Source organism: Sprattus sprattus, assembly GCF_963457725.1.
Source record: "Sprattus sprattus genome assembly, chromosome: 9".
In the NCBI taxonomy this organism is placed as follows: domain Eukaryota; kingdom Metazoa; phylum Chordata; class Actinopteri; order Clupeiformes; family Clupeidae; genus Sprattus; species Sprattus sprattus.
The window spans coordinates 21,450,174-21,572,290 of record NC_137928.1 but is presented as its reverse complement, the minus strand read 5'-3'; the positions used below and the strand labels follow the sequence as shown (position 1 = coordinate 21,572,290).

At 41.6% G+C, this 122,117-nt stretch overlaps 4 protein-coding genes across 12 annotated transcripts; 2 read left to right on the top strand and 2 right to left on the bottom strand.

Annotated features, from left to right (window-relative positions):
• Nucleotides 1-1,198: 1,198 nt before the first annotated feature.
• On the bottom strand, nt 1,199-70,410 carry ryr1b (ryanodine receptor 1b (skeletal)). Of its 8 annotated transcripts, none has more exons than XM_080844866.1 (106): nt 70,164-70,410; nt 60,216-60,335; nt 59,835-59,936; nt 57,288-57,362; nt 56,834-56,912; nt 56,644-56,756; nt 56,382-56,481; nt 56,090-56,186; nt 55,859-55,933; nt 55,587-55,743; nt 55,257-55,424; nt 54,874-54,995; nt 54,454-54,640; nt 54,080-54,215; nt 53,130-53,225; nt 52,897-53,015; nt 52,673-52,806; nt 52,346-52,587; nt 52,035-52,227; nt 51,636-51,852; nt 50,045-50,149; nt 49,810-49,913; nt 49,217-49,300; nt 48,846-49,005; nt 48,478-48,625; nt 48,160-48,365; nt 47,888-48,062; nt 47,469-47,677; nt 47,034-47,380; nt 46,734-46,872; nt 46,332-46,492; nt 46,050-46,215; nt 45,852-45,938; nt 45,526-45,752; nt 44,924-45,368; nt 44,199-44,750; nt 43,887-44,087; nt 43,610-43,721; nt 43,365-43,511; nt 42,435-42,708; nt 42,150-42,267; nt 41,913-42,045; nt 41,637-41,731; nt 41,395-41,530; nt 41,071-41,254; nt 40,686-40,794; nt 40,480-40,600; nt 40,203-40,372; nt 39,809-40,029; nt 39,604-39,694; nt 39,364-39,504; nt 39,113-39,273; nt 38,901-38,979; nt 38,390-38,479; nt 38,133-38,279; nt 37,942-38,019; nt 37,724-37,799; nt 37,447-37,570; nt 37,238-37,353; nt 36,974-37,041; nt 36,672-36,793; nt 35,878-35,927; nt 34,481-34,541; nt 31,983-32,109; nt 31,764-31,872; nt 31,579-31,660; nt 31,355-31,485; nt 30,938-31,258; nt 30,441-30,684; nt 30,165-30,252; nt 29,889-29,981; nt 29,539-29,553; nt 26,697-26,864; nt 26,437-26,496; nt 26,172-26,306; nt 24,388-24,500; nt 24,201-24,297; nt 23,325-23,434; nt 23,176-23,227; nt 22,957-23,043; nt 20,695-20,794; nt 20,089-20,168; nt 19,885-19,961; nt 19,621-19,694; nt 18,376-18,393; nt 14,247-14,327; nt 13,941-14,029; nt 13,003-13,131; nt 12,668-12,772; nt 8,570-8,651; nt 7,187-8,493; nt 6,905-7,005; nt 6,628-6,787; nt 6,444-6,530; nt 6,042-6,317; nt 5,743-5,873; nt 5,601-5,643; nt 5,060-5,190; nt 4,574-4,634; nt 4,320-4,466; nt 4,015-4,149; nt 3,615-3,771; nt 3,414-3,478; nt 3,218-3,318; nt 2,855-2,906; nt 1,199-2,763 (listed from the first exon to the last, which is right to left on the bottom strand). In XM_080844866.1, the coding sequence occupies exons 1-106, from the start codon at nt 70,209-70,211 to the stop codon at nt 2,668-2,670; spliced, it is 15,237 nt and encodes a 5,078-aa protein (XP_080700992.1). In that variant the 5' UTR covers nt 70,212-70,410; the 3' UTR covers nt 1,199-2,667. The 8 variants fall into 8 exon arrangements, with proteins under 8 accessions (XP_080700992.1, XP_080700995.1, XP_080700994.1 ...); XM_080844869.1 differs by having other exon boundaries at nt 22,981-23,043; XM_080844868.1 differs by lacking the exon at nt 18,376-18,393.
• Nucleotides 70,411-70,761: 351 nt separating this feature from the next.
• rasgrp4 (RAS guanyl releasing protein 4) lies at nt 70,762-92,623 on the top strand. 2 transcript variants are annotated; one of them, XM_080844851.1, is made up of 19 exons: nt 70,762-70,902; nt 71,271-71,495; nt 72,129-74,776; nt 80,868-81,040; nt 81,730-81,835; nt 82,015-82,077; nt 82,321-82,452; nt 84,316-84,457; nt 84,593-84,766; nt 85,060-85,176; nt 85,761-86,036; nt 86,199-86,279; nt 86,676-86,780; nt 86,892-87,001; nt 87,173-87,323; nt 91,410-91,446; nt 91,563-91,697; nt 91,900-92,105; nt 92,266-92,623. In XM_080844851.1, the coding sequence occupies exons 3-19, from the start codon at nt 74,754-74,756 to the stop codon at nt 92,374-92,376; spliced, it is 2,142 nt and encodes a 713-aa protein (XP_080700977.1). In that variant the 5' UTR covers nt 70,762-70,902; nt 71,271-71,495; nt 72,129-74,753; the 3' UTR covers nt 92,377-92,623. The 2 variants fall into 2 exon arrangements, with proteins under 2 accessions (XP_080700977.1, XP_080700978.1); XM_080844852.1 differs by having other exon boundaries at nt 70,762-70,946.
• A 3,474-nt stretch (nt 92,624-96,097) lies between these two features.
• Nucleotides 96,098-98,304, bottom strand: opa3 (outer mitochondrial membrane lipid metabolism regulator OPA3). The gene is made up of 2 exons (XM_080845175.1): nt 98,154-98,304; nt 96,098-97,109 (listed from the first exon to the last, which is right to left on the bottom strand). The coding sequence occupies exons 1-2, from the start codon at nt 98,293-98,295 to the stop codon at nt 96,778-96,780; spliced, it is 474 nt and encodes a 157-aa protein (XP_080701301.1). The 5' UTR covers nt 98,296-98,304; the 3' UTR covers nt 96,098-96,777.
• Nucleotides 98,305-104,525: 6,221 nt separating this feature from the next.
• On the top strand, nt 104,526-114,389 carry ppp1r13l (protein phosphatase 1, regulatory subunit 13 like). The gene is made up of 12 exons (XM_080844460.1): nt 104,526-104,597; nt 104,919-105,028; nt 105,195-105,771; nt 105,914-106,006; nt 106,235-106,317; nt 108,752-109,067; nt 109,281-109,750; nt 110,566-110,697; nt 111,283-111,416; nt 112,810-112,976; nt 113,876-114,069; nt 114,293-114,389. The coding sequence occupies exons 1-12, from the start codon at nt 104,561-104,563 to the stop codon at nt 114,326-114,328; spliced, it is 2,349 nt and encodes a 782-aa protein (XP_080700586.1). The 5' UTR covers nt 104,526-104,560; the 3' UTR covers nt 114,329-114,389.
• Nucleotides 114,390-122,117: the final 7,728 nt, after the last annotated feature.

Below are 122,117 nucleotides of genomic sequence, written 5' to 3'. Positions count from 1 at the left end.
TGATTGCTCAAGGAATGTTTAGATGTGATATAGCTGTAGGTATAAAAACACTGCATAACAACATTTTCCTAAACCAAAATGAAATGCTGTATGAGACTTGCTTAATTGACAGCATTTAGATGGACACAGAACAACTGGCTTCGGGGAACTGAAGTCTTGGAGGCAGGGTGTGTGTTTAATTAAGTAGAGTGATTGCAACGAAGCAAGGGGCTGCATACCAAAAAGGAACTCTGTAATACTCCTTTAGTACACATGATTTCTTATCACTGGTTCACTTGCTTAAGGGTTAATTATTGTCATGTATACACACATTCTGACACAAATGTACAAGATACAACATTGTATATAAACTATTTATTTTTAAAATGTTATAAATCTATAAAACATATTTTTTAACAGGCACATATTTTATGGGTCAATTTCCTCTTGAATTCTACCCAAAATATACAGTATTTGAACTTGCCAGTCACATAGCCCAATCTGAAAGGCACAATGTCTGATTTTAGTTTCCATTTACAGGGGAAGAAAGAATTATTAGCAAGAGTACATTTATTGAAGGCATACCAGAATGTTTGAATATCTCCATTCAAAACATTACATTCTTTACCAGTTTCCCATGTTTTACAGTTGCTTTCAGGCAGGTATCTTAAGAAGTGAGAGCGAGTTGACAGATCATTCCAATAAAATCTTTGCTGCATGCCTTTAAATTTGACACGAGAAAACCATTAAACCAAGGGCTCATGGATTAAGTGTATTAAAGTTCAACTGTGCATAGCCTCGGTAGTGAAATGGAATGCTTTGCAGTCAGACAGTTTCTCCTTCTGATAGTGGCTTGTGAACTATGCCAGAAAAGGTTGGTCTTGTGTTCTTTGAAGTGGATACAAGGTGGGTCCATGTTGACTTGTTTTTAGGTGGCCTGTAATGTCTAGTTACACCCTCGATACTCAACTGAGTAAACAACTGATATTCAATTTCTGTAAGTCTTAAGAAAGAGCTTCCATTCCATTAGTCATCTTAAGCAATCAATTACCCTTGATTTATCTCACTACAAATTTAAGATTACATTCATAGCAGTTGTATGATTTGCATTTCACTATCATAAATGATTGTAAAACTCAAAGGGTTGCAACAGGAAGCTCCAATCAACTGTGTAATAACATACAAAAAAACATATACTAAACAGGAGACAGTAATGCTGTTAAAATATTGAAATCCGTTTTATTTTTGTATTGAGACACAGGTTTCAGTCAGATGGCACACAGTTAGAAATCTCTATTTCTCTACTTGTCAGCCATGGCATTCCTCTCTCTGGCCAAACATGTCATAATTCCTGGCATACATTACCTCACACATTGCCATGGTCACAACCCACATCGTGTCAACGGTCAAAATAAAGATGTGTGTATGTGAGAGAGTGTGCATACATGTAATTCTGGTGGTCATTAACATTTGAAATGACAACCAGTTGTTTGTCCTTCAATATTAATCATTCAATAAATAAAAATAAGAGAGCACTCAGCTGAAAATAAGTATGATAAAAATCCTTTGTCAGCGGAAAACACAATGGCTTTATACTTTAAAGCTCTAAAGAAACAAGGTAGATAGCTGTACTCATAAAAGAAACAGTCAATAAGACATCCATGAAGCCAAGCACATATTCTGTTTCGTTGCATGACACTGGCAACAATGAAGTGAATGAATGGTAAAGATGTGTCTGTGCATCTCTGCAAAGTGAATTAGTAAATCATCAGTGAAGACACAAGGGCTGATTTCACATTAGCAACTGACAACAGCTCTTTTGTGCTATTGTTGATGATACTATTATTGTTATAGACACTTGGATAGTTGTGGTGAGAATCACACCGCAAAGTAAGACATTAGAGTGCAAACTGGTTTCTCACATAAGGTTTTACCCATTTAAATAGGTATTACTTACATCATTATGTATCCAAACTTATAATGAGCTTGACAGATCTCAAAGAGAGCATCCTGTTAGGAAACTAGCTTTCCAGGAGGAGACTCAATAATGGGCCTGCCACTGGCTGTACATGTTCTCTTTCGGAGAATTAGTCAAGTGCCAGGCAGGTGATGCAGCTTCAATCATGTCCGCTTTTAGTAATACAAATACTTTATATTTGTGACCATTCAGTAGGAGGTGACAATATCACAAACAACAAAAGTAATCAAATACAACTTTAAAACTAGCATTAGTTACACTTGGATTAAAAACTACAGACTGTAGGACTAGGTCTAATATAAAGAGCAAAGCTATAATTACCATTGTAGCACTAGTCATACTGATAATGAAGCACTTCCGTGTCAGTTCATAGTGTGCTTTATAAGAAACAACTATTAGGCACTGTGATGGATTACAATCAGCAGCAATTTATGTTGGGAGCAATGATAAAATGTTAAGGTTTGATTGAAGATCAGTTTGGTTTACCATCCGTCTGAGTGGTCGTTAACAATACAAGGTGTTTGAATGCTTCCGTAAAAAAAAAACATGTCTTGTCCGTATCCTTTGAAGCTCTTTTGTCTAAGGACACACTTAAACTTCATATAAAAAGTTAAGTGTTTCGTGTTTGCGTCTATGTATGTATTCCTTTTCCCTCTTTGGTCTACTTCTCTGTCTCTTTGTCCAAAACAAATATGCTTCTTAAATCCCCATTAACCTAGTTGATCCTCATACTGTTTTCTGAAACAGTCTCCGGCTGGGAAGAAGTCCCAGGCTCTTTCCTGGTACATCTTCCACACATAGGACTCCTGAAGGGAGAAACAGTGGTATGGGTATATAAGTAAAAAGGATGGATTACAATGGCAGGTAACAAAGTGGTTAACTATTTCAAACACGTACCTGTCCAGTGTGTTCAGTTTCATCCTTGTTGATTAAATACATCAAAAAGAACCTGAGAAGGAAAGCAAAGACATCTACTCAAACATCCACTCAGCCTTTGGCAGTAGACGTACAAGGTCATGGTATGTTATCTGTCCCATTAGGTCTGGACAGCTGTGACAGGAAGACTGAGATAAACCAGTACACCAAACACTAAATCATATTAATATAATAGTCATTTGTTTACAATCAATTATTCTGAATCTTTTTGTTTGTATTTTTTCACTTTGAGCTGCTGTTCAGCAGAAGTGTAGAACATGAGTCTGATGTCATCCAAATCCCCCCATATATCCATTAGTTAACTGTATTGGAAATCACACTTACATGTAATTGGCTAAATTGTGTTCTTCCAGTGTGTGCGTCTCAAAGCCATGCGGAGTCGAGTCAAAGTAGTCACTCCCGATTCCACAGATGAAGCACTTTGTCTGAAGAAATCACATAAACCTCTCGTGAACCAAAACTGTACTTAACTTTAATACTTTTCTACTGTAAAAAAACAAACAAACACTTGAATTCTTACCTCCATGTCCTCTCTGACCTGCTCCTGCTGGTCTCTTAGTTCACCAAAGGCATCAATGATCAGACCTGAATAATGACAGAGATTACATCAGATGGATTACTAGACATCAATTACACATCCTATGGCAGAGATTAACTTTAGCAGCATTAAACATGTTTCTCAGCCCTGCTAATACACAAGCTGATCTCTGCATATTTTCACCCTGGATGATGGCTAGCAGAATGACGATGACGAAGAAGAAGAAAGTGATGTCAAACACCACACGGTAGAGCTCGTATTCATCACCAGCTGGGTCCTCAATCTCATCTCCAATACCACCACCAGCCCGCACACCCACATACATGTGGAACAGGTAGCACTGAGGAAAGAGCACAAGTGTCCAGTTGCAGAAACATTACAGTTGCAAAAAACATTACAGTTGCAAAGACATTGATAAAGTTGTCTATCTGACACATTGATGCATAACACTTATGTTTTAAAAGTAAAGTAAATATAGTTTAGTCAAGTCAATAGTATATTCTAGACTAAGATATGGTATTATGGTATGATGTGGATATAGTTATGCAGTGTAGGATTGTTGCAGACATTATGGCGTGCTCACAGTCATCATGTCGTCACACTTCATGTCTGGTTCATCCTCATCTTCACTCATGTTGTAGAACTTTCGGAAGAAGTTGAATGCCACTACAGTGTACAGGTACACCACCACAGCAAGAAGGCCCACAGTCATCATCAACTGATAAATCACAGAGAGAACGAAAACATATGAGCCTCTTTTGTTATCATTACCTATTATAAGTAACTGAACATGTCCACGGGTCCTGACCACTGACAAACCAGTCCACAAACATAATACATAAATAGTACAACCGAACACCACCGTACACTACAGTGATCCGGCAATACCTGTTTGCCGTTGTGAGTGACGGAGGACAGAATGGTACGCAGTGTTTTGACTCCCATAGCGATGTCCAACAAGTGGCAGGCATAGAAGAAGTTATTGTAGTGCCCCAGCATAGACATCACCATATACCACACCAAGTACTGGAAGGTCTGTTAACATAAACAAATGCACTTCAGTTCAACTGGAATAGGGACTGACAGAAGAGTAAACATGACTTGATAACTTTGTTTCTGGCCTCACACATGCCTCCACTCACATTGTCTGTAAACACCACACCATTCTTCCAGAGCTGGTATTTAAGGTCGATTGAGGTGATCCTAATACAAAGGGATAGCGATATTTTGGTAAATATATATTGTCAGTCAAAAATGCACATTCAAGTTATAAAAAAACATGAATGGATTTCAAATAACAAATCTCTCCACAAATACCCATGTGTTACATTTTTCAATCCCTAATCAATATTCTGTTTAATTTAATTAGATAGGCTACAAAATAGTTTGTGGAGAATATTAGACATTTTTCATTGTTTAATTGTATTTCATTGCATAATATTAAAATGTGTATGTATTAACTCTGCTTTATGTTCTGAAATTGCATTTAATGTGTTCTAGCAAACTTTCTTTATAACTTTTAAAATGCCTTTTACCTGATAACGTTTCATTAAATTGCATGTTCATTATAAGAATATGTGTCATACTATATGAAGTTGTAAGTGTATGATAACACAGTAGTTAATTACCCGGAAAACATGGAGGGCGCTGGTTCAGTTTTCTTCTCTTGCTGTGTGCTGACATCAAGGGAAGCAAGATCCATACCAAGAAGTTCAGCGATTCTCTCTCTGCCATAGATGTCCCCATATTTATCCAGAGCCTTGGATGAGAGAAAAACTCAAACACTCACATAGGCTACATAAACAGACACACACACAACAATTATACTCATAGATCCTTGATGGATTGTCATAGTTGTTCCCCCTAAGTAATATCAGTAAAACCATCATGAGCATTCACTCAAGGTTCCTGTGAAAAGGAGAAATCCACCCCAAATAATTTATGAAACATCAAATGTTCTTTTCCCCAAAGTGGTAAGACTTTACCACAGATGTTTTCTATATTATGGAAGTGAACTGTGACTAAAAAAATTATCTGTCATTGTCTGTCGCGAGATGTCAATCCCCTACAAGCGGATCCAATCACTGTCATTATCATTTTGATCAATGCCCATCAGCCAATCAAATACCAAACCAACTTCTCCAGACCACAATGAACATGGATACATACCTTTCTTTTAACAAACTTGTCCCAGTAATTGTTGGGGAATGACCTGTGCAAATAGCATAAAATTAAAGAAAAACAGTCAAAGTTAAATTAGTAGTGGGTTAATGCTGACTGTCCACTACACACTAGAACACTGATTTCTTACGGTGTATTCAGAACAAGCCTGTCCCATTGGCCCTTGATGTCATCATCCTCAGGCTGCTCTGTGACATAGAGTCCATCAAACTCCAGTTTGCGGGCCAGCTCCTTCTCCCGTTTGAAGATAACTAGGGGTACCTGCAGGACAGTGTCTTATAAAGTCTACAGCCCATGACACTGAAAACTGAATACACTCTCTTCTAATGTTACAATATTAAAAAAATCATGGTTGAAACAGCAGGTCAGCAACACTTTCTCTCCTCCTGCAAAAGCAATTTCTATTAAATGATTGAATTCATATCTGACCTTAAGACAGTTGTAACCAATGATGCAGAGGAAAGAGATGATGGTGTGCACAATGGAAAGGATGGATAACACTGGTGTCATGTACCCAGTGCTCTCTTCTAAGTAAAAGTATTCAGCACCCTCCTCCTCCTCCTCATCTCCGCCACCATCCTCCATGGCCGAGCCTTCATCTTCACCCCCAGAGCCCTCAAACAATCCAGAACCCTCAAACATGGCAGAACCCTCATACAATGCAGAGCCCTCATCGTCCTCGTCACCACTTGGGCTGCCTGAGACCTAAGATACATGCAGAATCTCATGTCAGATCCTTGCAGTTGGCAAACTGTGCACACAACATGGTAGGAAAGAGGTCATAGTGCTTTGGCTTAAATATTTAGCAATATAAAAGCATTTGTCCCTCACCTTGTAGAAAAGCAGGATGAAATTGAGAGCGAATGCAATGAACAGGGCCAACATGCGTAGGTTGTAGAAGTTCCGAGACAGGTAATTCTGTGAAGGACAGCAAACACATGTTGCAGTAACCAAAAAACAATAACAATTCACTTTTGAGAGTATGCCTCTATCCAATACCATTGTAAATAACTACCATAAATTTGATTCTCTGGACTTCAAGCTCATTCCAGAGCTCAAAGCCCTCCTCTTCAGGTTCTTTCACTTTTTTGGCTTTGGCCTTCACTTTTGTCTCCTCCTTCGGTTCTTCCTCCTGTGTTGGCTCAGCCTCAGCTTCCTTCTCACCATTCTCAGCACTACAGATAAGGGACAAACAATATCATCATAACACACATGTTATCACTTACAGTAACATGAGAGAGAAGTGGGGTCAAAGGAGAGCAGAAGAACAGGAAAAAGGCAGAAAAACTCACTCTGCTTTCTCAGGTATTGGAGGAGCTTCCTCTTCAACAGCCTCTGGTTCACCCTCTCCCACTTCCTCTCCTTCCCCCTCTCCCTGTCCAGCTGCGGCCAACTGTAAGACATCACCACCACCATTGAACTGGAGAACTTTACTTAACCACAGCAAATTAAGTGTGCTTCATGACTCCTAACATCTCATCTTGTAGGTGTGCAACTGAGCAATAACCTGCAATAATCTCCCAAAACGTTTCGGTCTGAAATACTTATAGTGTGCCTTTTCGAAAAATTCTTACAAGTTTCCGTTTCAGCAGTGGAGAGCCCTCTGGCGTGGGGGGTTCCTCAGGCTCAGTCTCTCCCATGTCTCCAAGTCCACCAGGTGCGTCGATGCCAGATCTGCCTCCTCCATCCGCCTCCTTCCCGTCGTCCTCGTCTCCTTCTTCTCCGCCATCATCCTCCTCTAAACCGTCACCCACACCCTCTTGCACACCTCGAGCTCCAGGGTCAGGAGGAAGGTCGCCATGAACCTCATCTTGTGTTGGATCAGGCATGCTGGCCAGGATCTCCGTCACAGTAATCTTTTTGGCACCCTCCACCAGGCCACCACCAAACAATGAATTCCAGATGAGTAGGAACACGCCCTTGCACACACTGTAGACGAAGTGAAGGATGCCCATGAAGACAGTCCAAAAGAATGTGAACAGGCCCACTACTATCTCCTTTACGGTCATCCTTCTCAGCTTGCGGTAACGTCTTCGTAGGTTGCGGAAGGTAAACATGTTGAAGAACTCCACCACACCCTTGACAAAGTCTGCAAAGGCTGAGCTGGTTTCAGGGGGAGCCTCCTCTCCATTGGCTTCTTCTCCCTCTCCCTGGTCTCCAGCACCAGCTCCTCCCTCCTCTTCTTCTTCATCATCTCCATTCTCAGCTTCCCCTTCTGGCTCAGAAATCTGGGAGGCGATATTCATCTCAAAGATTGTGTCCTCACAGAAGTTGACAAACATCTCCATCTTCTCTGACTCAGCACCCTCATTAACAACATCAAAGATGAACTGCCTTTTGGACTCCCGAACCTGGGGCATCTCCCACTGGTTACGGTTGGCCTCACTAATCTCAAAGTAAATACGCTCAATCTTCTTGCTGGCTCCCATGATCTCAATACGGCCCAGGAAAGGGCGGAAGTAGTTAATGACACTCTCAGCCTGTTCCAGGAAGTTTTGCAGGCGAGTATCATGAGGAACATGCTCAGATAGATTTGTCAGCAAAACAGCAATATTAAAGCCGATGTCCTTGGCTGGCTCCTGAAAACGGTCCGCAAACTCCTCAAAGTTAATCATTTCATTTTCGTCTGCTTCAGAACAGGAGAGCAGGAACTGAATCTCTGTAATTGAGTACTGCTTCTGGCTGTCCATGGCTTTAGAGAAATCCTTCTTGGAGATCAGACCACGCGGGTCTGTCACATAGTCTAGGAAGGCGTCAGAGGCAACAATGTCCTTCAGCTTCAGGAACATATCAAAGAACTTGAGAATCATTTCCACGTTGCTGGAGGATTCCACCAACATGTCCACCATTTGGCGGGCAATTGTGCCATTGACAATGTTCCCTGAAAATCAAAAGTCAGGTTTTTAGTTACCTCCTCTGCAACTTATTGAACTATCAGAAGCAAAAGTGTGTCTTACCCTCAAGCAGAGAAAGCAGCATGACCACCATATCCTTTTGAAGATCAAGTAGCTCCTTCAGAAGTCCAATCTGACTAGAATCCTAAAATAAATGACAAGGACATACACACCACAGTAACAATATAACAATCAGTTATTGTTAATCTGTCTGTAGAATATACTACACACATACTGTTTGGAAGTTTATCACTTCATAGAATCAGCAACACTGTACCAAGAGTGTTTTACCAAGAGAAGGATGGTATAGCTGTATAGACAGTAGTATAGGGCACAGACTAATCATAGTCCCTGTTAGTTGTGCCTCAAGTAAGCCTCAGGCGAAAGCACAGCACAAGTATTTTGTTGTGATAATTGAAATTTTTTATTGATTCAGCATAATTGGAATTTATTTCTGTTTTGCATTCTGGAATACAGATGACGTCAAAGCTATTTAAAACTCAATGAAGTGTCTTAAGCGGGCACAGACATAAGAGTGCCAAACAAATATGGCAGAGGACATTGGTGAGTCTGTGTTCACCTTACCTCTGAATGTGTTCTACTCCAGAAAGGATCCTTGGTTTGCATTTACGAATAACAAATATAGATTTTAAATTTAAACATACCATCACATAACATAAGCCACAGAAAAAACTACCTCTGAGAAAGACACAGAAAGACGAAGGCATACATAACAATAGAAGGGAATGAGACACAAATGAATAAGCAGCACATTCAACAAGAATAGTGGTCATCTTGGTGACCTTTCACTTACGGACCCTACAGGGTTAAAGATTTGTTGAAAAAATATAAAGATGAAGTATGTTTCTGTTCAGACATAAATACTACAATAAATCAAAATAAAGGAATCCCGTGTAAAGGGAAGGCTTCGTAGTATCCTGTCTTTTCCATGCTGCCTGACTTATGATTGAGATCTTTTTTTCGACATTTTGATAAATGTAAACAAACACATTCAAATACCTGGAAGAAGTTGGAAGAGTTTGAATACATACTGCACCTTTATATACATTGCTGCTAACTCACAAAATGAAAAGCCACCTCCATGGCCACCATACATTGCCATTAAGTATCATTGTACATCTGCAACATAAGTACATATCGTTACTAGGAAACTGAGCTTGACAATGTTATTTTCATTGCTTTGTTATGGACATATGGTATGGTATTGATCTGTGGCTATCTTCCACAGTAGACGGTCAGCTGGATGCTTTTGAACTTACATAGTGAAGTTAATTGCTCATGAGTGTGATGTGGGTACAATAAACCCAATGATCAGCAAGAAGCAGCAGTCCAAGCGTGGTGGCACGTCCTCAACCCAATAAAAGTGATTTGTGGTAACAATCTTTCAACAACCCTGATGAAAAAGGTTTCTTTTGGAAACACCTCTAAATTTGAATGTGGGCTTTGAGGAAGTGTCAGGGCAGAGATCTTACCTCTCCTACTGTGGCTACGACTAGAGAGCACTGCATTAGTCTCTTGAATTACCATTGACCATCAAACAGACTGTCAGTGAAATTGTATAGCTTCAATCTCCCTATATTTAATATAGTTCAAAGGAACAAATCTATATAAAAAAAAACATAGCCCTCCAGATAATACACGGCCATAAAAAATGAAGAAGACTGCCAAAGAGTAAAGAAAACAAGAGAAGAGGAAGGGAAATAAAAAAAGAAAGCTATAGGGAAAAATACTACAAGCAGGGACTATGTTTAATATGATGGCAAAAGGTGGGACACAGGTCCTTACGCAAATTTGAAGTCCTGGGTCAGGGTGCGTCTGGCAGGATTATACATCAGAATAAAAATGTTATCCACCAACATTTTTAATTCATCTTTGTATTATTATATCTCTCCCCATGGTCCTTATTTTGTATTTTTGACATTGATGTCTGTCTAGCTATTTGTGATTATTCTACTGAAGCGTTGAGGATCAGCAGCCACACTGACTGACTGCTCTGAGAGCCAATCACCTTACCAGAAAACCACAATCAGCATTGACTGGGATCTTTGCCATTGGCATATCACATTTGATTCTATTGATATAATGTAGACAAATGACACAAACTCTTTAGGAGAGAAAAATACAAAAATGTATTTTAAAAGGGAACTTGGTGAGTATCAGGCAGGTTGACACCCACAAATAGAGTGAAACAGACAGCAACACTTCAAAGGAAGTAGGTGCACATCAAAAAGCTGGGCTCAAACAGAACATGACATTTAAGACACATATTAATACACACAGAGAGAGCCTAGCACCCATTAATATCTATAAGTTACATTATTAGATTAATTTTTCAAGAATTAGAAGATTATATCACTGGAAATGAAACAAAAGATTAAATTGATTAAATACTCTTTGGGCTGTTATTTTGGCAGCAGTAATGTACCAGTAACAGCTGTATGGTCCTTCCAATTTGACACAAAATGCAGCTGTCTAGTTGTTTTCATGCTAACATTCTGAATATTTCAGACCTATAACTATAACTGATGTGCTCCAATAGTTCTTGAGGTGCATTGTAATTGTTATAATGTAGCATTTAGAACTTTTTTTTTACAGCAAAGGAATCAGCTGCAATGAACTGGGTGCAACTCCATCCCTTAAGAATGTTATATCAGTTGATTGTTCAATTTCATAACATAAGTAAACCAATCCAAAGCCTACCAATCCAAGCCTACTTTTTCTTTTGTATTTGAAGTGAAATACAATGGGACCAGTGGCTTTTTGCCTTAGATAAAAATAACATTTACTAAAATGTCAGCTTACATTAACTCAATGACATGCAAATTGAGTAACATACTGGTTCATATTGTTTAATGTTTGAAAGAATGTAAAAATTATTCATACTCATATTCTTCTCCAAAAAACGTACTTTAAATGAAAACAACTCGCTATCTTTATCAGTTAAGCAGTTGCTAACCCTTTTTACTAACTACCACCTATGTCCTTTTTACTCTCTTTACTACCACCTGTGCCAATTCTGCTGTGGTGTGTCCAGTTTACCAGCTATAGTTTTACTTTCCCTTATACTGCTTTCAAAATACAACCCACAGCATCCGATTACTTAAAATTAATTTGGGAAATAAAAGGAATAGTAGCAAGGAGTAAGATTGCTATTAATACAATATCAATAACAATGTAACCAGTACTGTATGGTAACTAAAATTAATGGAATAGATAAAAAGATGAAAATTATTTACACTGAATTTTCTCTTTATTCAATGCCTGATAACCTCTGGTTACGTTGTTATTACACTGTCATTACGCAACTGTAAAAGTATTAACTAAAGTCAACAGCATAGGTGTCCCTCTGTAGCCAAACTGTTTCTAATCATCAGCCCCAGGCGTGTTATATAAATAAATAGTAATATGCTATAGGTTTTACATTTTTAGTTGTCAGTGCTGAGAGTCTCCTTAGTATTACTATCCCAGAGCTTTAATGTTTTCACTCATGCTTCCTAACTGATGGCTAACACTGCTGAGATTTGGAGAGCAGGAGACAGAAACAAGCTGAACAAAGGGACACACTTTGCAGAAGAGGGGTTGACAAATGTATAAACAGCCTGAAACGGTAAATCAGTAAAGGAAGAAAGATACATACTTTACTCTGCAGACACCATGTGAACAAGATTGGATATTAAATGAATACAGTGGATGTATAACTGCAGAGACCATGTAAACAAGATTGGATTTTAAATTAATACAGTGAATGCATAATTCAATTTTGATGTAAAGGACAAGCATTCTGATGCCTAGAATTGGCCTTAGTGACAAATGAGATTAAAATGATAATCATATCCTCATAAAATGCTATACATATATTCAAGTCATGTCAGGACTGTCTCCACATGGTAAATCGGGTACATCTAATTCAAGTTCTTCCTAAACTGTTATGTTTAATTAAGTGGAACTTCTCCAATCAAGTTCTAATTTTAAGACAACCTTAATGCCTTTTCACATTGGTGATACTGATACAAGTATGGCACAAAAGCTATTGAATGTATATGATCTATCCAACGTGTGTATATTTTACACTGTACCTAAGGCACCAGGCATACAGTACATACAACACTGTGTATGTTGGTGCGCACTCATGTGTCTTACCTGAGCCAATTTCATCATCATGTGAGCAAACACATGTAAAAAGCCCACAACAGCATCCCACAATCTGCTGTGAGCCAAGGACTGCTGATTCCCAGTGCAGGGACCCTAGAAGGAGGAGACAGAGGGTCATGAAGTGGAATAAACAGCAACACAAGTCGAAGACACCCTCGCACAGTAGCTGAAGGATGCAGAAAAGGTCACAGGTGAACTCAGCATCCGCCATCACTTTTTTATTTGAACATAGACACAGGTACGAACGAGTCAAAGGTAGTCCTAACAGGTGAAAACAGAACAGAGCTTCATAGACATTTAAAACAAACTGTAGGCTTTCTCACCTGGATGTACTCTGTTAAGCTGTTGAACACCTGTTTGGCCACAGTCATTGCTTTGGAGAAATTCCTCTTGCCTGGTTCATCAATGATGTCCTTGCCGGAATAGTACCAGTAGAAGTCACTAATGGATTCCTGCAGGAGACATATGATGGGAATGACAGAAGGAAGAAAAAAGGACAGAAGGAAGAAAAAAGGGGAAGGTTGGGCCGGGGGGTTGTCTGGGTCTCAGCTGTGGCACATAGACTCATCAGAAACACCAGGGGACGCTCAGCTTCATCACATCCATCTTCAACAGTGCACATATTTTTTTATACTTCTCTGTCTATATAGGTCAGAAACTGACAGCAATAGGTCAGAAACTGTCACAGAGACCTAATTTTGTTTCATATCTAAATTTGTCGATTTTCTGCTTTAACGATATAGGCTAAATGACAATTTTACTAAATGCTGATAATCGCAAACACAAGATGGTAAGAGACAGTTTGCCTCAAATCTTTGCAAGTTGTTGTTACATTAAGCTAGCTGGCAAGCTCAAGTTCAGGCTAAATTGTCAAAGTAGCTGGCAAGATTGGAGCAGAACACAACAGCAATGCAAATTACATCATTGATAGGTATTGCAAGGTAGAGGGTTGTCAGCAGATCAGACTTTGTTATATTTTATGGACAGTCTGTCTGTGGTATGTAATTAATCATTTTCTTACTTTTTAACCTCTACAAAAATGTTAAATTATACTTTTAAGTGAGAATTTGTGTAATTTTTGTATTCAAATGGAGGCCTATCTGTGTACAAATATTGTGACACTGTTGGTGACGTGCACCGAATGTGCACCAATGTCAGCCCTGACACCACAGAGCTCCCTCACATTACAAATCCCAATCTAACGCCTGACAGAAAAGAATTAAACATGAAACAGTTTAAAAGTGCTTAGTTGATATCTTACCTGCAGTCTAAGCAGGTAGTCGACAGTGCAGATAATGATGTTAATGGTTGTGGTGCTACCAGTCTGGGTGCGAAGATAATTCTGGAAATCTGTCAAGTTCCGAGGTATAAAGTCACAGAAAAATCAGACAAACATGAAGGGGAGTTTATACAAGAGAGAATCTGGAACAAATTTTGCCCACATTTTTTAGAACCAAGCATACTCTTATCAACCATATACATCTCTCACAATTACACTTAAAAAAGAGCTTTGTTGCACTTGCTTAACCCACAGCTTACAATAAATCAGAATAATTATGTGACGTACCGTTATTGTGACCCTCGCACAGTAGCTGGAGGAGGCGGAAAAGGTCACAGGTGAACTCAGCATCCGCCATCACTTTTTCATCTGAACAAAGGCGCAGACAACAAGAAGCAATGGCATGAGGCCTTACACTGTACTTGGATCAGTGATGGCAAATATGTGTGTTTATTAGTGTGTTTCATCACTGCACATGTACAATACATGCGTATGTGCTGATTTCAATTTGATCACAAATACATTTAAGGATGAAGCTGAACTCGAGGAATGGCGATTGATTGATTAAATGTGATTAATGAATTTTCAACACACAGTGTGACAAAATCGACTATCTAACTATAATAAGGTATTAACATTGAAATTGTAAGGATTATTAAAGAGGGAGGGAGGGAGTATCAGTGAGAGGGAAGTCAGGGGGCTGTCAGAGATATCACTCTGAGTCACCCAGCGCTCTCTCCCACAAACCACCTCTGTCCGACTTACACAGACAGACATACCGCTCACACACATACACACACACACGACACACACAGGAGTACAACCATGAAAACACAGACACAAACAGAGGACTCAGCAGTCTCTGATGAAGACAGTGGGGAATCATTTCAGTAATGGTTGACAGTACAGACACTGATATACTACACAGGTAAAAAAAAGAGCGAAGAGAGATTGAGACAGGACATGTTAAACAACACGCAAATACTCACAATATGATGGACATGTTTCTCTCATTCACACACACACACACACTTATTGTATACAAATGCACACAGACACATAGTCATGCAGGACAGATCTACTGCACTCCACAAACTACTGTGTCACAGAGAGTAAAAGTGGAGGTTCCTGCAGCCGTTGGGAAGTCTTGGAGAAACTGCAAGGTCACAGTTGGGGTTGGGAGCTCTTTGAGAGTAAAAGGGACCACTGACACTGAGAGGGAATGAGCTGGTGGTCTAAAGCCCTCACAGCTCAGCCAGACCAGAGCCTTTTTTAGCCTTGATCGGTACGCTCGAGGAAAGCATCATTGAACACAGTCCACACAAATAAATCTGATGGCAACAACAATAATTAGGATGATTCATATTAATACTTAGAATGAAATTGAGCATACAGTATCAGAACCTTTCAGGTTTGTGATGAAATAAGAGATTGAGAAAATTGTTAGTGGCAGAAGTAAAAGTTGGAATGTCATGGAGGCGGGGGTTAGTGAACTGGGACATCAATAGGAGATCTATATGAAATGGACAGCATATAAGGTGGGATCTGAAATATAGATGTTTATACAAATTATAGATTACGAGTGCTTAGGTTTAGGCGAAGTTGAAGCGAAGCAAAGCTACTGTTCTACTGTGGTATAGGTTATGATACAATGAACAACCACATCATAGCTTTTGATGATGTTAATCACATCGAGATACTTTTTTTCTAAAATAGAATAGAAATTACATACTCTAAAATAATGTTAAAATGGTTTATTCCTCTAAGATCATGCAGTTACACATTCGTTTAAAAAAAAGGAATTATTATTATTAGGGCTGTCAATAGATAAAAAAAACGAATGAATCTAATGATTAATCACGACTAAAAGTTTGTTTTTCTTCTTAAGACTTAATCTTAAATTAACGAGTTATCACTTCAGACAGTCTGTATTTTAGACACTGTTGTTTAATTGTATTTTTTTTAACACAATGGTGCCCCTCAACGGTAAATCGTAAGAATTGTCCCCTGAAGCAATTTGAATCACCTCAGTCAGCCCACCGTCCTTAATGGGCCGACAGTCAACGGCAAGTGTTGGTAACCTTTTCACAGAGAAGTCCTAGAGTGTGGGTTGGCGACCATCTAACCTGGGACTGGTTTCTGTCGGGTGCTTCGCATGTTTTGTTTTCACATGGATTGTTCCGTTATTTTGCCACTTAAACAGAAACTTTCCACCCCAACAATCCCTCAGCTCTCTCCATCTTCAACTACCGCAGTGGTTCTCAAACTTTTTCTGTCATTCCTCACTTTGAAAGCCCTACCTGTCCCTCAATGGTAGGCCAAGCTTAAAATGGTCAATTATTGAAATAACTAAAGTAACAAACAAATAGCATCTTATTTAGGCCAGCAAATGTATATTTCTTGGAGTGATTTCATGTTTCATGTTGTAATGTATTGTATTGTTGTTATGGACATGCACACATGGACGGATTATGAAACCATGGGTCAGGACCTGTAACAAAATACACCGCTTCCAACCACAAATAAAAGATACATTTAAGCCACCTCTGATATTAACAAATACAAAGTCTAAAAACAATGGACAGCAAGCAAAGTTGAAAACAGTGACTTCACGCAGAGGCTCTAGTTTAGGGCCCCCCTGAGCTCATGGGCCCTTGGGCCTGGGCCTGGTAGGCACGTTTGGTAATCCATCTCTGCACGCACACAGTATTGTATTTCTTTCTGTTGACGAACTTTTACTTTGACATCATACTCGTCTCGTGGGATAAGGAACAACTGTGACAGAAAGTAACATACATATCTAGTAAGCCTCTATTAAATGATGCCTTTCCTTGCACTCTCGAAAAGTACTCTTTTTTCCGCTATCTCACACTGTGATAAATATGTTTAAGTGACCTATGTTTAAATTCTATAAACTGTGTAAGTTTGTTGAAACATAAAATGTAATTATTTTTCATTTAGACATTCTAATATGTGATCGTTAGCACACCATTCATCCATAACTCCGCTGGTGGCTAATGTTAGCACTTAGCCAGCTGTGCTGTAATCTGTTGTTGCTCTGATTCTTGGTGTAATGAATCTAATAGTAATTTGCTGTGTTTAGTTAAGTATTTTTCGTTTTTCTTGTGTATTATTGTTTCACTCAAAAGTTTTCGCCTGCCATCAATAAAGGAGAAAGACGCTCCTTACCTGGCTCGTGAACTCAAGTTTCGCTGACTGTTGAACTGACTGTCAACACACTGGACGTGTAAAACACATAGCGAGAACAGTAGACAGCCCTAACTAAACAAAAAAAATATTTTTTATTGTCTTGCTGCAAATACGCAGACGTCAATCAAAATCTATTGTCTCTAAAGAAAAGCATTGCCATAGATCAGGGGTAAAAAAATAAATCTCTAGTTCAGTGCGTCCATTCGCGGCCCACCTGTCTCGTCTCTGCGTCCCACCAGTCCCTTTGAGAAAAGCTGAACTATCGTATTGGTCTCTCCGCGGCGGTTTCGTGTCAGAGGTCAACGCACACCAGAAGTAAAAAAAAGTTGCGTTAACTGCGTTATGATATTTTTTTTCGCTTTAATCTCAGCCACAATAATCTCATTGATTAACGTGTTAACGTTGACAGCCCTAATTATTATTAATGAGTTGAATAAGTAGACTACTTATCTTTCAGTATACAAGTATAAAAGCACTTTAAGACTTTACATGGAACATCCATGTTGGACAAAAATGGATGCAAGGGAGCTTAGGGGCTTTAAAGTCCTTATTAGGTTATCATGGGAAATCAGCAAGAGTTACTATATGATATGTTTTGTAACAAAACTGACACACTATAATATCCTTGATTCTGGCAGCAAAAGCATCTCATTATTTGAGTGAAGTTTTCAAATAATGCTGGAGGGCTTGGCTTATTTATTCAGTAAAAGATCTTAACAGTTTCTCAGATGAGGATGCAAATTCATTTCAGGGCTGTGTCTACAGTTCTCTGTGATCAGTTCACAGAGAACTGTTTAAGGAAAGACGGCCGCGATGGGGGTCTTTCCTTTGACATGATCTGGCATCAGTCAAGATGTATCTGGAGTTACAGTAGATCTGTGACACGGCACTCAAGGGCAAAGAGAAGAAAACCTGTTAAGCCACTGCTTGAGGTAAGGCATTGTACCTTCACATGGCCTATTTTCTTTCAGAAATGTTTCAATACTTTGGTGCGGTATGCTATGTTTTCAGTGTTTAAAGATACAACTGGACAACTATGCAGTGACTGAAAGGTTTTCTCTTAGCTTCCTTGACTGCGAAATGAAATGCAGGAAAACTACATGGATGGAAAGATAACCCAGTATACAGTATAGGAGAGCTGAGAGGAAGAGACAGGGACAGCTGGGACAGGGAGGAAAGACAGATTTTAAAGACCGGAATTATTTACCACGTTCTAGATTCATAGCTGAAAACCATGAGAGGAAGAAAGAGGGAGAGGGGATGGGTTGGAAGGGGCAGTGGCAGGGAGAGAGAAAGAGATAGAGAAAGAGAGGATTTATCTCCGCAGTTCAGCTCAAGACAGGGAGATAAACATTGCTGTGAATGAACATTGAACCATATTCACTGACATCTCAAAATCTCTTCTCTAGAAGAGTATACACTATGTGGGAAATGCTGCCTGGAAAACATTTTGTGATGAGGTCAATTCATTAATATTCAGTTATGTTATTCAGTAATTCAGTAATAAGGGCAGGAGCCAGAGGGTCACCACTTTCAGATGGGTAGGGGAATGCTAGCTCTATTTTTCTGAAAGATGTGTATTTCTTCATGATAGAAAACTTGGACATAGCAGCTTTATGATTTTACAGCCTCTTACGTAGAGATCCTATATTTTGTAATTTTTGCTTTTCTGGTGAAAGATAAAAGCTTAAATACTTTTGAGCAGTGAATGTCAATAATTTCAGGAAAAAACTTAAGATGTCACTATCTGACATATCCATGAAACGTGTCAAACTGATCAGAACCTTGTAGACCAAGAACATATCTATCTCCTTAAACCCAATGATAGATGTGCAATATTCTAAGCAACTGCATGAAACCCATAAACGTGCTCTATAATTTAGTAGCTCTTTTAGCTCTAAAATTGAAAATGACCCCCTTCCACCTCTGTAAAAGTAACCTCATAAATAGTTCCCCCATGGCACTATTGGGATTGGCTTGGGATTTCTCCATCATACTGATTAATCCTACACCAGAATGAAAACATTAAAATAAAACATTGAGATGGGAACCCCTGGTTGATTTGACATGGCATGTCCCAATAGGAGTTCTACTTAAGAGGCTGTGTAATAATAAATCTGTCAGATCCAAGTTGCTATCATGTAGAAATATACACCTACTGTATAGCATTTGCCCCATCAAGTGGTACTGATGACCCTATTTTTGGACCCTTGGCTCATCCAGTATTAGGTTATATCTTACAATACATAAAGTATATGTCTTTAACCATTTCAACACTTTTAATTTGGTGAATAGAAACTGCAACAAGAAGAATATTTAAGCAATACATACTTAACCCGGATGATTCGTAATACAGATGTCTCTACATATCATGCTGACATGCATAAATAACACATAAAGCACATGGAACATTTTTATATATAAAAAGCAACAGCTGTGTTTCATAACTCACCTGTGCCCTCTTCAGACACCATTCCAAGCCCCTCTGCCTTGTTCTGTCTCTCAAATGCATTCAGGTCCAAAACACTAGAAACGTAAAAGCACACTGAATTTAGACCTGTGTGTGTGTGTGTGTGTGTGTCTCTCTCTCTCTCTCTCTCTGTGTGTGTGTGTGTGTGTGTGTGTGTGTGTGTGTGTGTGTGTGTGTGTGTGTGTGTGTGTGTGTGTGTGTGTGTATGTGTATGTGTGTGTTTGTATGTTTATACAAGTAACTTACCTGCAGGTCTGCATCAGAGCTTGCAGGCTCAAGAAAAAGCCCACATCCTTTTTATCCTTCAGGTAATCCAACATTCTCTGGTATGATGAGAAACAGAGCAAAAGAGAAAAAATGTTCAAGTTCAACTGTCTCCTTGCGGTCTGTGATGTGATGCTCTCAGAGACAGTTCTGCGAGTCCAAATGAGTTGTGCAAGCGGTACTCACTGTCTGAACATCTGCGTTGCCTCCGTTGAGAATTGAGATGCCCAGTTTCAGAGTAGAGTTCACCATGACACCTGTCTCACCTGAGGACAAGGCAACATCAGTGATAAGAACCTGTGTTGCATGGACAAAAGTGTAGCTAATACACTCATTTGCTAATGTATGCCCTTAGACTTGGTGGGGAAACTACTCAATGAGATGTATTATGACTGATGATTGTTCACATCTTTCTGTAATAGTGCATGGTATGTAATGCCTGTGAAAGCTTTGTTGGAGCACACTTTCTGCATTAGCTGTTATCTGGTGGAGAGATGAATGGCTCCATATGTGTTCTCAACACACGTTACAGTATTTCACACTGTGTTTCCAAACAGAGAAATTAATAAAAAATATTTAATAAATTAATAATCTGAACTGTGTGTTGATCTGGCGGAGGTAAGTATAAACATGTCATCCCCACAGAAGTCATTTGACTGCACTTCTCCCTTTAGTAAATCTTGCCCCTTAAGCTAACACGTGAAATCATTCTTGAGATACTGAGGACACAATTCTTTATGCTATCAGCAGAGAGTACAGTGATATGGTGCTGACTGTGTGTGAATGATGTACCTTTGCATGCACTGATCATCTGCAACACCATCTCTGCACCGCCACGGTCATGCAGGCGGGACTGCTGGTACAACAGCCTTTGCTTCTCCATCTCCTTTTCCTAGATGAGAGTGAGAGAAGTGCAAAGATGTGACCCGGTAAACACAGCACCTACACACCTTCCCCAACACTCTCTCTCTCTTATACACACACACACAAACGCACGCACACGCACACGCACACGCAAACGCACACGCACACGCACACGCACACACACACACACACACACACACGCACACGCACACACACACACACACACACACACACCACACACACACACACACACACACCACACACACACAGAAATCTAAAATATTGTCATCTGATATTATACCCTGCAGGCTATTTTGGTGACTACAATTTTGTTTAATTTACCTGTTGTGTAAATGGAGACATGAAAACCATGCCATTGTCTAGCTGTAAACTTCACTTATATCCAGCATAGATGATGAATTTTATCCTTTTTTTATCTAATTACATAATCTACACTTAAGCCACTTGTACCTCACACTCTCTTTTTCTCTCTGAGCCACAAGCATACACACATACACAGTCATACACTCACACATACATGCCTACCCTCCAATACAAACATACAAGCAATTCTCACTCTTTTTCCAAAGAAATGAGTTGTATTAGTCATTACAATTCCTCACATTTGCCGATCTGGGGCAAACGTTAGACTACAGCAAACAGCCCTACTCTCCAGGAACCCTGCAGATGTAATACGTATAACACTCTCTTCAGCTGGGTGCTGCTCTTTCTTAGAGGTCTCTGGCCCTGAAAAGGCAACATGTGAATCTGAAGGGGGAGACCTAAGAAAGGCTTAAGATTTCATAGTTTCCTTTCTGACTGTTTGAGAATGCCCCATGATGTGGTAAACTTGTGAAAGTTATCTGGTATAGTGTAAAATAATCATAATATCCTGTTGGAATAAAAAACAAGTTATGCAAGACCTACCCACAATGCATGCTTAGAGCTAAACCCAACAAAAAGCACCCAGGCTTTCTAACCCCCCACCACCACCACCACCTCACACCCCCCCACCACCACCACCTCATACCCCCCACCCCCCGGGCTCAACTAAACATCCTCCCCCTCCCCCTCTATGTGGGCCTAACCATGTCAAAGGAAAGGTGTCATGATGAGGTCACTCCACTTACAGAGGCTCTTTGTGATCTGCAGGTGCCTGTGTGTGTGTATGGTCATGTTTGTGTGGAACAAGTACTTTTTGAGACAGGGGACATCTGTCTGACTGTGCAGGCTTTTACTGTAGTACTGGGTGAGTACAGAGAGTGAGTCTGTTCTAGATTCAGACAGACACGTGGTTAATCAGGAGCTTTGACAGATCAGTCCAAATCATGGAAAATTGTTCAGGTAGTTAAGTAAGTGAGTAAGACCGACATCACTGTAAGTGAACAATCATAGAATCCTTAGTAACATTACAGCCACACAACACAATGGTCTGAGATGAGAGAGGTGGAGACTATACAAAGTTAATAATATTAGCATCTAACTGGACTTTGTGGGACTATCTATACAGAAATGTGAATATGTGTATACAGTTAATACTTTACATTTATAAACTACATTAATGAAACATGTAAAATACATGTACACAGTATCCTATTGAATTGTGAAAGAATATATTCTCAGAAGGCAACAATGTGTGGTAAACCTGTCTAAAATACACATATAGTGAAACTCTAAGCTGTTGGATTTCCTATCCAAGATAATGAGTTTCCTTATGGTATAACATTAACTTCATCAATTATTTCCCCCTGGGAAAAGAGGTAGATCCCACTAAATGGCCACTGAACTATAATGTATTTTTGAATTGTATTTTCTGTTGTTGTTATTTTTTGCACCATCTCTCTGCACTCGCTCAAGTCATGCAATGTAGACACAGAACACAAAAATAACACTGATATTATGATATTCTGCATGGCAGAATCCAGCAAATGAATGCACAAGTCAGACCAACAAAGAGGGAGGCATGATAGTGAGAAGAAAGGACAGAAAGGATTGGAGAGGGACAGTTAGAAAGAAGGAAGGAACGAGAGATGCCACAAACAAAGAGTGAGAGAGAGAGATTGTCGAAAACAGGAGGGTTGACGTAGGAGTTGGGGGTGTGCAGGTGCAACGGATCAGTGTGGACGCTTGTTTGCGTTGGTGAGCTTCTGTTCTGGTCTCCCCTGTCCCCAGCCCCTGGCCCCCCCATACCATCTCAGTAGGTGTCTGTCGCACCTCAAAGGCTGCCTCATCTCCCACCTCCTCTCCCTCTTCGTCTTCCTCACACAGGTGGCAGCTCTGTAGGAAAGACACACGAAACGAACCTCGATTCAAACGCTGTAACAATTCACAGAACTGACTAAAAACAACAGTGAAAATGTGTATCGTCAATAAAAGATGGAAGTTAAATTAACTTAGAAACCCACTCACCTTTGCCATAATATCGGCATATGCCATGTATAGATAATCTACATCAAGTTTGCTGAAAAAAAGACCAAAAGAGAATGTTATCAGTAGAAAAACCCTGACATTTCTGACAGTGAGAAGGTAAACTAGGAGAAGATAAGAGATGGCCTCACGTTTTTTCGGTGAGTGCAGTTCGGCTGAAATGTAAAATAAGCTGGTGAAGGGGGTCAGGCTTGGATTCTGTCTCCTCCTCTTCTGTCTCCTCTTCTTCTTCCATCGCTTTCTGAAAATGTAAGCAGAAACATATGTTTTACATTTTACATGCTTGTGTGACTGGGCCGTCTTCTCCGTTTTTTAATGTAGCACAGGGCATCCCCTGGGAACAGTGAACAGATACAAAGTTATCAGGGTTGAGGACCAGACCATTGAGATGCCCAGTTTCAGAGTACACCATGACTCCTGTTACACCCGAGGACAAGATAACATCAGTGATGAGAACCTGCTGTGTTGGACAAAAGTGTAGATAATATACTAATTTGTTAATGTATGCCCTTAGACTTGGTGGGTAAACTACTCAATGAGATTTATTATGACTGATGATGGTTCACATCTTCCAGCAATAGTGCATTGTATGTAATGCCTGTGAAACCTTTGTTGGTGCACTCATTTGGCATCGCTTTCTGAAAATGTAAGCAGAGACATATGTATTACATTTCACATGGCCTGGCCTTCTTTGAGACCGGACTCCTTCTTCTTTAAACACCACAGGGCATCCCAGTGAACAGTGAACAAACAAAAAGGGTATCAGGGATGAGGACCAAGAACTCTCCTGAATGTACAATTAATAAGTGCTACACAATTAAGGTGCTATACAAATATAATGTATTATTATTATTAATAACAGTGTTTAAGGAAGGGCTGGTTTCAAAAAGAGGGTGGCATAGGATTATGACAGGTGAATCTGAATTCTGAAAGCCCTTAAAATGCAGTAAAATCGACAAAAAAGATAGGGAGGTGTAGAAAGCAAAAACAAGCTCCTGTTTCCTTACCGACAGATCATTTATCATCCTGTCCTCAAAAGAGTAGCCTTCCGTCATGATCCAGTTACGCTTATACCCATTCAGGAACATGTTGGTTGCCCGGTGTCTGGAAACAGCAAATTACTTATCTATTATCAACAACACTGCTTATCTAATATGTACAGATATGTGAGGTCTATTTAAAAAAGGAACTGACCTGGGGACGTTGTAGAGTGGTGTCATCCTGAAGCAGGCCACCACAGCTCTCCGGCGCTGCTTGGACAGAAGCTTGTGCCACACCATCTTCTTGGACTTAAATGGATGCTCAGTCTGTAAGGTTTGGGAAATGTACCATTAACAAAGTTAATCTAAGATGGATGACAATATACGTAGGTGCGTAGTAAGTTGAATATCTTGAGAAATTGACAGATGGGTGCAATGTTCCCTCTAATTTTTTTCAGCACTGAGCAAATATTTTTTATTCTGAGCGCACATTTCACCAATGTGAGCAATTCGTAAACCACGCGACCTTACAAAAATGACCACGAGCCTGCGTTAGCCATAGGTTTCCAAAGAGATGACAGCAAATGCATCAATAAGTCTACAAGGTTGATATTTATTCAATATCCTTTATAATGGCTGGACTTTGGAACATTTTAATGATGGTGCTTTACCAGTCAGTTTAGTTGAACTTAAAGGATCTTTGGTTGAAAATAAATAAGGTTTAGGGAGGTTATGACTGGTTCACTGGTTATGAATGATAATGATATACACAAAATAAAAGTATCCAAGGTGTTTAGTCATTTCTCAGCAGGTACAACATTTAAGTAGAACTTAATTGAAAGAAAAATGCTAATGCAGTGCTTTACAATAAATATAGTAATTATGATATATTTTTTCCTAAAGGTAGCCTTTATTAAAAAAAATTATAACTGGAGTGGTTTGCAACAAACTAAGCTACAAAACATGTCATTCGAATTACATTGAGGGAGCTAGGCCTATCTGGCTGTTTGGCTCATCTTGTCTGCAGGCCTATGGAGGAAACACCTTTCTGACTATACATATGTCAAAATGTTGTTGTAGTTATCAAGATCACTTTGAAAATATTGGAAATTTCTACCTCAAATCTTCTCGCTTCACGAGTTTGACATAGTGGCATTCATTAGACTGAAACCGCGTTCACAGTCGGCGCTAGATGCTTGGAATGTGCCACAAATGTCGAAGTTGTACCAGATCTGGAAAATGCTCACTTTTCAGCCACCACCTTTTTTCAATAACCATGAACTTGAATTCGACAAATGCGTCCCGGGACCGCATATTATGCTTCCTCCAGAAGCGCTCCGAACCTTTTCGCCAGATTGGTCACGTCATTCAGCCCATGATCAAATTTACTAACTGCACGATCCAACGTGTCCGGCTCAAAGGCAGCCCACTCAGCTCAGGGAAGCGGGCATTCAAGTGCTCACAAACTTTAAGGACAAACAGAATAACGTAACTTTTGTTCACTGCATGTTTTCCCACGAGCGAACTATTTTCGCGTTTGCCTCCGAGCATATGTAAGTATGTCTGAAAGTTTTATCCTACCTGAGTCAGTTTGGACTATTTCATCTAGCCGCTCATGTTTAAACGTTAGGCAGACCTTTTTCTGGGGCACCTGCTCTGCCTTTCTTTTCGCCATGGTAGCCTATAACTGCTGGAGCAGAGACCGGCAAGAGAGCTAAAGGAAATGTTGTATGTAAACATTCTAACGCACATCCGGCTTGGTTGTCAAACATGTCAGTATTTTAAATGATTATTAACTAGCCTACATCCCCTTTGATGCTCAGATTTTTAAACCCTAAAAAAAAAATCTGCGGTCTGAAAAATATATTGCGCGGCCTCTTCGACTGGCCTGCGCGGTTGCGCACGCGCGCAGCTTAGAGGGAACATTGGATGGGTGCCACCATGTCTTAATATTACTTTGGGGTTGTAGAGCATATGTGTTAGCTCCAGTTTTCTTACCAGCTCAATGTGAAAGAGAACAGCAGACACTTCCTGCACTCTTTTCACCACCTTCTCTGGGTTCTCAGCGTCTTCCAACTTCCCAGAAGTCTCATTGTATAGAGACATCTGCCAGCGCATGGAGGGGTCCTCCACCTAGGCAAAGAGAAGATAAAGAAGATTGACACAGAAAAAGTGCCCCGTTTCCTGAAAATGGAAAACACATTCATAACAGCCAACAGGCTCAGGTTAATCATTCATGCTCATACACTTGATGTGCCCTCACCTTGCCCTGAAGATGCAGGTTTGCCTGCAGGAACTCTCTCACCTCCTCATCTGTGTCTTTCTGTAAGAGAAAAATGCAGATTATGTTGAAGTGAGTAGAACCAAGTTGTGACAGTTAGTATATAATATATTATTCTTTCTACACAAGATTCCCACTTACACCTTTGGGGTTGGGTTTCAACTTAGTTCCAATGGTGTACTGTATTTCAACATCTTAACAAGCAATCAATAGAAAACCTTGAAAGGTAACTTTCACATTACCAGTGAGTAACGGATCTTGGCCAGGTTAATGAGTTCCTGGTCAGCAGGTGAGCACATGTTGAGGCCAATAGGAAGCAGCTTTTTCAGAGCAGCTACGATGAGAGAGGTCTGCACAGAGTAGCGGTCCCCACGGCGCTTCTTATGGGTACGTTCTTCTGAACCTCCACTCTGTGCAAAAGATATTGTCGTCAGACTGCACCAAGGCCCCCCTGGCTAAGGCTGAAAAAGTACCTTCCAAAACCTCAGGAAGCAGAAACGTTGAGGTAAAAGAATAGTTGACAAAAGCCTCACTTGAGCTTCACATTTGTGTTCATACCAGTATGACAAAAAGGCTATAAAAGCCATTATTTGGCATCACTGACTTTTGTTACTAAAAGTACCTCTCAGTATATGGTGTGTAGATGAATATGGTATAGGTACATTAGATTAAGTCAAATAGGCCTTGATCCACAGGCAAAATTATTAATGATCTTATCTGAAAACTAAATGAACAAAAGATAATGTGAGTAGTTGGAGGTCAACACTGAATGGATAGTATTATACATTTTTAATGGTGATAGTAATGTCTAAAGAGTAATACATTATCTACTGATGGAAAATGAAAGAGTTAAGCTCAACTTGTTAAACTCCTGGAAAAGAGAGTAGAGGGGGTTATTAATAATTTGACACTTTAATTGTATCCTTCTTTATGAGACCAACGATATACGAGCATGTCATGGCAGATGGCATTTTTGGCCTCCTGCAGGAAGCCATATTCAAACAAATCTCCTCTTATTTTTTGTTTGTATCCACGATTTCTTCTTATTTTGTTACAATTTTTTTGTTAGTATTTTCACAGTCCACAAAATGTTTGCCCAACACAAGGAAACATACATTTTACATTTGAAGAACATGAATATCTTATATTTACTTATAAATGTATACGTTTGTATATGTATATGTTTATTTAACAGTATGTCGATTTCACTGCCGCTGAAGTTGTTCTTCTTCTTTTTACAGACTCTTATTGGTGGAATCTCTACAATTCTTGGGCATGTGCCAGAGTATTTGCACATGGCAAACACCTACCCTTGTGTTTAGGGTGTGTTACCTATGATATGTTATGGGATTCATCATTAAGCACACTAGAGACAGATACTTAAGAAGTTTTGCTGCATCTGAAGTTGACTTCTCTTATTTTTTCTCTTTACAGAACGTTGCTGCCTGAAGCCTAATGTGTCATAAATTGACATGACAGTCAGAAGCAAGTGAGAAAACTGTCATGTGACTATTAACAGCAAATGCCATGTGACCGCTTATAAGCATTATCAGTTATCAGAGCCATCACAACAATTCCAATTTGAATAGTATCATGACACTGTCACTTCATTGGTTCCGGACAGTCATGACCAATGAGGACAAGATATGGCATATGCCATGACATGTTTATGGCAAGATTATGTCCCCCTTATAATAAATTATTCATATTAACTGTTACAACTGGGTAAAAGATATATTGCAATATGTGTAAATATGTCTAATTAACTCTAACAGAAAAAACACCATGCTGGGGAGGCAACCAATCTCAAACATCTATTTCCACAAACAGAGTGACTTTTTGTTCAGGTCACACATGGTGTGTCAAAAGTGCAGCTCTGGCCTGTAAGTGTAAGCGCTAGTCACACTGAAAAGAAATGGTGCTGCATAAGTAATGATGACAATAGGAAGGAAATTAAATAATCTATTCAACTGAAAACACACAATGCAGCTCCGCTGTTAGTAATGCAATGATTGTGGTAGTTAGGTACAGCCCACCCCTGAGTGCAGCACATGGGTGAGCTGATTCCTCGCCCCTGTGCTGCCTTCCTTCATCTCTCTCCACACTGCTTTCACTTTCACTTTCTATCTGCCCATTCCCATTCAACCCCACAATTCACATCATGACCTGTCTGCCCCCCCATCTTACTGCAGCGGCTGATCATCACTGACTGTTGTCTACTCCCCTAATGTCCTCCCTGCGCCCAGAGGAGTGGGTGACCCGGCATGAGGAGGACACAGGGTGAGGAGATAACAGATGGGCTTACAGTAATGATCAACCCATCGCATAATAGGGGATGTGTGGATTACAGTGTGCTTTAAGCGAGGTGTGGGTAACATATAAACAATAAGAGTCAACCCCTAATTCGGTCAGCAACCACTAGCCTGTAAGGTCATGCTAACTTCTGTGAGCAGGACAACAAATCTGTATGAAATGAGGATCAAGGCCAGACATTATAACTAATAGAAGATGCGGCAAAAAGACAAGAAGATTAAGAGCATCCTCCAAATGTTCATCTCATCATCTGAACACAATCAACCAAACATTAACAGACATGACTGAAGAGTAGAAGAGAAGTCTGCGTAGACCTGCAACAATCAAGACCCAACAAACCCATCAAACTCGAGAGCCAGACAATGGAACTCGGGACCAGTACAGAAAGCACATCTGCTGGGCCGAGTGCCATGCACCTGGTTGTGGTATCTACAGCGAGAGCCTTCATCAAACTGCCTCCCAAACCTCTTCACACACTGGCAGTTACACCTATGTTCGTCTCTTTGATATATGGCAACCCTACAGTCATTTTGACATATGATTATTGACATGGTAAGTAAGGCAACTTTTTTTTTCTTTCTAATTGTGACAAGAGCGTATTGGAGAGAGTGTGTCTGTTTATTTTTGTGTGCCTATTGATATTCTATGTGTCTATCTTTGGAGCACTAAGTGTGTGTGAGAGACCATGCCAGTGTGTGCGGGAGTTTGATGAAAAGCCTCTTTGAGGTGCCATGCGGTCAGCACAGCTTTCGTGCAGGAACGTGTTCTAACCTCTCCATCCCCGCTCTAGAGGCCCCGACATCCAAACAGAGACAGAACATAGAGAGAGACAACACTGTTAAAATCGGTCCAAGTCATCTGAGGTCCGTCCTGTAGCTTATTTACTATATTTCTTCATTAACATCAAAATCACCTCATGATATGAAAAAAATAATGTTAGTGCATTCTAAAATTGAAATACAGTATATACCTTTTATAATCATATAGAGGAAGGAAAATATGCAGTCATATCTCAACTGACAAGTGCAACCCATATCATATGGCTCTCAACCTACAGTTTGTTAGCACAAGACTGCCATTCAGAAGGCTGTTCTACCATATGACCATGGGTTGACCCTCACCTTGCTCATCTTACTCTTGCTGTCTGCTGTGAGGAAAGACATGTTGTTGATCTCGTTCATCACAACAAAGTTCTGCTCCTCTCTTTTGAAATTCTGTTGATCAAAAGAAGACCAAGACAGGGTTTCCCTTTTTATTATAGGAGCTACAATATAGTAAGAAACAAATAACTATGTATTGAGCCAACTTCTCCATTACATATATTTTTAGGAAAGAGAAACTAACTTTAACAGGTTATGTGAAGATACAAATTATTTGAAAGAGAGATGGTCACTCACCTGAGACTTGGACCAGGAGATGAAAACCTCTCCCACCATCCTGAAGAGATCCTCAGCATCAGGGTCAGGACATGTCAACCATCTGGCCCTGATTTACAGCAAAAGGAAAAGTCATAAGAACTCAAGACAGAAATGGGATGACTGCTTTAGCCCTGCACAAAACACCACCACTCACTGACACGTAGAAGGTTCTGAGGCCACTAGAGAGGCAACCCATGGCATTTCAATGCTGAGTAATGATATCAGAACTAAAATAGTAACGATAGGGTAGAGTACCTGTTGTTGTCCACATATCGGATGAGCAGAGGGTAGAGAGCATACAGGTCCCTACAGAGCACGGCAAACTCATCTCTGATGGTGCTGCCCTCACTGTCCAAGTCCTCAGCTTTGCCCTCCATGCGCAGGTGCTCCTCCTCTGCTACCACTTTGCCAGACCTCTTCTTCAGCTTCTCCATAGTGGGGATGAAGTGGGATTTGAGCATCTCTGGTTTGGCTCTGCTCACAATGGGCTGGGTAAACACTGAGCACAAAAGAGACACACTCACATACACCCTTCACAAACCTAGTGCCACTATCATTGGGAATGTTCAAATGTAGTAACAGGCTGGGCAGACATTTTTAAGAAATATAAAATCTCCCCAATTTCTCCCCACTCTTCATACCTGCATTCAATCATTAATTCACAAACTGTTTAATTCTTCAATCCTCTCTGCCAGTGAGTCTTACCCAGCCCCATCATATATGCCATTATCCTTCCAAATCTCTCTGCCTACCGGCCAATCTCTTCATCCAGGAGGCCTCGTCAATACCCAGGTTGTTGACCACAATCTTCATGATGCTACCCAGCAGCTGGTTGAGCTGGTCTGAGGTAACATCCGTGCAAAGCTGATTCTCTTGTTCAGGGTAATTCTCAAGGCCTCTCTCCCACCAGCGGGGCAAATAGTTGCAAAGCATGGGCAGTGTGATCTCAATGACATGGGGCATCTCCGTGTAACGAGCCCCTGACTCCGCCAAGTCCCCTATCTCCTTCATCAGGATATCAAGTTCAGGGATGTCAGGGCACAGCTCCTGGACCTCACCGGGTAGACCCAGAACTATCAAAACAGGAACAAAAGTAGAGAAGCGTGAAAAACTATAATAAAGACGTTTTCAGCAGACAGACCTTAGCTTCATAAAGGGGATGTACTGACTGGCTCTTTCCCTTGGTGTCTTGGTCGTGTAGACTGAGTATGCATTAAACTCGTTGAGATGAGCCTCAAGGAATGCCACGGGCATGGCTGCAGCCAGATAAGCCAAGCACTCGCCAAGGGCTGGTCTTTGCCTAGAAAGGGTGGAACAAAACAGGCTGTGGATCAGGATCTGGATCTCAACAGAATGTGCTAGGTTCTGATGCTAGGGAATACCGGGTACTCACTTTTCTACATGTGGTGTCTTGACTGTGCCAACTGAATAGATGCTGCACATCAGGCGATAGCAAGATATCTGAAGATCATCCACTGTTTGAGAAGAGAATAGAGAGGCAGATGGAATTCTTAACATTCATCTACTGGCAAGGGACATTAATTAGATCAAAATATAGTAACATATGTAGATACACACAGATGACATCATCTCCAAACTGATGCTGGGATATATGGTCAAATAGTGAGGTCAGCACTGGCAGTAGAGCAATGGTGGTGTAGTTTATGTTCTGGGATACACCCTTCACCTAGACAAGGAGACAGAATTGAGAGGCGGTTACATTGTGAACCAGAAGAGCAGTAGGACTAGAGGAGTAGAGTCGGAGTGGATTGGTTAAGGCTAACAAGGCTGACCCACCTGGTTGCGACTGGACACTTTGCCTAATTTGAGATTCTCCACCATCTTCTCTACGTCATCAGCAGCACTCTCAAAGAAGGAACGCAAACCAGCCTTCACAATCTCAGGCCCTGACTTCATCACAGTCCTGAAGAGAATAAAGGAAATGAAGAATTGATAGTGTGAAAGGGTTTGATGTTGCGACTTTTATATATCAGTTCATTATTATGAACGAACGTTTCAATTCACAATGTCCATTTATTTATTTCCCTACATATACTTTCGGCGTGTGGTTATTTCAATTTTCAGTTATTTCAGTTTTCATATGTCTGTTTCATATACCCTTTTGTCATCACACATGTATTTTGTATCTGATCATGCACACCTGCAGCATTCCATGAGCAACTGAGATGGCCTTAAGTAAGGGATAATGGCTGTGTTCCATTTCTAAGAGAGCTCTCTTGATTCCTCGATGTCTAGTCAGACAGGTGTCTGACGAGACATCAAGGTATGCCAAAAAAACGTTGATTGTCGATGATTCGGGACACTCTATTCAGACAGGATGTGGCGTCATCACTCTGTGTGTACATATCTGCTCGCACTAGCGCACTCTGTCAGACGGCAGTATGTGGTGTCATCACGCTGTGCAATAGCAAGCAAGCAATCATCATCAGCTACTGACAGCTACATGGCTAACGGATACCTCGCTAACGAATTCAGACAATTCTTTGTTAATCAATCACGGCATAATTGCCCCCGCTCGTCAAGCGAAAAGTGTCCGATAAAAAGTGGAATAGCGGTGGTGTGGTGGAATAGCCTGTTGTAACGAGCGCCTGGAGCCTGCCACCTGCCCCCGATCGCCAAACGAAAAGTGACCCAATTTAGTGCCTCTTCGTCGGTCTAACTACAGTCCCGGGTGGGGGGATAGCCAGCTGCTTAGCATTACTGCCATTCAGATCCAATGGAAATGCTACCTAGCTAGGTATGCTAACTGTCGGTATACATCGTTAAAAACCACCAAAATACTCATGTCACTGGCTTTAATTTGAGAATGGCATGTGAGTAGTACATTTACAGTACAGTTGTTTAATTACTGCTGATATTTACATTTACGGTCTGTAGCCTTGTGGTCTACTGACTCTGCTACCGTAGCCACCGTAACTATTATGTCCGCCATTGTTTTCGAAATAAAACGAATAGCTCCGGTTAGGGAATGGCGCACAGAGTTATGGGTAATAAATGCCGCCATTAGGGCATCAGGGTAGCTCAGACGCTCTCTTGAAAAACGACCGTTAGGTCTAGTTTAAAAACATTGGGACAGTCCTTGCTCTCTGAATAGGAAGGAAGGAAGGAAGGAAGGAGGCATTTTAAGCCCTTCGGAACACACCCAATGTATAGAACGCAGGTCATTATCGGGAAAATAAGCCCCGACAGGGCGAACAGCACCCCGAACAGCAACAAAGCCCTGAAGGGGCTTATTTTCCCGGCATGACCGGCATTCTATACATTATCCCACTTATTACACGGCTACTTACCAAAACGAAAAAAATTACTTTCTACTTAAGTAATTAATTCTTTTTACAATGTATTTGTTACCATTCGTAGTGTTAAAAAGCAAAGTACTCAACCTTCTGCTGGAATTCCATTGATAAGTTACCGGACTACTTGCGAGGTGCTACGAAAGACGTGAATCAGAGGCAAAAAAGCCCACTTTACTTGACAGCAGTCATTATTGCATAGCAACGGTCAGTTATCAGAAAATAATTGACCGCAGAACGTTGGGAAGCCCCATTAAAGTGAAGGAAGCATTCTACAGCATTAAGAAGAGCCGTGTAATAAATTAACTTCACATCCATTGTGATGTGATTGTTTCACTACCTGGTATGTTCCAGTCATTAAGTGCGAAATAAATAACAAATCAATGACTTAACACTCAGTATAGAGAGACTTCTCTAATTTAGTAATTTTGGTAATTTGCTCATTTTGACAGTTAATTAGTGATTATACCTATCCTCTTTAGCTTGCTGTTAAAATTCCAAGATGGTTTCCATTGATATCATATCCCTCAGCGGTTCACTGTAGTTGTGGAGTTGTTGTTAAGCGATAGAACTAAGCAAAACTGTGTCTGACACCACAACAGCAAGTTTGTGTGACCTCACAGAAGAACTATATGTGGCTTGAAGCAAATGTATGATAGCACTATAATGCTTCTCTGTACCCACACACCTCCATTGCTTATAAGCAATGCTAGCAACTGACGAGCAAGAAAACAGAAAGAAGCTATCTTTTATCATCCTGCAAGTATCAAAGTATCGGCTATATGAAATGTGGGTAGAAAATCAATGCATGTTTTCAATGAATATCTAAATATGTTTTTGCCAAGGTGTCACTTTAAGGCAAGATAAATGAACATACATCCACATGGTAGGTGTGTCTGCATGTTCCTGGCTGTATGATGAGGAGCTGAGTCTAAATGCACTCAGGCTTGTTAAAGATTATGTGATGACTCCAGATCTTACCTAGCATCCAAAGACCTTGCCAGGATATGAAGGCAGTTCACCACAGCTGAGGCATCCGTTCCTGCAAATGATAGTGTTTTGAGACTAGCAATACAGCACTCATTACACAGCTGGAGGTGGAACAGCATTTTCCAGTCTCATATGGAAGATAGCATGTACGCTCACATAAGCTTACTCATACATGGACAGATTTGGGTCTATGGAATGGAAAGCTCTGCGCATATTGATTGTAACAGTTTATGAGATCTTAGATTTTCTATGATCTGTTTACGTTGTTTATTCTAGAATCATTTTATATTTTAGGCAAAACATGGTGGGTTAGCAGGGAATGACACGCCGGGCACACACAGAACATCTACAGTGCTACGTTAGAGGGAGGGGACAAGGCTATTTCCACTCATGTACTCAAGGTGGGTAGGTCTATATGGACTGGACTTTGCAGGCATATCAATTCAAGACTATGCCCTGATTTTGTGTCTTTTGAGTTAGTACAGAAACTTAGACCTAGTGTTACTGGTGACAAGCAGGCATACACATGTGAAACTCAGAATGAGTCACACAGAACAGTATAATTATTACATCAATATATTTTCTGAGTTGGCAGGCTTTGCTGTTCTGTTGCTTTAACCAAAATGTGCCTGTAGTGCCTACTTTGAGGGATGACTTGCCCCAAACATTAGTGGGTTAATTAATGCCTGTCAAAGTCAAAACTTAAAAACAACATAAGCTACAACACACAACACAACAAAGCCAAAACCCAAACTTAACCTTCTCTAGTTCCTCAGGGATTCCATCTGGGTCAATTATGTATGCATCAGTGAGGTATGGAATAATGCTCAACAATGCTCAACAATCATCATTCTATGCTATACTTTCCATATAACTTTTTCAACATCATTGTTTTTTCCACAAAGAGAGCCTGCAAAACATTACCTCAACTGCCTCAACTTCTGTCCTTAACTTTACTGTGGTAACATAACATTTTCCATCTGGGTCAATTATGTATGCATCAGTGAGGTATGGAATAATGCTAAACACTATAACAGGAACTTAAGGTATGCCTGTGTTGGGATTTAGTACATGAGCATACATCCACATCTGAAATGACTCTTTCAGTCATTATTGTTATTAGCATTAAATGCATGACATCTATAAGTGTGATCACACTTCAGGAGATATCCTCTGTGAAAAAATAAATAAATAAAGCCAGAGCACAAGACACTGCAAAGCAAGGCAAAGACAGAGAGACTGGTCACTTGTGAGTGAAAGGAAAAAAATCGAACATAGACATCAAGATGAAAAGGGAAGGAAAGTAGTGGAGAAAAGAGTATGGCAAACCAAAAGAGAGCTGAGAGAAGGAAAAGCTTTAGCATCAGCCCCTCATGCAGGATTCTTACCAAAAAGGGAAACTCTTTGTCTCACCAGAGCAGCCAACTTACAGAAGATACTGAGGAGGAGGAGGACGAGGAGGACGAGGACAAGGAGGAAAGAGGGGAGGGATGGAAAAAAGGTAGGGGTAATATTCAGGCCAGGGAAGAGGAGAAAGTAAAACCAGAGGTCTAGTCAAAGAGGAGCAAGGGAAATAGTCTGATGGAAAGACATGAGGATGTGCTGTTTGGGAAAGTGGGACAGGAAAAGGACAGTGGATAGGATAGAGGGGAAGCAGTTTCTGAGATGATTTCAGTTTCAAAAGAGAAATCGGTTCTTGTAAAACATCAGCTACAACCTATGCGGCACCATCAACCCTTCATTTTCATAGAAAGACTGCATATTGTGCTTAAAAAAATTATTAACTGAAATTATCATTGTCATTAATTGACAAAGAAATCACTATAATACATTTTGCCCACAAAAATTACAAAAGATGCTACATTTTGTCCATGAAAGCCAGTCATGTACAGAGAACAAAACAGATGATTCATTTTGTGTGCTAAACTGATTGCATAAAATTATTTCATAACACAGAATACGTTCAGATATAACATAACGTCATAAAATAAGTTTGACTTGACTAGATTAGAAAACACATTTTAGCGTATATATCATATCTAATTGTGTATCAAATCAAATTCTGTCACTTAAAAAAAAAATTTTCATACACATATCTATGTGAAATAGATTTAGCTACTGGTGGATGAATAAAGTCAACTTTCTTAGCTTGCCCTTCTGCGAACAAAACAGTTTGAATCACCTGGCAATCATCTCCTTCTCTTTGTTAGAGGCATGTCCACCACTGCTCAGAATTTTGGCAGGGGTGGAGAGGAAGTAGAGGCAGTGGTTCTTGAAGTATTGGTTGACTAAAGGCAACAGGATCTGGAAGAGTATAAAAAAGAAATTAAGGTTCCCAAAAGTATCAATAGGTTGGTACTACAATAAGACAATATGTCTGAGGTACAGACTGGTATGTGGTTGTGGTTAAAAAGCAGCGCTTTGGCATGTCAAAGAAAAGGTGATTTAATTGAGCTTTATCAGGAGCCTGTGGCCCAATCACACCTTGGCAAAGAATTTGATCTCCTGCTCATGGGGCGATTTTTCCACTCTGCCACTGCTCACAACAGCCTCTGAAAAAAAAAGTTTGATAAATCAATTAACAAACCTGATTTTGTGATGATATTTCATGTGATCAAAATAGCGCTCATTGTGCAGTAGTAGTAGAAGTGTAGTAATAGCAGTGTCTATAGAGTAAAGAAGCAGGTCAGAGGAACATGGTGAAAGATTGCAGCCATTTATTTTACATTTTGAATAAACCCACTGTACCTAGATGAGCAATAAACTCTTGGGCTATTTCCATCCATTTCAGAAGCTTCTGCAGGAAACCATAAGCAAAACGTTTCTCAATAGAAGAGATCTCCTGCTCCATGTCTTTCAGACCTCTGCAAAGAAAACAATGACATATGGATGATGAGGGAGCACCTATACGTAATGACCCATGTTACACGTTTTCTCCAAGCACATTCTTAAGTTACCTCGTGACTGCAAAACCATTGAGCTGGAGGAACTTGAGCAGATCCTGAGCCTTTTCACGATCCCGGGCTTTCTCCTTGGCCGTCAATGTGTCATAGGGCACAAGCAGAGGATGGGTGCCACCCCCTAAACAAATACAATTCCTTTTCTCAGACTGAACCAACAAATCCCGGTGTCTATAACTTTTGTCAGTTTGAGCAGTAAAGACTGAAAATCTCAATCATTAAACAAGGAGTGCATTCTACTGCCCAACTACTATTTGTACTAGCATACACTGACCCTTTGATTGGAGATCCATCTTTTTCTTTCTGCCCCAGGTGTTGTGATAGTTCTCAGCCAGCTGCTCAGCCATAGACTAAAAAGAGACCAAAAGAGATGGGCTCATATGAAACAAAACAAACCACGAGTAATCATGATCACATTTGTAATCCTGCCTCACAAAAGTGCTCCAAAATGACTGATTCTTCTGGGGTGTTCTCATATAGAATTTGTGATACCTGAAGTTCCCTGGAAAGTGCCATGCTAGATACATCTATTGGCTGTGGAGCGTAACCAAGGCTGGGGTCATATGTTGCCTGTAAAAGAATCAGGACAATTCAAAAAGTTTGAGTTTAAAACACATATAATCCAAATGCACCAATATTGCACACCTCCACTTTCAGGCCAATCTTCAGAAGCTTCACCGTACCTGTGCCGTATGGGACACTTTCCTGGTGCTGGTGACTTTCTTCTCCACCTTCTCTTCCTCGCCCTCCCTGGCTTTTTCTAAAGTCCACTCCCATTGAAGCATGGCTTTAACAGATTCTTTGATGGGCCAGCGATAGATTTCTTTATCCTAAAAATAATTTAAAAACACATAGAATTTGATGCAATATGTCAATATTTGTGAAATGTGTCTTGCAAAGGAGAGTGCAAATACTAGAATAGAAAAGTAAAACAGTGAACCTTCTCAGAGAACGTCTTGTAAGGTCGCAACATTGGATGTGTCTTGGCATTTTCGTCCAACACCTCACCATAAGACCAGTTATTTTGAACCTGAATGTAAAAAAGACAAGCAACAATGTTGGGTCTTGTTATGCATTTCCTCCGAGCTATAAAATAAATTGCACCACAAATGCACAGCAGAGACCACCTCTTGGGGTTCATTCCACAACTTAAAGATGGTTCAATTTAGGGCATTACATTAGGCCACACACCTAAGGAGGAAGTGGATGAAAAGGGAATAGTAAGAAAAAAAAGCAAATCAGAAGGCATCCATTTTATCTTTGAAATAAAGTGAGGATTTGCCCGTAGTGTGAGGCTTTTACTCCTCTTATGGGCCAGCCCAGAGGGGTCCCAAATGGGACAGTATCTGGAGCTCACAGTGGCCCTATGCTGGTGCAGAACATACTTTTTTTTGCAAAGCCAGAACACAAAATCAATGCCATAAACAGTACACATTGTATGACCGTCTCACCTTCTCAAAGGCCCACTTGTCATGAGTATGTTCTGCATATTTGTTGATGAAGGTATCCAGCCTTTCTGGTATTATGGTGCTGCAATAATTAAAAGATAATTTAGTCAGTTCTCCACGCACTGATCGGTGAATTATGAGCCCAATATAATTCCTTCTAAATGTAAATAATCAGAAGGAGGTATCACTATTGTTGAGTCATCAACCATACTCACTTTGTGGTTTCCACTGGCCTAGGATCAAAGTTGCCCTCAGCATCGACAGACGCCTTCTTCTCAGTCACACAGAAGGCAGCATCCACATAGTCTGGAGGGATGGCCCCAGAAATGGCACAGATGCATGGCATGGCAATCTTAAAGAGCTCTGCATCAAATTTCTAAGGAGGAAAGTATACATCATTCTTTAAAAAGGTATGCCAAAACTTTTTGAAATTAGTAATGTTGACTGCCAGTTTACTGGATCTCACCTTGTGTGCCAGAGACTCAAAGATGCCCCAGAAGAGCTTGCGAGTAAGATGCAGCTCCTCCTCAGAGCTGATTCCAAAATTGCCCCAGCCATTTGGTAGGCAGTAGTACTTCCAGCAGCGCTCATAATGATTGGTCAGCAGCTAAGCCCCAAAAAGAAACAGCATAATCAAGTACAAATACAGAAATGAGATACGATTAACATTTTAATTAACTTATTAGACCTTACTTTCCTAACATACCTTAAGGGGCATTTTAGCATACTCATTAAGGATGGGAACATCAAATACTAATTTCCTCAACAAGTGCTGTAGCATGGATGGCCGAAGGTATCTGTGGAAGGGTGGTACAGTAAGTATAGTCAAAGCATAAACTAATCTATTGATGATCACCACCTATGGAATTGGCTTTTAGTGTACACTGATTAATAAACGATGGGACACTGACTTGCAGAGAGACATGAGGCAGTCCTCTATGATGTCTCTCTGGGCCTTGGTGAGGGCCCGGCCTCGGGACAGCCTGTAGATGGTGTGGAGCATGGAGTCGATCATAATGGCACGGTGGTCAGTGCCCGCAAAAAGAGGGGCACACTTGGTGATGAGGGGCAACACAGCTGAGCACAGGTAGCGGTTAAGAGCCAAAGCCATCTCTGTGGTGCTGAACGCAGCCTGCAGAAGGACATGAATAATAAAATGAATCAGTCCTGTATTCAGAACAGTACCCATAATAGATTCAGTACTCTGAACACAATTCATAAATGACATTAAGGACACTAAAATCATTTTTTATATTAATGTACATTAATTAACATTTTTCCGGTATTGAGTTGAACCACACTCACTGTGTCTAGAGAGGCACATGCCCTCATATCAGGAAGGAATCCGACTTCCAGGACGTGCAAAAGGAAGTCCTGGTTGTCAATACCATAGACTCTGTCCAGGAACAGTACCATGGCTGCCTTGTGGTCTGGAACAAAACTGGCTGACATCTTTGGCTCTATAGTCTGACCCTCTGGATAACAAGAAATAGCGGCGCAAATCAAGATGAGGGACCACAAAGAGTGAAGAAAGAAATCTTTTTTTTTTAAGCTGTAAAATGAATACACTGTTCCTGCTCACCTTTTCCAAAAGTTGGGATGTGGACAGACAGACTGATAACTCCGACAAGGTCTTCAATGGGCACTAGAGACCTCAGAATGGCCCTGATCCTCAGAGCTTCCCCTTTGCCAGCCTGGATTAACTGTGGGGTACAAAAAACAACCATCAGATATCTCACTGAAGGCACCTAGGCATCAGCCTGATCTTCAAACTCCGGATGTACTCACGTGCATCTCTGGAGCACAGCGGCCCAACAGGTCAATCAGTGCAGAGTAGAAAGACATTATAGCATTTCCCAAATGCACCCTGTTTTCTTCCTGCTGCTCCCCACCAAACCTGTCATAACAGAAAACATTAGAAGAATCTCAGAGACATAGACAAATGCAAGAGGTAGATTTACAAACAGAAGTACAGTTACAGTTTGCAACAATGAGTGTCCATTGGTGTGGCCTATTAAGTTACGTAGTCAACAATCCTGTCAACATGAGTACCAAAACCTTCTGAACTAAGTGATATATCTGACAGTACCTTTTATTCCCAGCACCTTAGATAGTGATTTGCCAGGCTAACTCCCTTTTCCCTCCCCAAACATATTGTAAAGAATTCTGTTACCCGAAACGCCTGTCCTTCTTCACTGTGGGTCCATCTCTGGCAGGGTCCTCAGAGATCTTTATGGCCTCTTCAATGGCAGCCAGTAGGCCAGCACCTCCTTCACCCCTCAGGGCAGGACCGAAGCACTCAGGACGGCGAATAAGGAGTCGCACCACCACATTAGCGTTCTCTTCCACACTCTCTCCTAAGGATGACAAACAGGCATTCTGATACAGCAATACTGTTCTCTATGGTCTACAAACAGTTTCAGTCCTTCGGTGATGTTCCAAAAGTTCACAAGAACACTTGACTGTTTAGAGGATTTTTCTTTTTTAACATACTGACCGTTGACAAAGACAGCAAAGCGAAGGAAGTCCAGGTATCTTTCTCCACCACCAGGATTCCAGCCAATGTCAGGGTAGCCTTTAGACAACAACATGGGACAGCTACGCAAGCCACACCCAGCCAGGTATGTCACAACCTACAGAGCATAGTGGGAGAGACATTTCAAAATGGTCTTATTGTAAATGTTTTTTAAAACAATAGATGAATGCATTTGAAAGCATATCTGTTATGCAATGTCTGACCATCTCCAGGTCTTGCTCTTGCAGAGCCAAGGCCAGTTCATTGTTGTCAATACACGATGCAGCAGCCACATCTAGGGGTGTGGACCCACTCATCCCTGAAAACACACAAAAAATACTTTTGGAGGAAATCCTTGATTGTCACAATTGGTTCACATTCCTCGCCAGACCATTCATTTAGAAAAGCAAAACCTATTCAGTCTCTTGATTCCAACCCTTGCCTATTTTTTTGCTTGTATGCATGCTGCTTTTTTTTTAACCGGTCACAATGTTCCTCACCTAGGCCAATGCCACTGTTTTGCAGCAGGTAGGAGAGGTGGTCGAACATGGAGCGCTGGTTCTGGCGGCTAATGCGACAGAAATAGCACAGGAAACGACAGCAGTTGGTCACCATTTGAGGGAATCGAATCTCCTGTTATAGAGAGAGAGGGAGATAGAAGAAAGGGGATTTATGTTCATACTAAATTAACATAACAACTATCCAGACTAATCAAGCAAGTGTCTGGGTGAGCTAACCTTTGAGTCTCCTCCACCTCCTAGCACATTGACCATAACTTCCATGACAGTTTCATGCATTCCCAAAGCTCTCATCAGGTTGGGGTGTTGGTAGAACACTTTGTTATTCATGATGTTTCTAGAAAAAAGAAGAGAGAGTTATAAAGATTCAACATTTGGTTTGTTCAACCAGTATAAAACATTTGATTAGCACAATCAGTACAGCATGCATACCACATTTTTCCAAAGACCAATTTAATGTCAATGAAGGCATTTTCAACTATCCACACCTCCATGCCCACTGACCCAATGCTCTGAATCATGAGTCTCTCCTCTTCTGGGCCCATCTGGACGATGAGTAGGGATCGGATCTGGCCCAGGCACTCCAGCAGCTCCATACAGTCCTGCACAGAGACAGCACTGACGGCGTAGGCCTTGGGCAGGGCCCGGCTCAGCTCCCCAAGGCCATCATACTGCCTGTGCAGCAGGCTGAACATTTGTCGCACCAGCTCTGGGTTCTGGATGAATGACTCTTGGACCCAGTGGATCATGGTGTGAGAGATTAGCTCCTGTAGAGTGCCTGTGGGAACGAATGCAAATAAATATCTATCACCTGGATATGACCCCGTCTGGCCCTGATTTACAGAATACATATATTATAATATACGCAGCTACAAAAATAATCACCCCTATGGGTCTGTAGGGAGAAAAAGCTAATCCTTACAGCATGCTTTTCTATAATTCAGAGTTACTCAGTGTCTGGCTTGTGAGTCTCATGCGGCCACTAGGCTTTAAGTGGCTGGTCGCATGGCAGCTTATAATTGATATATGATAACGAAGCCAACACACATAGTTCATACAAATACTCCAAAAGCTATGCTATTCATACACAAGATAGCAGTATAGGCTACAACTGTCAAAACCTGCTTAGACCAATACATGGTGTTGCCAGTTTTGGCAGGCCTCTGAAGCACCACAATGAATATAGTACTGTTGCCCCGCACCCTTAGTAGTAGCATTTGTTACTGTGTTTCATGCTACCATAGCTACTGTGATATGCATGGAAAAATAAAAATGGACTGATTTCTAATCAAACAAAAGCACTGTAAAAGTGGCGGTTAAACTCCTGTTTACGGTCTTGCCGTATGGCTCTAATAGATAAAACAGTGAGGATGTCTGCTATAAGTGATGAGTGATTTATGAGAGTTTATGTTGAAATCCTGCTTGAGTACTGACTGGGCTTGGGCTCCTCCTCAGGTTCAGCCTCCTCCTCCACCTCGTTCTTCTTGCGCAAGCTCTTCACCTTATCCAGCAGACTTAGGATTCTTCCACTCAGGGATGCGTCCACCTCCTCCTCTTCCTCTTCCTCTTCAATGTGCACACCTGAGTCAGATGGAAGATAGGTGAATTGTCTGAGTATATGGTAATCAGTAGCTGTTCTAATGCAAGGAGAGCTCAATATCCTGTATTGTGGGACTGACCACAGTGGGCCAGCAGGTCATTATGGAACTCCTGAAGAGTTTCCCGGACATCGTCTGGGACAGGACAGTCCTCTTGTTCGGGACCATGCTTGAAGTTGGTCAACAGTATCAACTACAAAGAAAGAAAAGACCATCACAGTTCATAGGTACATCAGATTAGTATACTACATTTAAAAATATATGCTGTAGACCTAGACATGGCAGATATGCTTGACCTCTGTGGGATATGAATCATGCGGAATTATATGGAAAAGGTAATCAAAGGGCTTTGCTGCACCTGTTCCTGTGGAGGTGAGCGGAACTCTCGAGTTTTGCGGGCAGTGTCAAGAGCAGACATGGTGTATGCTTTCATGAGATCGCTGTAGCGCACCCGCTGGTTGGACTGCACACTGTTCACAAACTTATCAGAGTAAGCCATTATGGCTTCAACTCTGTGCCTGAGCTCACAGTCACAGAAGTACTGTAACAGGGTGCACATCTACACGATGGACAAAAAGAGAGATGAGATTACTAACCGATGGACTCATTGCTCACATCCCAGACTGTAGAAGCAAAAGAACCATTTCATCAGTAAAGGGAGAAATCATACCTGTAGTTTAACAGACTCCGGTAACTTCATTTGTAGAAGACCTTCTTCTGGGCCCTCTTCCTCCTCTTTTGGTTCCGCTTCTCCGGTCTCCTCTACTTCCTTCTCCTCCTCTGCTTTTTCTCGATTTACCTTTTCTACTTCACCCCCTTCCTCTTCTGTCTTTTCGTCTTCTTCATCTAGGCCCTCCTTCTCTAAGTCCTTAAGCTCTGCCTCCTCCTCCTCTTCACCTACCCCTTCATCCACCAGATCTTCAGCTGCACCAGTATCTTCTTCCTCTTTAGCCTCCTCTTCCTCCTCCTTGGACAATCCCTCTTCCTTTTCTCCCTCCTCTTCTTCCTCTTCCTTCGCTGGTCCAAAGACACTTGGATCAATCATTTTGAGGATGTGCCTGGCGTCGTCATCATTGAAGATACCCATGATGAGCAGAGTACTGATCAGCTTCAGGATGGGAACAAAATGGAACTCCACACTACCACCCACAGGATCACGCATGGCCTGACTACCATCAGTCACAGCCTCTGTTAGCATGCTCAGGGACGTAGTTTTGAGCTCCTGTAGGGACAAAAATCAGAAGACAGTTCTATCATGTATTCAAAACAAAGGGCTGGGTATGAATGAAAAGTCTAAATCGGAATAGCAACCCTAAAGAATGGGCATAGAATTATTAGTTTAGCACAGAATAAGAACTAACACTTTAAACATTTAGTTTTATAGCATGTAGGTACCTGTAAAGGAAAGACGGGGCTGAGGGTATAGAGATCTGGGTCAGTGCCCACAAAGTTGATGGAAGAGAAGCTCAGCTTTGGCCTCAGACAGGTGGTGAGGCCCACACCAGGCAGATCATGGCACATATCTTCACCTGGGTAGAGAGTGATGCTGAGTGTCTCCGCTGTCATAGGCACGATGAACTCCTTGTTGGTGCCCAGGCGGTTACGCTTGGCTGATTCCAAGTGGATGCTAATCAACAGGTCGTAGTAGCCACTGCGCAAATGACCTGGGAGACATGTGTTTTCTATGGCATAAAGAAGCTGGGCCTCATCTACGTGGCTGCATAGAGCATGAGCCACACGATTGTTGCCCAGAGCACACACAGCGCAGTACAGCATAAGTGTATGGTAGTGGAACTTCATCAGGTCCAAACGCTCCGACAGCTCCAAGATATCAATACACCTGAATGAACCATGAGACAAAGCATGAATATTTTTAGTTGCCTATTTAAGATTTGGAGGGTTTTTGATTTAGCAAAATAAATTCATCATAATCCAAAAGCAGACAGTAATATTACTTATGACTGGATCCTGCCATTCTAGCCTAGACTGGTCCTGACCTGTTTTCCTCTGGTATGTGCAGAGCCATCATGGTGAGGGGCTCAGTGCACTCCACCATCCAGCCTTGCCGCTCGCTCACACGGCTTACGTCTGGCTTCAAGAAGTGGTTGGGCATCCGACTCCAGATGACCGGTGTTAGCATCTCCACAATCAGTCGAGGAGGACACTGAGGCACAGGATTTTTGCGATCGCTGCGGAACATGGCCGCAGAGATGGGCATGATGTTCTAAAGCCACAGAATAAGAGGTGTTACTGCAAAGCTGGATTCAAGTAAGGATGAGAGAAAAATAAGCATGTGTATAGAAAGTGTAAAGAAATTGAACACCTTCAGCTTGCCAAGCTCAAACTGTAGCATGTTTTGGCTTGAAGGTGAAGCAAACACTGCTGGGAATAGCTTGGTATTAGGCTCCACCTGAAACAGAGAGCCCAAAAACACAAGATGAGTAAAATAAACTTGGAGAAATAAGAGGGATGAAAACAACCTCCTCATCCATCATAACTGAAAGAGCATGCTCATGCTCACCTGAAAGAAGGTGTTGATCTCCTTTCCATTGGCTGTAAAATTCATGAAACCGTTTGCCAGGTCAACTAGGCAGCCAATGACTAAGTCTTCTTGGCTAAAACGAGCTTGCTGAGAGTTACCACCGAATTCCCCTCCCCATACCATGTAGCAGTTACTGCGCTTGATGCTAAGAGGTGAAAAAAGGAAAAGGGAGTACACATACTGATAGGAATATGTATGCAATTTCTCGTGATGTAAGTTACTGCTAAATAAAATTTAAAAATATATGTCTTTTCACCTCACCTGTCATGAATGTTGCCCTTGTCATCCCCAACGGTCAAAGTTACATTGCGCACTTTATTGAGGTCAAAGCTGAGGTCATACTGATGAAAGTCAGGGGTGACCCAGCCCACCCAAACATCACTGGGCTCTTGCCCAGCATAGATGCGCACTGAATAGTAATACTGTGAAATGAAATGGGGTGAGAGAGATAAGGCAACAGTCAGAATTTTCTGCAAAGACCCTTACCTAATCAAAATCTCAGAAATAATCTACGTAACATATTTTCAACCTTCACACTTATTCACATGCCCTTTGCCTTAATGTAGTTAAAGAAGGAATATTATAGTTTATGGTTATAAGAGTAAACAGAGTCTTTTGCGGTAGATTAGACGCTGCACACACAGACATGTATTAGTAACTCACAGTGGTGGTGTTAAGGATGATTATTGGGTCGTCTCGTTCATCAGGGACCACATCCTGCACCAATCGGGGCACATTGGCTGGAGGAGCAGGAGCTTGGGTGAGGTTGGTCATAGCAGCTTTCTTAGCCTTGAACAAGAAACTAGAGCACAGTGCAGAGAATAGGAACACAGGAAATTAGAGAAAATAAAAGAGTGTAATAGCCATATTAAATAGAAAACAGCTACTTCAAAATGTTCTGATAATTGTCGATCAACCTTTCTGGGGCCCTCATCCTAACCTTCCTGCCATTCCATAACTCACCCCTTTTTCTTTCCTTTTTCTGAGGCTGTGTCCTTTTCATTCTCCTTGAGACTGGCAGTATCTTTGGCGACTGATGGCTCTTTTTCTTCCTGTTCCTTACGACTGGCTGATTTCTTCAGAAGTTCATACTCTGATTCGGGGTCAAGATCCAACACCTCATCCTCAGGGATGGTGAGGGCACGGGTTAGAGGTGTGGTGCCCGCCGTCACCTTGAAGACCTCATGGAACTCCACAGGCATGCTCAGTCTGAAGAACATCATATCGGTGTTGGCATTCTGGGAGCCAAAGGTCTTGTGGAACACCTTCAAACAGGGGGCACTGTCTACTGTTCCATCTACACTTGATACCTAAAAGAACAGAGGGCAAAAGAGATATAACATGTGTCATGGGTTTTGAGAACAACTAGCAGAGGGTGTAATGGCCGTGTTACTATACCTCTATATGGTTGTGGTCAGGGGGCACAGGTGCAAACTGGGGCAGACTCTTGCTGAACCACATGGTGATGTCTCTCTTCATATTGATGGCGAAGGGTTCAAAGCCCTCCTGTAGACCACAGATGGTAAAGTAGCGCAGGCTGCTAACATTCTGACCCAGGTTAATGCGGCCCACCTGGGACAAGCCCAGTGTACAGACAGGGATGAAACCTAAAGAGGACACCAAACATGTATTCTCACTTGAAAGATAAGTAAGCATGTTAGCACATTAGCCTACGTTTGCTAGCCAGTCTCTGTCTACATACTTTTACTTCTCTACATCCTGTCCTGCATTACTTAATAGGTGTAGTTCACCTATTTTTCATGATTTCCAATTTAAATGTTTACTAACTATTTAAGTGTGCTGAACATTTCTCTTACCTTCTTCAATCTCTATGTCTTTAAAGGCCAATTCAGAGCCTGAGTCACAGATAAGCATTTCCCCGTTCAGTGTGAACATAATGTTCATATCTATCAGGTCGATCATACAGCCAACAACGTCTCCAGACTGCCACGGTCGGCCAAATGACTCATTTCCAATGTGCCACTTCTGAGCCTGGGGGGTAAGAAAGAAGCATCAAGAGTTACACATGAGAAGTGGGATTTTGAGTTTGTATTATTCCCATGTCCTTAAAATATGGATAAGTACTAACTCTGCATCCATTGAAGACATAGGCCAGCTCATCGGCCCCCAGCTCTGTGTTTGCATGGACGTTAGGTCTGGCCCAACCAACTCTCATCTCACCCGTTGTCATCACTTCAAACTCAAAGTACCATTTCCCCTGGGTAACCGCATATTTTTTCTCTGCTCGGAAGACACGCACCTTATCTCCACGGCTGTTATCAACTCCCTGACCACCTGCAAGAGAATTTGGGATATAAGAACATGTACTGAACGAGTTCACAGGATACACAGCAAATAATTTGTTGTGGTGCATCATTCACTGAATGATATTTAATGCCAAACTCACTGCTCTCCTGGTCAGGGGGCTCAATGTTGTATCCGTAGCCAATGAGAGTGCGAACAGCATTATTCACACTGTCTCGGTTGGTTTTCTTTGTTTTCTCGTCCAGCAGGATGTAAGGCACCAGACGAGGGTTACGCTTATTCATTATATCCTACAAATACAAATGACATGAAATAGTTCACATTCCTATTCACAAATATTTTAACAGGATAAACTGTTTCAAATGTTTTATTGTTTCAAACATGAAAGTATGCTTACATTGTCCAAACATAAAGCACAAATCATTTTTAACGTTATAACAATTATTTATTCCTTTTTATCCACTGATTTAACTCCATCCTGACCTTTCACCCTAGAATGGTGCCACATACCTGGACGATGCTGTAGGTCCAGCCCTGCCTCACTCGATCCCTCGCCCAAACATTGTGTCCATTTTCAGCAAGCTTCTCTACAAGCTGGTTCTGATTGGGGGTCAGTTTGACATGATTGAGGTCTAATGGGGCAGGCTTAAATCCATTACTCATCACGTAGCTGTGAAGCAGTGAGAGAGAGAGAAAGAGAGAGAGAGAGAGAGAGAGGGAGAGAGAGAGAGAGAAAAAGAGAGAGAGGGAGAGGGAAAAGAGAGAAAGAGAGAGAGTGAGGGGGAGAGGGACATACAGAGGTGATGCTGAGGTCTTCAGGCAATTTATCTAATGCAAGGAGGCTTAAATGTTTAGCTTGGCTGTAAGCTTCAAACACCTACGTTTTAGGCAGTTTGACCTTTTTCAGATTCTCCTCTGCTTTTTCATCGCCCATGCCTACGTGGCACCCCAGAGCCAGCAGGGTCCTGTTAAACATACGACAGATTCAAACAGTGTCCATGGCAGAACAACAAAGAACAAACAGAGGGATAGCCTAACAATTGCAACATAGAAAGCACACTGAGATAGAGCCTAAAAAGAGGGAAATGGTGAGGTTACACAGAAAATATGTGGGAAGATCAGTTCTGCTGTTTGGTCTGATAATTTTGGGCTATATCCTCGGATATTTTAAGCCTAGCCCGCCTATTTTCGCCCTGAAAACGGAGGAGGTTATGGCACAAGAATGGACAGACTGTGTGCCAGACTGGAGCTTGACTTGCAGCGCCTAAAGGGGGGAAGTAATCAAGTACAGCACCGTGTTTTAGATGTGCGCACCCAGCAGAAAAGTTCTGGTTAAAAAAAGAAATTATCTCCCCAACCTGATCTCCATTCAACATACATACATAAATAAATACAAATGACAAGAGACAGGCAAACTTGACTTAGCCCCTAATCTTTTAAATAGCTAGTCGAGATAGGCTTGCATTTCACTCACTTCAGAGTTTCTGCAGACATCTGAAGGTTATAGTTCCGTTCTGGCTCTGGTAAATCCATGAAATCAACCAGGCAGGGGTGCAGCTTCTTATTGTCATCCCTAAACTGAGGAGGATTAGGAAACCAGTTAGTTCCAGACAATTACTGACTTGATTGCCACCAGTTCAGGTCCTTTAATCATGAAACAGTTGAAAAAAGTTTATTTCTACTACAGAAGATGTTCCATATGCACTCACTATTCCGTAAGTCCATCCCTGCTCGATACGTGTCACCGCCCACAGCTCATGGATGTTCTCAGCTAGCTTCTCCCGGATTCGCTCCAGGTGAGGAGGTAACACAATCTGAGTGAAGAATTGAGCAGATAGGCTGAGTATGAAGTATATAAGCCCTGCAGTAATCCATCTGAGTTACTTTGTGCAGTTAAGTGGTACAGTAAAGGCCGAATTATGCTCTGTTTTAGACGTAACGCCTAAGCACGTAATTTACACAAGGAACTTGTTTTAGACAAGTTTTGATTTAAGGTTCGTTTTAGACGCAGAGCGTGTTGCAAGGCTTGTGTTGCGTGTTGCAAAGCAAATTGACGCCAGAACTGTAAATTTATTTTGAGTTAAGTAAGCCTATTTATTGCAGCAGGACAAAGGAAAAAAACTTACCGGAGCATGAAAGTGTAGTGGGCGAAAGGCTTGATGTTATGAATACATGTGTTACACAAAATACAAATGTTGGCAATTCAGTACCAGTGGCGAAAAAGACATGACGCAAAAGTTCGTTTATTGACATCTTTTAATGACTGCGACAGGCTTTAAAACGATGTGTTTATGAGTTACATTATTTAAGATGAGGTGGTAAACAGTGAGAGAATCTCATCATGTTGTCAATGCTTGTAACTACAATGGTGCTGGCCATCAGTTAAGCCCACGTTAATGTTAACTTTTGTATATGAGCAGACCGGGCTCATTCTATCAAAATCGCGGGTGCAATTGATTGATTCACGTCAATATGAACTCAATGAATGATACCACCATGACTCACAAGTGGTGGAAAATGAATATGAAAGTATTTGTTCGTGAATTAGCACATTTTCTCCTAACAATCGCGGGTGAGAATGGATATTCTCTAAGGTAACGGCAGGTTACTGTTAACTTTTGTATATGAGCAGACCGGGCTCATTCTATCAATCTCGCTGGTGCAATTGATGATTCACGTCAATATGAACTCAATGAAAGATATCACCATGACTCACAAGTGGCGGAAAATGAATATGAAAGTACCTATTTGTTCGTGAATGACCACATTCTCTCCAAACAATCGCGGGTGAGAATGGGATATTCTCTCCATAAATTCGCGGTAATTTAAGCATTCTATAAGGGTTTAAAGAGGATTTGTAAAGGAGTTCATGTCTTTGGACCTCTTCTGTTATGTTTGTTCCTAATCCATAAGAAAAGGCTTGTGAGACGGTCTGCAGGGTATTCATGATTTTAAAAAATGTCTGGGTCTAAAAAAGGCTGTAGTATGCTATTAACCCGGAAACGTGAGACTCTGTGAAAGGTTGTGGTAGCCGGCCAATCACAGCCTTTGCGAGCTGTGTAGGGCCGTAGTGTTTTAGTCGCATAGTCAGGAATTTTGGGCGACGCACTTAAGCACGTAAGGGGGGATATTTTACCCCGCAAGGGGGGGTTATGTATCTTACGTGCTTACGCGTTACGTCTAAAACAGAGCATAATTCGGCCTTAACTTGCAGAATTTGGAACCTAAAAAGATCCTATCCTAAAAAACATCCTAAGAAATGATTCAAGACAAAGATGTGAATGTGGCTGATTATGGTACCTGAGCAGTGTCCACAGGATATGGAGTGAATGATGTGTGTGAGAGGGATTGTGTTGGGCCCAGCAGGTTGCGCACCCCCTCAAAGTCATGCTTGTACTCTTTAATGGGCTCAATGCGCATCCGGTCTTTGGGAAGCAGTGCCTCGTAGCATGGGGAATAACCGGGGGGAGGCTGGAACTTGAAGTCCCCATGACGGCCACCCAAAAGGAAGCGAGCCCTGTGGTAAAGAAGATATCTGATCAGTGAAAACTATGGATGTTTCTCATGCAGCAATGCAGAATCACAATTTGATCCAACTCAGTCACAAACAATCTGTCAAAAGACCCGCCACCAGTCACTCTCTAAGACCCATAAGTCCCATTTGTTTCTCCTGTTTGACATGCATTCCCAAAAGTTTACTTCACTCCCGCTGAGAAGCTGATGACTGGGAAGAAGAGGCCGTCTAAGTTGAAGTTCTCAAACATGCCCTGCACAGGATGGCCGTTGATGCGGAAGGAGATGCTCGGAACACTCAGGTCCAGACAGCAGCTCACCACATCATCAGCTGCCAGTGTGTGCTGCCCGGGTGATGCCACCTGGCGAGTAACATGCCCTGGACAAGAAGGAAATGGGTTGAGTTAAGCACTGCCAACACAGCGTCAACGTCAGCCAAAGTCGGTACTAGTGTACACTACTAACTACTCTCTTCAACTCTTCAACACCACACTTACCAGACCACAGATGCAGGCCATCAAAGCCATAAGAATAAAGATCATCTCCAACTCCATTGCCTCCCCAGCCTTCTCCACCACCAGGGTAAGGGCTGAAGCCCTCGGTCATGGCCCAGCCCACTCGGAGATGAGTGGCCTGAGCTGTCACAAAGGCCTCAACATGATCCACCATCATCTCAAAGTACCACTTCTTGTACTGGGTGGATCCCTCACATGTACCCAGGAAAATATTGGGCCGCACACTGAAAAAATAAGAGTTCTTATGAAATACAAAGACCACTAAAATAAAGAAGGTTAGATTATATGGAGTAATATTAATTATTTCACCTGGTTACATAATTAACTATATTGGTTTGCAGCAGAAGGTCACGACCAGGAAGCAGATTTTCTGTGATGAGGTTCTGGTTGGACCTCACAGCTACACCATTACACACACAGAGAGAGCGCAACACATCCAGAACCTGGAGATAGATAGCAGGGGTGTGAGGCGTGTGGGAACAGTGTATGTTATTAAAAAAAATACAGTGAAGAGATACTTCTGATCCTCTGACCTTATGATTTCGACCATGTTTGTCCAGGAGGGAAATGATCGACTTGATGTGGTTCTCCTGAATTATGTTCAAAACCTCAGGGCTCTCAATCAGAATGCAGTACAACACCTCCAAAATACCTGACAAATAAAAAAAGTGCAAATCCAGTTATGTGTGAGTTACAGGAGAGAATTTACATGTCATGATTTAGGAACTGAAACAGTTAGGAAATATTTAGGAAAGAGAAGGATTACCAGAAGAGGCCTCAAGGCGATCCAGCTTGCTAACCAGCCAGTCCAGATTATCACAGAACAGGGCACAGTTTGAACGGTTTCCTCTGATCAAAGACGCTTTTGAGGAAATGAGAAGTTAATTTACATCACTGTTCAAAAGTTTGGAAAACGACACATTTTCCAGGAGAATGCATTTTTGTATCCATCAAAATTATTTGAAGATCTAGTCAAGATGTTGTCAAAGTTAGAAAATATGATTTCTGATTGATATAGCAATTTTGTGCCTGAAAATTTGTTTTCATCAAAGAATCCTTCATTACCTTTGCATCATTACAGCTTGACTGGTTTAACACAAAAAGGTCTTGCATACTCTAGAGCAATGATCTTGGTGTCTGTCTTGTTGCAGGATAAATTTGGCTCCACGAATTACACAAATTTGGCTTTACTGCCGATGACAAGACTGGTGATTTATGGGTATTATTTAATAAGGCTCAAAGCTGAGGACCTGCCAGACATCTGATCTCAAACTACAAGTTCTGATGTTCTGATCCACCATCCATCCACAGATGTGCACCGGGGCCTTTTGCTTGTTTTTATGTCCTTGTTAGATCCAGTTGCACCAACGTAATTGCAAAAGGGTTTTCAAATGATAAGTTACCCTTTCAAACACCCTTTCAAACATAACATAATATGCCATTAAAACACAGGAGTGGCAGAGCAGAAAATTTGCCTTTGTAGATATACTATTCAAATTTAGCCATTTCCAGCTGTTTTCAGGTTATTTGAATATTAAAAAGTGTGATTTTCTTTTAAATGTCTTTTAAATGTTTCGTTTAAACGGTTGAGCTGTAGTATATATAAATCACTGCAGAGCCAACGTAACTGTACCAATGTAAATGGAGGAAAGAACCATATGAGAAATGTAGAGTAACATACCCTGGAGCTCATATCAGAAATGTACAGTAACATACCCAGGAGCTCATAGAGCAAGTTGACAATCTCCTTCCATGACTCAGCAGCCTCTTCACCAGCAAACTCGGAGAAGTGGGCAGCAGTGTTGTACACATTCAGACGGTCTATACATTCCAGAACAATGGTGATCATACCCTTAAAGCAGAAGCAAATAAAACACGTTAGGTTACAAACAATTGCATGGACATTTGGGGTATGCTTTAAATGGGATTAATTATTAACTGGATCAAAACAGTGCAAGTCCCTGTGTTAGTCACCCGATTTGACCTTGTCTGGGGAATGATCTATACTTATTTTAGGTTTCACATGCAACTTACTCCTCCTTAAAAGTTTAAATGAAACCATGAGTGGACTTAAGTGATAAATGAAAGACCTCTTCTTGGAAGAGATTCTGGCGGTTGCGGAGTGATCGCAGTTTGGTCTGTTTCTCCTCATGCGCCAGCTCGTCCTCAGGGGGGCTGAAGTAGAAAATGAGATCCTGCAAGGAGAGGATGACACTATCCAGGGGCAGAGAGACGCTACCTGGGCATTTGTTTTTCCCGCCCAGTGAGTCCAAACCCCTGAGGAAAGTAAAGGGAAAATGAAAGGCAACAAAAGAACATCATGTCCCGTTAAAACGCAGTTCATCACCAAAATATATATTTGTTTCCTATTCCTTTCTGTATTGGTGTCGGCAATAATTTCTCTTTTTTCTGTAAGATGTTTTCCTTCTTCCAAAACATCCATAGAACATGTACAGTAAATCAAAGTAAACAACAGACATGTTGTGTATTCTAATGGCCCTTTGTCATACTTGATAAAGACTCTGAAGAGGCCTGTAGTGCTGTATATCATTCTAGAGGCTTGAGATTCTTCTGCCTGTGAGCGAGACAGAGAAACGGCATCATCCATATGTCCCTCCTGGTGCAGTATGGCCTGGGAGCGAGAAAAATATGTCAGTACAAACTCCTGACCTAGTCCGAGCAGGTTTTGACAAATTAAAAATAATTCAATACAGTTAGCATACAAGAGGCAATGGGTAGATAAATCAAACCTAAGATGAAACACCTTTAGTCAACATTTGGGGGACAAAGGCAACACTGGACGAAATACTTAGGAGATGTGATGTTAAATGCAGCGCTTGAAGACAACAGCTAGTTAGTGGATTACAGTGACAGCATGAGCTAGGTGCCTTACCCTTCTCTGGGTTTTTCCCAGACGGGCAGCTTTGGCATCGAGGGCGGCGTATGTCAGCCACAGCCCCGTGGACACATGCTGCATGAAGCACAACGACTCGCCATATTTGATCTCAGGTAATCCCATGCCCTCAACTTCACGCTTTTTCTTCTTCTCATCCACCTTCTCCTGCTCGGGGGACATCAGGACAAGAGAGAAGATGGAGTGAAGAAGAGATGAGACAACATGAAAAAGTAGGATAGAAAAGACAAACAATGAAGCATATATTCAATATTGATCCTTAAAATAAAGACACAAAGCAGCATTTTGAAACAGCTGTGATGGTCTGACCTTTGTCGCCCGGAAACAGAAGGCGGACAGTTTTGTGTTTGCTCGCTCCGGGTCCAACACCATCAGACCTTTCTCCTCATCCAAGCACATGTAGTGCCCAGTGGTAATGTGACGCACACGGAAGGATGAACCCCACTTTGTGTGGCTGCCACTCCAGCTACAGACGCACGGGGGGAGAGGACACACACGACACACTTCAGCATATGATGGACGAAGAAGGTAACATCTGAGGGAAAAAAAGTCAGTTAATGATGCAAACAGGAGGAACTCACCTGATTCTCAGAGGCTCCAGTCTCCAGAGAGAACGGGCCTGACTGCAAACAGCACCTCCCTCGTACTGAGCAATCCTAGAGAGAGAAAAGGAAAAAGAGAGGGCAGTAATTTCAGTATTCAACCCCTCGGGACTGAATGAGTGGCTATATTGTGATACAGGGACAGAAACAGTTTGTCAGAGGAATGGATTGAGGGTTAGCAGGATATGACATCAAGGCCTTGTCACTTACATGCTCTGACCCTCTCTTTGGTCAGGCGGGGGGATGGCCAAACACTCATCCATGTGGCCATGGTACAATCGGAGGACCTGCCCTCCTGTGGCAAACCCTGAAGAGGGAAGGTAAATGTGTAGTATTAGAGAGTCTGTCTGACGTCTGTCCTTTCTGCATGGTACCACTACAGGATTTACACATCATGGTGACAATCCACACATCTTAGGAGCTGTGAATACTTTATTGAATCTTGACTCCAGTACGGTGTCCTAAAATGAACACCGTACTCCAGATCTGAATTGAATCTTACCCTCGCCCATCTCACACCCTGAGCAGACAGGATTCACGTTCCAGAGCGTCTGCATGAAGGATGCGTCTACCATGAGGTCACCACTGGCAACGGACAGATGCTGAAGTAATAGGCACACACACACACACACACACACACACACACACACACACACACAATATATCAAAAACCTTTTTAATAATTTATTACATCATCCCCCTATATCACTTTAGTACAGAGTTCTACTGAGTGGATCTGGGATTTGCAAGAGGTTGGGGCTCACCAGGTATCTTTCAGATGACACACTGACCAGGATGACGTCATCACCGACCCTGACCTTCTCACCCTCTGACCTCTGTTTGGAAGCAGGGTGGATGGTCCACCAACATGCCTCACCTAGGGAATACGTGGCAGTGTGTTAAAGGCCTAAAATATCAGGTTTAGTGGGTTCTATAGGCTTGGAAGAACAGTACCTGTGGAGTCTTCCTGCAGGCCCACATCAAAGGCCAGCTTATCTGTGAGTGAGCGCGATGTGGTCAAGCAACTGAGATACTGGAGTTTGCACAGAAGGGAAGGAAGACACATTGAGGTTGCTTAATGGTTTGGCTTGATCACAAATATTAGCACTGGTAAATCTTTCTGCCTATTATTTTCCTATTGAATGTTATTAATTAATTGAATGATAAAGAAAAGAACATTCAAGAGGGTAATTGAGGAAGGTACAGGAAGGTATGGGAAGATAACTGAAACCGAAAGTGGTTTCATCCTCTCACCATGCTAGAATGAGTGTGTGTGTCTCTAGTGTGTGTGTCTCTAGTGAGTGTGTGTGTGTGTGTGTGTGTGTGTGTGTGTGTGTGTGTGTGTGTGTGTGTGTGTCTGTCTGTCTGTCTGTCTGTCTGTCTGTGTGTGTGTGTTTCATCCTCTCACCATGCTAGAATGAAAGTGTCTCAGCAAGATGGCGTGACCATAAAGCAGTGTTCGATGGCCTCCTCCTTGGGATGACTGAAGAGACAAACATAGACAACAAGGTTTACTACTACTACCACCACTACTACTCAATTTCTCAGACAACAGGCTGCCCCTGTTTGGGAGCCAGAGGGCAGGAGTGATCACCATCCACCTCCAACAAACATTCACATTTTCTTCCGTGAAGATGGCATAAAAAAACAACATCAACAGAGACAACAACCAAATACAAATACATGACACCATGGGAAGGCAAAGAGATCCTGCAGTGGCAGGGACTCAGCATCTCTTTACCTCAGATAACAATCACGGGTAGTAATGGCAAAACAGGTTACATTATCACAAGACAAGCAACACCAGATTAAATGGACAGTGCATGGAAAACAATATCACAAGGTCACATCGAAACCAGGTTGGGTTTGAGCACACTGTCTGCCTCGTGTGAAACAGCACACCTGGAACTCCCTTACCTTTTCTCAAAATCCAGTCAAGATTTACAAACGAGAAAACACAGTTAATCAGGGCTGTTATTTGGGGATTATCATCATCATCATCATCATCATCACCAGCATCACTTCCATCGAACACTATCATCAAGTGTCAAGAGAAATGCTCAGAGGGCAGGCCAAAGGTTCGTAGGGTGTTTAGCAAACCTAATTCAGGACAGTACATGGACAACTAGACCGGGCAGTGTGTTAGCCCTTTATTCATCTGGCCACATTAGCGCTGGCTCTGTGATTGCGTGTGGCTGTGTGGCTGTGTCTGTGTGTGTGTGTGTGTGTGTGTGTGTGTGTGTGTGTGTGTGTGTGTGTGTGTATCTGTGAGTATGTGTGTGTGAGAAAGAGAAGGTGAGAGAGAGAACAAGAGCATCCGATAGACTTGGCTAAGCAAGCACCCCGAGTGTATGCCCAGTTCCACCCCACCCCATCTACTAGCGCTGAAATGTGGAGGGCCTCATGCCATGCTAATCTCACCCTGGCCTTCGGACAGAGAAGGCCGTGGCTCCGGCAAGAGCCCCTCGTTACAAAGGGTAGGTATAGAGCGCTAATGCAAATGGCTGAGACAGATATAATGTTCCATTTTCATTCCGTCAAACACTTGCTGTCTTTGCTGCCAGTGTGAACCTAGGCGAGTAGGCCTGTTACTGTCTGTCTGCTTGTCTTGTATTGCTTTGTGTTTGAAATGAGCTATGGGGAGGGAATCTACTCTGGGAAAAAAAGAAGCACTGAATGGACTGAAGGAATGACATTGGAAAGACTGAGGAGAGGTTATGGACATACTGGAAGTGAGCCAGGGAAGTATGGGAAGGTGTCAAGATACAGAGGTGAGTTACCTAGATGGAAAGGGATGATTAATTGGGATGAGATGCACAGTGTGTCGTTAGTGGAAATGATGGAATGAAAAGACAATGTAAGACAAAAGAGGGGAGATGTTAATAATATGGGAATAGTGCGTTAAATTGAGTCATTGTTGACTGCACAGAATGTGAAGGCTATGGCAGATGAGGGTTTGGGTTGGGAGAGGCGAGAGTTAAAACATTACTGATGAGGGAAGTTACTTAATTTCACTTAACAGACACGGACCGCCATCCCTCTAATGAAACGCTCTTTGAGAATGTACCACTAGGAAGTCCTAGGATTCTTTCAGAAATAATGCATGTAACACTTGGCTAAATGTTGGTTTTGACTGGTGTGACAGAGGGTGAGGAAACAGGGTTTTATGTGTGATGAATGAAACAGCACTATTTCACCAAGGAGGCATTCGGTAGGGGAACAACGCACTACTGAGGGAAGATAATGTGTGTGAGGGAAGGAGCTGAGTTTGGATACAAATGCTAACAGGATATGACATGTGCAAAGACATACCCATTGGTCCAAATCGACTGCCTTTGGGTGGCAGGGTAGGGGTGAGAGGTCAGAAAAGAGACAAAAGGCAAATGAGGTTAACTAACAATTCCGGAGCAACTGTAAAAAGAATCTGTAAGACCCTGTCAGAGGTCAGAGAGGTCATACTGGTCCCCAGCTTGTTTTATGTCTGTCAGGGTGAAGAATTCTGACACTTAAGGGTGTCTGTGTTGTATGTCACTATGGCAAATGAAGGCTCCCACTGAGGCCAATAACTGCAATTAGTACAAGCTTCCAGCCGCTCTAGATTTCTGATTAGGAAGCACAGTGTCATGCATTTGCCTCAAATAAGGGGATAAATGCAAGTGAAGAAGAATGTGCCGGCAGCCTCTTAAGATGAATACATTATCAAAATCATAACGGATTTCAATCAATGAGGGGAAAAAGAGGAAATTGACTTTGTCACAAGAAGTGTTTATAGTAGATACCCCCTATAGTAGATACCCACACCACCCCCTTACTCTTTGTGCCCCCCTTCCTCTGAATAAAGTCCTCTTTTCTTGGTTTTACTCTTCCAATCCTCCAGATCTTCTGTAATCTGTAAGAAAAAATCTTGACCTAAAAAGCGAATGTCTCCACAGGTAATACTATTCTTGCCTCTCACCTCAGACATATCCACCCTTTTGGCCAGCATCTCCTGGAGAGCTCGCACGGACAGGGACTGCTCCAGGATGAGGGAACAGATGGCCAAGTCGGGGGGAACATTCTGGATAAGAAAGACAGTAACAAATCAGCAAGGATCAACTACGTGGACAACAGACAGGAGTGGATTTCATCCTGATGATGGAATAGAGTGGATGAGATGGAAAGTGTGTCTAAATATCATTATGTATATGTGTGTGGGTGTGTGTGTGTGTGTGTGTGTGTGTGTGTGTGTGTGTGTGTGTGTGTGTGTGTGTGTGCGTGTGTGTGTGTGTGTGTGTGTGTGTGTGTGTGTGTGTGCATTCTGCATGCCACATGGAGGGGATGGAGTGTCAGTGCTCACCTGGGCATTGGATGTTGTCTCGAGGAAACAGAGTCTGTTCCCAAAACCCTCACAGGAGAGGCACAGCTTGATGTTTTCCTTCAGAACAGTTGCAGTGCATTGCAGCACTACCTGGTCACCCTGTAGCGAGAGAGCGACAGAGAGAGAGAGAGAGAGAGAGAGAGAGAGAGAGAGAGAGAGAGAGAGAGAGAGAGAGAGAGAGAGAGAGAGAGAAAGAGACAGACATAGAGACAGAGAGAGAGAGTGAGACATTATGACGGCATGGTCTGGGTCAAAGTGACAAAGGCAATAAGAGAGGTGATAACTCGTGGCAATACCTGATGATTGGACCAACACCAATAAATACTGCACAGAGGGGTGCTTCATGAGGGAAGCTACACAGGGTCAGCTATTGGCCCAATGTACACACTCACACACACACACACACACACACACACACACACACACACACACACACACACACACACACACACACACACACACACGCGCCAGTCCATCAGCCAGCGGGTGTAAATACACCAATAAACACCCCCTCCTCCTTAACCCTACATCTGACACAGAACATTCTCAGCTGTCCCCTCCAGTCAGTCATTATGTAAGCATATCCATCCATCCACTTCTCTCCCCCTCACTCTCTCTCATCAGTGAAGTATTTTGTTCCCCATCGCAGAGTATGTGTTGTTGATTTGATCTTGCTAAAAATGAGTCTGGTTTGTCACATATCATTTAATACATCATTGTTACATTCCACTGTCTTCATATGTAGTTTTTTTTTCATCCCATATAGTGCCTTTTCATCTTTATTTGGCCAATAATTTATCACCAACCACCCCAGAACTGTCACCTCTGTCCTATCCCCTCACCCTCTCCAAATCTGGAATCTGGAGCAACCTGCTTTGTCCTCAACTCCAAGCAGGAGAGACAAAAAAATGCTGCTCCCATCTGAGACTTCATTTTTTTAATGTTGCATTCAAATTCCATTTACCATTCAGCGTGTTTGCTCTGGAGTATGTTTGTGCAAAAACATCAGAAACTCACGTCCTGGCCCGTCGCTAAGTACCAGAAGAGAGCACAGATGAGGGTTACATAACAGCTATCAAGCCTCTGGTGAGAATGAATGCAGTATGATCAAGCTTAATTCTGCTGCAGGTTCTGAGAATACGTATGTTAGAGAGGAAAGGGAATAATACATGTTGCCCTACAGTATGGACTAATAGAATACCATCAGGCTACAGAGAGTATACACCTGTTAGCAAGCTCCGGGGCAAGAGCAAGAATGAGCAAAAGTGGGAGAGCTGGCAAGGGTTAATTTTTAATTATAGAAATTACAGTAACAATATAAAATCAATTTTCAACTTCCAGACCTGAGTGAAAGCCTCTGAGGTGCCTCAGACACACATAGTGCCTCAGGTTTTTTTGAAGAGAGAACAGTGTGTGTGTGCACGTTGTGTGTTTTTAATGTATATGTTATGTTTGCAGCCTTGCCTCTTATGCATGCATGTGTGCTGCTTTGGCCCTGATATGGAGATGTAGCAGAGCTCGGGAGGTCTAAAAGCAGCCAGCCACTGGGTGACTCATAGCTTCTACTCAGCCAGCAGGATCAGATGACACTGCAGGCATGTTCAAAAAGATCAGACAGATTGAAAGAGGGCTGTCGCTCTCTATATCTCTCTCTTCCCCTTTCAGTTAGCACAGTGTCCCACTTATTACAATTGACATACATCAAGCACACATACCTATCCAAGGTGAGTCACAGGTGACATAGCAAAGACAAGGGGCCACATGTATCCATGGTATGAATCCACTAGAATCGTGCTAGGTATTCTATCTACACATAAAACAGTATTTTCAAAAAAAAAGATACTGCCAGAGAAAATATGTGTTCCTCTGTGCATGGTCTCTAGGTGACAGCAACAGTGATGCAAGCAGGCCAAATGGTCCGTCCATGAATGTGGTCAGGAATTCTTGTGCATGCCTATTACTAATGGAACATTCATCATAGCTACCATGGCAATTTGAGGAGAAAGCACCACTTAGGTGACTTCAAGGTATATTTAACAGTATGTAGGGCCAATTTTTCAAAATGTGCTTTGAAGGGAAGTCCGGTTCTCACAATGTAAGCTGTGTTATTGACTACACATCGACATTTAAATTTATATAATACTAAAATTGTCTCCAGGTGCTTTACAAAGCCCCAAGCCGGAACGCTCTGGAGCACTAAGGCGAAATACTTCACCAAGAGAGGATGATCAGTTTCATAATAGAAAAAACTTCTTTTAAATCAGTACTCAAATATCTGAGACTCTTAAACACTTGCAAACGCTGCCTTGCAAAGGCCTGGATAATCTATTCACTCTTTGGTTAAAGCACTGTGCAAATCACTAAATGGAGAAGTGTGTGACCTTGGTAAGTGCGTGACATTGCTAAGAAAACATTGTTAATACATTAATTTACCTTCATTTACATTCATAATACTTTCGTTTTATTTAGCAAATTAGTTCTTATTTCACTTTGAACACAGATGTGACCCACATGGCATCTGATTTCCTTAATCAATCCATCGGATAATTTCAAAGTTCATCCACAGACGCACATTCCGTAGGGAGGTTTACCTGAAAGATGTACGTGTATGCTAATCCAACTCATAAATGGCACAACAAGCCAGTAGGAACTATCTGTGTTTTCAAACACTGTGAAAGCTACCATTTTCTCTCAATGCCTTAATAACGCTGCTATTAGGACACTGCCATTAGGACACTAGTCCTAATTACTTATATTCACAGGGCATTTTGAATAAGTGACATAATCCATGCAGCTGTTAAATACTTGCACATTTCTACGGATCTACATTGTCTTTCTAGATTAATGTCTCAATCAGTCTACAGCCTCATAGTCACCCGCCGAGCCCATGTGAGAAGCCGACAGACAGAGCCCTTAATTTCATGGGCTCAACTCTGCTTGGTATAAATACACACAGCCGACGAGAGCTTGTGCGAGTCTGAGCTGTGTTATTGTGACAAAGCAAAGATCGTGTTAATGCGTCACTGGGAAATGTGCATGTGCCAGGACAAAGGTGATGGCATGGGAAAGGCCCATCTGAGTTTGTGCCAACTAAGCCTTTTGACCTGAATCATGGGGAAGCACACAAAACACAGCTACCACATAAGGCTATAGATATCTGCTATATCTGCTATCAAAAGCCAGAGCACTGTGGTGGTATTTAGATCAGGTGCAAGCTAGGGGATATGAGGCTGCATATTTGTCATCACAGTGGTTTAGTGTGCCAGAATGAGGACAATGTACGTATTTAAATTATAGCAGGTTCGAAGTGAAAATATTCCAAATTAATATGATTTTTCAGAGGAATTACAAAACGGCATTTATCATTTGTGTGCCAACATCAACTTTTGGCCTATAGAAAAAGATTTTCAAAGCAGGTCTGTGAATTAACCAGGCAGACCTGTTCGAAGACTCTCCACAGTGATGTTGTGAACACATGGCTTAGGAGTGGAGATGTTCAATGAGGGGGATTCCCCGGATGGAATGTTCCAGAACAGTTAGTGTAAACCATACACTCCAAAAAGAGCTCTTCCCTTATTCCCCTGAGACACATAGGAAAATCCTCCTTATATCCTGGCTGCTGACGTAGAACTGAATCTGCGAAATCCCTCCTTCAGTGGCACAGAGAGCTATGCTGACACTGAACCATGGCTGAAATGAAGAGATGAGGAGAGAAAGGACCAGGCACGGAGGTTCAGACGAGAGACAGTTTTGTCGATACATAACCGTAGCAAGGGAAGGATTACTTCATCCAGGGGGTTGCCCTTTCGAAACGCTTCAGAGTGAAGTCAGCAAACCTTTGTGCAGAGAAATGTCATCTGACCAGCAGGAGGACAACAGCAAAGAGGAGGCTTCTCTGCAGTGGTCCATCCACAGTCTATTTCTGCTTCTACCCATGCCCTCCTCTTAGCCTTCACATTGAGCCGAAGTGCTTAGAACCGTTTTGTTAACTATTTTAGTTAACTAGCAATCCTTAATTATTACAATATTTGATATAGTTATGGGTGAGACAAATTTAGAACTCATGACACTGGTATTATCAGTAATCACTAATAAAGTCATCAGAAAACATCATAAAATCATCATTTTAAAATCATACTGTTGCTTTATATGTGCATCCAAACAGACAACCATAAAGAATATCCTGGCATGATATAACAGAGCAATAAAAACGTCCAGCATTATGAATCAATCAATCTCATTGTAGCTTTTTAAAGTACAGCAATTTAAGTTGTTTTCTTTAACCCTCTCTCCACTGTTTCAACCAATCACGATGTTTACAAGGCAAAGCATGATATTGAAATATCTCATAACTTATCTTATTACAGTGCACATACAGACTTTATTCACACTTCATTCAATCATAACTATGCAGATAGTTCCAGTGTGATGTGGGCTCTGTATTATTGAATTATATGAACCTTACCTCAAACTTGAAATACATATATTTATATTTTATAACAGAAGATATGAGTGTAATATTCCTAATAAAATGAATGGTGGCATCTTCATGACCTTAAAGTTAAACTTTGGGATTTCTGAATCTGGGAACCTATTTTTAGACCTTTTTGGGTCCAAAACACTTAACGATCTAAATCGGTCCATATCGAGTTAGAACGAGTTAGAACAATAAAACCAGCACCCAAACCTATGAGGTGAGCATCTGAATCAAAGTCAACTGCTTGTTTTTGCCACTGGCAGGCTCATAAATGTTATTATACGGGTCTAACAACTTAGACAGGATCCCTATAGAGATACATCTGCATCTGTTTACCTCAATAATAGGAGAAAATGACAGTCAATGGTTTAACCTTCTCTAGTTCCAGTCTGTATCATAGTACCCCATTCAGTGCCTGTAGGCGATTATCATGGTGGGGGGTGGGGGGGTGGGGGGTATTTTCTAACATTTACAAACGTAGCAATCGACTAGAGACACTGAGTGGTTTCATGCCAGAGCCCGGAAGAAGAGACAGATAAAACACTGGCGATACAAACATTTTATTCAGTTTCTTGACAGCTCTACATTTCTGAGCCTGTCAGTGACGAAAACAAGCAGTTTACTTTGACGCAGACTCTTGCCTCATAGGAATCGGGAGCTGGTTTTAATAGCATTTCCATTGTATAGCCTTTTTGCGGTTGCTGGATTTACATTCTAAGTCAATACTGGACTTTAATTTTGGACCCAAAAGATCTAAAGTACACAACATAAATAGCTGACAACAGTTGCTTAAATGAAAGGATGGGTACCCTACTTCAGTTGTATTTTGCTATATGCTTTATTACAATTGTTGCATCTTTTACATGTAATGTATATCATTACAGAATTGTAGTTCTCTTTTTTTGTACACTAAAGTGGATAACACAAATGAGCTCAGCATTAGCTGAGTTAATTTTGCCCAACACTGCACATGCTAATGATGAGTTTGCATGAGTGGGTGTTCTTTTGGCTGCAAAATAATATTTTAGTGATTGCACTGTTGTACCCTTCAGAAAAGAACATATAGATAGTTCTAATCATTGTCTCAGTCTCTTCTCTCTCTTCCTCAGGTTCTTGCCTCCTGGGCAAACCCCCACTCCTCCTCTGCTATTTTGGGTGGCTGCACCTGTCACTCTCACATTCCCCTACGCTGCTGACCAGCAAATACTGGGAAGTTTCTCCTGCAGTGTGCCAGCCAGAGGAGAGACTCCAGCGTGTCACAGATCACGGACCGATCCCTCCACTCACTCACTGGCACACAAGACCATCAAAACACCAGCCTGACAAACTCTATACTGTACTACACGTACTATACTACAGCTTCGTGACATTAAACAACCCCCTCCCACACACACACACACACACACACACACACACACACACACACACACACACACACACACACACACACACACACACACATACACACACACACATACACTCGCAGCTTTGGTCCAGTCATACACCAGCATACCCTTTCCAAATGTTGTTTTAAGGTATATTTCAGTTGTCTTATCTTTATTAAGACCATAATCCATGTCTAATACTTTATACACAAGCCATTGGCTGCTTAAAAATGACAGAGGAAAACATGGAACATAACTTTTAATGATGTATTTCTGTGACAGGACAAGGTGGTACAAAGCAAAGCATGGTTCCATTTCCAACAATACCATCCATTGGCATGTGCAATGGGTCATAAGGCCGAGAACTTGAAGCAAGGGCACCATAGTTAAACTGGAGAAACTGTAAATGGCCTAATGTCATTGCCAGCAACGAACAAAGACAGAAGCAATTAGCAAAGAGGATCGTGTATGAACGTATGCACTGTGTTGACCCACCAATGTTTGCACTTAGGTTCTTGCTCTATGGTATTAAATTAGCATTTGTTCATGCTTGGCAGACGTGTTGCTCACTGCTTTAGGTGTTGACAGTTGCCCATCAATGAAATTAGGGCCCCATGTGTTACAGTGGGGACTTCCCATCCCATCAACATGCTATAAATAATAATACATTGAAAATATGTATCAATACTACATCTTTAGATGGTGTTATTTTTAACATGCTCCTTTTATCACTTGTGGGCCCTCTTTCATAGCTCTTCGACCAGTACACAACCAGCCACTAATGATTTCTCCTCATGAAGAACTACTGCTTCACATGGGACTGGCTGAGTGTAAAATCGGCACAGGCACAACACTGAATTCCTCAGTGACCCCACACAACTAGCACCTGTTCTTTGTGTAGGCACAGGTGGTGGCTGTATCCCCTCAACTTGAACTCAAACAGAACAGGTGCTCTGTCTGTCTGTCCGTCCGTCCCCCCCCCCCTCTCTAGGGTGTGAGTGTGTTCATCTCAGGTCTTAACACATACCTAAAGCCCTGTAGATCTCTCAAACATGTGGGGGGACTAGACAAGGCACTTTAACGTTTCAAAACCAAGTCTCTTACCAAGTTTCTGCTCATTCATCATTCATACAAGAAAGAAGTGTTCACTCATACATTACGCTTGCTTTAGTTGGAGAGTTTATCTAGAGAGCAGGGTAGTATTCAGGCAGGAGGCAAAGAGGAAGACAATAAATCAAAGTCAGAGAGAGAGAACAACGGTGATGCAATGGAATAATGTGACATACATAATATGACTAGGGCTAGATGACCAAGATGCGCAATTTAAAATAAACCCCCACTACCACCCACCCCCTACACATCTTTGTGGATGTGGGAATGTTTACCTACAGTTGTGTGCAGTTACTCATCACAGTTCGTGTATGTTTCTTTATGAACACCAGTGCACTGAGACACAGTTTTCCCGATGGATTCTGATAGGCGAAGTAGGGCAGAGACTCCTCTCTCTACCTCCTGTGTCTTAGGCACTTAAAAGTAGCCTGCCTATAAAAAGAAAGTGCTGCCATAGCCTGCAACCTGAACATCCCCCTGAACACACTAAAACACTCCAGCGATTCACACGGCTTGCTCTCGCATCAGGAAACAATGACACAGATGCCCTTTAACCCTCTACCAACTGCAGAAAAGTGGCAGGCCTTAGAACCCCTTTGCGGGCAGAGAGTATCGCAATGGATTTTGTAGAATAACGTCTGCCAGTCGTACATACAGCTTAGTTGCAGTTTAAAGGTTTCCTTACAGTCAGCGGAAAGGTATGGACGGTTGTTCGAGATGTTGTAAGGTATTGTGTGAAATATAGACCTAACCTACTATTGACCACTAAAGATGGTGAAAAAAAATCAAATGCTCATAAGCATGGGAAACACACAAACTAAAAATTCTAAATCTCTCCAAAGCCAGATCTAAATTCTGAAAATCTTACCAAGTTGCATTCTGTACGTGCAAATGAAAATGGAATGACATTGAACTAATCAAACATGGCAAAAAAGGAAATGAGGTGTTGCTAATGTTGCTTTATTAAATTTCTCCCTCCTTCCTCCCTGTGTTTTCATACAATTCTTGGGTGGGGGAACACAGAAATAAGTTGAAGGTGTCACCTATGGGCCATTCAGACTACACAACTTTTCTGGTCCCAACAAGGAAGTGTTCATTCAGCAACACATGACGGTCTGTGATGATGACTTGCAACTTGCAATCACTCAAACATTACACAATTTCTTTAAGGAACTGCCATGGAAAGTCCACATCACACACAACCGTAGTTTAGTAAAAAAGATAGTTAACTTTCTTTAGCTACCTAGCCATGTTAGATACTGTTGCAGACGCTGGCTAACTTAGCAGATTGATAGCTAGCCACCTACGTCTTTGCCATAGCATCTTCTATTGCTAGTGTTAAACCCATTGCCTGAGAGTATTACAGATATCCTCTTAGGAGATACTTTACCTAAGGAGGCACTGACATCATCCCTAAAGTTATCATCACTTTGGATTGGTCTATCACACACAACCTAAAACACACTCAAGTTACACAATTGTTCTGACATTCTGCCATCCCTTTAATGTCGTCTGAATAACTGATCAACCGCATCAAAGAGACAGTCAGTGAGGAATGGGACCATTTTGCCAAAGTTGGACACAGTATGCTTGCCTTGTCTTTCATGCCAAAATACCCCAAAATACCCCAAAAAATACCCCAAAATACCCCACTGACCAACTCTCTGTTTGACCAACTCTCTGTTTATGATCTGCTAGAAAAAAGGTTGTTTACAATGCATCCGTAGCAACACAGACAAGTGTGCCCCTCTGTTTTAATAACTGTCGATCATAAACTCCTATTTAAAACCACAGTAATATTGTCAGTCAAACGGCATACATATTGCAGACTTAAATGTACCAGGTGGTAACATTATAATCACCAAGGCATTAGTGAGACAGCCCAGAGGATAACTAAACTTCCAGACAGATCGTGACAGCAGACAACAGGCCTAAGACAGGTGAGAAGGTTAACCCTTTCTTGTCTTTTGTCTGTTGGTGCATGCCATGCCTCATCATGCTTTTTTGCTGCAGTATATGATTATTTCTGTGCATGTTTGCTTGATCATTTGCAGTTGTTTATCAGTGCCAATCTCTACATTTTCAAAAACAAAATGTAGGCAAATAGCAATAGCAAATGTAGTTTATATCTCAGTGTTAATGCCTTGCCAAATTTTGCACAATATACTGTGCTGTTTTTGCTTTGTCCCTATTGGCCTGAGGCCCCAGAAACATACTTATCTATTTACACTCCCCCAAAACTCTTCATTAGGCTCTTTGCTAATTACTGCATCTTAATATCATAGCTTTTCTTAGTGTATGTGGCATGTTGTGCGTAGTACACACACAGCAGAAGACAGCTGTCCCCTCTCTTAGACGGTCTCCCTCTTTTTCTGACAGGCTCTCCTCTCCTCTCCTTTCCTGGGGTATTAATAGATAACGATGCTAACAGATGCACTGGCTGCTGCCTGTCTTGTCCTGCTTCTTTCAACCCCCCCCCCCCCGTCCCCCCCCCCCCCCCCCCCGTCTCACAAGCCGGAGCTTCAAATGAGGTACACTACTTAGGAAGGTCACCAAACCCGGTTAGTCCACTCTAATCGTTCAAGGTCCAGCTGTTTCTTAGCATATGAGTCATTTAAATGTAGAATGTTTAACAAAAGTGAGAGCAAACTTCATCAGAATGGTCCATTTGATGGAAACAGACACATGTGAGCTTTCAGGGAACCCGCAGCCAAGATATATTCAGTCTGCTTATAAAAATAAATATACACTAAACTAGTACATTCACACACGTTAAACACAATAATAAGCAAAACCACACAATCTCATACAGACATAATGATGTAAGACAGATTCAGCCCTGTTTCAGCAGACAGAGAGCGAGAGAGAGAAAGAGAGACAGACAGACAGAGAAAGAGCGAGAGAGAGAGAGAGGTTTGGCCAAACTGAAGAGAGAGTGACCCAACAAAAACTTACAGTCCTCAGGAACAGGATCTCCTCCTCTCCTCCCTCTCCTTCTGCCATCCTTCTCCGAGGGTTATTTGCAGCTCCTCAGGAGAAATCAGGAAAAGAAATCCTTCCGTTATTAGTTGGCGACTTTCTATTCAGTCTCTCTGTCTCTCCCTGTTTCTATCTTCTTTCTCTCACTGTGTGTGTGTGGGTGTGCTGGAGGACAGCATGAGTCCTGTGGCTCTCACCGTGTCGAGTGAGAGAGTGATAGGCAGAAAAGGATGCCACTGCACGCCTCCCTCCTCCTCTCTCTCTCTCTCTCTCTCTCTCTCTCTTTCTCTCTCTCTCTCCCTCACACACACATGCATACACACATACACACCCACACACACACACCCACACACACACACACACACACACACACACACACACACACACACACACACACACACACACTTCCCATGCCAATTTGAGGAGAGAGGGAGGGGCCAATACAGTTGCTTGTTCCATATGTATGTCTCACCCACCACACACCTATATTTGAAAGTGGGCCACCCCTTCTCTCAGTTCACTCCTCCCTCCATCTAAGAGGCTATTAAAGGAAAGTGTGTGTGTGAGACAGACAGAGCTACGGAAAACAGGAAGAAGGTACAGATTCGGAGAACACAGCCTGGTCATGGAGGTGGGCTGGCACAGACAGTGCTTACTGTGCACGGAGGAGGACAGACTGTGCTCCCACTGTGACCAAGGAGCAGTGGAGATAAAGGTTAATGCAGTGCACCAAATACAAAGGCATCTGTTAAATCCTAGGTAGGTAGGGTCTGGTAGTAGTAGTGAGGAGAACCTCCCTTGACTCAAGGGAAAGGAGGACGTCTGCTCACTCCTTGCTGCACATAGTCTGGCCTGCTGTCACATAAAGGGACAGTCTCTGAAACCACTACCAATAGACTTGTTATAAATAGTTAGTTTAATGTATTTTATCTATTGAAATTGTCAGCTGTGCTAAAATGTGTAAGTATTAGGTTTTTGTTGTTTCTTTTGTATTGCATTGGTCTTCTCTTTGCACTGTGCTGGTTTGCATTGTATTTCATTTCACTAATAATCTGATCTCTTGCTCTGTCATTCCTCTCTCAGAACAACATCCTGGTTTCAACCACCGAGAAATACGCTGAGCCATAGATGAACATAACTTGTCTCTGGAAACACATTCATCAACATTATAGCTACGTATGATGAAAACGATGGAAATGTCCCTCCATATACGTAGTTGTAAAAGAAAGGATTTCAAACAGGGCATATTTTCAACAAAGCAATTTAGATATTTTAGATATATGCCGTCTACCAAATTCAGTTCGAAAGGTAAGATGCTCATTCAAAGACAATGTTTTTACCATTGTAAATTGGTGATACCCTAAAAAATGATTTGGCTAGTATACAACGTCATATAGCAGTGTGAAATAATGCCTTATTTCTGTAAATATATCAAAATAGCTTGATGAAACAGGAATGACTGTATATTACTGTGTTAAAAGGTTACATGAGAGAGGTCTGTTTACATTACATCTCTGCATGTGCATGTGTACTGAAATTACAACTGCTGCTCCTGCCCTTGTCAATCATTTCCCCCGAAACCCTGTTCCCCACTCTCTCTTGTGTAATTATACATGTGATTCTGACATGCACTACAAAGGCACCCAGAGGAGCAGAAAGGCTTTATTTTCTCTCAACAGCCAGCATAAAACAGAAACCCAGAAATGCTAAAACATTTACAACCACATACACACACACAAACAGAGCGAGGTCAGCGTCTGCATGAAAGACACACCCCTCAGAATCAGACAGACACTCAGGCACGACATCCAAAAGTAGGCAGTACCATGCACTTACTCACACAGACATACACACACTACGTCACACACAGTGTCTCACCTGCACATTCTCCATCTAAGTGCCATCCTTGACTTTGGCTTCTCTGTCACTTGTCCTCCATAGCAACCCCATCTGGCAGGAATGTCACTGGGCTTTTCGAGGATTTCTCAGTGGCTTCAGCACCAACTTCAACGGGCATGCCCAGACACTTCCTCAATGACAGCAGAGACAAAATCACAGATGGATCCTGGGAAATGAAGTCCCTTTGTTATTATTTCTTAGAGACACAAATTGTGTTTTCCTCTTTTACCACTAGATGGCAGTGTCTACAGGTTGAGGACTAAAAACATGAGGGGAAACCTTCAGTAACTTAATTTTTAAACAGACAACAGCAAGTGTCTTTACTCTACACTCTATAATTCAGTTCTACTGTAAAACTACCTATATTTTAAAACATAATTTGACATAACATAGCAATGTGATGGGCAAAGAGATAAGGTCTGTCATGCGAAAGAAAAAAGGCAGACAAAATACAGGCCGTCACACAGAGAAGAAATGTATTTGCTTAAGCATGCTCCAAAGTAACTCCCTAAAGACTTAGTAAACATAATTTAATGATTGTGTCTCATATAAAAGAGTGTTCTTTTTAATACCCTTTGGCCCAGAGAGCTTGTAGAGCAAAAGGACTGTGGTGTGCTGAGCATTTAACCACATCAGACACCTCCCTGGGCGTGTGCAATCTCAACTGCTTGTGAGGTCAAATTATCAGTCAGCGTTTAGGATCATGTGTTAGAGCTTCTCAATTAGCTGTCGTGAGCATTTTCAACCACCATAGGCTTCTTCCTGTGTTCTAATTGCATGAGGGCGAAAAACCACCGAAATGTGTTGTTGATCCAATCAGCTCAAACAGTGTTTGTCAATTAGGTCAGGAGCAAGAGGCTGAACATGATGGCCTCATTGAAGAGTTGTGTAAATCCAGAGGTAATGGATGAGTTCCTTGTTGAGAGGTTACCTCTTCCTGTCTTGAGCAACTGGATGGAGAGACTATTGCATAACGTTATCGTAAGTTTACAAAGAGCAATCAGTGGAAAATAAAAGAGGACCTGAGTAAAAGACCAACCCACAGAGGCATGAGCAAGAAAGCACCCTTGCGTTCATACACACAAATTTAGACACATTAATAGCAAGCACAAAGTATTAGGGTTTTACAGGGACCTCATCGCATTTCCTGTGGTACATACATCATCAGATGCCATTGGCAGGGGCCATTTTTGGGGACGTATTTGAATGCATGTATATAAATCAGTCTTTCAAGTTATGTTAACAATAGTTAATGGATTAAAATTGCATTTAAGGGCAACCGGACATTTTGGTTATTAAACAGAACGAAATTCATGCATTTTGAGGCTACTAGTACTACATGATTACCTGTTTAGTTTAGGCTAAGTTCAATCAGTAGCTCACTCTGTCTACTATTAAGTTTGACGGTGACTAAATCCAACACTGTGTTCACTCACTGCTTCTATATTCTTGCTCATCCTGAAAGGCAACAGTTGACACATTCACTGCCTGCGTGTAACTGACAAACACCCCTCCCGAGCCCTCCTGACTGAGGCGTCCCACCTGTGTGTGAACAAAACTTCACCCTCACAAACGCCCACAGGTTCCCACCATAATCCCCCCACCCACATCACAGAGGCATTAGTCTATCCTATCAGCCGACCATCCTCCGCAGCCCTATGGGGAACAAGGCAGCCTTTCAGTCAGCGCCTCCAGCTGCACGCTCAGGGATTCAGCCCCGCACACACTGCTCCCACTGTACACCAACGGCTATCCACACAGAGGGACAGAAAGGAGAAGAGAAAAGGGGGAGAGATAGAAAGAGAGGGAAAGGTGGAATGAAAGAAAAGTGAGGCCCTTTGAGATGGATGTGACAAATAGGAGAGGTGGTATACAATGAAAATGGACAAGGTGCAAAATGCAGTTTAGCTCAGAATTATTTGACAGAGGTAAGACAAAGTTTGTAAGCACACCGTAGTTTCTATTTGAATAGGCAACCATGTGCCACCATTTTGGTCTTTCTCTAATGTGTCATGCCAGTCCTCCCCTTCTCTCTTTCTCTCTCTTTGCTCTTTCACTAAAACTCTATCTCTCTCTTTCTCTCACGCACACACACACACACACACGCACGCACGCACACACATGCATACACTCATTTGCACCCTCCCTCTCCATTTCAACCAGGAGATTTTGCACAGTCTGATGACAGTTCCCCTTATCTCTCTCAGCCAGCTCCTCTATTTAAGATGCTATTTACTTATTCTTACTAACTGCTTGATTATTTTCACAACTTTCTTTTTTCATGGCTTGCCTTTCACCATTTCCTCCTTATCCTAAAACTTTAGACAAACTGTTTGTGTGGAGGATTTTTTCCCTCGGACATTTTTTGCACATTTGACAAGCAGTCAAGAACCTGAGGTGCAGAGGGCTTTGATCGACTGACAGCTGTTGGTTTAAAGCTTTGAGTTTTGAAGTGGCTCGATTTTGCACAGCTTGCTGCTCCTAGGGTTAGGCTTGCGGTGTGTTGGCTGTCCTGAGTTCACAGAAAGAAAGAGAGAGAGTGTCAGAAACGGGGCAACAGACAAACAGCCAGAAAGAGAGGGATTCCCCCATGGAGCCATAGAGACTTCAACAGATGCTCCAGAGGGATCACTACTCAAACACTGCTGAGAAGAGTGGAGTCTCACCATGATCCGCAAGGAGGCCAAGAGGTAAGAGAGAGGTGTTCGAATGCGATGTTTCTGTTTGACCCCTTGCAATCTATATTGATGTCCACATTTTGGGGACTGAATGTGGATATTAACATAGATGATGGAGGTAGTGTGAGAATACGTGTTTGCAGAGAAAAGTTGTGACGTGCAGTTGGCTGCAGCTAGATGTTTTGTGGTTATTTTTGTGAAGGCTGCAGTTCCTGTTCAGTTTCTTCAGAATTTTTGGTGTTTTGGTTTCCATTCCCCAAAGGTCACCAGAGCTAAGTAGAGGTATTAACCATAACAAAAAGTCATCTGTCTTTATTGATTGAAAGTGGGACATAACTTTATGCATCATTCTTGTAAGTATATTAGACAATAATTATCTTCACTCTACACTTCACCCCTCATATGATTTGACAGTACTGGATAGGCAAATTCTTAATTTGAAGAGAATAATCCACCTGACCTATATATCCAACATTCTCCTGTGGCTATGTGTAGTAAAACAGTCTATATTTACAGTACTCACACACGTCCTTGTGTTTGTCTGTGTTATGGTGGCTTGGCTCTGTTCCTTCCTCAAACCTTCCAGTTGAAACGGTGAGAGAGAATGTCTATGTTTTAATAGATTCTACAGACTGTCAACTAGGTTCTTAATGTAGAAAACTGTGTGTGTGTGTGTGTGTGTGTGTGTGTGTGTGTGTGTGTGTGTGTGTGTGTGTGTGTGTGTGTGTGTGTGTGTGTGTGTGTGTGTGTGTGTGTGTGTGTGTGAGTGTGTGTGTGTGTGTATGATGCTGCTGAAACAGCAGGATGATATATCTACACAGAAAAACCTGTGGGGGCAGAGCATCCCATACTGCAGAATTGGCTAGGCTATAGGCAGAATGTTGGGCAGGTGTTCAGCATAATGATGTCTTAGTTGACACTTTTAACAAGTCGACTTGAATTGAAGACTTGAAGATGAAACTGAATGCATTATTTTTTAATTTTTAACCTGTATGAAGTTGTATTACAGAGATCTTATCAGATTGCTTGGAAATGAGAACTTGTGTGGGTGTTAAGGTAGTCTAGGATGACAAGCCATTTAAGGTGGTCCAGAATCTTTATAAAAAGGGACATCTAAGCAATTCAGGCTGACCAGAGACATATTAAGCGCATGTACATATACTTACACACACATTTAAATATCAGTATATACATACATTACAATGACTTTAATTCACAGGTGTCCTTCCAAAGCAATAGTTCAACTCATTCAGGCAAAATACTTTGGCAGACAAACAATAAAGGGGAGAAATATCGTCTTCATTTGATTTATTTATAGAGCGCCAATGACCGTTGAAGGTTGCTCAAGGTGCTTCACAGAGTCCAAGCCTGAACCCCCTAGGGCAAGCAGAAATAATACATGGAGTACAGTTCGTTATATGAATGTCATGCAAGACCCTGCATTCATTCTCCTTATTTTTCAAAAGCTTTATGTGATGAAATTGGAACTATTATTTCATGTCTCCTAAAAGACATGGGGACAGTGCCGTGTTATATTTAATTAAAGGCGGTGGCCAAGAACTCCACAACACAAAGTAGTGTGGAGTTAGATGGTGCATTAATGTATAGTACGTATGTCTTCTATATGTGCATGCATGTATAGCCTACACAAATGTATATTTAGTTCTGTTTAAAAAGAAGTCAACCTATAGTACTATTTTCTATAGTCATGGACAAGGATAACATTGGGCAGTTTGTTTGCTTGCAGTTGATTGCACTGTTGCTAAAACATTTTTAGCCTGCTAGCTGTTTCTGATTCTACCTATCCAAGTCTCCAGATAACGTCATTGCGTTTAGTCCACTTGGCAAAATGAGAGAAAACGTTTAATTTGGCTATTCATTAACTTGCCTGACTTCACACTCACTGTAGTGGCCTCTATTGAAGGGCAGCTTTCAGTCAACCGTTATTTACTATTGTTGTTATAGTTACCAGTTATACGTTTTCAGAGCACTGATGTAGACAGGGGATTGAACTATTTCATCAAACCTACTTCATAGGTGTCCCGTTATAGAAAATTAACAGACACCTGCCAGCCAATCAGGAAAGAGCATAAGAACACAATAAGAACTGAACGTGAAAAAATAATGCTATATCAGTAAACTATCACATAAGTGTCTGAAAGCAAGGGTTTCAACTGTATTCACCGGATAAGTTAATACCATGTAGGGGAAATACTATTGAGTTCTATTTCCAATTCATGCACAACGTACTAAAACAGTTATTTTTACTATTTGTAACTCCATACAAAATGCCAAAAAGTAATCAAACATCTCAATGGGCTCATAAATCAAGTGAATGGCTGAGTATTAGTAATAAACTACTCATACAATCTGTGATCAACTATCCTCTTGAACACCCTTGATGGGACTCAGGGTTTTGGGTTAAATAAGGCAGTGCTATCCAAACAATTGTCCTCAAATGATTTAGGCATAAATTAATCAATGAACCATAGAAAACACAGGAATTTGTATGTTCTCTTACTGCTCCATGTGTGAGTGATGATGACAGAGGGTGTGTGTGTGTGTGTGTGTGTCAATGTGTTGTGGTAGGTGTAGCTCATCTAGCCAGGAACTGTGGGTTAAATACCAGGTAATATGGTGAGGAAAGGAGGGGAAGCAGAGGGGAATTTCCAAAGAGAAAGCAGAAGTTAGTGTTCTGTGAAAGAGAAGAATTGGGTAATGGTTAGGGGGAAAGCATAGATGTCTCAGGAGATGAGAGAGGGACAAAATGTAGAGGAAGCGAATGACAGGCTGAGCAGTGTATGAATGGCAAACATTTCACAGAGAGAGTGAAACAGCTCTGAACATGTTAGTTCTCGTTCACAGTCTACACTGCAGTGAAATCCAGAATTCAAGAAGAGATTAATGTCTGGTTATGCAAAATGAAAATGTGAGCATAACATGGTGATCAAACACATTTCATTTGCATTGGATTGTAACAGAATACTGTATGTGTGTGTGTGTGTGTGTGTGTGTGTGTGTGTGTGTGTGTGTGTGAGGGAGAGAGAGAGAGAGAGAGAGAGAGAGAGAGAGATATGGGGGGAGCTAGCTGGTGTTTTAGATGCTGGTGTTGTTATGACTAGGCGCATGCAAATGCAGTGGATGCATGGGATTTGCATGAAGGTGTGTTTAGCAGGGTCTGTGTTTACCATCTACCGGTATATCTGTCAAAGTTGAGAGCCTATTTGAAAAAGAGGGCACAGTATATACATACTACATGTCATCCTCAGAGCTGCGTTACTTGTGGTCTGTAAGGACTCCTGGACTGCAGCTGGGCTAGGGGTGTTACAAATGGATCTAAACTAAACGGAAAGATCCATTTCTAGCACAGGTAATCTATACTGAGCTCAGGGCAGACAATGAGGGCTTATTTAAACTTACCCAACCCAGCAGGGAGAGGATCCATACCATTCTTTTACACACATGTACATGTATCTTTCTTTGCTGGTTTCCTTCAAAGATAAGACTTCTAGCAACAATTTCATTGTAGTTAAAGCAACTTAAAGTATCTCCGCTTTATCATCATCTAAACCACTTCCCATTGCATGCTGCATGGCAGTCTAAAAATAACTTCATATATAGGTTTATAGGTAATAGTCTGCAAACAGACTGTAAGCCTAGTCAAAGCTGAGTTGATGCATAGTGTGGTAGTGGCAGACTAATCCAGAAATCAAAGGCCACAAATTGAAATGATTGAAATGTTACCATACATTGCACCTACGAGGGTAACGAGCTCACAGCAATGTCCATATCTTATTGATGTCATATGACTTTATTATCACTTGTAATGTTTGAACAAGAATCTTTTAAAATCTCAATGTACTGCTAAATCTAAATATATATATATTCAGGAATCACAATCCTAACAAAATTGTACCTTCTTAACTCGTGAATAAATGTAATTGTAAATGCAATTCCGACCATCAGCACATAAACATTGTGTTTTCAAATGTGCTACATCAAGGAAGAGGAAGAATCTCTCTCGTCTCACTCTGAATGTGTGCATGTCTGTGCCTGCGTGTGTGCTTGCATGTGTGTGAGTGAGGGTGAGAGAGAGAGAGAGAGAGAGATAGATAGAGAGAGAGAGAGAGAGAGAGAGAGAGAGAGAGAGAGAGAGAGGTGTATTGGTGATTTGGGATGTGAGAGTTCTCTGGACCAAGTCAGAACAAGGAAGAATTGAAAAGAAGATTTAGTGTATGTCAACGGTGAGCAGGGAGAGAGGAAGGAGCTGGATGGTCATTCTAAGAACTCGTCACCACTTCTCAGAACATGTACACTTCCTGTTACTGTGATGTCTTCACTTCAGCCATGAAGACAGACCACAATGCTGTATTTACACTTACGATAACTACCCTATGGCTCCATACTTCTGGCTACTTGCCATCACATGTCACGATATTGGGTGGAAATATTTCAGAGTATCACTGAATGTGAGTACAGGAAAATGAAAGGGTTAAAAGAGAGATGGTGTATGAGAATATAAGATAGAGTAAGATTTGCTTTGGCAGTGTAAATCTAGCCTGTCAAAAGTCGATTAAAATGAAACTAAAGTGAAAGGTAATGAACCTTAAATATCTATGTGGATGTTTGGGGCTAAATGTGTTCTGGTGACATTGAGAGGGCACCCGTAGTAAACATGAACGACCTTTCTACTGTGTCCACAGCCACACAGAGGTCAGGGAACACAAGGACACACAGAAAACATTGCAGTGGCACGTAAAAGATGAAAATAAAGCAAACGCTTAAGCGTCAACAAATAGGAACATGCTGGTGCATTTACAGAAACAAAGAGACAAGTGCAGACAAATCTGACCGAAACACACATCAAACTTTGCACAAACGGTAACCAGACATCCCAACCTGCAAAAAGTCATTTCAGGGAGGTATTCAGCCTATGTATTTCTGTTGTAGTCCCTAAAAGTTATAAAAGCATAATATCATTCTATAGGCTATGCAATTCTTTGTTAATTATGTTTAAATATGTAGATTACTTTTATATTTATTTTCTGCTGCTAATACTATCCTATTTATGTTAACTGCTTTTATTTGTATTCCATTGCAACTTTAAACAAGTCTAAGGAGCTTGTTGTTTTTATGTAGCCCTGGCAACTAGCCGGCATGAATAATAAACACATGAAATTAAACTTGTTGAACTTACCTCAACATGTCTTTTACAGTCATTTAACCCCGCATCGGCAATGCTGAAATCACTGTTACAGATAGTATAGCGTGCAAGACTGTGATTGTGATTTACTTTTATAAGACAGGGGTACACCTTTGTATAGTCTGTTGTAAAATATCTTATATTTTCTTTTTGGGGGGCACTCTCCCTGTGCCATGGTGCCCATGTTCCTAGATACACTGAACTGATTAATTCGGCTCCGAAGAAGAGATAAAAGCCTGCCCACACTGAAAATGGATTGGTTGACTTACCGAAACAGGCCAATCAGGATGCTACTGAGGCACACACGCACATTGCCTCACACGCACAGTCTCTAGGTCCCTCTCCCTCTCTGTCGTGCGCGCGCTACACAGATGCTAACGCGGTTTGGAGCACGTCTGTCTCGTGTGCGCGGTCTTGCTCGCTCGCTCTAGAGTCCGGGAGATTAAAAGTAATTTGCGGGCATCAGGGAGTCGTTATCAATATGCGGGAGACTCCCGGAACTTCCGGGAGACTTGGGATGTCTGGGTAACTATCACAAATTGCGTTTACTTACCTGACAACAATTCCATGCAATCCTTGGTCAGGTCCATCTGAAATGACACTTGTTGGCCTAATAAATATCAGTCCACACACATGTACACAGAAACACACAATGTACATATTTCCATTGCATTTCTTTTCTATGTGTTTAGTCATTTCACAATCTGTCAAGCGAGATCATTCTGTAACTTTCCACCTATCCACAGGCTTTTACTTTTAGCTGCCATCTGAGATGATGTAGCAGAGGAAACCAATTGCAGCTATGCTAGACTCTCTCTAGCTCTCTCAATACTATCTCTGTGTCAGATGTGATGGGATGCAATAGTGTGGCAACGGTAGTATCCCCCTCTCCCCTTTCAGGAAGTCCCGTCAGGAGAGTGTTGCTGGGAAGAAGTGCAGGCGCCCCGTGCAGAGGAGGATGACTTGCCCGAGCCCTCAGGAGATACGGCAGGCCCTGCAGTCTCCCATACCAAACTCCTTCATCCGGGCCGCAAGCCTGGATGAAGTCATCCAGCACTGCCTCCTCTGTTTCGGTGAGGGAGTTGGACTGTATGTATGTGTGTGTAAAACAGGAACACATATTTTGAATGTGTCTGCGCGTGTGTGTGCGAGAGAGAGAGGCAGACAGAGACAGAGGAAAAAGAGGGAGTGTATTCGACCCTCTTGTAGGCCCCCTGATGCTCTGTTCTCCCTGTTTGCCGACATTCTCACTTTAGAAGGGACATTATGTAAGTGATTGATGCGACAAATATGAGAGAGAAAATGAGTGAGATAACAGAGCGGGAGAGTGGGAGACAGAAGCCTGGGTAATGAGAAAAAGGAGCAGTATAGAATGCAGGCAGACACACAATCAGGCCTTGTCTCATTAGCATGGTGAGACAAAAACATTCCCACCACTGTGTAAACTAGTGGAGCCAATGGAGCAATAGAAAACCTCTTACTCTCTCTTACTCTCTCTCACTCTCTCACTCTCACTCTCACTCTCTCTCTCTCTCTCTCTCTCTCTCTCTCTCTCACACACACACACACACACACACACACACACACACACACACACACACAACCACAAGACCCCTAAACTACAACAGCTCGGTTCGATCATTGTTGCATATCCCAGCAAATGCAAAGATTCTGTGTTAAGTTCCCAGACAACACACACTGAGGAAAAATGCATGACTTCCCTGTACTGTCTGTTGTTTTGGATACGTGTGTGTGTGTGCAGATGCAGAGGGGAAACTGTGCAGAGCGACCCAATTTGTCCATATGACGCTGATGATGCACAGCTGGGTGGTACCTTCGAGGACCTTTGCCCATAAACTCCTTTCTCTATATCCTACATTGCTCCACAATGAACTGTTACTGATGCATACACTCCATCACATGTCACTTAATCCTGCTCGAACAGAAACAAAGCTGCCTTGTTTTGACCAGCACATGTAATGATTGCTAAAGGAATGGACTAGCTTGTTTTTCTACGACACTTTAATGTTCCTTGACGGCTGTTCACCTATAAAGACTGCCCTCTGGAGAAGAGAGGACTGAGACGGACACAGGTCTACCATTTCATCAGGTGCGTGCGAGTGTGTGTGTGTGTGAGTGTGTGTGTGTGTGTGTGTGAGTGTGTGTGTGTGTGTGTGTGTGTGTGTGTGTGTGTGTGTGTGTGTACAAATCTGGTGTAATGCTGAAATTTAAAAATAGAATGACATTAGGCATGCATAAGGGATTGGCATTATCTTCTATCTCCTCACATCTTACCTTGTCTCAACTCTGCCTGTCCTGTCCTGTCCTGTCCTTACTTCCCCCTTCTCCTCAGGCAGTGGATCAGTAAGTTCCCAGTGGTGTTTGCAGAAGACCCACAGCTGAGGGAGCAGATGGGAGACCTCTGGGAGCCGCTGAGGGCAGAGGGGAAGGACCCACCTTGCCAAGTCATTGACACGTCTTACCTGTGAGTAACTGAAACAGTGAGTGGCTGAGAGATGAATACCACTGTGGAGTGTGTTACACAGTTCTACCTTACCTTTTACGTTTAACACATATATGTTCTACTATGGTCTATTGTAATCTTACCTTTTACATTTAACACATATACAGCCGCGGAAAAAATTAAGAGACCACTTCAAAATTATCAGTTTCTCTGGTTTTACTATTTATTGGTATGTGTTAAAGTAAAATGTACATTTTTGTTTTATTCTATAACCTACTGGCAACATTCCTACCAAATTTCAAATACAAATATTGTCATTTAGATCATTTATTTGCAGAAAAATGACAATTGGTCAAAATAGCAAAAAAGATGCAGTGTCTTCAGATCTCGAATAATGCAAAGAAAACAAGCTCATATTCATTTTTAAACTACACAATACTAATGCTTACACTTAGGAAGAGTTCAGAAATCAATATTTGGTGGAATAACCTTGATTTAAAATCACAACGTTCATGTGTCTTGGCATGCTCTCCACCAGTCTTTCACATTGCCGTTGGGTGACTTTATGCTACTCCTGGCGCAAGAATTCAAGCAGCTCGGCTTCTTTTCATGGCTTTTGACCATCCATCTTCCTCTTGATCACATTTCAGAGGTTTTTTTATGGGATTCAGGTCTCGAAATTGGGCTGGCCATGACAGGGTCCTGATCTGGTGGTACTCCATCCACACCTTTACTGGCCTGGCTGTGTGGCATGGAGCATTGCCCTGCTGGAAAAAACATTTCTCAGAGTTGGGGAACATTGTCAGAGCTAAAGGAAGCAAGTTTTTCTTCCGGGACAACGTTGTACTTTGCCTGGCAGAGGTTTGTAAAAGACCATAAGGATTGAAAAAAGCGGACTGGAGGGTCTTCTAGTTCGTCTTCTCTGATGAGTCCAATTTTCAGCTTTGCCCAACACATGGTCGTCTGATGGTTAGACGGAGACCTGGAGAGGCCTACAAGCCAGAGAGTCTTGCACCTACTGTGAAATCGGACTCATCAGAGAAGACGAACTTAGAAGAACCTCCAGTCCGCTTTTTCAACCCTTATGGTCTTTTACAAACCTCAGCCAGGCAAAGTACAACGTTGTCCCGGAAGAAAAACTTGCTTCCTTTTGTTCTGACAATGTTCCCCAACTCTGAGAAGTGTTTTTTCCAGCAGGGCAATGCTCCATGCCACACAGCCAGGCCAGTAAAGGTGTGGATGGAGTACCACCAGATCAGGACCCTGTCATGGCCAGCCCAATTTCGAGACCTGAATCCCATAAAAAACCTCTGAAATGTGATCAAGAGGAAGATGGATGGTCAAAAGCCATGAAAAGAAGCCGAGCTGCTTGAATTCTTGCGCCAGGAGTAGCATAAAGTCACCCAACGGCAATGTGAAAGACTGGTGGAGAGCATGCCAAGACACATGAAAGTTGTGATTTTAAATCAAGGTTATTCCACCAAATATTGATTTCTGAACTATTCCTAAGTGTAAGCATTAGTATTGTGTAGTTTAAAAATGAATATGAGCTTGTTTTCTTTGCATTATTCGAGATCTGAAGACACTGCATCATTTTTGCTATTTTGACCAATTGTCATTTTTCTGCAAATAAATGATCTAAATGACAATATTTTTATTTGAAATTTGGTAGGAATGTTGCCAGTAGGTTATAGAATAAAACAAAAATGTACATTTTACTTTAACACATACCAATAAATAGTAAAACCAGAGAAACTGATAATTTTGAAGTGGTCTCTTAATTTTTTCCGCGGCTGTATGTTCTACTTTGGTCTATTGTAATCTTACCCTATACGTATGTTTTACTGTGGTGTATTGTATACTTACCTTTTGCATTTAACACAGTATCTCTCCAGCAAACACACCCCAGGTGCCATCTCCCTCTGTGAAAAAGAGAAAAGTCTCACTGCTCTTTGACCACATGGAGCCAGATGACATGGCCAAACTACTTACGGAACTGGAGTTCAGGAACTTCTGTAATGTCTCGGTAAGCCTTTCACTTTTCTTGAAATACCAGATAGTGAGTATAAGGAATTGGAAGACAGTTATGGGTAACATCTGCTCTGACGGTAACAGCTTTATGTTCTGTGTGGTGGATTTGTGTGTTTTGTCTATGTCATAGTTTCTGGACTATCGCAGTTATGTGGTGCATGGCTCCGTGCGGGACAACCCTGCTCTGGAGCGCTCAGTAATGCTGTGTAACGGTGTCTCTCAGTGGGTGCAGCTTATGATCCTGAACAGACACACAGCACAGCAGAGATCTCAAGTCTTCACAAAGTTCATACATGTGGCTCAGGTAACTTCAGTGCACACACATATACATACAGAAACACTATCATGCAAAGCTTGCAAGAAATAGACAACTGTAACAACTCTCACTTTTGAACACAAATGCACAGACTTCCCAGTCACATATACAAATTAATCGGAAAACAGCACATACAGTATATGCAAGCATTCGGAAAAAAGGGATGGGCAAGGTGATGGGAACGTACAATAATCTATTCAATCAATTCTATTGGATTGTGGATCATCTCTCTATACACACTAAATGCTGCTCTCTCTTTCTATCTCTCACTCTTTGAGCAGAAGCTGCGCTCTCTTCAGAATTTCAACACTCTAATGGCTGTAATAGGGGGCCTCTGTCACAGCTCCATATCTCGCCTTAAAGACACTGCGAGCCTGCTCTCCTCAGATGTGACCAAGGTAAGCAATGTGGGCAATGCTGCACAGTGAAAATAAATGAAACCACGTACTCACATTTATGAAATGCACAAAACTGCTTGAACAAGATGACCCCATCACCCCTGTTATGCAAGATAAACATAACAAAATTATCCCAACACAATGCTTTTTTTTTCAAAAGCTTTCACTGATTCAGTTCAGTGTGTGCAAACATAACCTGTATTAAATCTATTTTATATATATTTTGCAAACTGTTGTATATCACAATCAAAATATCGTTGTCTTTCTAAAAAAAAAAAATCATTATCCAGAGAAAGAATACTGAAGAGGGATTAATCTAGGAAACCTAAACTAAATATGACCCTATTGTCTGCCTGTAGCAGCAGTAGGACGGTCAGGGGCACAGAGAAAGGGACATATGCTATGCTTATCCATCAGACACATTCAGAGAGTAAATTGTTAGTGGAGCGAAGTGGGCTTAACAAACAAAGACAGGTTGCTTAGGTAATCAGGTTGTTTCATTACTGAATGAAAAAAAAATGATACGCCATATTATATTGCTTTTATCCTCTTTGTCATGTTACCTCTGCCTCTGCCAACTACAGGCTCTGAGTGAAATGACTGAGCTCCTGTCATCCAGCAGTAACTATAGCAACTATCGTCGTGTGTACAGCGAGTGCACAGGGTTCAAGGTGCCCATCTTGGGAGTGCACCTGAAGGACTTAATTTCAGTGAACGAGGCACTGCCAGACTACCTAGAGGATGATAAAATCAATCTGGGCAAACTACAGCATCTGTACGACAATATCAGTGAATTACTGGCAATCCATGAGTGGAAGATTCCTTTCATCCCCAACAAGGACCTTCTACCCCTACTAACAGTAAGTTGTTGACGTATGGTGAAGATTGATTAACACTTTCTATCATAATGTGTGTTTAGATCTGGCAAGTACAAGAGCTTGGAACCATCCAAAGCCTCATGTTTGCATCAAATGACAAAGACTACAGAGTTGTGTAACAATAAAGTCTATGTCCTTTCACAGTTGTCCCTGGACCTGTATTACACGGAAGATGAGATATATGAACTCTCCTATGCGAAGGAGCCCAAAAACCCCAAGATTCAGGTCAGTGACTTCTACACACTTCTACACACCTTTTATTCGCTGACAAGCAAACACATAAGGTTTTGGTTTCACAGTTCCCTTTTATTCTTTCATCAGGACATTGTCCTGCTCTTGTCAGCTACCTCAGTCCTCTGTTCTCGATACAAACAGTCTTCAAAGTGAACTTCAACAGGAGCAGCAGCAGCAAAATATGTATATGTTATCTCATTGATCTCGTAGTGTAGGCGTTACGCTACGTGTGCCGTAACTGGTGAATTCCTTTTCGGTTTGGTTTCATGTTTCATATATCATTTCCATCTGTGACCCATTTGTCCATTCCCTCAACAGGCCCTTCACTGGGTCATAATGTCTTCCCTTCGTCACTCTGTCTGTGTTGATCCTTTTTTCTCCTGATAGCCTGCTACTCCAGTGAAGCCTCCTGCAGTCGCAGAGTGGGGCTCAGGTGCTCCCCCAAGGCTGGACCCAGACAGAATCTCTAAGCACGTCAAGCAGATGGTGGATGTAAGTGATGCACACAACTATTAGACACTGCTGCACAGTTCCTGTCAGCCTGCTTTCACTTCCTATACCACAGACAGCAGACGAGACGTAATACCCTGTCGTCCCCTGCAGTCCATCATGAAGAATTACGACTTGAACATGGATGGCTACATCTCCCGGGAGGACTTCAACAAAATCGCTGGAAATTTCCCGTTCACCTTCTGCATGCATGCGTCTGACAGGTGATAGAAAACAACTTTAATGAATAAATTATTATAAACTTGACCTAATCTACACACAATGACACTGAATAATGTACCTGGAGACTTTGTTTACAATGAGACAGATAACAAGAAATGAGAAGGGCTCAGTACATGCAGCGCAGAGACCAACACTCTGTCTTCCTCTCGTAGGGAAGGAGAAATCAGTCGACAAGAGATCATATCCTATTTCATGAGAGGAATGTCTGTGTGTGCAAAGCTGGGCTACAGCATCCAGAACCTGCACAACTTCCATGAGACGACCTACAAGAGGCCTACCTTCTGTGACACCTGTGGAGGCTTTGTGGGTATTCGTGTGTGTGTCAGTGGAGTCTGTGGGGTCTGCTGCTGTTGAAGTTCTATACTCAGTGGGTCTTATTTACTAATTTGTGCTAATTCAATATTATATTTGTGCAAAGAAAAAAATGGTCTTCTTACCATCAGCACATACCTGCATATCGGGATTTGTGCTTAACTTGACAGTCATTGGAATTAATACTAGCATACTGATATTCTTACTCTTACATTTTGACTGTTTATTTAGACCGATACAAAGATGCGATATTTTTATGTCTTAGTCAATGACAAAGCCATTCAGTAGTGCTGTTGTCGCGTCTAATGAGCTTTGACTTGAATGGAAATGTATCTTATCTAGAAACAAAATATCTGATTGGCCCTTGGATACCAATTATATATATATATATATATATATAATATATATATATATATATATATATAATATATATATATATATATATATATATATATATATATAGAGAGAGAGAGAGAGAGAGAGAGAGAGAGAGAGAGAGAGAGAGAGAGAGCAGGTGTATATATAGAGAGAGAGCAGGTGTATGTGTATATATTTATATATATGCTTGTTTCCTTTGTCAAGTTAAGATAATACATAGCCTAAATATCCCTCAAAATGTCCAAGGGAACTTTGTAAACCATGTCTCCCAAGATGAGACATAACTTCAAGGCATCTCGAGGCTGACAAGAGGCCTGCTGTGGTCTACAAAATATTGTTACTCAAACAAAGAGGTTGCATTGCTTTCTTAGCTTGTTGTACAGTGGTAGAGGATCCAAATGGAAGTTACCAAGAAGATCAGACCATATGAGCCAGGTTTTAGCAGATTGAGCTGCTGCCTAACCTGTTAATAGAACTGCAGGTTAACCACATGAAAGACACCACTATCCCCTGCACTATCCACTCTTAGCAGTCTAGTTAACACCTGAGGCTTCTATCCTATGATGTATAGGCCACTAAACATCTGGGTTTGTTTTCCATGGCTTCTGACCAGGGGTGGGTTTTAACTCAGATCATAAGGAAGAAGCCATCATCTCAGGTCCTAGTAGTTCATCTGCTGCTTGTGGCTAGCTTCCAACACCAGTCAGGACTGAACATGCTCCTCTTGAAGTGAAGCCTGACTCTTGGGGTAGAGACACCTTGTTCATCTATCCTTTTATAAGTAGGTTGAGTGATGAGGTCAAGCAAGGGCTCCAACTCTTCCCCACAAGGCATCATTGACTGACTTGGGGCCACATGTATCAACGGCGCTTACGTACTAAAATCGTGCTGAGCGCTTTTCTACACATAAAAGGGTACTTGTGAAAAGCATGTGTACCTCTGTGTATGGCCTCTAGGTGCTGTACACATTATATTGGTAATTTGCAGATTGGCGACACCAAGAGGAACAGTGATGCAAGTAGGCTAAATGGTCCGTGTATCACTGCAGACAGGAATTCTCGTGCACATACTGTTAATTGTGTAGGCCTATTACTGCCGTAACTTAACTGTCGACACAGCTATCAGGCCAATTGTATGTGTTTTGTTTCATAATATAATTGGTGTAATTGACTAGTCATATCTGAAATACAGGCACCAAGACAAGATGATCAGTTTGATAATCGGAAGAAACTTCTTTCAATACCCAAATCATTTAATAATTAACTCTACCATGACACTTTCAAACATTGAAGTACAACGGCCTGGAGGATTATTTCATTCTTTGTTAAAGCAGTGAACAGTGCGATTTGTCAAATGGAGAAGTGCGTCTATAAGAGAACATTGTCAGTATATTCATTTATGCTTTGCCTTATTTAGCATATTATTAGTCCTAATTTAATGTTGTACAGACTTGACCCACATGGCAGCTGATTCCCCTAGCAAACATGCAGGATGTGCAACAAGGCAATGTCAAGTTCATAGATAGACACACCATCTGTTCAGAGGTTAACTTGGAAAATGTACATGCTAATCTGACCAATTAAAGGTGTGCCTCGACCTATACAAGGATAATGGTGGGAGTAGACGTTTATATTCATCTGTACATGAATTTACACTGATTTGACCCACATTCAGATTGAAGAAGAGAATGGGTGTATGTTGTGTTTGATGATGGAAAAACCTCATAAAAACCTCTGTACCTAAATCATGGGATTAGATGTACATGTGGTCCTACAGCAGATTGATACATTTGGCCCCTGGTAATGTACTTTAATGTGGTGCAGTTCACATAATAAATCATATCAGGGGAATATTTTTATCCCATGATGAATGTTTGCCAACATTTCAGCAATAAGATGGCTGTCATCAGCAGTTTTCTGTAGCACATGGAGATGTTCCACTTTCCCCTGCTGACGTACCATCACTTGGTACCATCACTCAGCTGTTTATAATGTGTCCTTCAGGTAGTAGATCCCCCTCTATCGAAGAGCCCACACTTTTCCACTCCCAATGACATATCAATATCCTTTCTTTACATGGTAAAATGGTAGGGGCGATCCATATCTCTGTAATTATTTGCATACAGGTCAAGCTATTTGCATTCATGCACTCAGAGGACACAAGAGTAGGGTAAACTTTATGTGGGATGGAATGTGGAATATTAGGGTGAGAGTTGCCATGAAAAAGTGCAGAAAGCATTTAAATTTTGCAGAGGCGTCTGTATATAAAAACTCTCAAGTTCAAGTCAGGACATTATGTGCGTGTTAACTCAGAAAGAGAACCCATTAGCATTTTTCAGAGAACACATTTTATATATCATCATGAATCTGTTACATCCTGTTACTGTGAAGCTAGCCCATTAGATCTCTTGTAAACACACCGCTAAAGATTTTTTTGACAAGCTAAGCGAACTGTTGTTGGTAATTTGTACAGATTTTGATTGTCTTATTATAGCAGGGGATTTCAACTTGCATGGATATTATGCAGAAAAACAGTTACGTTAAGGAACTAAATTCCCTACTTAACACCTTTAGCCCAACGCAGCAAGCACAACTCATTGTCTAGTCATAGCCTGGACCTGGACCAAGGTCTCAATATCTCTACAAGCATCAAGGCCTTATCTGACCATTTTTTGTTCTTTGATGTGTCTCCACACATTCAGAACAGATCTTTGACTGTAAAAAATGATGGTACATATTATGAATGACATTGCTCCAGTAAAAGCTAAGACAGTCACTGACAGAAAGCACCATGGAAACAAAATCCAACTGTTAAACTCCTTAAAAGAGAGAGAGTAGGAAGACTGAAAATTACACAAATACAAACTTCAGATCCACTATTAAATAGAGAGATGCTTCACACATATTCTACTAAAGTATCGTTTTACTAAAGCGGAACAGTCTTCAGTCATTCATCATCAGTAGAAAAATCTAAACGATACTCTTGTGCAATTCGCAACAGTCGAGAAATGAACTAACCCCCCACAGTTGGCACTTGACCTTCTCTCTGTTAATAAGTGCAATCTGTGAGTCTGTGTCTTTTTTCAAAGGTAAAATTGATGGTTGCCATAAAGCTGTTGATAATCAAACGACCCCTTAGCTGTTCTAAAATGATTGCAAAGCACGGCCATCACTGGAACACCGTACTGACAAAGATTTTAGAATACTAACCCCCAAGAGGATCAAGAGGATTCTGGTATTAACCAAATAGCATGAAGGAGCGGAAATACCTGTTTTAGAAGTTACATTTAAATACATTATTTTGAAAAGGCATAAATCACTACATGAGACAGGACCAAAATACCTCTAAGATATGTTTCAGCAGTACTCATTTGCTAGACCTCTCAGATCACTTCCTGATGACATCAAAGGTGCTCCAACTGAAGCCAGTTTCAAATTTAGAATTAAGACCCAACTGTTATTAGATGCTTTTTGTTTACTCATTAAATGCACCCTATTTTTTTGTTTTTGTGCTCTGTGCTTTAAGCTTCCATTTCAATCTTTTATTTTTTTCTATGTTCTAAGTATACTGTACTCTATCATTTTTAATCTCACATTTGTGAAGTACTTTGAATTACCATACATTGAATACATTTGAATTGTGCTGTATAACTTGCCTTACCTACACACACATTTTCAACACTTTCTTTCATCCTTTTAGCTTTGGGGAGTCATCAAGCAAGGTTATCACTGCAAAGGTAATACATCAAGATGTCAAATCTTTTGAACAGTCGATAAAACAGTGCCCTCTTAAAATGGTTAGGACCCTTAATATAATTTTCAATCACTCACCCCTTTTACCCACCACTCTCAGACTGTGGAGTTAACTGTCACAAGCAATGCAAGGCCCAAGTAAGCATGGAGTGCCAGAAGAAGTTTCAGCGGTCATCAGGAGGCTCTTGTCCATCCACACCTGGCCCCAACATAAGAACCAAGGGCCACAGTTGGAGTGAGTCTATCATCCAGTAACAATGTTGAGTCTTGAGTACAGTAACAAGAAGCTTTGAGACTGTTTTAAAGTAAAAGTGGCTTTAGTGACCTTACTTGCCTGACAACATGCCATTACTAAAATTCCATGTCATCTTCAGCCAAGAACATTGCAGTGATTTATGACAGGTTCTATACATCGTTTGTCATCCCAACTGTAATAGGTTCAGAAGACGAGGCTTTTGTTTTCCCCCAAGGAAATGGCTCAGAGAACAGCAAGAGCCTAAATGTTCTAGAGAGCCAGAGCCACTCGGACAACTCAGCCCTCTCGCATCAGTTCACTCAGACTGACCCTGGGATCTGGACTCCTGAAGAGGAGCGGAAAAAGAACCACATGGGCAAACACTCCCCACCTTCTTCTATAGGAAAGGTAAATATGTGAGGAATAGTTTAGGAGTTTTTCTTTTCCATTCACTTTAAAGTGAAATGATAGTTGTAATGTTGATTTTTTTTTTTTTTTTTTTTAAAGAGTGCAAATAATCCAAGCATGTTGGAAAGTTAAAGACTCTTTGAATTACCTGTTCTTATAGAGCTCTTCATGGCAGGGCCGCGCACTGGGATCATCCCTGCCAGAGTCCTCGCTACGGGAGCAGATGGCAGAGCTAAGGCTTCAGAGGGACAAAAGCAGAGAACCTGACTGACTTGCCCTGATTAGTGACGTCATGAGTAACAAACTCAGCAACCTCTAAGTCAGGGCCAAATTCACAAGCGAGGCCTTTTCTGTACACTGAGTACATTTTCAACACTTAGAGTCTCAGTCCACCTTTTTTGCCACTGTATGTAACTCCCTTTTAAGGGTATTTATTAACCTCTGTGCCTAAAAATCACAAGTGACCAGGAAAGTTTGGATGGTATCCAAACTAAAATGCATTAAATGTCCTTTTTGAAATTGAAGTCAAAGACTTTGGCATGGTTTCCTCCTCTGGCCTCAGACCAAACCAACCCCTTGATCTGCATGACTAAAGCATGTCTTACAAAAGGATGGCTTGTGTATCATACTTGGGTATCATACTCAATTGGTATACAAACTGTATATACTACAAATTAAAATCACAAATATACAACAAAATGAACTCTAGAGTCTTGACATGGAAAATCATGCTGTATATGAGGCACTTTGAATGATGAACATCTTTGATGCTGTGATTCATGAAACCAAGCAACATTAATTTGATACCTTGATTTGAATGCATCGACTAGCATATTCCAGACGCAATGACAGAGATGAAATAAACAAGATGAGCTATTCAAACAAGAGCATGCATCCTGCTATCACATACTATATCTTCTAGAGCAGAGATAACATCATTCATCGCTTTATAGTTAATGAAGACTGAAGGACATGCCCTGCATCTCATACCCTTTTGTCTAAAATGCAGGTAGACTGTTCAGTCACATACATCACATTTGTTTACCTGGACTAAAATAGGGCTTTCACAAATTGTTTTGTCATTACAACCATTAAGGAATCAGAAGTAGGCAATGTGTGGAAAATCAGACTGCATAAGCGTCCGGTGTTGAAATAGTGGGATGCTGGAGAAAAAACTAAATGGTTGAGACAAACAATTCAAAGTGCTAATAAAAGCAATCATTTGTGATTTTGCCGATTATTCCAATAGGACCTCCTATGTCATAGTGCTGGAGGTTACCATTTCCTCAGAAGCCAATCAGCTTGTCAGAGCGCCTGTATGAGCAGTCTAGCCTTATCAGAGTTGCAGATGAAGGTCACCCACTTTCGGAAGCATTAAGTAAGCAAAGTGGGACCACATGGCAAGGATCCATGGAGAAGAGTTCAAGTGAAAAAGAAAGCAAGAGAATGAAAACAAAATGACAGAAGACGAGGAATGGGGAATATGAGTAAAGCCCCACTGCCAGAAGACCAACTACACCCAGTGTAGACTCCCCCAGGAAGATTTGTACTCACTTTGCTTTTTCTTTTAATTGGTTCGCGTCTGTGGTCTCTCCTTCAACGCCCTTTAAAAAAATACAGTAGACTTTGGAGACACTTTCCAAGTTACAAAAATATCACAAAAATAAAAAGTTACAAAAATAAGAGCATCACAATCAACATATTCCCAAATCTGCCCACAATGGAATGGTTTGCAATTCTAATGCAGGTCAAGTAAGCTGTTTAAGGTCCAACAGCATGGCTGTCTCTTATCTAGAACTGGAATGGTTCTTTCAGGTGCATGTTCTGCTGCTGTAGGTCATCATGATTCCGTTATCACCTATAAACTTGGACTTGCTTAAGCCTACAAGGTCAAAGCACTTTTATACCAGACATATCACACTCACTAGACTCAGCGTGCAAGTCGGACACAGCTGCAGAAGCAATCCATCCCTTCCTTCTGTCCCAAATCAAAAAATGCATAGCATGTATTACAATAAGAAGCGTTTAACATTCCAACATTTTGGGCATTTCTGGGACAAAGCTACCTACTACAACATACATCACTGGTAAAAAAGCCGTCTGTCAAATGTGTTAATGTTAATCATCAGTTCGTAATTTCTTAACGTGTAGCCTTTGTTCTTAATTAAGTGGATAGGTTTTATTTATTTTTTAATTGCCAAGGTTACATCCAGCGAGTAGTTCCCTGCAGGATGAGTGGCTGCAGGATGTAGCATGGCTCCAAACAGATGACTGCATAGAAATGTAGTGCAATATATGTAGCACCTTTTATAGGTACAAAAAAAACCTTGTCATCCAGTTTTGGTGTGTAAAAAACGGAGAAGTGTAAAAAAAGTAAAGTGGAGAAGTGTATGCTTAATGTAACTGCTTCACAGATATCGACATAAGCATAGGGCCCCAAATCCAGGCCCAGGTCGCTGAAAAAAAATTTAGATATAAGAGGAGAAATTGTGGAACACAATGAAACAGTTTGCTTCAATAAGTACTTATTTGTCCCTTCATTCCGTGTGTTTTGTTTTGTCAGGTGTTTTGCTTTGCCCTTGTGTGTAGGCGAACTGCAAAATATGTGGTGAAGAGAGGATGCTGTGATGATTATACGTACACAGCAAGGACAGCCACTTCTGCTGGGCTGGCAAAGGCCTTCAAGGACACGGCCCTAAAAAAGATTCAAGTGTTTGTACACAGACCACATAGGCAGGCAAACGCAAACACATCACACAAGCCCCATAAAGGCTTCCTGTATTCTCAACCGTAGTTAAGCTTAATGTATAATTTATTACACTATTGAGGCCTGTCTTGACAAAATCATTTGATACTTTGGACACATCTGGTGAAGCCTATTGTTTGAAAGTAAGGCCCTTTTGTGACCCAATAACAGCATGACAAATCTATCCGGGAATGTTCTGAAAAAAAGCTGCTGATGAATCATTCATCTTTTCAACAATTATATCATACTGAAGGGAAAAACACCACTGGTGTGGTGGCTGTAATTCAAAAACTCACATTTCATTCTGAACATATAACAGTATGGACACAATTAAATATTGTAGTCATGGTCTGTCTAAGATTTCAGTCCATATCAATTCTGATTTCCCCCCCCCTTGCTAAATCACACAGATCACCATGTTAAAATTCCATTGCAGTAGGTTTTTTTTTTTTTTAACAGTGATTTCACATTCACTTGCATGTTTTGAAAATGTTACACATTTGTTGTCTTTGATCCAGCAGCAGTTGTAGGCCAAATTGGACAGTTTTGAGACAGTGTGCTAATACTGGCCTGTACCACTAGAGGGAACTCCAGAGACTGTTCTGTGACAAGTCAATGCCTCCAACGTCTTGCACTAATTGCTGGGAACCCTGGCACACAGAACAACCACGCTGATCTGTTGAAACATTTTAAGAACACTAAATGCTGTGACAAACCAACATATAATTAAAAACAGATGTTTACATTGCAATGTTGAAAAGGGGAAATATAAATTAATAAGTTAACCAACTTTTACATTTAAATTGATGTTGGCTTTAGTTTAAGTGTATTTTATGTGTTACTTTGATGTTGTAGACTTAATCAGCTCGCCTACCACAAAACTTACTTATGCTTCCGTAGCAGCATGTTTGGCTAACCAGTAGTGACTGGCAAGTGTAGGTTAGCCTGTCAGCTAGCATAATGCTCAGGTGCCAGAAGGAAAGCGTTACCATGGCAACATATTGCTGTATTGTATCACAACTGTATTACATTTGTTTGACAGTGTTTTGTGTTTATGCAAATCATGTTTGTGTATACAAATAGTGAGGCAATTCTACAACACATTGTAAAAGTCATTCCTTGAACTCCTTTGCCTCATATCTAGTCCACAGTTTTGACTTCAGCAATGTAATGAGCACCAAACAACAGACATCTATTACATTTGTTTTTATTTTAAAAAGGTCTGTATGGGAGAACATATTTTTATATCCATCTCAGCCATGAAAACAACACCCAGAGTGGATCAGGTGGAGGCAACACAAGACATTTCTGTTGGAGTTATTGTGTAATTTATTTCATTATCAATATTTACAATTCAAATACAAGTATGCATGTGATGTGGCCCACAACCCATGGAATCTACAGATCAGCAAGCAGGTTCCAAGATGGGACTCTTCCCCACGTTAATAATCATTGTACAACAGCAAGGAACATATTTACAATATTTTTTTCAATTACACATGCCTCATTTTCCATAGAGCGCACTGAAATGCAAGGTAAGCATGATATGTTTCACCAAATCTTGTTTTAAATTACAGTTAAATCCAGATGGAAATTAGCATTGTCTGTGTTGACTATATCACCCTTGTGATCTGTGAACGGACACGCAGAGTACACTCAGCCAAATAAATAGTCTCAAACCACAGCAAATTCTGTTACATTAGGTTGCTTTGTCAGGTGTAAATCAGCCCATCCATATCCAGCATTGGCCCTCAACCCCAGTCAAGAGGTAGGCACGGACTCTTTTTTTTAAAGATATGGATGTGCGCAGCATGACCTAAACAAGGCTGCCAGCATGGCAGTGCTGTACTGTACTATGGCACACTCTCTCTCCACATGCAGACGTTAAATCAGTCCCATGCCACCATGCCAGGACGGGTTCTGACGTTACTTCTGGGGTTGTGGGGAGGGGAGGGCCATGAGCAGCCTGTTGACTTCTCGGAGCTGGGCATCCAGAGTCTCTGTAGTGAGTGCCAGCTCTCCCACCTGTTGCTGCAAGCTGGTGATGGTCTCACTGAGCTCCTCCTCCTTACGGCGCGAGTTAGCAGCCTGACGGCTGTACTCCAGGACCATGCAGCCTGTTCCAATCAGGAAGATAATCGTCTCGCCTAGAAGCTCTGCCCCAAGTTCAGCTGCCGCCTCCTCATTAAGAGGCTTGATCGAGGAGCCCCGAAATCCCATGATTCTCATCTTAGTCCGCATTTCTATCCAGTGGTACACTGTAGGTGAAGGGAGTTTCAAAAATTAACAAAATACAATAACAATTGCGTTTGGGTAAATGCACATAGTTGAAATCTAACATGGATGGATAGGCCTAGGTGGATGGATGGGCTAAATATGCTACAAGCTTTCCAAATATAGCATGACTGACTGCCAATTATTCAGCATGTGGAGAAGGTGCTCTGCTATTCTAATCCCATTCACTCTTTATCAAATTCAGCGAATTGCACCTCATGTTCCTCTAGCTGTCAGCCCAATGTTTGTCATCACAAACACCTCTGGTGTTCGTACGAAGTCCTGGCCGTGGGAAACAAACTTCCTGGCTTGGACCGTGCCATAAACAACCTCAGCCAATCAACAATAATAGGTGCTTCAGGGCCACGGAAAGGAGGGTTGTGATTTGATTGGCAGTTGAGCACAAATAGCAACCTTTCACTGAACCGAATTGCGAACTACATATTTTCCTGTTACTATTGACCATTAGCAAATATTTTTATAAAATATTAGAATGGGTATTCCGTTGGAAAAAAGTATTTTTTTTGTGAGGAGAACCGCATGCATTTGAGTGAAGTTCTTTGGGAAATCAGCTTTTGGTCAGACGTTAGTAGAACTCATCAGTTCGACCGAAAGGAGGATCGTTGGCTACGGCTGACCGTCTAAAGTCAACGCTGTTAACACCTGAACCCGTGATTTCATCAGACTATTTTCTGTGGTCAATCATCACAATACAAAGTGGAGAAAGGCACTTTCAATGGCAATGCACAGGAGCTTCAATGACAAGTGCTTCCCCACCTCCAATCCATGTATATTCTCATTGGGTTGTTTTATTTGACATCATTGGGCCCACAACCCATCATTCAACGGAAAAGCCCAATACGTCAGTCGCACACAACACGGCCGTTACCCTGATTGGTTTGTCAGCACTGTCGAAAGATTTCGATTGGTTCTATATGCTGTACCATTAACGCTTAGCTTCCGTCTAGGTTATCACCACTGCTTGTCATCAAATATCTTTTTGGTTTCTCTGTCAAATATTCACTTACTTTGTGCTGGGGGACCACATATGTACGTCTTGAAAAACTCGCTTCTCCGTGCCCCTGCTTTTATTCTGTTCGCCACAGGCTTGCTCAACTGACGTACGCCCAAATAGAGCAATTTAGCGATTGGAAAGGCACCGACAACCATCTTGGCGGAAATACCTAACCGGCTGGGGCGGGACATGCGCGAGGTCAAATAACGTGATGACGTAAAATAAATATTCACGTCATGCATATGCATGAAGTAGTAGTCCCGGCACACTACTTGTGTTCGAACGCAGTGGACTATTATTATATCTGTCCTTACCGCAGACTAAATAATAAGTATGCATTGGTTATAGTATGCTCGGGAATGTGTTGGCGTATGCAATGAGTATAATCATTGATTTACCTTTACATCTGAGCCGAGTGTTCCTAAATAAAGTAATCTTAGCACTTAAATATTTTTTTCCAGCAGTCATTCTCAGTTCTTTAGATGAAACTAATTAATTTCTGATTAAACCATATTTTCTGTCGGCTTTACCCTGGCAAAGCACTTGGGAAAGGGGGGTGGGGTGGGCGCGGCACGGCGCTCACCTGAGCCAGCTGTGCAACACCTGGCTCAAATTTCTGCGGTGAGAATGTGTGGGCTGGGCCATTGCTGTTCAAAGCCATTCCTTAACTCACTGGATGGCATAGTGTTGTTAGCGCTTCAAGTGGCGGCTGATGTAAAACTCCCAGAGATAACCTACCATATATTCTTCGGGATTACTAGCAATTTAAGCGGCGGACGCGATTTCTGAGGGTAAGAGTTCTTTTTTACGATCAGACAGTTATCCTATCTTAAGTTGGTCATGGGCGATGGTACGCATAATTAGCCTAAAAGTCCACAAAGAACCGAGTAGTCTAACACATGCGTCATCAGATGTTTCAGAAATGGTTTCAGTAGTTTGACTGTGTATTTCGAAGTTGTTTCGAAGTTTAAGTGGGACTTATTTTGGTGTATGCGGCTTTTGCAAAGTCTTGAAGGAGGAGTTTTGGGGAGAGTATGCTATGGGATAATGAAAATCAGATGCTTTCTTGCTCTCGCCAACAGAAACTGCAGTTTGGGCAGGTCTTATCAAACACCGTCTGCCTAAGGAGTTGTTGCATTGCTTAACTTACTTCACGGTGCCTAAATCGGCCTAAATTCCCGGATGACACAGTGCCTGTCTCAGATGGACTCGGCATTCCGTGATAGTTAGGCTATGAAGTTAAAATACTTTTGCGCAAAATGGAATTTAGCACCGTAGGCCCACACATGAAAATATTTCAAGAGCCTATCAGAGGTTAGAGACTAGTCTCAACTATTGTGTCGGTATGATGAAATGAACAACGACGATTTATTGACATAATGAGTTTTTTAAACATGGCAAATTGCAAAGCAAACAGCCTACAACAGAAATATCACGTGATATTGCACTCATAAACACATGTTTCCCTTCCTACAACACTGAATTGATGTTCAAATTGAATGTACAGTTTTGAAAGCGTAACTATATAGACCTACTGTTAAATCCTAGAACCTAGAAGTTACAGCGTTTGAGATGACATACAACTGAGTTAAAAGTGGTGCTTTTGAATAGCAGATATCCACATCCACAATGTAGCAGCCATGTGGAACAGGATAATTGTCAAGAACTGTATAGATAACACAAATAATAATAGTGTTTATGTCAGGGTATTGGCCCTTCCCAGAGAAAAACGTGTGTAAATTAACTTTAATATAGTTGAATGGATGACCATTCAGATTAGTTCTACACTGAGGAATAATTGCACTATACTGTGCTTTTTTCAAAGATTACATTTTTAGGCTACCCTGTAGTTCCAAACCTGGAGCTCGCAGACTCACCAAGATGTATCAAATAAAGTAAATAAACATGAACATGATTTTGATAGATCTACTGCTGAAAGGATGTTTGTTGATGTACTGCTCTGAAACAGTGAAAGTGTTGCCTGTCAACATGCTTGTCACTTCTGTAGTTTGAGTGTTGTATGGGACATCCAGATCATCATGCGGACTGACTTAATAACACTAAGACTGTTCTAACCAGTTGAGCAGCCCAGCATTTATAGTTCCTTTCTCCTGTTAGAACCTATACTTCAGTGTGCACTGCACTTCCTTATTAAGTCAGTTTCTCTATAGCTACTACTTTATTGTCGGCACACAGATACATATATAGGTTTGTATTGTAGGTTTATGGAAGAGTTCACACACTGTGATTTTATTATTTTACATAGCTAAGTTGTATTGGATTCTTCCCTATGCATATTCACATTGTTTTATGGTTGCACTTCCTTCCTAGCCTGACGATGTCATACTCATAATTCTAGTCAGAATATGAGTCTGAAACTGAACCATTGGGCTGTGATTATGGGGCGTGTTTCAACGAACCAGGAAAGAAAATTCCTCTTCGCTGAATTGGATACCTAGAACCAATCAGAGCAACGTAGTATTACCATCTGATAGATTAAACTTTTACCTGATCCTGTAGGAAGGACAGCAAAAACATATTTTCAATCGACAAATGCCTTGATCGCGTTTCTCTGTTCCTCTTTCAAAATGAATGCGCTGTCAATATCTGTTGAGATATGCCTGCTCACGTTACTTAATTAGCACTCAAGGCTAGAAGCTACCATTTGTTTCAATGTTTTTTTTTGTCTATGCGTTAGCATAACCTATCAATAATGGTCTAGAGTGCTTCAGTTAAGACCTACAATCCTCGGCAACATTCCGTTTGCACATACACAACTAACCGAGTCAATGTAGACATAAAAAAGTCGTGTAGATAGCTTAAATCATATCAAATATGTCCCACTAAGCTCTCGAGACGGCGCCATCTTTGTTCAATGTATATTCTATCAATCTAATCAACTCAAGCGTTGGTTGGTCATCTGTCCATCAATGTATAAAGCCCGCCCTTACAATTTGATTGTTCAGATCAATTTTCTGAGACGTTTAATCTCTCCCAACTAGCTCAATTCCAGACTGAATCTCCCAGACCAAAAATTTTGTGGGCGGAGTTCAGGCTGGTATCCAGGCTACTTCCTTCCATTTTCAAAGCAGAAACTGATTAGAATGCTTGTGTTCCATGTAAGTCTCCAAGAGCTGTCAAGTTGTCATGTTGGAGATAGCTGAGAGATTCCTCACATTCAAGTCGAGGAGGACTGGTGATTAGAGCAGTCTTCCAGTGGGTCTTTTGATATGCAATTAATGAAGTAATAGCTAAATGTGCAGAGTTTAGTTACTTACAAAACAGGATTTATTTGGCATTATTGAAAAACGGTGATTCATTTGCTTGTGCTATGTTTGGCCAAGAAGGTCCGCATGAGGGTGTATGCGATAAGGAAGATGATGATGATAATACATTTTTTTGCTTCCTAATTATTATACTTTCTCAGCACACCTCATTTTCTCTGGGGCTCTGCCAAAGCCAAGCTTTGTTATTTGGCATGGCATGGAGTTAAGTGTGTGTGTGTGTGTGTCTGGACATGCATGCCTTCCTTTAGTTTTAGCATGGGTGTGTGATCAACCGGATATTTTTAGGACCGTCAGTGGAGGAGTCAGCCTCTCAAAAGAAGACTTAAGCCTGTGTAAGTGCTTCTTTGGGAAAGGAAACGATGTTTATTTTGGCTACAGATTTATGGTTAAAGTTAGGAAAGGTTACGCATAGGACACTCATAATCATGTTTGGTGGAGTTGCTACAGTTTCTTTAAATTAATACAGAGATCAAAGTAGATTTGTCTTGAACCCTTGTTTTCTGTCTAACAGAAATGTAACCTTACTTGTACCATTTGCTGTGCAATTATGGGCCTTATTTTTGTCACACAAGGTACTGGGCACGTGCACATACTCTATATTGAAAGTTGGGATGAGGATAATCAATATAAGATATAAACGCACAAGAGCTAAAGCAATATTAGGTCTGGTTGGGATGGATTAAGCCGGATATAGGTTTGAGGGTGTGATGATTGTTTCTAAAGCTACTAAAGTCATAAACAAAAATATCCCCGAATTGGGCTTTACATGTTATAAAAAGTAGTGTTTTGGAAGAGAATGAGTATGGGATTAGCAAGAGAAAGAGGTGCATTATGAAATGAGTATATTCTTACTGTCAAGAGACGTCTGAGACTGCCACGGGACAGTTGTGGAATGTTCTCGGCCATTGGCTGCAGCCCCGGATGCTAACTGACTGTTGTGTGGCAATGGCAAAGTGTTTTTGTTCGATTTTGTTTAGTTTTTTGTTGTTTCGATCAAATATTACAACTAAAACTATGCCTGATTACATAATGACAAGTAATGACGAATGAAAAGAAATACACTTTTATCAGGACAAGCGCTGTCCTTTTCCACCATTGATAGGCCTTTTAAAATGATAAGTGTGTTCCCAAGGTCAGCACTAGCTATTTATAGATACTCACTCTCCTGGGTGGAACACTTTCAATTGATAGAAACTCACTCTCCTGAACCCTTTCAATTGATAGAAACTCACTCTCCTGAACACTTTCAATTGATAGAAACTCACCCTCCTGAACACTTTCAATTGATAGAAACTCACCCTCCCGGCTGGAACACTTTCCTTGACTGGAAAATCAGCGCATATTTTACAACCAGTCAGGTTTTACACAAGTAGGTGCAAGCCTGAAAGAAACTTGTTTATCTTTGTGATGATAGACATGAATAGAATAGAAGGCTAATAAAATCAGATCGGTATTTAAAATCTTGCTTCCTAAGAAATCCACATTAGAGCTAGATAATTTAAGACAAAACAATTGCAGTAATCCAACCATTAGTAAGTACATCTGTTAACTCTCACCCCTGCCAATGTTTAAACCCATATGCATATGAGAGAAAGGTATTCGAACAGAAAACAAATTATGTTTATTCCATTCCATCCAACGTTTGAACAGATGAGATTTTTTTCTGAGGATTCACTTTTTGTTAAACAAGCTTACAAACTTGTATAAAGAGTCATCTATTAGACTGTGTTGGAAGACCCATTTTGTGGGATTTGAAAACCTACCTATTCTGAGAACTTAATTGGCAAGTCTCCACATTAGAGACAAGGCAGGCATTTCTTGGAAAATTCTAAGAAAAGTAGTTGTGTGAAAAGCTATGGTGAACTTGCACTCCATTTCGAGCTGGTGTGGTGTGAGATTAACAACCTTGATGACTCAGTGGTCTCAGTAAGGGCAGTGTTTGTTGGCGTTCCATGTAACCAACTGATAAGGCCCAGGCCTTTGCCTCCCTGTTGGGAGGGGTGTGGAATGCAAGCCTGGGCCGTCACTCATGTGTCACACACAGGTACACTCCTCTCCTACCTAAATCTGCCTCGCTTAGTAACCGACAGTAGTAACGTGTGGCTTTTTTGTGGTTACTGAAAGCATGATCAAATCACACAACATTTTACTTATTAGTTAATTTGAATGAGGCATATTTTATAAATATTCATAGTTTGGGTATTTGGTATTTTTATTAGTATTTTTATTATTGATAACATGGCTATAACTTTATATATAGTTATACTACATAAATATAACTATAATGTAATGTGACTTCAAAAGATGCTCATGGAAATTGATCTGGCTGTTTTTTTTAGACTATAAGGCTCACAGTAATGTGGATACAGTAGAAAATGGGTTGGAATAATCATGATTCATATGCTGGTTTATGTCTTTTTCAGATAGATCTTTAAGTGACTTGGATGAACAAAGTAAAGAATTAGGTAGGAATAGATGGACTAATGTAGTGTCTGTGTGTCGGTGAGAGTAGCAGATTGACCTTTGAGTTCACTCAGACATTACGTGTCTATCAGATGAGTCGTCTAATTTATTTAACCAATGGTGAAAGTCTGTGAAATAGTGATGATCGTATACAAAGCCTAAAAGTGTATTACTCAGTCTCTCAGACATCTGGGTGTAGACAGTAGAATTACATCATCGTCTCCTTCAGCGCTGAGTCAATGTGTCGATACAATAACAGGTGGCATCTGATGACAGGGTATGGGCTGAACCTTTGCTCAGAGTTCCTGCACCCCCTCACCCATCCCATTAACTCCTTTTCACACTCCCTCAGAGAGATTCATTCATGTGGATGAATCAGAGAGCCGAATAGATACAATACATTGGAACATTTAAGGAAAAAAAGTTCTACAAACACATACTTTCCAGACGAGATTAGAACAAGTATTTCCTCAAGGGCACAATGGCAGAAGGTGTAGTAGAAATAAAACTATTGTGTGCCTTGTAGGCTAATCTGTGTCTGTATGTAAAAAAAAGTCTAGAGGCTGGATAGAAAGTACAATGTGACTGTTCTCAGCAGGTTAATTGATGTCTGTCTTCCTGTCTAAGGTGGTGTGAGGGAACCAGAGGTCAGCTGTCACTATCAACAGCCATGGCTTCACAGGCCAGCTATGGCAGCAGTATGCTGTGTGAGTGCTTGCCACATATATTACTATATTTCAGTGTCTTGTGCAGGTGTTGGAAGCTGAGAGTGTGTGTGTGTGTGTGTGTGTGTGTGTGTGTGTGTGTGTGTGTGTGTGTGTTTTTGTGTCTGTGTGTGTGCGTGCGCGTGCATGCAAGTGCGTGCACGCGCGTGTGTGTGTATGGTATATTATTTATTTAATATTAATTCATTTATTCATTCATTTATTTAATATTACTGAGACATTAATCCTGACAAGACTCTTTACATTGATGGACTTGTACAATGACCAGTTTTGTTAACCTGTAAAATATCTATGTTTGTATAGTCCAGAATATGAATGAAGAATTGAATGCATCACTTGCCACTGCTGATGAACTATCTCGTGAATTTGACTCCCTGATGAAGGAGTGTGCCCCCAATTCAAACAAGCCAGAGGTACCACATCGTCATTTCTTTTTGTTTTTTAAATCAATATTAAACAGCTGATACAACTCTTAATCTCCTTTTAAAAGTCACCCTGTAATAATATTGTCCTGTTCTCTTCTCAAACAATGACCACTAAGATTTAGTCTTCATGTACTGAATGTTATTTCTTCCCCAGCCGCCCAGTGAGCTGAACCAAAGGATCCGTATCAACAGCAGAAGCCCTTTGCCTCCCTCTTCAGACCAGGAGGGGTCAGGAGGGAGCAGCAGCAGCACTGCCAGCTCCTCAGCCTACATGCCCACTGTTACCACCCGCAGGCCTGGGCCAAGCGATGGGGACCTGATCATCTCGGACAGGTTTACCCCGTCAGACCCCCCTCCGGTCCAACGGGATCAACTCGCCTCCAACTATGTCCCCCGTGGTCAGCTAACCCCTCCATTCCATTCCCCCCACACCCAGAGGCGTCATGCCCCCTCCCCTAGAGTAAGCTCCCCCCAAATCCAGAGGCGTCATTCCCCCTCCCGTAGAGTAAGCTCCGACCACAGCCCTCGTGGGTCTCTGACATACAGTCCTGCATCAAATCCTGGAACGCCTACATATGATCTGTCTCCTGGTATGATACTGCTTCCCACCCCCTCTTTGGACCCTACCCACATGGGGCGTCTATCACCACGCAGGAGCACCTCCCCTCAGCCCTTCACCCAATCAGCTGCTAGCACTCTGCCCCGGAACTTTATGCACTTTAAACAAACAGGTAATTAAGCACTTTGCCTTGAGAGTTTCCTAAATTTGCGCATGCCAATATCTGTGTTTTCTTTTAGGGTTGATCACTGTTTTTGCCTTCTTTGTAAAAATGTGGAAAACAACTTTGCCTTCTCTTTGTCTCTTCTCATCAGATGAGTCTGCGCAGAGACCCAAGATCCATGGCAACTGGAATGAATCAGACCTTGATGTTTCATATGAGAGAAAACCTAATCACACTTATGAGAGTAAGTTGTTTTTAGTCCTTTTACCTTAAACTAGGTTAGCAAATCCTAGAGTAAAACTAGCCTGCACTTGAATAACAGTTTAACAAAATATGTTGGCTTATCTCCAGCCTCACCGTATCTCTTATCTAAATATTATTATAAACACGCATTATCTATCCTTACGTTATCACTATCATATGCTTCCAAAGCTTTGTAACGATCTGCACTGACATGCTCTGAACATTTCAGAGACTGATTGGCGCAGGCCCTCTCTACCCAAAGGCAACTGGACAGAGTCCAACCTGGATGGCCCTCCCCCTGCATCCAGAAAGGTGTGTGAACCTGCCCCTGCTCCTGCTCCTGTCTGTCTTTGTTTGCTTGCTCCTGTAACAGAGCCACTGTGTACCTACTGTTGGCTTTTGGTTCGTGTTCCTGTCCCGAGGTTGTCTGGGAATTCCCTGCCCCTTCACTGCATTCCATTTGTTCAGTTGGTCTGGCCAACTCTCAACGGCGCTCCACTTTAGCCACCTGATTGGACAGTCCTTTAACCAATCAGACCAACGATACTATACAACGATACAACGATCGGTAATAAAGCAACCACATATTTTTTCTGTATGAATTGTTCCAGGGCAAGTTTCTGTTCTGTTTTCAAAGAAAACTTGCCTTATCGAAGTTTTGCGGTGCTTCGGCGGCCACCATGTCCAATGTTTAAAAACTCTCCGTGCAGTAGATTTTGTAACGTAGCCGTGGTAAGTTTAAATCCGCCAATGGCGCGCCAGGTAGCCAAAAGCCAGTTTGTGATTGGCTCCAAGGATTCTGGAAATCTTGAAATGAACGGGTATGCAAACTTGGCCAGACCCAGTTCTGAGGCTAAATCAATTTGGCCGGAAGAAGTGGGGTGGGACTTCCCAGACTAGTCCCGAGGCACATTTTTCATCAAATACAAATCAGGTTTTTCTCCCGCAACTGAAAGTGTAAAAAAACACATTCAAGCCTGCAGCCCAATCACAACCTTGGGGATATCCTTTACCAACCTCACTTTTACTCATGTTACATTGCTTATTAATTTGCACACCATGCTATTTGACCTTATTACGCCTGTAGGCTATATAAATCATCCATGTTCATTCTATGCAGTTTGCAATTTTGTGTACTTGTAGGTTGTGAAAGGTCATGGAAAAGTGTTGAAATATAATGGACTCGCCTCCGCCTCATCCAATACATCCATACAAAGGGACACCTTGAAGGCTGTTATCCCTTATGTCATAAAAGGCTGTTCTAAGTTTGTTCAGCGGTTGACCAAAGATCCTGTTAATTAACTCAAATTCTGCAAGTCCGTCTGCGTTTTCTGCATCAGGCCCTAATATGCATTCTTTCACAAAGAAGTTTTGTAGGGTTGTGGAAATCACATTGTTGTTTTTGAAGATTTATGTAGTTGTGTTGTCACAGTAATTGAATGATATTTAAGCAATAAGGTTCGAGAGGCAGTACTGTATCGTCAATAATGTACTTGTTCGAGGGAGTTGTTAGGCCCGACGCGCAGCGGAGTAGTCCCCCTTTGTGTGGCTGTTGCTATGCAACAGACAAATAGCATTGGGATCTTCACGTCTGTTAGCCTAGCACAAAAGCTACGTGTGTTTCAATGGAGTTTTGGTCTAGCGTTAGCAGTCACCTACAAATAATATTCGAGACTTTCAGTAAAGACTTACAATACTCTGCAACATTCGTGTAGCACAGAAACAACTAACCGAGTCAATGTAGACATATAAAAAGTCGTGTAGATAGCTTAATTCACATGAAACATTCCCCACTACATTCCCCACAACACGCCGCCATCTTGGTTAGAAATTTCTTTTTGAGTGCGCACTGATATGGAACGCTCAGGTAGATGAAAACAGGTTGTACAGTTACTATATCGTTGATTAAGGCACACCCCGGAACTAACTCTCAGAATGGTGGATTCCATCTACCCGTGTTATAATTCCATCTACCCGTGTTATAATGTTGATTATATAACAACATGTAACACAAAGCAGTGTCTGGAAGATACCAAATCTCTGCCAATCCATGATACTGATGCATCCATTGGTGTATTGCTAGTGTGGGTAGTCTCAGAAACACTGAATTAATGTATATTTTTTCAAACACCTTTTGAAATCTAGAAATCAAAGAAACGGGGTGTTAACTGCATGGAAAACTGATTAAATGTTCCATGATGTGTGATGACTATGTAGAAATGTATACAGTGTAGTATATTGTCAAGCACAATATTATATTGATACAGCAGTGCCAAGTATCACAGTATTTCTTCATTTAATATTATGATTTTGGTACGTATGGCTGCTCTAATAATATTGCTTCACAAGATGGCACAAGACCTTATCATTCTCTTGCGCCTCAGGAAAGTAAGTCAGAGGCAAACACACCGCGCCAAGATGGCTGCAGGACCCCCAGTATGCCAAATGTAATATAGTGGAGAAATGAATCCTTAAATATTGCAGAATCAAATCGCAATACTTGCTGTAGCACAAGATGTAAATAAACGCAATCAGATCACATTTTGGCCCAAATATTATGATAGTACAATATAGTCACCTCTTCGGCAGTAAGCACCCTAAATAGAAATGTCATATCTGTCCTTTCCCTTGGCATGTTGTTCACTGCTGACCTGTCCCTTGGCATGTTGTTCACTGCTGACCTGTCCCTTGGCATGTTGTGAAATGACCGCCCTTCACTGCTGTCCTTATCTTGTTCTTTCTGTAGGACCATATCAGTCGTCAGTTGCAGTCACATCACAGCTCTTTGCCAAGAAACACTCACATATCCGTTGCCCCTGACCAGCCAATCATATCACGCATCTCCATACCACCCTCAATACCAAAAGTGCGGCAGCATAGGCCTATCCCGCTGTCAGTCATAATGAGGCTTCAGAACCCTCATTCTGCTGCCAGGACCCATTACCCAAGAGTCACTGGGCCAGAGGGGGACCCAGCCTTCTACTTCCAGCACCTCCCCACCAGAGACTTCCAGCACTATTACCGTCCACAAGAGCTCCCGCAGCCAACCTACTATGGTGAAGGTAGAGGCACAATTACAGTAGATAATAGTTACACATGCATGGTCCTTCTAGCATAGTCTGTAAAATGGTGTTTAGGGTAGAATTTAGGGCCTGCTACAATTCCAAGGTTCTAGTTATATAATTTATTCAGACATCTTCCATACTCTGATAGAAGTAGAAACGGGTGTTTTCCAAGTTATTAACAACTGACCATCTCCTGCTCTCTCTATGTAGAGCTGAAACCATATGAAGTGGACTCTGAACTGGAAAACCTGGACCCTTTGGCAGGAGCCTCTTATTCCAAATATGATGGTCCAGTGCATTATGCTGGGCAGGAGCCTGAGACTTCAAGGTTAGTTCGGGCCCCTCGGCCACTCAGTCCCACACGCCTGCAGCCTGTGCTGGCCCCGCAGAATCAACCAGTACCCGCCCTGGAGGAGCTGCTACGCATCCGAGGCATGATCCCCAGAGCACTGAAGCGCCGTGGCTCAGTGGAGCAGTCCCAACCCATGAAGAAGAGCCTAGTCATTCAGCCAAACCAGTACAAGCAGATGATCAACAATCTGTTCCACAAGAAGGGCCTCCATATCAAGGGGGAACCAGGGAGTGACTACAGCAGCTCTTCAGATGGAGAGGAAAACCTATCCCCCCGCACATCAAACACTGCCCCTGTTCCAAACATCTCAGTCACTCCTGAGAACAAGGTAACCACTGGCACTTGGCTTTACACTAACCAATATTGGCACTAAGGTCCAGCTGTTGCCTTCATACAATTAATACAAAATGAACAAGGTAACCATGGAGAACAGATGGCTCCTGGTTAAGGTATGGCATGCTTTGCTTTCTGTAGGAAGGTCATTGGCATTGGTTTCTCATGAGGTGATACAGGCAACAGTGAACAAGTGTGAAAGCCCAGACATAGAAGTTCAATTCATCACCTCCAACAGCTGGCAGATTTTAGCAACTGCTAGCGGTGAATTTGTCAGCTCCTCTGTCTAAACTGATGTGAGTTGTTGAATGTAAACCTGATTAAACTCCGCAGTGGGGGCTAGGTTGCTTGGGCTCTTAGTTCTAGTCACAGGACTGCATAAGCATCTCCCATTTTCATGATTTTTTAGCACTTTTGTAAATAAAGGCAAAACTTGGATCTTTGAGTCCATGCCAGTGAATCTAACATTGGGATTAATGACCCAACTCTTCCCTACCCTATAGACAATGGCAGTGGTTCCAGCTATGAAAAACTGTGACAGAAAAGTTAACTAGTTACTTGCTTCAAATGGCCTTTAGTTGTGAAGTGTGATCACTTTTATAAGCTGCAGTGACAAACTGTGACAGAAAAGTTAACTAGTTACTTGCTTCAAATGGCCTTTAGTTGTGAAGTGTGATCACTTTTATAAGCTGCAGTGACAAGTTACAGCATCCCTTACAAGTTACAGCATCTGTCACACTGTCTGTCACCTAAAGAAATTCATCCTGGTTCAGTCTTGGTACAAGCTCTCTTTGCCTCCCTCCCGCTCAGGGTCTAAACTCCATCTTGAGGCGGAAGAGCCAGAAGAGCTCCGGCCGGCACGCTCGCCTCAGCCCCCTAGTGCTGCTGCTGGACGGTGCTCTGGTGGGGGAGCTGGACACTGTGCAGAGAGCTGTGCAAGAGGTATCATGCAGGCATGCACACACGCACGCACGTACATTCACACCTACACACGCATGCACACATGCATGCAAACACACACACATACACACACAAGCACGCACACACACACATACACGAACACAGAGATACACGCACACACGCACGCACATACACACACACACACGCACGCACACATGCATGCAAACACACACACGCACATACACATACACACACAAGCACGCACACACACACACACAAGCACACACACAAACACACACATAGATATACACGCACGCATGCACACATGCACACATCCACACATGCACACACGCACATACACACAAAGGCACGCATACACACACACACATACACACACGCACACATACACACACGCACGCACATACACACACGCACGCACACACACGCACTCATACACACACAAGCACGCACACACACACATACACACACGCGCATTGCAGACGCAGACACACAAATTCATCTGAGCAGACTCAACTGATGTGCTTGCCATATTCAGAAGACAGACAACAGAATGTGTGTTGAATTTGTGTTTGTGTGTCTGTTTTTTTCCTTTTCTTGTCTGAGCAGATGAGCAACCCCAGTCAACCAAATGACGAAGGCATCACCGCTCTACATAATGCCATCTGTGGAGGCCACTATGCAGTTGTTGACTTCCTGGTACGGATTGGAGCTAATGTTAGTGCACCTGACAGCCATGGCTGGTAAGTCTCTCAGTCTAAATGTATTCAAGAAATGTGTGTGTGTGTGTGTGTGTGTGTGTGTCTCTGTGTGTGTGTTTGTGTGTGTCTGTGTCTGGGTGTCTGGGTGTGTCTGTGTGTCTGTCACAAGACCAAAAGGCTTGTATTTGTTTTTTTATCATCTCCCACTGTATTTGTGCCTGATGTGACAGTTTGGTATTGGTTCAAATGAACAGACCATGATCCTCTGACCACCATACTTGCAGGCATTCCCGCTCATATTTCACAAATTGGTCTGTTTTAGCCAATTATCTCAAATAATTAATTTTGCGCTAGACTGCCTGTTAAGCCTATAAGACCTCAAACAGCCTAGGATTGCACATGAGAGGCCAATGCAATGACCCAGCTGGTTTAGTTATATATCCCACTGTCAACGGGATGAAAGGTGGAACTGAGACCTGAAAGGACCTTAACAAGCAGCTTACCTTTAGGAAGTGCTGTGTTTGGTACAAGCGGTGGATCTGAAGATCAGAAACTAAACAATATTTGATATTGGTCTAATTTTTTAGCTAGTATGAATTGTTTTGAAAACATTGAAATCACGTCAGTTCATGTCGTTTTAGGTTTTGCACCATATACATAGATGCGTGTAAAAAGGTAATACATCGGATCAAGTTGAAGAATGACGTGGTTCATAACTCTTTGTTTGGTACATGTCTCTACATTTACATGGGACATTTTGCAGATCTTACATTCCAAATTAAATAGCTAAAATGTTCTATTCACAATTAAAATTCACGATCAACTGTGCATTAACAAATAATTCAGAATGACTGTTTGGACTGTGCAATGAAAGGTGTAACTGGTCTTTTCAACCCGATTTAATTTTCATTCGGATTGGGGTAGTTTATTTCAATTAAGGTGTTGACATGGAAATGTATGGTGTGTATGGGTCATTCCACAATATCTTGCCTAATCCTAGGGTTTCCATGACAATATCATACCAAAACTTCGATGCACGTTGTGTGGCCATGCTAGAATACAAATGCATTTCAGTAATGAATGAGTCAGGTTCTTTAACTTGTCTGAAGTACTGAGTTGAACTGTTCGCATATATTATTAATCTATTCAAATTACATATGTGTTATGATGTTTTTTCTGCAGTAGTTATTTAAAAAGTGCTTGATGTCATCTAAACTAGATATGGGTGATTATTTAAAATTATTCCCGTTTGGAAATGTAACATGGATGTACAGTTTTATGAGTGTTTGATCTGTGGTGTGCACTTGTTTTTTTCCACTTCGTTAATAGTATCCCCTTGTGCTGTGATATGAGGGTGTGAATTGAAGGTATACACTTGTGTGTGTGTGTGTGTGTGTGTGTGTGTGTGTGTGTGTGTGTGTGTGCGCCCTGGCAGGACCCCACTGCACTGTGCAGCCTCCTGTAACGATAAGACCTTGTGTGAGTACCTGGTGCGGAGTGGGGCAGCTGTGATGGCAGTGACGGAGAGCGATGAGGCTACTGCTGCTCAGAAGTGTGACCCCTATGCTCAAGGCTATGAAGAGTGTGAGAACTTCCTCAGAGGTGAGGGGCTGCACACTCACCATTTACATGTGTAAAACATGCTAGATAGCATGATACGACCTGAGTAAGGCAGAAACATGTGTAAAACATGCTAGATATCATGATATCAAATCAAACTTTATTTGTAGGGCGCAGACACTTGTAAAGTCACACAGATTTTCCAGAGATAAATAGACAGGAAATAACGTACTTATCACACTGACACCGTAAAGCACTGCTTAGCACGGTTATTGCATTGTTCATTGAATGTCATAATTGTGACGAGGAAAAGCTTATTCTCTAATAAAAAAAGTGATTTGAGACTCTGAGTAGCAAACTCAAATGTTTTAAAAATCGAGATGCATCGATAATCGTTTTAATGGTTTAGAATCGAATCGTTGACCTTTGAATCGGAATCGAATCGTGAGGTGCCAAGAGATTCCCACCCCTACTAGATAGCATGAATGATATGACCTAAGTAAGGTATTTACATGTGTAAAACATGCTAGATAGCAAGATATGAGCTAAGTATTAATTTTTTTTGTCTACAGAATTATGTGGTTTATGTAACTTAATTTAAGTAGCTGCTGTTTTAATGGGCTTATGTGTTGTCCCTTTTAATGTATATGTGTAAACATTAGTGTACTGGTCATCGGGCATATAGGGACACTACCCTGTGGGCTGCCACATCTGTGGACCAGTAGATCATCACAACAAAATCTGTTTTTAATAGCCCTGTCTGTCTCATTACTTGCCCTCTGGCTGGTGTTAGTGGACAAACCCAGAGACATTTTTCTTTCCTAGTACACCTATTCATGGAAGGGAAACAAACTCATGAAAATCTTTTCACATGCAATTTACTAATTGTGTGTGTGTGTGTGTGTGTGTGTGTGTCTGTGTGCGTGCCTAACTCCATTCAGGCGTGGAATGCGCCATGGGTGTGGAGAACAGCGGTGTGCTGTATGCCCTGTGGGGCCTCTCAGCGCAGGCCTCCGATGAGGTGAGCTTCAGAGAAGGAGACATGGTGACCATCCTGCAGAAGCCTGAGGGGGTGGACTGGTGGTGGGCATCGCTCTGTGGTAGAGAGGGCTTTGTGCCCAACAACTACTTTGGGGTAAGGATGGAACACACAGATAACAAAGTGCAGAGTCTGATCTCCGCCTTTCTCAGCCTCTGCCTGGTGGCAGGTTTAGCAGCTTTATACATTTGCTTAATCATGTCACAACACATGAAATTATGCAAATTACAGCAAAAGCTCGCAGCCGTGTTTACTGTTCCTGTTTTCAGACAGTTTTTCTGAAATTTGAACTTTATTTCTCTCTCTTTTTTTCCCTCAGCTTTTCCCAAAGGTCCGTCCTAAGACTCTATGCTAGACTACAACACTTCCTCCACATTTTCACTGAGGAAAACCATACATTATCTTGAATGGACATTAATATAAAATGATACAAGCGTCTAATGACTGTAGTTATATGTGTGTGGTATTCAATTTTATACATTTTAATTATTGTAATTTGTAACTATGACACACACAATCCAACCAATCATGCCTACTCACCATGAAAATAAGTACCATTGAACATATGAGGACTTCATTCTAACAGCTTTTTTTAGCCATTGTGTAGTCATATTTTGTCATGCTTCAAATGTAATAGGAAGGCTAATTCACTGCCATTTTTACTTTTCACTGGCTTTTTCGCTGGCACTACACTTACATTCAGCTGTGTGTGAAGCAGGTAATGTGCTAAAGCGCAGAATGCGTCATCAAGAACTAGCAGAGAGTAGGGGCTTCTCTCTTATCAGCTGATCTTAGATCCGTCTGTACTGCTGAAACCAGTGTTTTCCATCGAGGCCTATGTGGTATAAGTAGTATATGTTCATTGGACTCTGTGGAAATTCAGCCAGTTATGAAATCTGTCAGACACCACTATCAGTCAGTAGTGTCATTTTAGACTTTTTTTTCAGATGTTTTAACAGTTTTTTTTGTTTTTGTGTATTTGTATTGTGAACAAGTGCAGTGATAATGTTCATTCACTGTAAATCCTGAACCTTTTATTGAAGGGGCACGCATATTTCATTTTGCAACATTTGACAAAAATCATTTTGAGTCATAAGATGGTTACATTTAGCTCCTAGTTGGAGATCTTTAGTCTTTGCTTTGCATATTTATGCATTTTGCTGCTTGCTAGCTTAAGGCTCCAAAAAGAAGATTTAAGCTGCGCACAGTCACTGGTACTGCAGGCAGTGGTACTACTGAAAGGGAGAAAGAAGAGGGACGTGCTTGTAAGCAGACTGAAGCCACATGTAGTAACTGCCATATATCCATATATCAAGAGATGGGGGGGAGAGGAGGAGGGAAAGGCAGGTCCCTGGCAGCCTAGGCCTAAAACAGCATAACCAAGGGATGGTGCACACTGGTCCAATACCGTCACAAGGGGGCGAGCTAGAGCTGACAATATCCAAATACTCATGGCAGGCCAGTCAGTCAGCAATGCAGGAGTGAAAACAATAAGCCCACCATGAGTGCCAGATTACCATACCTGTGGGATGTACTAAAAAGGAAAACAACTGCAGTCTAATCTTTTTGCAGTGATTTTTCATTGTCTATTTAAACTGTGTTCTGTGTGCTTTTGCCATAGCTAGTAGCTGTAAAAAAGCATACAACAGAAAGGATGAGAGGAGATCACCCTTGAGCTGTTACAGGCAAACATCATAGGATTTAACACTGACATCTGGAAGCAACAAACCTACATTAAAAACAGTATATTTCGTCTCATAGTAGTAGTACATGTTTGCACAAACTTTAATTATATTGACTCTCATTAAATGTACATTTGGGTGTGTATCCATTATGTATTACTACATGAACAAAGCGATTAATAAATACCTACTGTAATATGGAGTCTGAATTGTCTACTTCAACAAATAATGGCTCATGTGATCAAATGTACCTATAAATGGGCTTATACAAAGGCCAAGTAGTTATTTGAAATGAAAATGTGCTAAATTTTAATTCTAAAGTCAAAACATTTTTCAGAGTACAAAAATCTAGTCATTAACAGATTCACCAGAAGGTGGAAACGCTGAGGCAAACATGTGCCCAGTTCATGCATGGTCCACACTCACACACTTGATGCGTTTAGGAGAGCATGTGTACATGGGCTGAAAGCATTTTTGGGGGGTCTTGTTAAAGTCTTGTTTTCATATATTCTAGATTTCAAATGTGTTTTACATGATTAAGTGGTCAAAGTTCTGAAATGTGTGTCATATCCTTTGTTTGAACTAGGCTACCTTTCCAAAGTAGCCTATTTACTGATAGTCAGCCACCAGCAATGGTAAAAAGGAGTTTTGCTAAATGTTTTGAATCATTTACAACCATGCTGACCATTATGCATGCTCAAGCTAATTGTTATAAGAATTGGTATAGAGATTAAGACCAAACATTTGAAACATTTAAAAATGAACCTTTTTCTGTACATCTGAAGTTCTTTGTATGATATTCACTTTAGTGATAAACTATCAAGTTGCCAGGCTATCAATAGCGGGCAGGGAGTGTAAAATAAAGGCACACTTGATGACCTCTCTTACAAACAAATAGCCACATCACACATTGAAATTCCAATCTTCATTATATGAAATTCTAAACTTTTTTACCCCCTTTGAAAATTGAATGTTTGCATTAAATGGTAAATACTGCTATGCATATGGCTGTATTGTCATTAACCAGCTACAAACTATGATTAAGATCAGTGTTTTAGTTTATTAGAAAGACTATTAAGAAAGCAAAAAAAAATGTAGACTGCACAAAATTGCTAGAAAAGATAATTGACAGCTAAAACATCCAGGGTGCACAGCAATTTAGGGTGTTCAGGCTTGTAGCTGTAAAAAAAAATAATAATCTGACAGTATTACCAGCATGGTACTTGAAACGGTTAGCATAGAAGCATCGAATGTGATACTGATGAGTCCTGACGTCTCCTCTAGGTGACAGTGGGGTGTAGGTATGTGGACTAAAAGCACACAGGCCAAAGTAATGCAGGAACAATGCTGACCCTTTCTTACAGTGTGCTGGAGTTGCTGCAATTGCAACCAATTCAGGTAAACTACTTATTTGTTATATATTTGCCATTTTGGCCATGATCAAAACACAGCAGTTAGATTTCCATTTTCTACATTTTGCATTTTCAGAGCATACTCTGCCTTCATGTTTGCTGCAGGGCTTTACAAAAACAGATCATGTCACATCAGCTGTCTCTGTCTCTCTTTCTCTTGCACACGTCCACATTTCCTACCTCTCACAGAACTGTTGATGTTGTGGAGGTCTTGGAATAGTGTTTGCACCAGTCAGCAACAGCAGTCACAGATTGTGCTGAATTGTGATTCTGTGCAGGCGGAGCTCATTTGCTGCCTCATTGAAACCCTATTATTTCTCTGATGGGGCAAAATGAACTGCTATTGATGGGGACTACAACCAGTGTACCCACGTCAGAGCAAAGCGCTCTTGCTAACATGTGGCCATTCACAATTCCTTTCCATCTTAACTCTCTTTATTTTGTTTTGACCCATCATGATGCATTGCCAGTATGGTTAGTAAGTCATTTCCTGTTTATTTATCTCTGGGAAATCTGCGCGTCTTTACAAGTGTTTGCATTTTGTTCTTTCTGTGAGGCGCATTGTGTTACCTCGGTTGGTATAAAACCTTTGATTTGATTTAAGTTTGATTTGATTGTTGAATTCCTGACTGCCGTCTGCTTCTTTCTTTCCCTCAGCCTCATTCTACCTTTTCGCATGCCTGGAAAAGAGCCAGCCATTATCTGAGAAGGTGTTTTTGGCTCACAAGTGCATGACAGTTCTGCCTGACATGACAGAATGGCCTACTCCCAACATGCCTTCCACCGGCACAATCAAATTCATACATCAACTGCCATGAGCAGATGGGCTTCTCCTCCTGGCTGCTCTTTCCCCCGCCCTACAGCAGGAGACTGATTGAGGTAAAGACACAGCTTAGCAAAACTGGCGTGGAATAGAAGGAGTGTAAGAATACAGATTGCAAAGATTCCGTATCCTGAAGTTGCTGTACCTTTATAGTAACTTTATAATTTCATAAATAAATACATTATAATTTATTTATTTGTATTTCATTTTCAATTGTATTTATTTTTTATTCATTTATTTTAATTTAATTTTCAAATTATTTATTTAGAGGAAACCCACAGAGGGCCCACAGGGTCATGTTTGTTGAGCGGGTCACCTTGAAGTGACTGGAATTGAGTATCACAGTTGGCTCCATTATGTACATACGTTATATATAAAATGTGATGGTGGGAGCCAACAGTGCTGTCACATTCATAAGCATTGCAAAACAGTAGTCCTATTACCGAACAGAGACGTGTAATGATGATCATATAGGGAGACGGGGGGGGGGGGACGAAGGAGGGCACCATGACGTACGGCCCAGACCTATTGCATCTAAGGGATGATGCACACTAACCTATCCGCATGAGAAAAGGCTGGCGCTGAATTGCAAAACGACAATTACCCATTATGTGTGCCAGTTCAAAATAACTAAGTGGTGTACACATCTCATCAGTTCGAACAGATCATTCCACAAGAGAGTGGCTCATTACCAAAAGGCATTCCCTCCCACTGTTCTTAATGATATTCTTGGAATAACAAGAACAAAGTAAACAGACTGTAGGGGACTGTTAAATCCTTCAGTTAGTTTGGAGCTAGACCATTCGGAGCTTTGTATTTAAGGAGGACTTTATTTTAAATCTAGATTTGATAGGGAGTCAGTGTAGATAGTAGGTAGGGTAGGCGTTAGCGGTGCCAAATTATGATTCAGAATCAAGATTTTCCTTTCCTGACATTTACTGAGAGTCACTGAATCTAATGGGCCCACTGGTGCCAATTTCTATATTTGTTAACCATTTTTTAACATCCTGGATTGATTTTGACATTTGATATTGCAAAAGTCCAAAAATACTAGCCAAATTAAGTAGTTGTGAGGACTATGTATGTTTCTATGAGAAAAGCTGGGGCAGCCAGACTGGAAGCTTACGGTCTGCTGTGGGCTGCCCAAGTAGAACCGGCGGCCCAGCATGGTACTGTTTGCTATATGGTACCTCATCACCTTTTGTCTTGGAAATACAGGACCTCTGTAGTTATCATAATCATATCACATAGCTGCAGTATATACAATTCAGACACGCACACACACGCATGCACTCACGCACACGCACACACACACACACACACACACACAAACAGCAGCCTCATCATTGACAACAACAACATAGACTTGATTCCCCTTTATCTGGATCCTGGAGGCCAGAAGTGATAAATATTGGATGTTTGCCTTTTAACTTATTAAACAGATGGTTGTGTGTAATTATGGCTGAGGAGATTACTTCTGTCAGGTCCACGGCTGGCAAATTCCCCAAATGTGATGCCATCAAGAGCCAAGATTAATTATTGAAACACAACTAAATAAAGGGCCAAAGGCACACAGAGGCTCAGACACAGAAACACCAGTGCACGCACCAAACACAGACAATACTTGCAATCGTATCCCAGGGTCTGTTTCACACACGTCAACAGCACAGATAGTCATAAATAAAGCAGAAAGGGGGGGGGGGGGGGGGGGGGGGTGTACCTTGTTTTGGCTTCATTACATCACAATCTACAATGTGTGCATAAATCATGAGGAATGTGTGCAAGTCTTGCTTGGAGAACATTAAGATGAGCCTCCACTAAATCACATTAAGAGGTGCCTCCACTGAATCACATTAAGATGGGCCAACACTGAATCACATTGCACGGCAATGAGAGGACTAAGCCTTCTGATTAAGACACTAGTGAAGTCCACTTCAGGCTCCTGGGCAGCAGAGTGACTCAGGAGCCTAAACTGGGACACATGTGGGTAAACTGTATACCGGTAAATGTAGGAAAGGCAGGACTAGAGCTAGCCCGATAACTCCATACATGACTGTTTACTTCACCTCTTCCTTAATAAACATGCCTTTGTAACCTGGATGATATGACAGAAGCAGGGCAGAACACAACTACACTGACAAAAGTATGCATGAATGTACCCCAATCTAGAGGTTTCTACATTTTGTTTTTAGTAACATCATTGAATCTCTACACGTAGGCTACACCCTTAATATGTTATCGTCCTTTTTGGACATCTCTCTCAGCTTACTACTTCTCTGACTGCCCTAGACTTTGAGAAAGCTTAATACTGACAGTAGCTGGCCCCTTGTGACCTAGCTTGAGCGACTTTCTGAAAGAACTTGTACAACAGTTGTGCACAAACAAATCCAAGAGAGGGAGATACAAAAAGAGTAAGAACAGAGTAAGCGCCACAACACATAACATATTCAGCCATTCTTTAAAGGGGTAAAGTGAAAAGCCCCCCGCCACCACCCCCACCCCAGGCCCCCCAGTCCTCTGCTGTACTCCTCTTCTGCCTCTCTCTCTGACTCCATTCTGCGTTCCCATTTCCCCCCCCTGGAGTAATGAATAATAGAGGAGTGCTTGTCCTCCCTCCCTCAGCCAGTTAATCAGCGCTCCCCTGCTCGCCCTCTCCTCTCGCACTCCTTCCTTTAATAAATCATTCAGGCCTCCAATACAACACACCCATCAGCACAGGCTAAGTGAGGAGAATACCACTACACCCTTTGACATCTTTTGCCTCACCCTCTCTACTGGCACTGCCTACCTATCCCTATGCCTTGTATGCCCATCACTCTTCTCTCTTTCCCTGGTCATATTTTGTCTCTATGCCTTCTCTCTGTCTTCGCGTCTCCTTTGTCCTAACCATCTTTTTTACACGCAGTCTTTCACTCTGATCTTGTACATGGCTCTCCTCCCCCTCTCTCTCTCTCTCTCTCTTGCTTAAAGCATGTTTCCACTTCAGCTCTCAGTCCTCTGGTGTCCTCCAGTTACTCCTCCCACCATGATTTCTTTTCATTACACTCTTCTCAACCCCTCCTCCCCCCCATCACCTCTCTTTTTTTCTTTTTTTGAGCATGCCTCTCTCTCTCCCTCTATCTTCTCCTTCTCCCTGCCATACACTTTTGCTTTGCAGCAGATGACGTCAGCCCATCACCAGGTTATACGCTGAATAGATGTCCTATGCAAGAGGAGAGCCAGCTCTTATTCTCTTAGGGAAAAACGGCCAAGGCAGACAGTAGAATTCCTTTTGAAAGAAAGAGGCACAAGCTTGTGCAGGAAAAGGAGGGCGAGGGAGAGATGAAGCTGAGAAATCCATCAAAACCGTCACTGTACCTTCTACCGTCTCTAATTCTATTTTTTTTACTCATCACACTGCTCGTCTCTTTATACATCTATGTCCAACGTTACCCCCTGTAAATACTGGATTGTGTTTCTTAGTGTTCACCACCATCATCGAGCCTGATTTCGGTACACTGCAGAGTGGCAATTACTCTAGTCCTCTCTCCGCCTCCACTCCTTGGCTCAGGGTATTAATCGCTTTAATTGTCAGAGAGGCTGAACGACTAACGCCAGATCCCCCCCACCCCTACCCCCACCCCCACACGCAGACATCCTCACAAAGACACATACACACACACACACTCAGCATTTAAGCCTTAAAGGCTGAGCTATGACTGTCTCTCCACACAGAATTGCTGGCTGTGTAATTCTCATCCCCTTAAACGGCCACTTCAGCACTTATTTCATTATTTATAATTTCCCTCATACATCTACCCCAAAATGCCTGTGAGTAAGAATCGACATAAGCTGTTCAGATTGAGCCAGGGTGTGTACTGGGGTAGGAGGAGGGTGTGGGGACAACATTGATACCGAATGTAAATCAGGAACAGTGAGAGTCAGACAGGGGCCAGGACAAATGAGTATGCGAGAGAAAGCATGTGACACGTGAGTTGAGGGATGACATCTCATGTACATGAAAGTGGAAGCGGGACTATAAATATGCAGCGCCCATTTCTGTTTCTTTCTCACTTTTATTTTTAATTTATCTACTCATTTATTTTTTACTGTCTGAAAACATCTGTCCTTGTCGTTCTGCCTCTATGCTGGGCTCCTAATGAGGAGCTCCAGTGGTTCCGCGTGAGGTGACTGAAAATAATTCGCCTTCAAGGGGTATGAGCACAAACATTACCACAAAACAGCACT

What these genes read in the sequence shown, in the direction of transcription:
- rasgrp4 (XM_080844851.1), top strand. Translation starts at nt 74,754, where the DNA reads ATGATCCGCAAGGAGGCCAAGAG. An exon ending in GTGACACCTGTGGAGGCTTT is followed by an intron (nt 87,324 to 91,409) that starts GTGGGTATTCGT and finishes TCATCCTTTTAG; the next exon opens with CTTTGGGGAGTCATCAAGCA. An exon ending in GCAAGGTTATCACTGCAAAG is followed by an intron (nt 91,447 to 91,562) that starts GTAATACATCAA and finishes CACCACTCTCAG; the next exon opens with ACTGTGGAGTTAACTGTCAC.
- ppp1r13l (XM_080844460.1), top strand. Translation starts at nt 104,561, where the DNA reads ATGGCTTCACAGGCCAGCTATGGCAGCAGTATGCTGT. An exon ending in CTCCCCCTGCATCCAGAAAG is followed by an intron (nt 106,318 to 108,751) that starts GTGTGTGAACCT and finishes TTCTTTCTGTAG; the next exon opens with GACCATATCAGTCGTCAGTT. An exon ending in GCCAACCTACTATGGTGAAG is followed by an intron (nt 109,068 to 109,280) that starts GTAGAGGCACAA and finishes CTCTCTATGTAG; the next exon opens with AGCTGAAACCATATGAAGTG.
- opa3 (XM_080845175.1), bottom strand. Translation starts at nt 98,295, where the DNA reads ATGGTTGTCGGTGCCTTTCCAATCGCTAAATTGCTCTATTTGGGCGTA. An exon ending in ATGTGGTCCCCCAGCACAAA is followed by an intron (nt 97,110 to 98,153) that starts GTAAGTGAATAT and finishes CTTCACCTACAG; the next exon opens with TGTACCACTGGATAGAAATG.
- ryr1b (XM_080844866.1), bottom strand. Translation starts at nt 70,211, where the DNA reads ATGGCAGAAGGAGAGGGAGGAGAGGAGGAGATCCTGTTCCTGAGGACT. An exon ending in GTTTGGAGATGATGTCATCT is followed by an intron (nt 31,661 to 31,763) that starts GTGTGTATCTAC and finishes CTTCTCAAACAG; the next exon opens with TGGATGATCTTCAGATATCT. An exon ending in CCACTCTACAACGTCCCCAG is followed by an intron (nt 24,298 to 24,387) that starts GTCAGTTCCTTT and finishes TGCTGTTTCCAG; the next exon opens with ACACCGGGCAACCAACATGT.